Below are 118,096 nucleotides of genomic sequence, written 5' to 3'. Positions count from 1 at the left end.
AGTGGGAGAATACAGGGGAGCAGCAGAGGTAGGGCCAATGATTTTCCGCGATAACAGAAAACGGACGGAATTCGCGGATGAACACTTTGAAACGGAATTGCAACTTTGAAACGGAAACATCATTTTGTTCATACAAATCGCCCAAATTCCCCTGTATTTTGGGCTGCAAGGCTTATTTCTTTCAAATAAACACAACAACGATTGCAACGATGAACAAAACATTAATTAAAGAACAAAACCACTGAGAAAATTCACGTCTGCGCTGAACTCTGCTCCGGCCACGCCCCCTTTTCAACGGTTGACCCACAGATATCCGCTAAAGCCACATTCAGTCACATTCACGCGCTCGTCTTCCCAATCGCATTTAAAAACAAAAAATGTATAGTCTTCTGTTCTGTTGATGGCTGGACAACAATCTAAGAAGGGCACATATTATTCACTCATTTTAAGCCATCAATCTACCTCAGGGTGAACAAAATGAGCTGAAACGGAAAAAAAAACGGAATTCACCAAATGTGAAACGGAAAATGCATTTTTTTTTAAAACGGAAAAATCATTGGCCCTACAGAGGACAAAAGGTGAAAGTGGGGTGGTGGGGAGTGAATGAGTTCAAATGCTACTGGAGAGCCTGAATCCTCACATAAGCCATTTGAATGCTAATGAGTCTAGTCTGGGCTATTTGCTCTTACTGAGACACAGACAGAGTATCCTCACCAGGGACATGGGTTACAGAGTAAGATAATACAAAATAATGTAAGCACTTAGTTCATGTTGACACAACAGGAAAACATCAATATTCGGTTCCAACACTAGGCTACTATAAAGTTAAACATTAGAGCTGTCATTAGAAACAATCATTTTCTAGTTTCTTTACAGTTATTGAGACACAAGGATCTCTGTAGGGATCATTTCTATGTTGTCAGACACTTAGTAACATTATGAGGCTGTCAGTGGGAAAACAAGCGGTTTACTTCACGCAGATGTTTGCCCCATGGGATAACATTGCATAGCATTTTGCAGCTGCCTATTTTAGAGTTCTAACTGATTTCAATCATTAATTGTAACACTCACAGCACTTTGCTGCACCATCTGCAGGTGGCCAAATTCAGTGGCCTGTGGAATAATCGATAACATGACAGAAAATGAAAGCTAGCTTTTTGGTGAATTTCAAAGTTTTTATTTTTATTCACAACTTAACAATATTGTTTGTGAAATTAAGGTGCTGTCTAAGTCTAAGAGAATCTTGGTGACGGTATGATTTCCCACAGGGGATGAACTGAACGGCCGCTCTCCGGTGTGTATATGCAGGTGTTTTCGTAGAATGCTGACTTGGTGGAACTGCCGTCCACACTCTCACAAGAGTGGGGTGGTCTCATGTGACCTCTAACATGTCGCCTCAGGTCACTCAAGTGGATAAACTTCACGCTGATTAACAAATCTTATTCAGTTCATCCTTTTTTGTGGTCTTCATGTGCATGGTTAAAGAGTATTTATATCGTAGGGCTTTCCCACACTCTGGACAGTTGTATGGCCTCTCGCCTGTGTGGATACGTTGGTGTTTCTCTAGTGTACACCGGCGGTGGAAGCTGTTTCCACACTCAGTGCAAAAAAGGCCTGATGTTGGAGTGGCCCTTAATGTGCTGGTTCAGGTCACTGACATTAATGAAGCGTTTCTCACACAAGTAGCAAGCATACGGCCTTTCCCGTGTGTGTCGGCGCATGTGGTATCGAAGGCCATGGGCCCTGGAAAGGTCTTGTCACACTTGCTGCAGGGGAATCTCTGCATTTTGTCTGGCTTTTTTTGACCTGTGTGGATCCGTGTGTGGTCTTTTAGCCAGTGGGAGTGTGCAAACGCTTTCCCACAGGTGGAGCAGACGTACGGCTTCTCCCCGGTGTGTATCCGCATGTGAACCCGCAAACTGTTGGAGTTGGCGAAGATGTTACCACAAAGCGAGCAGGCCTGCGTTGTCGAGTTTTTTGTTTGGTCTTTGCTTCACAAGTTTCTTTCTCACTGTGTTGTATGTTTCACATGTCTCTTTTGCACTTGGCTTTCTATACCTCAGACGATGACAAACGCGGCCTTCCTGGTTTAATCCTTCAGTCTCATTAAGCACCGACGCCTCAGAAATGTTGTGATCTTTTGCTTGTGGTGTTGGATACAGCTACTTTCTTCTGAGAATGCACCCAGACTTTTTTCTGAGTGTTCTGGAATATCATGGTTGTGTACTTGCTCATTCTCAGGTTTGACCAAACAGTCTTTGAACGGGTCCACAATCATCTCAGCAACATCAAAAGAAATATGTTCCTCAGTGGACAGTTCAGACTTAATCTCCAATTTGAGGTTCAAAAGATCAAACTTCATCTTCTGATCATCTAGACTGATTTCAGATTCTCTCGAGGGCAACTCAAGTGAGAGAAAATATGGATCTAAATCTGGCTCTGGTTTAACACTGATGGGAACCACAAATACATTCAGCTGACTTAGGATCAGAACATGCTGTGATGTTACATTCACCTTTACACACAAGTTTTGGTTGTGGTGATGGGATTGAGGCGCTGTGTGGCTGCTTCATCATTTTCACTTGTTGTATGTTCACACGTAGCATGAACCACTTTTGTAGGCTGGGTTTGTAACACCTGTATTCATTGCCATGTGCAATCTTGGCGGTGCACTCTTTCCTGCCAGATGTTGTTCAGCCTCAGTCTTTAACTCTCCTGGCAGTCCTATGAAGAAAGCAAAGATGTGTTTGCTTCAGCTGGTTTGATGTAGAGATCAAGATTCAATCAAGAATAAATGTCACAAACACAAGAATCAACATTGTATTCTCCACCAGTGTAATTTAATAAAGCTATTTTGACAACCACACTTAACTTTGCAATACCTAATATGTAGCTTAATGCTTTAGATGTGTCTCATGCATTATCGTTTACACATATTAGGTTAAAGTGTGGGTCTCTAGTGTGATATGATTTTGTTGCTACTCTTTTCAAAGATAACGTTACAGAAACGAAACACGAAAAAACGTAGCATATTAACGTACGTGAAGTCACGAAAGCCTTGTAGGTGTCCCTCAATTCGGAGTCAAGACTTATACGCTATGGTGTTCGCTAAACGGTCACACTTGTAATTGCACATGCTATTTGTCCATGTAGTGTTCATCAAGTTTCAAAGCAGAACTATAAGCTACTGAGTATTTAGCAGATCATCAACTTTGCTATTAACCCATTTTTAAATTACCTATGTAATTTCGAATATTCACGCTCACGCACGCTACGTGTATCCAACAATGTAGCCTTTTTGACAGAATCTGTGCTAGAAAATGTATTAACATAAACAGATGAATACATACAATCTAATGTCTTACTTTCTTTTTACTTCAATAACTTAACATTACGTTGGTTCAAAAGTGTCGAGGTACTCACTGACCGAAAGTTTACTATGTGGCAGGACCATAACACATTTTCAAAGTAAAAGTCGTCCAGCTTTTGTAATTATAGCAGTGCGGTGTTGTACCCAATTCAGCACCCCCGCGTCAGATGCACCCCTCGCGGGAGCGCGCACCTCGCTTGATCGGAAAGGAAAGCAGTTCGCCTAAACAAACGCAGGGAAAATACTATACTACGATTTAATTATTTGTGAAAGAGATGGAAGAGAAGAACACAAGTGATTACAGTCTTTAAAACTGTTCTAAAGAGTACAAAAACCGATGTTTTTCTTCCAAAAAACTCGGATAATAGCGAACGCAAAAGAAACCTTTTTTCTGGAAATATATAGCCTACCCAGCCATGACTACAAACATGAATTAACTTAATTTTGCTTTGAGCAAGTTGAATGTATTTGACACGGCGTTTCACAAGACTAAATATGATTCTAGCATTTCTTGCAATTCATAGGTTCAAAAGTAAGTGCTTTTAATTTGGTTAACCTGTATATAGGTCGAAACAATAGCCTTCTGATCCTGATCACTTGATGAAAATGTAATGTGATCTATGCCTGATAGACAAGTCATAACCTATGTGTTTCTCACCATTAAAGGGCATATTCTCTTCATCAAATAGCTACACTTGTTTTGTGAAATTAAACATTTTCTTGCTGCTTTATAAGATAAAATATATAAACCAATTCCACATCCACTGACTTATCTGCTGTCAGACCTATCAAACTCATACATATCTTGGCCAATTGCATGCAGTTAAAAGTACCAATAGTGAGGTCAAAGGAACAAAATGATGCAGATGGGGTGCATTACATGGCATGCTTGTGTTCCATTTCCTGTGATATGTACCCCAGCATTACTCTTACTGTGAAGCTGTCACATGCACTAAACTGACTCTGGTTACACATATAGTCTCATCTGCGTACCGTGAAAAGCATTTTTATGACAAAAAACTATAGACATGAGAATGTACAGTATGAAGTAGGATATGTGCAGTACAATATAAGACTATAACATGACTATAAAGTGAGCAGCTTTTGCTAAATAGCAGAGGGGAGTGCATCAGACTATGTACAGTATGTAAAGTGCAGTTAAGAAAGGTGAAGAACAAGTGGTGTGGAGTGAAGTGGATTGAGGTAGTACAGTAAAACAGTATAAAGCAGTCAGTGCAAATGAACAGGTGGGTCAAGGTGCATGGCCGTCAAGGCTGGGAGGAGTACAGTCATTGGGGGTCGATGTGCCAGGGGGGGGGGATGTTGCAGGGTTCAGCGGGGGGTGGAGGGAGGTGCAGAGTTCAGCAGGGAGACAGCCCCAGGAACGAAGCTGTTCCTGAACCTGCTAGTCCGGGAACGGTTGGGGTGGGAGCTGTACTTGGTGATGCTGCGCGCTCCGCAGACATCTTCTGTGCTGGACAGCCTCGATGGTGGGGAGTGAGGAATGTTGCCTACATTTCTATTCATTTCAGATGCAAATACTATTTAGTGTAAAAATAAAAACTAATTAAATTCAACAATTACATTATTTTCATGAAAGTGGTGTGTTTCTCCCAGCATCACTACTGTACTTGTCAGAGTACAAACAGGACTGATGAGGGGAGTCCATTTCATAAATCTGCCACCTTCCTTGGAAAAGTTAAGAGGGGTGCTTATTCTGCTGTTGTGAAATGCACCCCCCCCCCCCCTTTAAAAGAATTGTTGATCCCAGCATCAAATACTTTTCAGAGTACAGACATGGATAGTATGAGTAAGCAGAGTGAGTTTCATGCATGTGCACCTTCCTAGTAAAAGTTAAGAGGGGGTGCTTATTCGCCTGTTGTGAAAATAGGCCTGGCGTGATATGCCCACCCCTTTAAAATAATTCTGTTGATCCCAGCATCAAATGCTTTTCAGAGTACAGACATGGGACTAGTATGAGTAAGCAGAGTGAGTTTCATGCATGTGCCACCTTCCTAGTAAAAGTTAAGAGGGGGTGTTATTCTGCCTGTTGTGAAATAGGCCTGGCGTGATATGCACCCCCCCTTTAAAATAATTCTGTTGATCCAGCATCAAATGTTTTCAGAGTACAGACATGGGACTAGTATGAGTAAGCAGAGTGAGTTCATGCATGTGCCACTTCCTAGTAAAAGTTAAGAGGGGTGCTTATTCTGCCTGTTGTGAAAATAGGCCTGGCGTGATATGCACCCCCCCTTTAAAATAATTCTGTTGATCCAGCATCAAATGCTTTTCAGAGTACAGACATGGGACTAGTATGAGTAAGCAGAGTGAGTTCATGCATGTGCCACCTTCCTAGTAAAAGTTAAGAGGGGGTGCTTATTCTGCCTGTTGTGAAAATAGGCCTGGCGTGATATGCACCCCCCCTTTAAAATAATTCTGTTGATCCCAGCATCAAATGCTTTTCAGAGTACAGACATGGGACTAGTATGAGTAAGCAGAGTGAGTTTCATGCATGTGCCACCTTCCTAGTAAAAGTTAAGAGGGGGTGCTTATTCTGCTGTTGTGAAAATAGGCCTGGCGTGATATGCACCCCCCCCCTTTAAAATAATTCTGTTGATCCCAGCATCAAATGTTTTTCAGAGTACAGACATGGGACTAGTATGAGTAAGCAGAGTGAGTTTCATGCATGTGCCACCTTCCTAGTAAAAGTTAAGAGGGGGTGCTTATTCTGCCTGTTGTGAAAATAGGCCTGGCGTGATATGCACCCCCCCCTTTAAAATAATTCTGTTGATCCCAGCATCAAATGCTTTTCAGAGTACAGACATGGGACTAGTATGAGTAAGCAGAGTGAGTTTCATGCATGTGCCACCTTCCTAGTAAAAGTTAAGAGGGGGTGCTTATTCTGCCTGGTGTGAAAATAGGCCTGGCGTGATATGCACACCCTCCTAATTTTTTTCTCTGTTGATCCCAGCATCAAATATTTTTGACAGTACACACATGGGACTAGTATGTCTAAGCAGAGTCTGTTTCATGCATGTGCCACCTTCCTAGTAAAAGTTAAGAGGGGGTGCTTTTCTGCCTGGTGTGAAAATAGGCCTGCGTGATATGCACACCCTCCTAATTTTTTTCTCTGTTGAGCCCAGCATCAAATATTTTTGACAGTACACACATGGGACTAATGTCTAAGCAGAGTCAGTTTCATGCATGTGCCACCTTTGTAGTAAAAGTTAACAGGGGGTGCACATTCTGGCAGGTAGGAAACCAGCTCTGCCGTGATACGTACCCTCGTTGTTTTCTGTTGATCTAGCATTTGAGACTAGTATGTGTAACCAGAGTCAGTTTAGTGCATGTGACAGCTTCACAGTTAGAGTTTATGCGGGGTACTATCACAGGAAATGGACACATGCAATGCCCATGAAATCCCATCTGCATCATTTTGTTCCTTTGACCTCACTATTGGTGCTTTTAACTGCATGCATTGGTGCCAAGATATGTATGAGTAAGTCTGACAACAGATAAGTCAGTGGTGGATGTGAATTGGTTTATTATATTTTATTTATAAAGCAGCAAGAAAAATGTTTAATTTCACAAAACAAGTGTAGCTATTTGATGAAGAGAATATGCCTTTAATGGTGAGAAAACATATAGGTTATGACTTGTCTATCAGGCATAGATCAATTACATTTTCATCAAGTGATATTCAGGATCGAAGGCTATTGTTTCGACTATATACAAGTTAACCCAATTAAAAGCACTTACTTTTGAACCTATGAATTGCAAGAAATGCTAGAATCATATTTAGTCTTGTGAAACGCCGTGTCAAATACATTCAACTTGCTCAAAGCAAAATTAAGTTAATTCATGTTGTAGTCATGGCTGGGGTAGGCTATATATTTCCACAGAAAAAAAGGTGTTCTTTTGCGTTCGCTATTATCCGAGTTTTTTGGAAGAAAAACATCGGTTGTTTGTACTCTTTAGAACAGTTTTAAAGACTGTAATCACTTGTGTTTTCTCTTCCATCTCTTTCACAAATAATTAAATCGTAGTTAGTATTTTCCCTGCGTTTGTTTAGGCGAACTGCTTTCCTTTCCGATCAAGCGAGTGTGCGCGTCCGCGAGGGGGTGCATCTGACGCCGGGTGCTGAATTGGGTACAACACCGGTGTTGTACCAATTCAGCACCCCAGCCATGATACAACATGAATTAACTTAATTTTGCTTTGAGCAAGTTGAATGTATTGACACGGCGTTTCACAAGACTAAATATGATTCTAGCATTTCTTGCAATTCATAGGTTCAAAGTAAGTGCTTTTAATTGGGTTAACTTGTATATAGGTCGAAACAATAGCCTCTGATCCTGAATATCACTTGATGAAAATGTAATGTGATCTATGCTGATAGACAAGTCATAACCTATATGTGTTTCTCACATTAAAGGGCATATTCTCTTCATCAAAATAGCTACACTTGTTTTTGTGAAATTAACATTTTTCTTGCTGCTTTATAAGATAAATTAATAAACCAATTCCACCCACTGACTTATCTGTTGTCAGACTTACTCATACATATCTTGCACCAATTGCATGCAGTTAAAAGCCAATAGTGAGGTCAAAGGAACAAAATGATGCAGATGGGTGCATTTCATGGCAGGCATTGTGTTCCATTTCCTGTGATATGTACCCCAGCATAACTCTAACTGTGAAGCTGTCACATGCACTAAACTGACTCTGGTTACACATACTAGTCTCAAATGCTAGGATCAACAGAAAACAACGAGGGTACGTATCACGGCAGAGCTGGTTTCCTACCTGCCAGAATGTGCACCCTGTTAACTTTTACTACAAAGGTGGCACATGCATGAAACTGACTCTGCTAGACATACTAGTCCCATGTGTGTACTGTCAAAAATATTTGATGCTGGGCTCAACAGAGAAAAAAATTAGGAGGGTGTGCATATCACGCAGGCCTATTTTCACACCAGGCAGAATAAGCACCCCCCTTAACTTTTACTAGGAAGGTGGCATGCATGAAACAGCTTAGACATACTAGTCCCATGTGTGTACTGTCAAAATATTTGATGCTGGATCAACAGAGAAAAAATTAGGAGGTGTGCATATCACGCCAGGCCTATTTTCACACCAGGCAGAATAAGCCCCCCTCTTAACTTTTTACTAGGAAGGTGCACATGCATGAAACTCACTCTGCTTACTCATACTAGTCCCATGTCTGTACTCTGAAAAGCATTTGATGCTGGATCAACAGAATTATTTTAAAGGGGGGGGTGCATATCACGCCAGGCCTATTTTCACACAGGCAGAATAAGCACCCCCTTTAACTTTTACTAGGAAGGTGGCACATGCATGAAACACTCTGCTTACTCATACTAGTCCCATGTCTGTACTCTGAAAAACATTTGATGCTGGGATCAACAGAATTATTTTAAAGGGGGGTGCATATCACGCCAGGCCTATTTTCACAACAGGCAGAATAAGCACCCCCTCTTAACTTTTACTAGGAAGGTGGCACATGCATGAAACTCATCTGCTTACTCATACTAGTCCCATGTCTGTACTCTGAAAAGCATTTGATGCTGGGATCAACAGAATTATTTTAAAGGGGGGGTGCATATCACGCCAGGCCTATTTTACAACAGGCAGAATAAGCACCCCCTCTTAACTTTTACTAGGAAGGTGGCACATGCATGAAACTCACTGCTTACTCATACTAGTCCCATGTCTGTACTCTGAAAAGCATTTGATGCTGGGATCAACAGAATTATTTTAAAGGGGGGGTGCATATCACGCCAGGCCTATTTTCACAACAGGCAGAATAAGCACCCCTCTTAACTTTTACTAGGAAGGTGGCACATGCATGAAACCACTTCTGCTTACTCATACTAGTCCCATGTCTGTACTCTGAAAAACATTTGATGCTGGGATCAACAGAATTATTTTAAAGGGGGGGGTGCATATCACGCCAGGCCTATTTTCACAACAGGCAGAATAAGCACCCCTCTTAACTTTTACTAGGAAGGTGGCACATGCATGAAACTCACTCTGCTTACTCATACTAGTCCCATGTCTGTACTCTGAAAAGCATTTGATGCTGGGATCAACAGTTATTTTAAAGGGGGGGGTGCATATCACGCCAGGCCTATTTTCACAACAGGCAGAATAAGCACCCCCTCTTAACTTTTACTAGGAAGGTGGCACATGCATGAAACTCACTCTGCTTACTCATACTAGTCCCATGTCTGTACTCTGAAAAGTATTTGATGCTGGGATCAACAGAATTCTTTTAAAGGGGGGGGGGGTGCATTTCACAACAGGCAGAATAAGCACCCCCTCTTAACTTTTCAAGGAAGGTGGCAGATTTATGAAATGGACTCCCTCATCAGTCCTGTTTGTACTCTGACAAGTACAGTAGTGATGCTGGGAGAAACACCACTTTCATGAAAATAATGTAATTGTTGAATTATTTTTTATTTTTACACTAAATAGTATTTGCATCTGAAATGAATAGAAATGTAGGCAACATTCCTCACTCCCCACCATCGAGGCTGTCCAGCACAGAAGATGTCTGCGGAGGCGCGCATCCAAGTACAGCTCCACCCAACCGTTCCCGGACTAGCAGGTTCAGGAACAGCTTCGTTCCTGGGCTGTCTCCCTGCTGAACTCTGCACCTCCCTCCACCCCCGCTGAACCTGCAACATCCCCCCCTGGCACATCGACCCCCAATGACTGTACTCCTCCCAGCCTTGACGGCCATGCACCTTGACCCACCTGTTCATTTGCACTGACTGCTTTATACTGTTTTACTGTACTACCTCAATCCACTTCACTCCCACCACTTGTTCCTTTCACCTTTCTTAACTGCACTTTACATACTGTACATAGTCTATCTGCACTCCCCTCTGCTATTTAGCAAAACTGCTGCTCACTTTTATAGTCATGTTATAGTCTTATATTGTACTGCACATATCCTACTTCATACTGTACATTCTCATGTCTATAGTTTTTGTCATAAAAATGCTTTTCACGGTACGCAGATGAGACTAGTATGTGTAACCAGAGTCAGTTTAGTGCATGTGACAGCTTCACAGTTAGAGTTATGCTGGGGGTACATATCACAGGAAATGGAACACAATGCCTGCCATGAAATGCACCCCATCTGCATCATTTTGTTCCTTTGACCTCACTATTGGTGCTTTTAACTGCATGCAATTGGTGCCAAGATATGTATGAGTTTGATAAGTCTGACAACAGATAAGTCAGTGGTGGATGTGGAATTGGTTTATTATATTTTATCTTATAAAGCAGCAAGAAAAATGTTTAATTTCACAAAAAACAAGTGTAGCTATTTGATGAAGAGAATATGCCCTTTAATGGTGAGAAACACACATAGGTTATGACTTGTCTATCAGGCATAGATCACATTACATTTTCATCAAGAGATATTCAGGATCAGAAGGCTATTGTTTCGACCTATATAAAAGTTAACCCAATTAAAAGCACTTACTTTTGAACCTATGAATTGCAAGAAATGCTAGAATCATATTTAGTCTTGTGAAACGCCGTGTCAAATACATTCAACTTGCTCAAAGCAAAATTAAGTTAATTCATTTTGTAGTCATGGCTGGGGTAGGCTATATATTTCCACAGAAAAAAAGGTGTTCTTTTGCGTTCGCTATTATCCGAGTTTTTTGGAAGAAAAACATCGGTTGTTTGTACTCTTTAGAACAGTTTTAAAGACTGTAATCACTTCTCATCTCATCCTTCTCATCTCATGTGTTCTTCTCTTCCATCTCTTTCACAAATAATTCAATCGTAGTATAGTATTTTCCCCTGCGTTTGTTTAGGCGAACTGCTTTCCTTTCCGATCAAGCGAGTGGTGCGCGCTCCCGCGAGGGGGTGCATCTGACGCCGGGGGTGCTGAATTGGGTACAACACCGGCCTAGCTGTTGTTATTCGGGCGGCATTGACGCTGCCGGTTTCCGTGAGTAGCCTGTGTGGTTGCCAGGTTTGTGACTGATCCTCCTTAGTCGCATTGGCAGTTTACCAATGGTTGCCAGACATCGAGTTTAGCTGCTATTTAGAACACCGCTGTTATTTATACTATTTATTGCCTGTACTTATTTATTGGGGACTAGTGGACTGCCCACTGTCCCTTGTTGGTATTCTTGTATCTGTTTTTTACTGTTTGTGACATTAAATTGCAATTTATTAGACTATTGCCTATTGTGTGTGTGTTTTAACCAGCCACAATTTTTAACGAACCTGTGTGAACTACCTGTGGGCTAGCGTAGTCGGCTACTTCACTATTCCCTAGTGGTAAATCTTAGTATAGGCCTTTTCGGCCCTTACACAAGAACTCATCATGATTGAATAATGGATCTTGGCGATCGCGAAGAACTCTCTTCCTATGAAGCGCCAATCTAACTAATATCGCTCCTTGGTCAATGGGATCCCTTCTTTTTCCGGGGGTGTGGCAAGTTTATCCAGTTACACTTAAGTTAGCCTGCGCTGGAGCAGGTTAGAGCTAATTGATATGTTGCTATGGTGATTTATCAAAAGTTGCTTCCACAAACCAAAAAGAGGGGCGTTTTTTATCTTAGCCTGAAAATTAGCTCGCTAACGCGCTTAGCGAGCTACGATGAATAGGGCCCTGGAGTGGGCTTGTGTGTATATATATTTATGTAGTTAGTTAATTTCTACAAACATATTTTATCATATAAACATGTACAGTTATTCATAGTGACAGTTGAACTAGCTTTTTATGGTTTGATTTTATGTTTTAATAAATATTCATATTTTGATTACCGTTAATGACTAAACATGATTGATTATTATGTGATAAGCAAGTTAAAACGCATGGATGAGACAGAAGATGAATTTCGAGCCCAGTAGTGTTCCTGCGAGGCATCGATGGAAGGTGGAAGGTAGAAACAGAAAGCTGGATCACAAACACATACACCATTTCGTCCCCTGAGCATCTCACTCTCTCCTCCACGGCCCAACCCACCACAAAACCCTCCTCCTCCACACTTTGGTGTCACGTCTTCTTTGATGGACAGGAAAACGCAGTCTTTGCACAGTGGAAAGTGGGCTGTCCTAAGCAGTAGCCTCCTTGTCATGAGATGTCTGGACTCTGGAGATGGTTGGATCAGGTTGGGCAGTGTTTATTAATGAATTCAGCCTGGGAACAGGGGAGTGGACACAAACAGGGCGTACTAACAAACAGGGAAAACACTTAGAAGTAGGCTGGACTAACTTAAAGACAACTAGAAAAGACAGAACTAAACTAGACAGTCACACTCTGGAAAACAAAAACAAGAAACTATAACAAAGAGCCTAACAGAACTCAGGATTGCAACCAAAATAACGTGAAACTTAGAAGGCAACAGTAAAACGAAACTAAGATACACGGTGTCTAGCACCGGAACAGACAAACAGTGGGTGACGAACAAAACTGAGATCCCCGGCGTCTAACGCTGGGAACACAAACGGGGAGTAACTAATAAACTAACAGGGGATACTAGACAATATAACTCTAACGATAACTAGGGACACAAACTTCAGACCAAACAACAGTCTAAAGGTCGAATTATACTTCTGCGTCGTTCTCCGTCCTCGTTACGGATGGGCGGACGGATTCAGACGTACTCTTTTTGATTTATACTTCTCCGACGGCTGTGGGTGCTGAAAACAATTCACTGCCAGAACAGTAGGTGGAGCAACGTTTTTTTTGTCGAAGACGAGCTACTCCATGACGTCTTTGTGTGTTAGAAGTCGTCGATTGTTTATCTCCCTCCTCCCAGCTGTCACTAGCCAGACACGCAACTTTGTGCAAGTGCTGCGGGTGTAGTCACATGGGTCTTGGAGACGCGTAGCATTACATTAGAGAGAGTGTCTAATGCTATATATGCACACAAATGTATCTCCATCATGGTTGGTATTATTTGTGGGAAAAATAGTAGCAATCTATAACAAAACGATATGCTTATCTTACATACAATATAGAAACTATTAAAAAACGATTCAATGAAATGAATACGTTCTTATTTTTTGGGGTATTTTTGTCATATTCAGATTTGCAATGATGATTGCTGGGTAATATGTATGTTGTTGTCCAATGTCAAGTCTCTATTTGATCATGAGACGAGACAATACGATATAGCTAGTTTAGGCGCAACATCTGAACGTCAAGACAGACAAGCTGACTGAGCCTATCAGAGGCACAGCACACCTGCAAACCGAAACGATGCCAAAAGTGGTGATGCATGATTTGCTTTTTCAATGAACAGGATAGCCAGACCATTCAGCCTTTCCTGCTCCTCAGGTAGGTCTTAATGAGTTTCAATTTGGAAAAGTGATGCTCGGCTGTTGCCACTGTCAGACACAATAGCAGGGCAGAGCACACGGAGTGATAATCCATAATCAGCATCTTGGCAAATTGAGAGACTACGGTGCGATAAAGCATTGAACATTCCATATTTAAAATATCTTAATAAGTAGTGAAGTCAATGTGTCTGCTTCACATGAAGCAGAAGTTCGTTTATTGACATATCTTTTAAGGACGGCCACAGCGCTTTAAAACGACGTGTTTATAAGTTACATTATTCAAAGGTGGAAGATAAAGGGCGAGATAATCGCCAGGTGTACTTTCTCATTATGTGTGTGTGTGGTCAGTGTTTGTAAAACAATGGTGTTGGCTGCAAGTTAACTCCACTTCAAGTTAATATTAGCTTTTGTATATGAGCGGACCGGGCTCCATTCTATCAAACCACCCTGTCAATTTCCCCCTACGGTAAGATGGGGAGGCAGATGTGTCCACGTTCCAAGTGCATGGGGACATGCTTGGTTGGTCAGTAATCAGTCTAGAGAGGGCAGCGCCAGATAACCGAACAAAACTCCACTCACGCTTGCCTCACGGGTGCAATACCATATGCCGTTTCATCATATTTGGTAGAATGAAGGACAAATTAGTTGTGAATACTATCACCGAGTTTGAAAGGTATTGGTCAGGTAATATTTATTTCTGATTTGACAGTACTTCTGTGTGTTTTAAGCAAATAAGATGTGGAATGTTTACGAACCGGCACCTGCTAGCGTGGATTATACAGTAAATAAGTTGCGAAATCAAACAAAAACACATCACAGTTAAAGTTTTATTAGTATTGATTGATTCACATCGATGTGGTGGATCTGTGAATTAGTGTGTTCTCTCCAAACAGTTGCATTCAAGGTTTTTTTTAATGTCAACACAGTGGCATACCACATAACTGTCGTCAGACTTTAGCCTCTGAGAAGGTAGTATGTTACAAATTATGGGGATTTCTTTGCAGATATATAAGTGACACCCTTCACGTCTCATCTTTAATCCTCCGATTCATAAAGTTCTTGTATCGTTAGGTCGAATTTATTTTCAAATCTATTTTGCCCTCACACTCCTCTTGATGTGGATTTTTTAAAAGCTTCATCACTCGGAAGGACAAAAAGGTGAGTGCCAACCCAGAGGTCAAGCAGACCCAGGACATTATGGAGAAGCTGGACGGAAGGATCAGGAACCCACCACCAGTTCTCGTTAATAGTCAGAAAAACAAGGAAATCAAATGAAGGAAACTTTGGCTGTAAAGTTTAATTCATGCAGTAAAGCATACAGTAAAAGCATACAGTAAACATAATGACAATACATTCCGTAGTTCCCTTTTAAATACTCACATTTGAAATCCTCATACATTAGCAGTGTTTCACAGCCACCTCTGAGCTTTGAATGGTATCTTATGTTCTGAATATCCTAAATGAAACTATTGAAGCATGCACAGCAATCCTTAATGGACCAAAAGCCTCTCTTGTTAAAGGACAAAACCCTCAGCTTTGCCACAGAGCTTCCATAGTGAGGCCACTGGATGAGGTGCCCTCACATAGACTTCACCATCATTCGGGTGGCTCTTAGGGAGTATGGGGCCGGGCCTTTCCACGTGTCCCAGTGCAATCCAGACCCCCAGCCTATGTTGTCGCCTGCTGGGTGCCAAGCCCCGTGGAGGCTGGCCGAGCCACAGCCGCTGAACCACCAGCCGCCCCCCTCTGATGACGCGCAGTCGTTTGCAGCGATGTCCCCAAAGATGCACGGGGAGCAGCCATCATTGTCTCGGTCCACTGTGCTGAATCCAAAGCCATTCTGGTCAATACCACTGTATTCTCCGCGTATAGCATCGCCTGGTCAGTATGAGGAACACAGAGGAGGACGGGGATAAGGAGGATACAGAGGTGGCAGGTTATCAAAGCAACTCTATTTATAAAGTGTGTAGGTATAGTGGCTACTTTGTCTGTGTGCCTCACAGAGAAGACGTTCAAATTCATTTTGAATAATTTTTCAGTAGAATAAAGAAAAAGGCAGCTTCATAAATGTACATGAAACATTTTGTCTTATTTATATCTTCTATAATGTTAACATACCTGCAGTGCCTTTGTAAGTTCCAACACTGAGTTTGTAGGCCGCTTGGTCATCACCAATTCTAAAATGGCTGTACTCTGCAGAAGCAGATCCCCCTTCAAAGTCCCACAGGTCTACTCTGAGGACGGACGTCTGATCACTGCTCCTGGTGAGAGCCCACACGTTGGCCAGGCCCAGCCAGTGGTCCACTGAAATGACAGCCAGTGAAATCAGTAAGGCTAGCGCACACTTGATGGGTTTAATGGTCATATCTGATGGTAGGTACCCATCCACATATGGACCATGCCGAAATATGACACACTGGTGACAGATTCAACTTTGAAACAAGAAACTGTGAGTAAATGTTGTGTTTTACAGGTAAGATAAGAATTAGCTAAATGTTCCCTCTGTTTGTTTGATTAGTAATGTGCCCTATAGTCATGTCAACAGATACAAAGTGTCAACAAAGTATCAAGCAAAGTATTTATGTGTAAAGTCAACATGTTTTCTATTTAAAAAAAGAATCAGATGAGTCATTAACGCTTAAAGCAATAGGTTGCTTAAGTGTTTTTATGCAATACACAAAGTTTCCTTGCCCTGATGTGCCAGAGATAATGTGAAATGACCAGGTTATTAGTGGTAGAGTTAGTATCAGCTAAATGTTTAGTGCTACTGAGAAGTGAGGTACTGGTCATCAACAAGGTTTGTGTGTTGTGTGTGTAATATGGCTTCTGAACTGACTTGCTACCTGTCATTTGTGATAACTTGCTTGGATGTTATGACATAAAACATTTTCTCAACGGTTCAACCTTCTAGCAAGAAAGTGTTCTTCAGCAAATGGACATTAAGTTAGTAAGCCCAAACAGCAAAGAAAAATGGAACAGGATGATTGTACTGCTAAACTGACTAAATCAGATTATTTGCCCCATGCTTCATTGAATGGCTATATTATCCGTAGAAATCAGCAGAGTAAGGAACTGTACTGTAATCGGTGTCTGTGATGGCCGCTGTGCCACTGAGGACCAATGATGACGTTTATAAATGCAAGTTTTTTAGTGTAGGCTCGCTAAAGATAAGATGTTTGTGAATGTAGGCTCGCTAAAGATAAGATGTTGGTTAGTGTAGGCCCGCTAAAGATAAGATGTTTGATAATGTAGGCCCACTAAAGATAAGATGTTTGTGAATGTAGGCTCGCTAAAGATAAGATGTTTGTTAATGTAGGCCCACTAAAAATAAGATGTTTGTTAATGTAGGCTCGCTAAAGATAAGATGTTTGTTAATGTAGGCCCGCTAAAGATAAGATGTTTGATGTTAAAAAAAAAGAATGTAGGAAAAAATATGCACCGGGGGCCAATCACAAATATGTTACGCTACTGATATGCCACCTAAGTGTCTGCTGAAATAGGGAGACCTGTTTAACATTAAGTCTGCAAATTACATTGTGAGGCTTGCAAGAGAGCTGTCCAAGGACCTTACTTTCGAGGTATCCAAAGCCATGTTTGTACTCTTTCCACTTTCTGTCGAAGGACACTATCCTCCCAGTACGTCTCTGGAATACTGTCCAGCCCCCATCTGCCAGCATCTCACAGTACACCTGTGGAAAGGTAACATTATTTCTCTCAGTCCTTTTCCGTTATATTCCCTCTTCTGACCAAACATACACAGATCATACAACTGCTCATCCTCCATAAATGAGATAACTGAGGAGAAAACTCTTAACAACATTCTGATGATCTGAAGATATTGTTTCATTGTGTAATACGAAAGTAAAGTGTCCCTGTCTTTGAAATTACAGGAATGTATATTCATTGGGAATTGGCAGTCATACCAGTTCTATCCTATATCATCATGATGGTGCCATCGATTTTGAGTAAAAGTGTATGTGCAATATATCCGCCTGTAAATGTAATAATTACTGACAACATTGTAAACATGCAGCAGCACCTTGAAGGGTTCGTGAGCTCCTCTTGGCTGTATGATGTAAATGCCACTTTGAGCATTAGGGGTGGAAGCTTTGATTGCTGTACAGTCTTGACCTAAAAATAAGGAGTGGAGGAGCAGATTCAAATGTTAACATTTTTGAGGGGGAAAAAACTTATTATTTAACTTAGTCACTTTTTTTGCTCTTAATAATCAGGCAAATGTTTGTGGCAATACCTTGAGCAGTCAGTGCCCTTTGTTTCATCTGAAAGTTGATTAGAAACAATTTCAGTTATGATGTGATAAAATATAAAACGTATGTCAGTCTAATATTAAATTCTAATTCTGAAACTAATATAGCTGAAACCTATGTCATTATCTAGGCAACATGTTCAGTATAGCCTTACCTTATGTGGATTTGTCTGGTCAGTAAGGCTGCAGAGAAGCAACAGTCCAATTACTGGCCACATTTTTCTGTCCATCTGGTTATAAAAGAGAAATAGTTCACAACAAGAGTGGATTAATCACCTACCACTTAAAAGTAACATTTGAAGTAATACAATTTTACAGAAAATAGATACATTATTTATTTTCATATTTTGTGTATGCTCATCATTTCCATTACATTTTTTTTTTTTAATTGTATGTTATTTAAAGTTACTCTTTTTGGTTCAGAATGTGCATTAATCTAAGGAAAACTCAGATCAGGAGCCATATTACACACACAAACCTTGTTGAGGACCAGCTGATACTAACTCTAGCACTAATAACCTGGTAATTTCACATACTGGTATACATTTCACATCTCTGGCACATCAGTGCAAGGAAACTTTGTGTATTGCATAAAAACACTTAAGCAACCTATTGCTTTAAGCGTTAATGACTCATCTGATTCTTTTTTATAATAGAAAACATGTTGACTTTACACATAGTTTAAAATACTTTGCTTGATACTATGTTGACACTTTGTATCTGTTGACATGACTATAGGACACATTACTAATCATACAAACAGAAGGAACATTTAGCTAATTCTTATCTTACATGTAAAACACAACATTTACTCACAGTTTCTTGTTTCAAAGTTGAATCTGTCCACTGTCCTTTTGCACACACGAAAGACAGTCCAAAGACCCAGCTTTTATAGTGCCCTACCTCTGCAGTTCTCCAGTTCCAAAAAAATAAATTAGCATTCCAAGTAGGCAGAAAACCTTGTTCTTCTTCTTTTTCCTGTCTGGTTAGCAGGGCTCTCCTTTCCAGGCCTGTTTCTAGAAAAACATCCGAAGCAAAAGCACAAAAGCAAATACACACCCACATACACCTTCTGCGCCAATGAAAATGTGAGTGGGGCTAAATTACTTCATCTAATACAAGAGAGCCTTTTATCTGATGGGCTCTCTGGCTAATCTGACTAACTGCAGATTTAGTCTGACATGGAGTTATGTCAGAAAGAACCTGTAGCTTAGTTGATAGAGCGTGTGGTAATCATTGATAAGGTTATGAGTTCAATTCACCTGCGTGAGAAAAAACAATCAACGCAGTGAAATCAGAGAAATTCACTGTTCAAGACATACACTGAGAAGCCAGGTGCTGACCTCTGAACCTGGCAATTGTTACATAATTAAGTCACCAACTAACAGCCACTCATAAAACACCTGCACTGATAAACATACAGGCCTAAAGAGCTGATGAGGGCCCACCTACATTAAACCATGCCAAAGGCATTTAGGATTCAGTTTGACCTAACCTGAATGGAACCGTTTTAAATGTGCCACTATATAGAATGAAAATGTCCCTCATTGGCTGATACTGGATTGATAGTCTTATCAAGCGTAGCACCAAATGTGTAAACTATAGAAATGTAAACGTTGATCAAAATGAATAACGAAGGTCAAGCACCACATTTGACTACAATAAATGAGTAACGTCAGTAACCCAGTCTTCCAAAATGGTGTCTCAGTAGCCACTGCAGGAGGCGTACTGCACGAAGACACAGCATATTCACATCATGAAACAGTGGTACAAACATATGTAAGGACAAGTTTCTCTCTGTTTGATGCTGCAATCTTTCTTTATTCCAGTAAAGTGCAGTAATGAAGCGCGTGGAACATACTCCAGATTCAGCGGTGCAGATCTGAACAACCAGCATCTCCAACTCTAGCCTCTGTATAGGTGGCAAAATCTGAGATTTGTTTCCAATCTCATAGTTTCTCCTCAATTCTGTATCACTCTTTGTGCCCCCCCTCTTACTCACACAGACACAAATATACACTAAATCAAGAACACACACACACACACACACACACACACACACACACACACACACACACACACACACTACTACTACTACTGGCCATTGTTTTAAATGATAATGCATATCCCGAGACCTGTGCAAGGCTTACATCAGCTGTTTCTGTGATGTTCATATGAATGATTTTGTTGTAATAAAAAAAGTAATGAATAAAAAAAAAGTTATTGCAATAGTTTTGCAAAGCTTGTCGTATTGATTTCAACATAGGGCATGGCGGTAAGAATGACGTCCGTCAACATATCAGGCATTAGGCTACTTTGCATTCCACATAGCAATGCCTCGAGGAGTTTCACTGTGGTTATTTAGTTACAGACAATAGAACAAGTTTTAACAACAGCACTTTGTACTCTCTCTTGTCTTGCAAAATAAACTATACAAAGCCTCCTTCAAAGTACACCCAGGGGTGGACTGGGGGGAAAAAGTGGCGTAACTTTTTTTTCTTCATGTTTGTAACCGCCACCACGCCCCATCCCCCTGCGCACATAATCTGACTATAACACTTGAAACTGTGAAATTGTCGCCTCCACGCCCCCTCCCCCTGCGCACATATTCTGCCTTCAGACAATTTTGATTGACATGAATATATTGAACCGGCCCAAGCCCCGTCGGCCCACCAGGGATTTCCCCGGTATCGCCGATGGCCAGTCCGCCCCTGAGTACACCCCATCTAAGAAAACACGTAGGGCAGCCATGTCAGCCTCACACATATACAATACTACAAAACAGAAGTTAACTTTTAACTGATAGCCTATTCTGTATAGATCCATATAGGATTTCTATGAATGACTTTCTATGTATAGGTGGCAAAATCTGAGATTTGTTTCTAATCTCATAGTTTCTCCTCAATTCGGTATCACTGACTCTTTGTGCCCCCCCTCTCTTACAGACACACACACACACACACACACTACTACTGGCCATTGTTTTAAATTATAATGCATATCCTGAGACCTGTGCAGGCTTACATTAACTGTTTCTGTGATGTTCATATGAATGATTTTGTTATAATAAAAAAAGTCATGAATAAATAATATGTTATTGCAATAGTTTTGCAAAGCTTGTCGTATTGATTTCAACATAGGGCATGGCGTTAAGAATGACGTCCGTCAACATATCAGGCATTAATTTGCATTCCACACAGCAATGCCTCGAGGAGTTTCACTAGCCTATGGTTAAAAAAATTGTTACAGAGAATAGAACAAGTTTGAACAACAGCAATTTGTGCTCTCTTTTGTCTTACAAAAGAAACTATACTAAGCCTCCTTCAAAGTACACCCCATCTAAGAAAACACGTAGGGCAGCCATGTCAGTCACACACATATACAATACTACAAAACAGTAGTTAACTTTTAACTGCTATTCTGTATAGATCCATATAGGACTTCTATGAGATTGTATAGGTGGCAAAATCTGAGATTTGTTTCCAATCTCATAGTTTCTTCTCAATTCTGTATCACTGACTCTTTGTGCCCCCCCCCTCTTACAGACAGACAGACACACACACACACACACACACACACTACTACTGGTCATTGTTTTAAATTATAATGCATATCTTGAGACCTGTGCAGGCTTACATCAACTGTTTCTGTAATGTTCATATGAATGATTTTGTTGTAATAAAAAAAGTCATGAATAAATAATACGTTATTGCAATAGAATTAGATTTAGTTGATAAATACAATTGTTGTGCATTTATTTATATACAGAAGACCACATAATACATAATAAATACGTTGTCTATAAATACTTGCACAACATCCCTTAAATCAACATTTGCCCGCCTCTGCCATCCATCCCTCAAAACTCGCCACACACCGCCGCCGCCAAAATCTCCCGGATTTTGCTACTCAAATGTTGGCAGGTATGTTCACAAGGTAACAGCAAACTATCCCGAGTAAATATAGCTCATAAATGTTTCTCCGTTTAGCCCTTCCGTCCACACTAAAAGTTGTGATCACTTTGAATTCAAGACTGTCTTTTACTGGTGAGCTGATTTGGGGATGTTAAACTATCATGATGGATGACGCTCTTAATGTATTACGGTAATACCATTGGCTGTTATATTTGAGGTATTACGGTTTCTCATATGATATGACATGTACCGTAATTTCCGGACTATAAGCCGCTACTTTTTTCCCATGCTCTGAACCTCGCGGCTTAAACAATGACGCGGCTAATTTATGGATTATGATACCTGTCACTGTATACGGTTGCTTTGTGTTTATGGTGGCTTTGTGGAGCTAGGATGCTAGCATGGATGCAGCCGCATGGATGCTTAGCTCCACGCGATTTCTCAGTATCTCTCAATAACTTAACTAATGTCAAAATAACCACAGTCTACCGGCGTAGACAGAACACAACTCAAAACACTTTAGAAAATAAAAGTTTACTACAATACAAATCCAGTCTTTTCAAGTTCTTTAGCTCACTGGTTTCAAACTAGCGTCTTTCTTCTATCTCTCTGTCTTCAATCTAACGTTCTAGCTTCTGATTGACTCTTGCAACTGTGCTCTCTTAAAGCAACAGTGCACTTATCGTAACTGGCAAAACTAATAATATGCATCACTATTGTATTACTTTTGATATTCATTTTAGCCTGTGTAAAGTTCATTTCTTTCAATGTACCGGTAGGCACCTGCGGCTTATAGAGATGTGCGGCTTATTTATGTTAAAAATAATTATTTTTGAAAAATTCAGTGGGTGAGGCTTATATTCAGGTGCGCTCAATAGTCCGGAAATTACGGTATGTCGTTAAGTTCACTTGTATGCTGCACAGAGACGGATGGATATAGCCGGTGCACTTGTAATGAATAAATACTTATAAAGACGCTCCGCTTATTCTTTCACGCCAAGTTAATTCCTGCGCAAGTCAGTTAACTTAACAGGTTATGGGCCCAGAGTTGAAGATAAGCGAGCGTGAATAAGTTTAACGCGACGTATAACGCGATAGCTAGCAGAAGAAGAAGCTAGAAGAAATTGCCGGGATGGCTAACCGAGCAACAGGAGTTCCAGTACCCCAGCTTGTATTCGATGGGTCTGAGGAGAAATTTGACCTTTAGGAAACACGGTTCCTAGGATGCTTACACATTCTGAAGTTAAAGGAGACTGTCTTACGAGAACCAGATGAAGCAAGCGATGAAGACAGAAGGAAGAATGCCGACTGCTATGCCGAGCTGGTAAGGCTAATAGATGATAAAAGCCTATCGCTAGTCAGACACGAGGCTGCTTATGATGGCAGGAAAGCCCTGCGTATACTCAAAGAACATTATTCAGGGAAGAGCAAGCCACGGATAATAAATATGTACACATCATTAACCAAGCTTCGTATGGCAGACAGCGAGACTGTTACTGACTATTTAATAAGAGCAGAGAACATCATTACAGCATGAAGAGAGGCAGGAGAGACCATGGGTGATGGACTGATCGTAGCCATGACGCTAGGTGGACTACCTGACTCGTTCAAGCCGCTAGCTGTCCATGTGACGCAAAATGAAGATAGCGTTACATTTGCAGACTTCAAAAGAAGACTACGAGTCTATGAGGAATCGGAGAAAATGAAAATGACAGACTCAACTACAGATAATGTGATGAAAACGTATACAAGACAGGGCAGAGGCTACAGCAAGCCACACAATCACAGAAAAGAAGAAGATGCCAACATTACTTGCTACAAGTGTGGAATAAAGGGACACATGGCAAGAATGTGTTAAAGAAAAGTGTGGTGCAGTTACTGTAAGAACAACACGCGTGCATAATCACTTTGTAAGAAAAAGGGGGGACAAGATGGCATCAGAAAAGTTGCTGAGGAACAAGATAGCGGCCAAGACCACTTCTTCAAGGCCAAATATGTGAAGAGTGATAGACCACCAGGTAACGTGAAAATGAAAGGCATCATGGTGGATGCGGGGGCGACTTCCCACATCGTGAATGACATTAACAAGAGCTTTGACAACTCGTTCCAGTCAGAGACCCACTCAGTGGAGTTAGCAGACGGAAGCAAGTGCAGTGGAATAGCACAACAGAGAGGAACGGCGGTGATACATCTTCTAGACAACGCAGGACGACGACACACAGTGCAGCTACGAGATACGCTCTACATGCCATCGTACCCACACGACATCTTCTCAGTGGCAAGAGGAACAAATGGAGGAGCGACAATCACTTTCAAAAAGGGGGACAGTCGCATGGTCACCAAGGGTGGTAGCAGGTTTGACATCCATGAGGATGGAAATTTGTATTACTTACCAACTGTTGAGAAGGATGTTGATCAATGTAAAGTATGTCATGATATGCAAACGTGGCATGAAATATTGGGTCATTGTAATTATGAAGATGTGAAAAGGTTGCAAGGTGTTGTGAAGGGCATGGAGATTAAGGGAGGTGCAGTAGGGTTGGATCAGTCATGTGATGTGTGTACACAGGGAAAGTTCACCCAGACAAGAAATAGGGAGCCAGATAGGAAGGCAAAGAAGCCCCTAGAACTAGTCCACACCGACTTAGCCGGTCCCATGCGGACACCAAGCATAGAAGGACACAGATATGCACAGTCCTTTACAGACGACTACTCAGGCACTATGCTTGTATATGTAACCGGCAGAATTACGGTCCTGTCTCCCAGCAGCCACCATAGCCCCAGTCCTGCTCTGCCACGCCCCCGAGTAGCACTCTGGCTGTTCAGTCATTAGCCAAAGTGCTGCTCTTATATAACAAGCTAACCAGGTAGGATGATACAGGTGTTTGTAAAGCACGAGACGCTTCCGGGTAGCATGCGTTTCGCTGCCGAAGGTCTCGGTTGGAAGACAACGAGCGAACACACCCTGCTGTATTGTATAGGAAGACAAGTCCAGGTAAACTTTCCCTACGTAGCTCACGTTAACGGATTTAAATGCTTGTGTGTAAGCTCCGTATGGATGGATGTGACATAGCATCTGTTCATCTTTGTTAGCTGATTATCTGAATTTTGGATGATTCAAATAAATGTTCGTGTGCTCAACTAGGTGTTGGTTGTGAGCGGCCAGGGAGCCCTATTCTCAGTGTTTGCTCTGTCCGTACCGCATGAAGGTAACATTGGCCAATCTGACGTATTTCATGATACATTCCTGACGTGCTTATTATGTATCATCCTGTACATAATAGATGTTAATTTATTGGTTTCTTCCTGTAGGAAGATTTGCCACTGCTGCTTTGCCTGTTATAAATTTAGGGTGATTTCAGCTTTTGACTCCGTTGTTTTATATTGTTTGCTTTTGTATTTGTTTGGTTGACTTAGCCTAAACCTAGGTGTGAGCTAGGTTTAGCGTGCTGCTTTTTATTACTTTTATTATTGTCCCCTCTCCTCCCCGCGGTGCTAGAGCGATAGGTGTGGTATTGTCTGCCCCAGCATTGTTCCCTAGTTGGAGTAAGCCTGTTCTTAAGTTGGAACTCTGCCTGGATTTAGCCAGTTAGGCTTAACCCCAACTCCTCTTCCCCTTTCCTCTCCAGAGTGTTGCGGCTGTCTACGGGGCAGGTCGCCCGACCTGAGTCCTTTTCTTCACGCACTGCATGCGTATTGAGTGGTAACGTGCACCTCACCATTGCTGTTATACCTGTTTGCAGTGCCTGTGCCTACGTGTGTTGTGTGTAGAGGTGTTTGTGTGTGTGGGGACGTGTGAGTAGGCATACGAATCAAGAGCACAGGTGGGGTGTCGGTCTCACTCCCTTTACCAGGACAGGTAACCCCCTGCAACAGCTGCTACCTATATCCCTATAACCCTTACCATTCTGGTGGCAGCCCTTACCCACTCTCTTGCAATATCGTATCATCATTTAGCCGTGTATAAATAAATACTGTTATTTTTATACTGAAATATCTCGTCTCTGTTGTTACTGGAACGTACCTGGGCGAGAGCCTGCTTGTCTCTGTCAAAAGGTACAATTTACACATAACATATCTTGGTGTGAAAGTCACCAGGTGGCGTAGTCGCATCCAGAGCCAAGACCTTATTAGTCCATTAGGTTACATATACTTCCTAAAATCCAAGAGTGATACAGTGCAGGCTACAGAAAGATTCTTAGCAGACATAGCTCCTTATGTCTGCCCCTTATGTCTGTCCCCCCTCCGATGGTCTCGTTCCGGCGCAACCTCCGCAACCTCTCTCCCACCCACTTTTCCTCTCTGGTTTCTTCTGCTCTTCCACCTTTATCCACTTTCTCCTCACTAGGTGTCGATGATGCCACAGAATCTCTCTGCTCCACTCTGAGCTCATGCTTGGACAGTTTGTGTCCACTTTCCACCAGACCTGCTCGATCTACCCAGTCTCATTCGTGGCTGAGTGATACCCTCCGAACGCAGCGCTCCAATCTCAGAGCGGCTGAGAGAAAGTGGCACAAATCTGCAGCACTGGATGATCTTGCAAGCTACCAGACACTGCTGGCCTCCTTCTCATCCATCTCATCTCATCCTTCTCATCTCATGTGTTCTTCTCTTCCATCTCTTTCACAAATAATTCAATCGTAGTATAGTATTTTCCCCTGCGTTTGTTTAGGCGAACTGCTTTCCTTTCCGATCAAGCGAGTGGTGCGCGCTCCCGCGAGGGGGTGCATCTGACGCCGGGGGTGCTGAATTGGGTACAACACCGGCCTAGCTGTTGTTATTCGGGCGGCATTGACGCTGCCGGTTTCCGTGAGTAGCCTGTGTGGTTGCCAGGTTTGTGACTGATCCTCCTTAGTCGCATTGGCAGTTTACCAATGGTTGCCAGACATCGAGTTTAGCTGCTATTTAGAACACCGCTGTTATTTATACTATTTATTGCCTGTACTTATTTATTGGGGACTAGTGGACTGCCCACTGTCCCTTGTTGGTATTCTTGTATCTGTTTTTTACTGTTTGTGACATTAAATTGCAATTTATTAGACTATTGCCTATTGTGTGTGTGTTTTAACCAGCCACAATTTTTAACGAACCTGTGTGAACTACCTGTGGGCTAGCGTAGTCGGCTACTTCACTATTCCCTAGTGGTAAATCTTAGTATAGGCCTTTTCGGCCCTTACACAAGAACTCATCATGATTGAATAATGGATCTTGGCGATCGCGAAGAACTCTCTTCCTATGAAGCGCCAATCTAACTAATATCGCTCCTTGGTCAATGGGATCCCTTCTTTTTCCGGGGGTGTGGCAAGTTTATCCAGTTACACTTAAGTTAGCCTGCGCTGGAGCAGGTTAGAGCTAATTGATATGTTGCTATGGTGATTTATCAAAAGTTGCTTCCACAAACCAAAAAGAGGGGCGTTTTTTATCTTAGCCTGAAAATTAGCTCGCTAACGCGCTTAGCGAGCTACGATGAATAGGGCCCTGGAGTGGGCTTGTGTGTATATATATTTATGTAGTTAGTTAATTTCTACAAACATATTTTATCATATAAACATGTACAGTTATTCATAGTGACAGTTGAACTAGCTTTTTATGGTTTGATTTTATGTTTTAATAAATATTCATATTTTGATTACCGTTAATGACTAAACATGATTGATTATTATGTGATAAGCAAGTTAAAACGCATGGATGAGACAGAAGATGAATTTCGAGCCCAGTAGTGTTCCTGCGAGGCATCGATGGAAGGTGGAAGGTAGAAACAGAAAGCTGGATCACAAACACATACACCATTTCGTCCCTGAGCATCTCACTCTCTCCTCCACGGCCCAACCCACCACAAAACCCTCCTCCTCCACACTTTGGTGTCACGTCTTCTTTGATGGACAGGAAAACGCAGTCTTTGCACAGTGGAAAGTGGGCTGTCCTAAGCAGTAGCCTCCTTGTCATGAGATGTCTGGACTCTGGAGATGGTTGGATCAGGTTGGGCAGTGTTTATTAATGAATTCAGCCTGGGAACAGGGGAGTGGACACAAACAGGGCGTACTAACAAACAGGGAAAACACTTAGAAGTAGGCTGGACTAACTTAAAGACAACTAGAAAAGACAGAACTAAACTAGACAGTCACACTCTGGAAAACAAAAACAAGAAACTATAACAAAGAGCCTAACAGAACTCAGGATTGCAACCAAAATAACGTGAAACTTAGAAGGCAACAGTAAAACGAAACTAAGATACACGGTGTCTAGCACCGGAACAGACAAACAGTGGGTGACGAACAAAACTGAGATCCCCGGCGTCTAACGCTGGGGAACACAAACGGGGAGTAACTAATAAACTAACAGGGGATACTAGACAATATAACTCTAACGATAACTAGGGACACAAACTTCAGACCAAACAACAGTCTAAAGGTCGAATTATACTTCTGCGTCGTTCTCCGTCCTCGTTACGGATGGGCGGACGGATTCAGACGTACTCTTTTTGATTTATACTTCTCCGACGGCTGTGGGTGCTGAAAACAATTCACTGCCAGAACAGTAGGTGGAGCAACGTTTTTTTGTCGAAGACGAGCTACTCCATGACGTCTTTGTGTGTTAGAAGTCGTCGATTGTTTATCTCCCTCCTCCCAGCTGTCACTAGCCAGACACGCAACTTTGTGCAAGTGCTGCGGGTGTAGTCACATGGGTCTTGGAGACGCGTAGCATTACATTAGAGAGAGTGTCTAATGCTATATATGCACACAAATGTATCTCCATCATGGTTGGTATTATTTGTGGGAAAAATAGTAGCAATCTATAACAAAACGATATGCTTATCTTACATACAATATAGAAACTATTAAAAAACGATTCAATGAAATGAATACGTTCTTATTTTTTGGGGTATTTTTGTCATATTCAGATTTGCAATGATGATTGCTGGGTAATATGTATGTTGTTGTCCAATGTCAAGTCTCTATTTGATCATGAGACGAGACAATACGATATAGCTAGTTTAGGCGCAACATCTGAACGTCAAGACAGACAAGCTGACTGAGCCTATCAGAGGCACAGCACACCTGCAAACCGAAACGATGCCAAAAGTGGTGATGCATGATTTGCTTTTTCAATGAACAGGATAGCCAGACCATTCAGCCTTTCCTGCTCCTCAGGTAGGTCTTAATGAGTTTCAATTTGGAAAAGTGATGCTCGGCTGTTGCCCACTGTCAGACACAATAGCAGGGCAGAGCACACGGAGTGATAATCCATAATCAGCATCTTGGCAAATTGAGAGACTACGGTGCGATAAAGCATTGAACATTCCATATTTAAAATATCTTAATAAGTAGTGAAGTCAATGTGTCTGCTTCACATGAAGCAGAAGTTCGTTTATTGACATATCTTTTAAGGACGGCCACAGCGCTTTAAAACGACGTGTTTATAAGTTACATTATTCAAAGGTGGAAGATAAAGGGCGAGATAATCGCCAGGTGTACTTTCTCATTATGTGTGTGTGTGGTCAGTGTTTGTAAAACAATGGTGTTGGCTGCAAGTTAACTCCACTTCAAGTTAATATTAGCTTTTGTATATGAGCGGACCGGGCTCCATTCTATCAAACCACCCTGTCAATTTCCCCCTACGGTAAGATGGGGAGGCAGATGTGTCCACGTTCCAAGTGCATGGGGACATGCTTGGTTGGTCAGTAATCAGTCTAGAGAGGGCAGCGCCAGATAACCGAACAAAACTCCACTCACGCTTGCCTCACGGGTGCAATACCATATGCCGTTTCATCATATTTGGTAGAATGAAGGACAAATTAGTTGTGAATACTATCACCGAGTTTGAAAGGTATTGGTCAGGTAATATTTATTTCTGATTTGACAGTACTTCTGTGTGTTTTAAGCAAATAAGATGTGGAATGTTTACGAACCGGCACCTGCTAGCGTGGATTATACAGTAAATAAGTTGCGAAATCAAACAAAAACACATCACAGTTAAAGTTTTATTAGTATTGATTGATTCACATCGATGTGGTGGATCTGTGAATTAGTGTGTTCTCTCCAAACAGTTGCATTCAAGGTTTTTTTTAATGTCAACACAGTGGCATACCACATAACTGTCGTCAGACTTTAGCCTCTGAGAAGGTAGTATGTTACAAATTATGGGGATTTCTTTGCAGATATATAAGTGACACCCTTCACGTCTCATCTTTAATCCTCCGATTCATAAAGTTCTTGTATCGTTAGGTCGAATTTATTTTCAAATCTATTTTGCCCTCACACTCCTCTTGATGTGGATTTTTTAAAAGCTTCATCACTCGGAAGGACAAAAAGGTGAGTGCCAACCCAGAGGTCAAGCAGACCCAGGACATTATGGAGAAGCTGGACGGAAGGATCAGGAACCCACCACCAGTTCTCGTTAATAGTCAGAAAAAACAAGGAAATCAAATGAAGGAAACTTTGGCTGTAAAGTTTAATTCATGCAGTAAAGCATACAGTAAAAGCATACAGTAAACATAATGACAATACATTCCGTAGTTCCCTTTTAAATACTCACATTTGAAATCCTCATACATTAGCAGTGTTTCACAGCCACCTCTGAGCTTTGAATGGTATCTTATGTTCTGAATATCCTAAATGAAACTATTGAAGCATGCACAGCAATCCTTAATGGACCAAAAGCCTCTCTTGTTAAAGGACAAAACCCTCAGCTTTGCCACAGAGCTTCCATAGTGAGGCCACTGGATGAGGTGCCCTCACATAGACTTCACCATCATTCGGGTGGCTCTTAGGGAGTATGGGGCCGGGCCTTTCCACGTGTCCCAGTGCAATCCAGACCCCCAGCCTATGTTGTCGCCTGCTGGGTGCCAAGCCCCGTGGAGGCTGGCCGAGCCACAGCCGCTGAACCACCAGCCGCCCCCCTCTGATGACGCGCAGTCGTTTGCAGCGATGTCCCCAAAGATGCACGGGGAGCAGCCATCATTGTCTCGGTCCACTGTGCTGAATCCAAAGCCATTCTGGTCAATACCACTGTATTCTCCGCGTATAGCATCGCCTGGTCAGTATGAGGAACACAGAGGAGGACGGGGATAAGGAGGATACAGAGGTGGCAGGTTATCAAAGCAACTCTATTTATAAAGTGTGTAGGTATAGTGGCTACTTTGTCTGTGTGCCTCACAGAGAAGACGTTCAATTCATTTTGAATAATTTTTCAGTAGAATAAAGAAAAAGGCAGCTTCATAAATGTACATGAAACATTTTGTCTTATTTATATCTTCTATAATGTTAACATACCTGCAGTGCCTTTGTAAGTTCCAACACTGAGTTTGTAGGCCGCTTGGTCATCACCAATTCTAAAATGGCTGTACTCTGCAGAAGCAGATCCCCCTTCAAAGTCCCACAGGTCTACTCTGAGGACGGACGTCTGATCACTGCTCCTGGTGAGAGCCCACACGTTGGCCAGGCCCAGCCAGTGGTCCACTGAAATGACAGCCAGTGAAATCAGTAAGGCTAGCGCACACTTGATGGGTTTAATGGTCATATCTGATGGTAGGTACCCATCCACATATGGACCATGCCGAAATATGACACACTGGTGACAGATTCAACTTTGAAACAAGAAACTGTGAGTAAATGTTGTGTTTTACAGGTAAGATAAGAATTAGCTAAATGTTCCCTCTGTTTGTTTGATTAGTAATGTGCCCTATAGTCATGTCAACAGATACAAAGTGTCAACAAAGTATCAAGCAAAGTATTTATGTGTAAAGTCAACATGTTTTCTATTTAAAAAAAGAATCAGATGAGTCATTAACGCTTAAAGCAATAGGTTGCTTAAGTGTTTTTATGCAATACACAAAGTTTCCTTGCCCTGATGTGCCAGAGATAATGTGAAATGACCAGGTTATTAGTGGTAGAGTTAGTATCAGCTAAATGTTTAGTGCTACTGAGAAGTGAGGTACTGGTCATCAACAAGGTTTGTGTGTTGTGTGTGTAATATGGCTTCTGAACTGACTTGCTACCTGTCATTTGTGATAACTTGCTTGGATGTTATGACATAAAACATTTTCTCAACGGTTCAACCTTCTAGCAAGAAAGTGTTCTTCAGCAAATGGACATTAAGTTAGTAAGCCCAAACAGCAAAGAAAAATGGAACAGGATGATTGTACTGCTAAACTGACTAAATCAGATTATTTGCCCCATGCTTCATTGAATGGCTATATTATCCGTAGAAATCAGCAGAGTAAGGAACTGTACTGTAATCGGTGTCTGTGATGGCCGCTGTGCCACTGAGGACCAATGATGACGTTTATAAATGCAAGTTTTTTAGTGTAGGCTCGCTAAAGATAAGATGTTTGTGAATGTAGGCTCGCTAAAGATAAGATGTTGGTTAGTGTAGGCCCGCTAAAGATAAGATGTTTGATAATGTAGGCCCACTAAAGATAAGATGTTTGTGAATGTAGGCTCGCTAAAGATAAGATGTTTGTTAATGTAGGCCCACTAAAAATAAGATGTTTGTTAATGTAGGCTCGCTAAAGATAAGATGTTTGTTAATGTAGGCCCGCTAAAGATAAGATGTTTGATGTTAAAAAAAAAGAATGTAGGAAAAAATATGCACCGGGGGCCAATCACAAATATGTTACGCTACTGATATGCCACCTAAGTGTCTGCTGAAATAGGGAGACCTGTTTAACATTAAGTCTGCAAATTACATTGTGAGGCTTGCAAGAGAGCTGTCCAAGGACCTTACTTTCGAGGTATCCAAAGCCATGTTTGTACTCTTTCCACTTTCTGTCGAAGGACACTATCCTCCCAGTACGTCTCTGGAATACTGTCCAGCCCCATCTGCCAGCATCTCACAGTACACCTGTGGAAAGGTAACATTATTTCTCTCAGTCCTTTTCCGTTATATTCCCTCTTCTGACCAAACATACACAGATCATACAACTGCTCATCCTCCATAAATGAGATAACTGAGGAGAAAACTCTTAACAACATTCTGATGATCTGAAGATATTGTTTCATTGTGTAATACGAAAGTAAAGTGTCCCTGTCTTTGAAATTACAGGAATGTATATTCATTGGGAATTGGCAGTCATACCAGTTCTATCCTATATCATCATGATGGTGCCATCGATTTTGAGTAAAAGTGTATGTGCAATATATCCGCCTGTAAATGTAATAATTACTGACAACATTGTAAACATGCAGCAGCACCTTGAAGGGTTCGTGAGCTCCTCTTGGCTGTATGATGTAAATGCCACTTTGAGCATTAGGGGTGGAAGCTTTGATTGCTGTACAGTCTTGACCTAAAAATAAGGAGTGGAGGAGCAGATTCAAATGTTAACATTTTTGAGGGGGAAAAAACTTATTATTTAACTTAGTCACTTTTTTTGCTCTTAATAATCAGGCAAATGTTTGTGGCAATACCTTGAGCAGTCAGTGCCCTTTGTTTCATCTGAAAGTTGATTAGAAACAATTTCAGTTATGATGTGATAAAATATAAAACGTATGTCAGTCTAATATTAAATTCTAATTCTGAAACTAATATAGCTGAAACCTATGTCATTATCTAGGCAACATGTTCAGTATAGCCTTACCTTATGTGGATTTGTCTGGTCAGTAAGGCTGCAGAGAAGCAACAGTCCAATTACTGGCCACATTTTTCTGTCCATCTGGTTATAAAAGAGAAATAGTTCACAACAAGAGTGGATTAATCACCTACCACTTAAAAGTAACATTTGAAGTAATACAATTTTACAGAAAATAGATACATTATTTATTTTCATATTTTGTGTATGCTCATCATTTCCATTACATTTTTTTTTTTAATTGTATGTTATTTAAAGTTACTCTTTTTGGTTCAGAATGTGCATTAATCTAAGGAAAACTCAGATCAGGAGCCATATTACACACACAAACCTTGTTGAGGACCAGCTGATACTAACTCTAGCACTAATAACCTGGTAATTTCACATACTGGTATACATTTCACATCTCTGGCACATCAGTGCAAGGAAACTTTGTGTATTGCATAAAAACACTTAAGCAACCTATTGCTTTAAGCGTTAATGACTCATCTGATTCTTTTTTATAATAGAAAACATGTTGACTTTACACATAGTTTAAAATACTTTGCTTGATACTATGTTGACACTTTGTATCTGTTGACATGACTATAGGACACATTACTAATCATACAAACAGAAGGAACATTTAGCTAATTCTTATCTTACATGTAAAACACAACATTTACTCACAGTTTCTTGTTTCAAAGTTGAATCTGTCCACTGTCCTTTTGCACACACGAAAGACAGTCCAAAGACCCAGCTTTTATAGTGCCCTACCTCTGCAGTTCTCCAGTTCCAAAAAAATAAATTAGCATTCCAAGTAGGCAGAAAACCTTGTTCTTCTTCTTTTTCCTGTCTGGTTAGCAGGGCTCTCCTTTCCAGGCCTGTTTCTAGAAAAACATCCGAAGCAAAAGCACAAAAGCAAATACACACCCACATACACCTTCTGCGCCAATGAAAATGTGAGTGGGGCTAAATTACTTCATCTAATACAAGAGAGCCTTTTATCTGATGGGCTCTCTGGCTAATCTGACTAACTGCAGATTTAGTCTGACATGGAGTTATGTCAGAAAGAACCTGTAGCTTAGTTGATAGAGCGTGTGGTAATCATTGATAAGGTTATGAGTTCAATTCACCTGCGTGAGAAAAAACAATCAACGCAGTGAAATCAGAGAAATTCACTGTTCAAGACATACACTGAGAAGCCAGGTGCTGACCTCTGAACCTGGCAATTGTTACATAATTAAGTCACCAACTAACAGCCACTCATAAAACACCTGCACTGATAAACATACAGGCCTAAAGAGCTGATGAGGGCCCACCTACATTAAACCATGCCAAAGGCATTTAGGATTCAGTTTGACCTAACCTGAATGGAACCGTTTTAAATGTGCCACTATATAGAATGAAAATGTCCCTCATTGGCTGATACTGGATTGATAGTCTTATCAAGCGTAGCACCAAATGTGTAAACTATAGAAATGTAAACGTTGATCAAAATGAATAACGAAGGTCAAGCACCACATTTGACTACAATAAATGAGTAACGTCAGTAACCCAGTCTTCCAAAATGGTGTCTCAGTAGCCACTGCAGGAGGCGTACTGCACGAAGACACAGCATATTCACATCATGAAACAGTGGTACAAACATATGTAAGGACAAGTTTCTCTCTGTTTGATGCTGCAATCTTTCTTTATTCCAGTAAAGTGCAGTAATGAAGCGCGTGGAACATACTCCAGATTCAGCGGTGCAGATCTGAACAACCAGCATCTCCAACTCTAGCCTCTGTATAGGTGGCAAAATCTGAGATTTGTTTCCAATCTCATAGTTTCTCCTCAATTCTGTATCACTCTTTGTGCCCCCCCTCTTACTCACACAGACACAATATACACTAAATCAAGAACACACACACACACACACACACACACACACACACACACACACACACACACACACACTACTACTACTACTGGCCATTGTTTTAAATGATAATGCATATCCCGAGACCTGTGCAAGGCTTACATCAGCTGTTTCTGTGATGTTCATATGAATGATTTTGTTGTAATAAAAAAAGTAATGAATAAAAAAAAAGTTATTGCAATAGTTTTGCAAAGCTTGTCGTATTGATTTCAACATAGGGCATGGCGGTAAGAATGACGTCCGTCAACATATCAGGCATTAGGCTACTTTGCATTCCACATAGCAATGCCTCGAGGAGTTTCACTGTGGTTATTTAGTTACAGACAATAGAACAAGTTTTAACAACAGCACTTTGTACTCTCTCTTGTCTTGCAAAATAAACTATACAAAGCCTCCTTCAAAGTACACCCAGGGGTGGACTGGGGGGAAAAAGTGGCGTAACTTTTTTTTCTTCATGTTTGTAACCGCCACCACGCCCCATCCCCCTGCGCACATAATCTGACTATAACACTTGAAACTGTGAAATTGTCGCCTCCACGCCCCCTCCCCCTGCGCACATATTCTGCCTTCAGACAATTTTGATTGACATGAATATATTGAACCGGCCCAAGCCCCGTCGGCCCACCAGGGATTTCCCCGGTATCGCCGATGGCCAGTCCGCCCCTGAGTACACCCCATCTAAGAAAACACGTAGGGCAGCCATGTCAGCCTCACACATATACAATACTACAAAACAGAAGTTAACTTTTAACTGATAGCCTATTCTGTATAGATCCATATAGGATTTCTATGAATGACTTTCTATGTATAGGTGGCAAAATCTGAGATTTGTTTCTAATCTCATAGTTTCTCCTCAATTCGGTATCACTGACTCTTTGTGCCCCCCCTCTCTTACAGACACACACACACACACACACACTACTACTGGCCATTGTTTTAAATTATAATGCATATCCTGAGACCTGTGCAGGCTTACATTAACTGTTTCTGTGATGTTCATATGAATGATTTTGTTATAATAAAAAAAGTCATGAATAAATAATATGTTATTGCAATAGTTTTGCAAAGCTTGTCGTATTGATTTCAACATAGGGCATGGCGTTAAGAATGACGTCCGTCAACATATCAGGCATTAATTTGCATTCCACACAGCAATGCCTCGAGGAGTTTCACTAGCCTATGGTTAAAAAAATTGTTACAGAGAATAGAACAAGTTTGAACAACAGCAATTTGTGCTCTCTTTTGTCTTACAAAAGAAACTATACTAAGCCTCCTTCAAAGTACACCCCATCTAAGAAAACACGTAGGGCAGCCATGTCAGTCACACACATATACAATACTACAAAACAGTAGTTAACTTTTAACTGCTATTCTGTATAGATCCATATAGGACTTCTATGAGATTGTATAGGTGGCAAAATCTGAGATTTGTTTCCAATCTCATAGTTTCTTCTCAATTCTGTATCACTGACTCTTTGTGCCCCCCCCCCTCTTACAGACAGACAGACACACACACACACACACACACACACTACTACTGGTCATTGTTTTAAATTATAATGCATATCTTGAGACCTGTGCAGGCTTACATCAACTGTTTCTGTAATGTTCATATGAATGATTTTGTTGTAATAAAAAAAGTCATGAATAAATAATACGTTATTGCAATAGAATTAGATTTAGTTGATAAATACAATTGTTGTGCATTTATTTATATACAGAAGACCACATAATACATAATAAATACGTTGTCTATAAATACTTGCACAACATCCCTTAAATCAACATTTGCCCGCCTCTGCCATCCATCCCTCAAAACTCGCCACACACCGCCGCCGCCAAAATCTCCCGGATTTTGCTACTCAAATGTTGGCAGGTATGTTCACAAGGTAACAGCAAACTATCCCGAGTAAATATAGCTCATAAATGTTTCTCCGTTTAGCCCTTCCGTCCACACTAAAAGTTGTGATCACTTTGAATTCAAGACTGTCTTTTACTGGTGAGCTGATTTGGGGATGTTAAACTATCATGATGGATGACGCTCTTAATGTATTACGGTAATACCATTGGCTGTTATATTTGAGGTATTACGGTTTCTCATATGATATGACATGTACCGTAATTTCCGGACTATAAGCCGCTACTTTTTTCCCATGCTCTGAACCTCGCGGCTTAAACAATGACGCGGCTAATTTATGGATTATGATACCTGTCACTGTATACGGTTGCTTTGTGTTTATGGTGGCTTTGTGGAGCTAGGATGCTAGCATGGATGCAGCCGCATGGATGCTTAGCTCCACGCGATTTCTCAGTATCTCTCAATAACTTAACTAATGTCAAAATAACCACAGTCTACCGGCGTAGACAGAACACAACTCAAAACACTTTAGAAAATAAAAGTTTACTACAATACAAATCCAGTCTTTTCAAGTTCTTTAGCTCACTGGTTTCAAACTAGCGTCTTTCTTCTATCTCTCTGTCTTCAATCTAACGTTCTAGCTTCTGATTGACTCTTGCAACTGTGCTCTCTTAAAGCAACAGTGCACTTATCGTAACTGGCAAAACTAATAATATGCATCACTATTGTATTACTTTTGATATTCATTTTAGCCTGTGTAAAGTTCATTTCTTTCAATGTACCGGTAGGCACCTGCGGCTTATAGAGATGTGCGGCTTATTTATGTTAAAAATAATTATTTTTGAAAAATTCAGTGGGTGAGGCTTATATTCAGGTGCGCTCAATAGTCCGGAAATTACGGTATGTCGTTAAGTTCACTTGTATGCTGCACAGAGACGGATGGATATAGCCGGTGCACTTGTAATGAATAAATACTTATAAAGACGCTCCGCTTATTCTTTCACGCCAAGTTAATTCCTGCGCAAGTCAGTTAACTTAACAGGTTATGGGCCCAGAGTTGAAGATAAGCGAGCGTGAATAAGTTTAACGCGACGTATAACGCGATAGCTAGCAGAAGAAGAAGCTAGAAGAAATTGCCGGGATGGCTAACCGAGCAACAGGAGTTCCAGTACCCCAGCTTGTATTCGATGGGTCTGAGGAGAAATTTGACCTTTAGGAAACACGGTTCCTAGGATGCTTACACATTCTGAAGTTAAAGGAGACTGTCTTACGAGAACCAGATGAAGCAAGCGATGAAGACAGAAGGAAGAATGCCGACTGCTATGCCGAGCTGGTAAGGCTAATAGATGATAAAAGCCTATCGCTAGTCAGACACGAGGCTGCTTATGATGGCAGGAAAGCCCTGCGTATACTCAAAGAACATTATTCAGGGAAGAGCAAGCCACGGATAATAAATATGTACACATCATTAACCAAGCTTCGTATGGCAGACAGCGAGACTGTTACTGACTATTTAATAAGAGCAGAGAACATCATTACAGCATGAAGAGAGGCAGGAGAGACCATGGGTGATGGACTGATCGTAGCCATGACGCTAGGTGGACTACCTGACTCGTTCAAGCCGCTAGCTGTCCATGTGACGCAAAATGAAGATAGCGTTACATTTGCAGACTTCAAAAGAAGACTACGAGTCTATGAGGAATCGGAGAAAATGAAAATGACAGACTCAACTACAGATAATGTGATGAAAACGTATACAAGACAGGGCAGAGGCTACAGCAAGCCACACAATCACAGAAAAGAAGAAGATGCCAACATTACTTGCTACAAGTGTGGAATAAAGGGACACATGGCAAGAATGTGTTACAGAAAAGTGTGGTGCAGTTACTGTAAGAACAACACGCGTGCATAATCACTTTGTAAGAAAAAGGGGGGACAAGATGGCATCAGAAAAGTTGCTGAGGAACAAGATAGCGGCCAAGACCACTTCTTCAAGGCCAAATATGTGAAGAGTGATAGACCACCAGGTAACGTGAAAATGAAAGGCATCATGGTGGATGCGGGGGCGACTTCCCACATCGTGAATGACATTAACAAGAGCTTTGACAACTCGTTCCAGTCAGAGACCCACTCAGTGGAGTTAGCAGACGGAAGCAAGTGCAGTGGAATAGCACAACAGAGAGGAACGGCGGTGATACATCTTCTAGACAACGCAGGACGACGACACACAGTGCAGCTACGAGATACGCTCTACATGCCATCGTACCCACACGACATCTTCTCAGTGGCAAGAGGAACAAATGGAGGAGCGACAATCACTTTCAAAAAGGGGGACAGTCGCATGGTCACCAAGGGTGGTAGCAGGTTTGACATCCATGAGGATGGAAATTTGTATTACTTACCAACTGTTGAGAAGGATGTTGATCAATGTAAAGTATGTCATGATATGCAAACGTGGCATGAAATATTGGGTCATTGTAATTATGAAGATGTGAAAAGGTTGCAAGGTGTTGTGAAGGGCATGGAGATTAAGGGAGGTGCAGTAGGGTTGGATCAGTCATGTGATGTGTGTACACAGGGAAAGTTCACCCAGACAAGAAATAGGGAGCCAGATAGGAAGGCAAAGAAGCCCCTAGAACTAGTCCACACCGACTTAGCCGGTCCCATGCGGACACCAAGCATAGAAGGACACAGATATGCACAGTCCTTTACAGACGACTACTCAGGCACTATGCTTGTATATGTAACCGGCAGAATTACGGTCCTGTCTCCCAGCAGCCACCATAGCCCCAGTCCTGCTCTGCCACGCCCCCGAGTAGCACTCTGGCTGTTCAGTCATTAGCCAAAGTGCTGCTCTTATATAACAAGCTAACCAGGTAGGATGATACAGGTGTTTGTAAAGCACGAGACGCTTCCGGGTAGCATGCGTTTCGCTGCCGAAGGTCTCGGTTGGAAGACAACGAGCGAACACACCCTGCTGTATTGTATAGGAAGACAAGTCCAGGTAAACTTTCCCTACGTAGCTCACGTTAACGGATTTAAATGCTTGTGTGTAAGCTCCGTATGGATGGATGTGACATAGCATCTGTTCATCTTTGTTAGCTGATTATCTGAATTTTGGATGATTCAAATAAATGTTCGTGTGCTCAACTAGGTGTTGGTTGTGAGCGGCCAGGGAGCCCTATTCTCAGTGTTTGCTCTGTCCGTACCGCATGAAGGTAACATTGGCCAATCTGACGTATTTCATGATACATTCCTGACGTGCTTATTATGTATCATCCTGTACATAATAGATGTTAATTTATTGGTTTCTTCCTGTAGGAAGATTTGCCACTGCTGCTTTGCCTGTTATAAATTTAGGGTGATTTCAGCTTTTGACTCCGTTGTTTTATATTGTTTGCTTTTGTATTTGTTTGGTTGACTTAGCCTAAACCTAGGTGTGAGCTAGGTTTAGCGTGCTGCTTTTTATTACTTTTATTATTGTCCCCTCTCCTCCCCGCGGTGCTAGAGCGATAGGTGTGGTATTGTCTGCCCCAGCATTGTTCCCTAGTTGGAGTAAGCCTGTTCTTAAGTTGGAACTCTGCCTGGATTTAGCCAGTTAGGCTTAACCCCAACTCCTCTTCCCCTTTCCTCTCCAGAGTGTTGCGGCTGTCTACGGGGCAGGTCGCCCGACCTGAGTCCTTTTCTTCACGCACTGCATGCGTATTGAGTGGTAACGTGCACCTCACCATTGCTGTTATACCTGTTTGCAGTGCCTGTGCCTACGTGTGTTGTGTGTAGAGGTGTTTGTGTGTGTGGGGACGTGTGAGTAGGCATACGAATCAAGAGCACAGGTGGGGTGTCGGTCTCACTCCCTTTACCAGGACAGGTAACCCCCTGCAACAGCTGCTACCTATATCCCTATAACCCTTACCATTCTGGTGGCAGCCCTTACCCACTCTCTTGCAATATCGTATCATCATTTAGCCGTGTATAAATAAATACTGTTATTTTTATACTGAAATATCTCGTCTCTGTTGTTACTGGAACGTACCTGGGCGAGAGCCTGCTTGTCTCTGTCAAAAGGTACAATTTACACATAACATATCTTGGTGTGAAAGTCACCAGGTGGCGTAGTCGCATCCAGAGCCAAGACCTTATTAGTCCATTAGGTTACATATACTTCCTAAAATCCAAGAGTGATACAGTGCAGGCTACAGAAAGATTCTTAGCAGACATAGCTCCTTATGTCTGCCCCTTATGTCTGTCCCCCCTCCGATGGTCTCGTTCCGGCGCAACCTCCGCAACCTCTCTCCCACCCACTTTTCCTCTCTGGTTTCTTCTGCTCTTCCACCTTTATCCACTTTCTCCTCACTAGGTGTCGATGATGCCACAGAATCTCTCTGCTCCACTCTGAGCTCATGCTTGGACAGTTTGTGTCCACTTTCCACCAGACCTGCTCGATCTACCCAGTCTCATTCGTGGCTGAGTGATACCCTCCGAACGCAGCGCTCCAATCTCAGAGCGGCTGAGAGAAAGTGGCACAAATCTGCAGCACTGGATGATCTTGCAAGCTACCAGACACTGCTGGCCTCCTTCTCATCCAGCATCACTGCTGCTAAGAAGACTTTTTTCAATGACAAGATCAACGGTGCAACTGACGCTCGGAAACTATTCTCCACCTTCAAAACTCTGCTCTACCCTCCTCCTCCTCCCCCAGCTACTAACCTCACTGCTGATAACTTTGCTTCCTTTTTCACGGAGAAAGTGGCAGCCATCGGGAAACAGTTCGACCAACTGTCTCCCCCCCCTAAGGGCGCAACCGTCAATGGCTCATCATTTCCTTCTTTCATCCCTCTCAGCGAGAGTGAGGTCTCCAAAATCCTAACAGGCAGCCGTCCAACTACATGCCCGCTGGACCCCATCCCATCCAACATCCTTCAAGCCATATCGCCTGCCGTCTTACCGGCAATAACACAGGTGATTAATGCTTCATTTAATTCTGGAACATTTCCTTCTCTTTTCAAAGTGGCTCGGGTAACGCCGCTGCTCAAGAAGCCGTCTCTCGATCCCACTCAGGTAGAAAACTATCGACCGGTCTCACTTCTCACGCTCCTTTCTAAAACCATTGAGAGGGCAGCTTCCAAACAGGTTACCGAGTTCCTGTCAAGGAACAATCTCCTCGATCCAAACCAGTCTGGATTCAAAAGCGGTCACTCCACCGAAACAGCCCTGTTGTCTGTAACGGAGGCATTAAAAACAGCTAGAGCAGCAGCTCAATCCTCGGCTCTCGTCCTGCTTGACTTATCAGCTGCGTTTGATACAGTCAACCACCGCATCCTTCTGTCCATACTGTCAAGTATGGGCATTTCTGGCAATGCGCACTCCTGGTTTGAATCCTACCTCACTGGGCGCTCGTTCAACGTGTCTTGGCAAGGTCAGCTGTCTGTACCTCACCTCCTCACCACTGGGGTGCCCCAAGGCTCGGTGATGGGACCACTTCTCTTTGCCATTTACACCACCTCATTGGGCCCTATCATCCGCTCGCATGGGTTTTCCTATCACTGTTATGCCGATGATACTCAACTAGTTGTTTCGGTCTTTCCCTCCTGAGGACACCACGGTCTCTGCGCGGATCTCGGACTGTCTGGCTGATATATCCACATGGATGAAAAATCACCACCTTCAGCTGAACCTGGCCAAAACGGAGCTGATGGTCTTCCCAGCCAAACAGGTCATCCACCATAACATCAATATCAATATTGACTCTTTATCTCTTGTTCCATCCAAAACAGCAAGAAACCTGGGGGTCATTATTGATGACCAACTGAACTTCACGGCCCACATCGCCTCTGTCTCCAGGTCGTGCCGCTTTGCGCTATACAACATCCGCAAAATCAGGCCGTACCTAACCCAGTATGCCACCCAGCTGCTGGTGCAAACCTTGGTGAGTTCCCGCCTGGACTACTGCAACGCCCTCCTAACGGGCCTGCCGGCTTGCGTGGTGAAACCACTACAGATGATCCAGAACGCGGCGGCGCGTCTGGTGTTCAACCAACCGAAAAGGGCACTCGTCTAGTGAGCGTCGTTTGGCACTGCCGTCTGTGCAAGCACGGCAATCCAGACTATTCTCATTTGTAGTTCCACGTTGGTGGAACGAACTGCCTAGTACTACCAGAGCAGGGGCGTCTCTCTCTACCTTCAAGAAGCTTTTGAAGACCCAACTCTTCAGAGAGCACCTCCCTTCCTAACTGGCACCTGACTAGCGCTTAACTTGCACTTCAGCAGTTACATTCCTGCACTTCTTTTTCCTTTTTTCAAGGTCGTTGTTTTCTAATTCTCATGTAAAGTAGTATTTATTGTTACACCATGCTTTTTATTGCTCTTAGCTTGACTGTTCTCTCCCTTGTACGTCGCTTTGGACAAAAGCGTCTGCTAAATGACTAAATGTAAATGTAAATGTTATGGAGAAGTCGAGTGTATCCATTCAGGTAACGGCACTGAGTTTACAAGTCGAGACTTCCAGACACTGTTAACAAAAAATAGGATTAGACATGAGAGGTCTGCGCCTTACTCACCCGACCAAAATGGCACTGCAGAGAGAGGGTGGAGAACACTCTATGATATGAGCAGATGCCTACTGATAGAAAGCGGGTTACCAGATAAGCTATGGAACTACGCTGTACAGACCTCAGCTTATGTGAGAAACAGATGCTACAGCAGGCGTACAAAGAAAACGCCATACGAGCTATTCACAGGCAAGGTACCAAACATATCCAAATTGCAAAAATTCGGATCGATGTGTTTTGCCTACAAGCAAGAGAAAAGCTCCAGATGTGAGCAAGGTGTTTTCATAGGCTATGATAAAAACAGCCCAGCCTCTCTAGTATACTATCCAGACACAGAGAGGGTCCAAAAACACAGGTTGGTGAAATTCACCACTAAAACAACCAAAGAAAGGGAGACACAAACATCTGAGTCACACACAGAATATGGGGATGTACACTCTACTGTTGACAACAGTGAAGAGAATGTTGTTGATGAGAATGTGGAAAATGTACCAGGTCAGGGTGTTCAAAGTGGTGCTAGTGGGACTTCATCGGAAAAGACTGAGTACACACAGCCAGGTGAGGCCACAGAGACTGTGATCAGAAGGTACCCACGAGAACCAAAAAGAGACCAGCTCATCTACAGGATTTTGAGACAGATGACAAACTGCACACATGCATGGACTCTTGTTACAGAGCAGTGTGTGACATACCTCAAACCTACCAGGACGCCATTGCATCAAGCAAAGCAAGGCAGTGGACGAATGCCATGAGAGAGGAGATGCAATCTCTGGAGGAGAATGAGACTTTCAGCCTTACTCAGTTGCCACCAGGCAAACAGACAGTGGGGGGCAGATGGGTTTATGCACTTAAGACAGAAATTGATGGATCTGACAAGTACAAAGCCAGATTCGTAGCAAAAGGCTACAGTCAGAAACCAGGCACTGACTACGAGGAGACCTTCTTACCCACAGCTGATATGACAAGTGTGAGAGTGGTCATGCAAAAGGCTGTACAAGATAACCTAGTCCTACACCAGATGGACGTTAAAACAGCTTATTTGCATGCCCCAATTGATCGTGATATTTATATGGAGCAACCTGAAACAGGCGAAAAACTAGTGTGTAAATTACAAAAATCTCTCTATGGTCTAAAACAGTCAGGGAGGAATTGGAATGCTATGTTGCATACATGTTTAATTGAGAATGATTTTGTACAGAACCCAGCTGATACCTGTGTGTATACGAAAGAAAAGCACAACGAGAAAATAATCCTAATCATATGGGTTGATGATCTGATCATAGCAGCTAGCAATGAGAATGTTCTGAAACATGTAAAGGGAATGCTCACTGGAAGGTTCAAAATGAAAGACTTGGGAAAGCTGAGATATTTCTTGGGCATAGATTTCGAACAAACAGATGGTGTAGTCAAAATGTCACAGGAGAGATATGTGAGCAAAATTCTAGATCGATTCGGAATGCAGGATTGCAAACCTAGAGAAACTCCATGTGAACCAAAACTTGAATACACAGAAGCTGCAGAAAAAATGAAAGATCCAAGGAAGTACAGGGAGGCAGTAGGAAGTTTAATTTACTTGTCCACATGTACCCGACCAGACATAACTTTTGTGGTCAGTAAACTCTCCCAGCACTTTGCTGAACCAACAGTAGAACACCGGAACACATTAAAACAGGTGTTCAGGTACCTCAAAGGTACAACAGAACAGGGATTATGTTTCAGGAGAAATGACACAGAAAAACTAGGCCTAAGAGTCTACAGTGATGCTGACTGGGCATCAGATCCAGCGGATAGCAAAGTACATCAGGATATTGTGTCAGTCTAAATGAGGGAAGCTCTTTGATATCCTGGAAAACAAGAAAACAACCAACAGTAGCTTTATCCACCTGTGAGGCTGAGTACTATGGGGCACCGTTTGTAAAATGTTGCACGTTCGAAAATCCTGCTCAGTTTTGCTACATTTAGCATTTTCATATGGAACAAAAAGCACGACAATATTCGAATGTCACTTTTTCAAGCATTTAGAGAGAAATTCATGTAAATTCATGCGATAACTTTTCCAAGGATATTTTTTGGCAGTAACACAAAGTTGTTAAATAATATAAATATTTCATCTAAATGTTAATGTTAAATGTTAAATGTAAATGTTAAATATAAATGTAAATGTAAATGTTAAATATAAACGTAAATGTTCGATGTTATATATAAATGTTAAATATAAGTGTTAAATGTAAATGGTAAATGTAAATACAAATATCAAATGCTAAATGTAAATGTTTAATGTAAATGTTAAATGTAAATTTAAATGTAAATGTTCAGTCTACATGTCAGACTTGACGACAGAACATTAGAATATTTACGGTAATTCATAGCTTTCAGTAACACTACCAGGGATACCTTGCGGGCAAAATGTGTCGACCAACAGTGGACACCGTCGAGCAGTGCAACCTACTCGTCGTAGAAGTCCCTGCCTGAGCTCCAGTTTGGAGATATTTACATATATCTAATAGAAAATCCGTCCCCCTACACACCTCAAACTGAAAGCCTACCAAAAGCACAGATAGTAATTTAATTTTCAGAAGGGGATGGGTTAATAACGATGTCGTCTGGAAGGTGAAAACTAATAAACATCTATCATTATCAGAGCAAAGATGATTGCCATTTAATAGCTAGCTACCAGCTAGCGAGCTACATGCTGTTAGCTAGCAACCTTTAGCCTACCCAACACTGTTCTTTATCATTTTACACAATTTCCTGGTTAACACAAGTACAACCACCTGGTCTGGCGAATGACAACTGAAATTATCTTCCCAAGTATTTTCTACTGGCATTGTAGTTTCAGTTGGATGACAAAATACAGTAGCCTAGCCTAGTTGCTTAGGTACTTTTCGCAATCTCAGAGCAGAAACCGGGTAATCCAATTTTAATCGTGTTGATGCTTTGTTTCTTGACTTTATTTCTTGATCTATTCCCGTTTTAGGTAGTTATTCTGATGAATGAGGCGACCAAAACAGGGTTAATGCTTTTATTGCAAGCTCCAAAAAGAAGGACCGTGGTAAAGTTGGTTGGAAGTTCGATATTCAACAGACATTCGGACACCCGGATGTTTAGGGACCATCAACAAATTACACATTTAAAATTTCAAAAGTCAATAGCTTTTCAACAACATGAACTAGAAACATAAAAATTATGTTGAACTGTTCAAAATGTATGCATACACATTGCACAGCCTTTATTTTGTTTATTTTCATATCAGGTTGTAACAAAATGATTTAATTCAAAATAAATCTTCAAACTTCAATAGCTTTTTGGTCATGTGACTTATCATCCTCAAATCCATTTCAGAGTGTTCACTGACTATGCATACATGTTGCACAGCCTTTAGTTTTTTCATTTTCAGTGAATTTTTTAACATTTGAAACTTCAATAGCTTTTTGGTCATGTGACCTATCATCATCAAATCTATTTAAGAGTGTTCAATGACTGTATTCATGTTGCACAGCCTTTAGTTTTTTCATTTTCACTTCACACTATTTTCAGTAAATTTATGAAAGTCTGAAACTTCAATAGCTTTTTGGTCATGTGACTTATCATCCTCAAATCTATTTCAGAGTGTTCACTGACTATGCATACATGTTGCACAGCCTTTAGTTTTTTCATTTTCACCTCACACTATTTTCAGTAAATTTTTGAACATTTGAAACTTCAATAGCTTTTTGGTCATGTGACCTATCATCCTCAAATCCATTTCAGAGTGTTCAGTGACTATGTTTAAATGTTGCACAGCCTTTAGGTTTTTCATTTTCATGTAGGTTTGTTACAACCTGATATGAAAATAAACAAAATAAAGGCTGTGCAATGTGTATGCATACTTTTATGTATGCATATTTTTATGTTTCTAGTTCATGTTGTTGAAAAGCTATTGACTTTTGAAATTTTAAATGTGTAATTTGTTGATGGTCCCTAAACATACGGGTGTCCGAATGTCTGTTGAATATCGAACTTCCAACCAACTTTACCACGGTAAAAGAAGGCTACTTTACTGCCCGTCTGAGAAAAGTTGACCCAGAAGACGTCTACAATCAGCTGGAAACAGCCGGGCTTGTCTCCTCGCCGATTTGAACAGCCAACCGAGCAACAACTGTCTGGCATTTTACTACCTATGTCAGACCATTTTAAAGCGGATATATTAAATAATGTTGAATGAAAGATGGTCAGTTCCAGTATAAATTCCAGTGGTAGACAGCTGTGGAGTGTATTTCTTGCCCGCAAGCTGGTAATTCTGACGTGACGTGAAAACTATGAAAGCCAATTACCGTAAATATTGTAAGGTTCAGTCTTCAAATCTGACATGTAGACTGAACATTTAACATTTACATTTAACATTTACATTTACATTTTACATTTACATTTAACATTTACATTTAACATTTATATATAACATTGAACATTTACGTTTATATTTAACATTTACATTTATATGTAACATTTACATTTAGATGAAACATTTATATTATTCAACAACTTTGTGTTACTGCCAAACATTATCCTTACATGAATATCTCTCTAAATGTTTGAAAAAGTGACATTTGAATATTGTTGTGCTTTTTTCCCCATATGATAATGCTAAATGTACCAAAACTGAGCAGGGTTTTAGAACGTGTGACATTTTACAAACGGCGCCCCATAGAGTACATGTCCTTAGCATCAGCCATACAGGAATGCATCTACTTAAACAGCTACTCAGGGGTGTAGACACATACCAATACGCACAAACAAAGGTGTATGAAGACAACCAAGGTGCCATAGCACTAGCCAAAAATCCAGTCAATAGACAACGATGCAAGCACATTGACATTAAGTATCATTTTATTAGGGAAAATGTGAACAATGGAAAGTTTATTTTGGAATATTGTCCTACTGAGCAAATGATTGCTGATGTCTTGACAAAGCCACCTACAAAGCTAAAGTTACAAAGATTTGCAAGAAACATGTTTGGTACTTAAGAGTGCAAAGAGTATTTTGTTTCTTTAAGATAACGAGGTTATCATATTCTGTTACTTTTGTTTTTATGCAACCTAATGAGATAAGAGCGAGTGGGGGTGTTAAACTATCATGATGGATGACGCTCTTAATGTATTACGGCATCGGTTCCCAAACAGGGGTACGCGAAGTGGTTCAGGGGGTACGCGGGGAGAAAATGTCCGCGATAACGGAAAACTGACGGAATTCGCGGAATGTAAAACAGTATTGCAACTTTCAGACGGAAACATCATTTTGTGCATCAAAATCGCCCAAATTCCCCTGTTTTTTGCCCTGCAAGGCTGTATTTCTTTCTAATAAACACAACAACGATTGCAACGATGAACAAGCTGGAGATTGAATGTCTGAAGGGGTACGGGACTGTAAAAAGTTTGGGAACCACTGTATTACGGTAATACCATTGGCTGTTATATTTGAGGTATTACGGTTTCTCATATGATATGACATGTATGTCGTTAAGTTCACTTGTATGCTGCACAGAGACGGATGGATATAGCCGGTGCACTTGTAATGAATAAATACTTATAAAGACGCTCCGCTTATTCTTTCACGCCAAGTTAATTCCTGCGCAAGTCAGTTAACTTAACAGGGGAAATTAAACTTTTCAGCGAACATTGAGTTTCTGGGTTGCTAAGGTTACCCCTCAGGGTGCCTGTGCAGCTTCATATTAACGAGTTCATATTCACACATATTAACATGAGTTAATCACACACAGGCAACTGCAAACTGTTAAGATGGTTTCCTGAGCTAGAGGTAGCTAGGATAGTTAATAGCCACGTTAACTGCCCCATAGCATCCCGTTAAATAGTCTGGTAGGAATACACGACACCCCTTACTTTAAAACGGCGTATTCCAACACTGAAAACCATGCTTTTAAAAAACGCTGCCCTAGGCGGATACATTTGAAAACTGGAGTTGTGGCGTGGACAGGGGAAACTGAAGTTTTCAGAAGTTCGGTTTCCATGGCACTGGGGGTAGCTTGTGCTTGAGAGGCTATAACGTCAAAATAAACAAAGGTTAAATCAATATGCTGCTCTGTCTCTACAATTTACTTACCGGTAGTTTAGTTAGTGTACTTCGAGTACAAGTACTTTTCCTGAATAGATACGCGTTACTCCTACGCAGAAGGTGTGCACTGTACTTGGTGTTCTTGAACTATGAGTGAAAATACTGTTTAAATCATACAATGAGCGGCGATTCTGGGTAAGACGTGGCCGAACTTTTCCCGAACAGCAAGCTGGTGGGACAGTTTGTAATTCTATTTGTTTGTATGCCTATTAAATGATATATTAAATATAAACATTTAAAAAAAATATACATTTCTCGCAGGCACATAGTTTTCATTTAGCAGCTGATATGTCATGCTAAAACACCTCTTGTTTCATTACTAATGCATAATTAGGCGCACTTTACGCATCTCCTCCCATCTTTTTGCGACGAACACCCACTTTCCCACACCCACTTCCCAGCAGCGGTAATCTGCGCTTTTACTCAGGTGCGCCTCCTTTGGAAATACGGTTTTATGTCTTTACCCGATATTTTACGCCTGAAATGGGCGCAATCCTGTTAGTAAATGAGGCCCTAAAAGCCTTCACAAGTGTAAGACTTTACTTGACACTCAATTTTAACGCTCACTTTATCAATGCACCAACAGTGTTTTGCTACCAAATGTCTGATACATTATACTGTAGTGACTGTTAATAACAAACCACAAATGACGCTTGCATCTTCTCCATGACCGCAGTTATGTTTTCCCCAGACATCTGAGATGCAGTTCTTCAGTGACGTCTCTGTCCCTGTGCACGCCACATCGTCAAGCCAAATGACCCCCGACCCTTGGCCAAAGTGGGCACTCGGTAGGGCATCGGTTGCCACTCCACAGCCTACTTCTCTGCAGACCACCGTGGCATCGGCTATGTCCCAGCCATCGTCACACACGGTTCCCCACTGTCCGGAGTAAAAGACCTCCACTCTGCCAGCGCAGGGGTTGTCTCCGTCCACCAGCCTCACATCAGTAGAGACGGGGGGTACTGCACAAACAATCAACATATCCTCAGAGGAAGATGGAGTATGGAAGGGTTATACTACTATACTCACAAGATGTATGTTACAGTGACAATTTCTCATTACTGCAAAAAGATTTCCCCTAAAAAGTTTGTATTGTAGTGTGGATGTGCATCTCTGAAGCACGCATGTCAGGCTAAATGCATGGTTGCATTGGTAGTGGGTGTTTGACTACAACTGACAATATATTAGGCCCATAAAAAATGAAAAATAAATATTAGAGATGCCTTCCAATACATTGGTTAACCACATAGGTCATAGGTCAAGCAATTAGGCCCAAAGCTCTATTGTTGTCCACAATCTGGGTTCCCCCCTTTAATCCCTGTAATACCAAATACGCTTCAACAGTTGCATGTTCCTTTTAAGGCAATATAGCATTATGCAACATTATAAGGTCAATGCTTTTGTAACAATATATGACTGGTTTGTCTATTTTTTGTGATTTCCATTTCCATGTGCTCACCCTAACATAGTCTTTTCCATCCTGCCAATCAGGGGTGGAGATCCCATTTCATTGTAGGGGGGGACAATACACGGTAACATTTTAGAGAGTAATTCCTGGGGGGAACACACACAAAAATTGCGGTCTGGCCCTATCGCCCTCTCTCTCTATGAGCAACAGCACTGTCCTCGTACTGCGTTTGCTACCTTGCAGGACTAGACGGCTAGCCAACACTTGTCTCTGCAGAATAAAGATGATGCATTTCAAGTGAATCCACAAGTCTTGTTTTTCTTGAGTTTACTGAAGTTATCAGCATGCAATTATTCATACAGAACGTTTGATTTTGTAAATCTGTCTGGAACAGAAATAAAGAGATACATACATTTGACGTCGAATAATGTGGCATAAAGTTAGCACTATACCAGGAGAGCTAGCATAACTTAGATGCTAAATACCGAATTCTCTTATACCATTTACAAACAGAAATTCGACGTAATTTTTTTATTCTCTAAATGGCATTAAATGTACTAACACAAAATATCTACTTACACACATAATGTCAAAACGCAAATGAAGGCTCTTCAAGGAGGAATTCAGCTGCATGTAAATAAACTTCTTCGTTCTATTCCACTATATCCACGCGCTTGAGTTTAGTGCTTATTTATTTATTCAATGCCATTTGCAGTGTTCGTGTAGTGCTTTTATTAATGTTAGGACATCACGATGCGTCATAGAATCATGACTATAAATGTGAAACGTAATTGTTTATGATACAAATATTCTCGTATTTTTTACTATTATAATTATTTAAATCCGAGAATGTCTGTAGAATTGATGTGAACACAATTACCAACAAATTATTACAAATTCAGCCCTTAAGAACATGGGCGTGCTCCAATCTGACCGATTTACGGGTGCTATTTAGCGTTCCTTAATTCTGTTAAAAGTTAAGAATGAATCCCAGATGAGAAAACTTTTCATGAATGCCAGAAATTGCCAGACCGTGTACTGGGCTGATTGACTGAAACATGGAGCTGCCGGTAGCCCCGCCCGTTGGAGGGGGTCATTATTTTTCAACACTTAAAAAACACATTGTTTTACGTTTATAATTGACACCGTGTGTTGTCGTGCTTTTATTTAATATTCCTATATTATTCAAAATTATTTATTTGTGTTTACAATGATTGTTGGGGGGGGGACAACATTATGGTAGGGGGGGGACACGTCCCCCCTGTCCCCCCTGGGATCTCCGCCCATGCCCTTAAGTACCCATTTATTGCTCCATCTGGCCTAATAATTACCACCATAGATAAGGGGTTTCTCAAGATGCGAATCACACATTAACAACCAAATGGAGGGAGTTCTCCCCCAAAGTTGGGGTGGACCCCCCCCCCCCCCCCCCCCCAAAGAGAGATACCTTTGCACTCTCACAGAGACCAGAATTATCAGGTCTCTGTTATCCCTGTTTTAATTAATATATACAGCTGTAGAACTGAGACCATTTTCCCACTCAGATTGAGACCATTAAAATGAGTTCAAACATTATACAGAAATCATCTTCCAATGTAACATTTCAGTTAAACACTCTTACATTAATTTCTCTGTCCCTAGTTTCACCTCAGCACGGAAAAGTACGGAGAGAGAACTAGAGACAGAGGTCTGAGATAAGAGTCTCTGCAGGGGGGTGAGAATTTAAACAATTGCGACAGCCTCTGGGCAATGTTTGTTGGGGGCACAATAAACTAGCACCTAACCCCCGACAAATGAGTAGTTAACCAGAGAAGATAGCCCTCTGGGTTTTTTCCGTTCCAAAAGGTCCATTCCTGACATCTGTGATTTTCCATCAGAAATCCATTCCTGCCTTACTGACATAACTCCATGTCAGATTAAATCTGCAGTTAGTCAGATTAGCCAGAGAGCCCAGCAGATAAAAGGCTCTCTTGTATTGGATGAAGTAATTTAGCCCCACCCACATTTTCACTGGCGCACAAGGTGATGTGCGAGAAGGGGAGGGGGAAGGGGGACAGTTCACCCCTGGGTCTCCCAAATGGAACGGACAAGGGGGGGAACGGGGGATCCACTGTATAGAGCAATACTCTAATGCAATTAGTGGGCTAAAGTCAGTCACACCTCGACTTTCTTCCAAATAACGCACATTCATAACATTATAATTACAGGCCTATAATTCCTGCACGTTTTAGTTTTTTCTGAATTGTGTGAAATGGCTAATACAAATACTCGGAGGGGGTCTCGCCCAGGGCGTAATTCCGTGTAGAACCGTTTGTGGGTGTGTATTTGCTTTTGTGTTTTTGCTTTGGATGTTTCTAGAAAGGAGAGCCCTGCTAACCAGACAGGAGAAAGAAGAAGAGCGAGGTGTTCTGCCTACTTGGAATGCTAATACTTTGTTTTGGAACTGGAGAACTGCAGGGGTAGGGCACTATAAAAGCTGGGTCTTTGGACTGTCTTTCGTGTTGAAACAAGAAACTGTGAGTAAATGTTGTGTTTTACAAGAATTAGCTAAATGTTCCCTCTGTTTGTATGATTAGTAATGTGCCCTATAGTCATGTCAACAGATACAAAGTGTCAACATAGTATCAAGCAAAGTATTTATGTGTAAAGTCAACATGTTTTCTATTTAAAAAAAGAATCAGATGAGTCATTAACGCTTAACGCAATAGGTTGCTTAAGTGTTTTTATGCAATACACAAAGTTTCCTTGCACTGATGTGCCAGAGATAATGTGAAATTACCAGGTTATTATTGCTAGAGTTAGTATCAGCTAAATGTTTAGTGCTACTGAGAAGTGAGGTACTGGTCATCAACAAGGTTTGTGTGTTGTGTGTGTAATATGGCTCCTGAACTGAGTTTTCCTTAGATGAATGCACATTCTGAACCAAATAGAGTAACTTTAAATAACATACAATTTACATATTTTTTTTTAAATGGGAATGATGAGCATACACAAAATATGAAAATAAATAATGTATCTATTTTCTGTCAAATTGTATTGATAGGTGAACATTCACCCTAGTTACCTTAGGAATCCGGAGCTGCATATAAGTATATTTATTAGACAAACAACAACAACAATTGCAATCGGGCTCACTCCCAGCACAAGGCTGAAAGTGAAGCAATGACAAACACATCGCACAAGGTTTATATAGACAGAAGTTTAGCGTTCAGCAGGGATAACCACGTGGTGGATCTCTGACGTCCGAGGCTCCCTATATTGTAAGGATGGCAGTTTTGCACAAGGTCGGAAGAAGTACAGTTCCCTTTTTATCAACTCTGGTCTAAACATGCTCTTGTACATGTGCAGACTAAGTGGCACCTAATATTCTAAGTTACACACGCAGAAACACAGAAAAGCCATGTTCCTGCTTACATACAGTAAGTACACGATTCATATAAGGTCATTAATAATACAAGGCACTTGATTATTATATTCTTAAGTCATTAACAGTGTTTGGAAATTATCTCCATCATGTATGACTTCAAATGGTACTTTTAAGTGGTAGGTGATTATCCACTCCACTTGTTGTGAACTATTTCTCTTTTGTAACTAGATGGACAGAAAACTGTTGCCAGTAATTGGACTGTTGCTTCTCTGCAGCCTTACCGACCAGACACATCCACATAAGGTAAGGCTATACTGAACATGTTACCCAGAGAATGACATAGGTTTTATCTATATAAGTTTTAGAATTATAATTTAGTATTAGAATGACATACGTTTTATCTTTTATCACATTATAACCTAAATTGTTTCTTATCAACTTTCAGATGCATCAAAAGGCACTGACTGCTCAAGGTATTGCCACAAACATTTGCTTGATTATTAAGAGCAAAAAAAGTGACTAAGTTAAATAACTAAGTTTTTTCCCCCCTCAAAAATGTTTACATTTGAATCTGCTCCTCCACTCCTTATTTTCAGGTCAAGACTGTACAGCAATCAAAGCTTCCACCCCTAATGCTCAAAGTGGCGTTTACATCATACAGCCTAGAGGAGCTCACAAAACCTTCAAGGTGCTGCTGCATGTTTACAATTTTGTCAGTAATTATTACATTTACAGGTGGACATATTGCGCATATACTTTTACTCAAAATCGATGTCACCATCATGATGATATAGGATAGAACTGGTATGACTGCCAATTCCCAATGAATATACATTCCTGTAATTTCAAAGAAAGGGACACTTTACTTTCGTATTACACAATGAAACAATATCTTCAGGTCATCAGAATGTTGTTAAGAGTTTTCTCCTCAGTTATCTCATTTATGGAGGATGAGCAGTTGTATGATCTGTGTATGTTTGGTCAGAAGAGGGAATATAATGGAAACGCACTGAGAGAAATAATGTTACCTTTCCACAGGTGTACTGTGAGATGCTGGCAGATGGGGGCTGGACAGTATTCCAGAGACGTATTGGCGGGGAAGTGTCCTTCGACAGAAAGTGGGCAGGGTACAAACATGGCTTTGGAAACATCGAAAGTAAGGTCCTTGGACAGCTCTCTTGCAAGCCTCACAATGTAATTTGCAGAGATAATGTTAAACAGGTCTCCCTATTTCAGCAGACACTTAGGTGGCATATCAGTAGCGTACCATATTTGTGATTGGCCACGTGCATTTTTTTTTCTACATTCTTTTTTTTTTACCATCAAACATCTTATCTTTAGCGAGCTTACACTAACAAACATCTTATCTTTAGCGGGCCTACATTAACAAACATCTTATCTTTAGCGGGCCTACACTAACAACCATCTTATCTTTAGTGGGCCTACATTAACAAACATCTTATCTTTAGCGAGCCTACATTAACAAACATCTTATCTTTAGCGGGCCTACACTAACCAACATCTTATCTTTAGCGAGCCTACATTCACAAACATCTTATCTTTAGCGAGCCTACACTAAAAAACTTGCATTTATAAACGTCATCATTGGTCCTCAGTGGCACAGCGGCCATCACAGACACGATTACAGTACAGTTCCTTACTCTGCTGATTTCTACGGATAATATAGCCATTCAATGAAGCATGGGGCAAATAATCTGATTTAGTCAGTTTAGCAGTACACTCATCCTGTTCCATTTTTCTTTCCTCTTTGAAGCACCGCTTGTTTGGGCTTACTAACATAAAGTCCATTTGCTGAAGAACACTTTCTTGCTAGAAGGTTGAACCGTTGAGAAAAAAATATTATGTCATAACATCCATGCAAGTTATCACAAATGACTGGTAGCAAGTCAGTTCAGGAGCCATATTACACACACAACACACACACCTGGTGGATGACCAGTACTTCACTTCTCAGCTGATACTAACTGTAGCACTAACATTTAAAGTAGCTGATGAGACAGGATGCTGGAATGAACTTGATTGTGAAACAACCTGGTCATTTCACATTATCTCTGGCACATCAGTGCAAGGAAAGTTTGTGTATTGCATAAAAACACTTAAGCAACTTATTGCGTTAAACGTTAATGACTCATCTGATTCTTTTTTTTATAATAGAAAACATGTTGACTTTACACATAAATACTTTGCTTGATACTATGTTGACACTTTGTATCTGTTGACATGACTATAGGGCACATTACTAATCAAACAAACAGAGGGAACATTTAGCTAATTCTTGTAAAACACAACATTTACTCACAGTTTCTTGTTTCAACACGAAAGACAGTCCAAAGACCCAGCTTTTATAGTGCCCTACCCCTGCAGTTCTCCAGTTCCAAAACAAAGTATTAGCATTCCAAGTAGGCAGAACACCTCGAACACCACAACATTTACTCACAGTTTCTTGTTTCAAAGTTGAATCTGTCCACTGTCCTTTTCTCAATTACAGTTACTTTTAATGGTATCGTTAAATGGTTCCTATGAGCACCGTGTGAGACGGCCACTGTGCCAAAAGGCCCACCCACAACAGCACAACAGCACAACAGCACCACAGAAACAAAATATGGCCCCACGTGGAACACTGACAGCCCTCGGCCCGGCACACAGAACTGGCTGCACCAGTGATCGTTACACCAGTGTGTCATATATTTCTGCATGGTCCATATGTGGATGGGTACCTACCATCAGATATATATGACCATTAAACCCATCAAGTGTGTGCTAGCATAGCCTTACTGATTTCACTGGCTGTCCTTTCAGAGGACCACTGGCTGGGCCTGGCCAACGTGTGGGCTCTCACCAGGAGCAGTGATCAGACGTCCGTCCTCAGAGTAGACCTGTGGGACTTTGAAGGGGGAGCTGCCTCTGCAGAGTACAGCCATTTTAGGATTGGTCATGAGCAAGCGGCCTACAATCTGAGTGTTGGAACTTACAAAGGCACTGCAGGTATGTTAACATTATTGAAGATAAAAATGAGACAAAATGTTTTATTATAAATCTACTCTGTTAGGCACACAGACAAAGTAGCCACTATACCTACACACTTCATGAATAGAGTTGCTTTGATAACCTGCCACCTCTGTATTCTCCTTATCCCCGTCTTCCTCTGTACTCCTCATACTGACCAGGTGATGCTATACGCGGAAGATACAGTGGTATTGACCAGAATGGCTTTGGATTCAGCACAGTGGACCGAGACAATGATGGCTGCTCCCCGTGCATCTTTGGGGACATCGCTACAAACGACTGTGCGTCTTCAGAGAGGGGCGGCTGGTGGTTCAGCGGCTGTGGCTCGGCCACCCTTAACGGGCATTGGCACCCAGCAGGCGACAACATAGGCTGGGCGTCTGAAGTGCACTGGGACACGTGGAAAGGCCCGACCCCATACTCCCTTAGAGCCACCCGAATGATGGTGAAGTCCATGTGAGGCCACCTCATCCAGTGGCGTCACTATGGTTTTGTCCTTTAACAAGAGAGACTTTTGGTCCATTAAGGATTTCTGCTTTAATAGTTTCATTTAGGATATTCAGAACATAAGGTACCATTCAAAGCTCAGAGGTGGCTGTGAAACAATGCTAAAGTATGATGGATTCAAATGTCAGTATTTAAAAGGGAACTACCGAATGTATTGTCATTATGTTTACTGTATGCTTTACTGCATGAATTAAACTTTACAGCCAATGTTTCCTTCATTTGATTTCCTGGTTTTCCCGCCTATTAAAGCAGCAATAACGAGTTCTGTTCCAAAACTAGCAAGCTAACTACCTAGGCATGCAAAAACCTTGCAAACACCATCAACAGCCCAGCTGAAACTGATGGAAGCTTACTAAGACACTTACTGATGTCTTTTGGCAGTATAGCTGGCAATGCCATAATGGGAAAGCTTTTCATCCATTTTTGCAGGGTGTTCCAGCCCGGAACACAGAACTGCATAGGGCATATCCTGGATAGCTAGTGGGAAAGACACAGGTGTTTATCTGTCCTTTACATGACTATCAAAATTAATTTGAGGACGGTACCAAAACTAGTTGCCTATAAAACCATCCCTTAAAAATTGTCAAATTGTTGCATAGTGTTACTTTAAAGCAGCAACAAGTAGTTCTGCTCCAAAACTAGCAACCGAACTACATAAAAGACATGCAAAAACCTTGCGAACACCACCAACAGCCCAGTTGGCACTGAGAGAAGCTTGCCAACACACTAACTGGTGTATTTTGGCAGTATAGCTGGCAATGTCATAATGTGTAAGCTTTTCTTCCATTTTTCCCCGGGTGTTCCAGCCCGGAACACAGAACTACATAGTGCATATCCTGGATGGCTAGTGGGAAAGACACAGGTGTGTATCTGTCCTTCACATGACCATATGCTATTAAAATGAATTTGAGGATGCTACCCAAACTAGTTGCCTGTAAAACCAAAGCTCAAAAAGTGTAAAATTGTTGCATAGTGTTACTTTAATAAACTACTCTGAAAATTTTGTATTTCCCTTATCTGACGAATTAGGTGGTGGAGACAGAGTGTCCATCATATGGACTGTTGTGCAATTTAGACCCGTTATATAATCTATATTAGACAGTTAGACAGTTAGAGTTAAGTTCTACAGACAGACCCATTATATAATCTATATTAGACAGTTAGAATTAGGTTCTACAGACAGCCATTACAATATAAACTACCAACCACAAACCACCAACAGTTAGAGAAAGTTGTTATGCGTACAGAGGGGTTATAATAATAATATAATAATGAAGACCTTTGTCAGGTTCTTAATGGCACACACGACACACTGGAACACAAACGTGCATATACGGAGGCGACACAGGACACACACACACACACACACAGGTAGGCCTGAGGTTGCGGTGAATTTATTTTCTGCTTATTCCTATCCTGGATCGTCCTTCCTCAAGGACACCCCAGGAGCAGTGGGCAGCTTGTAGCACCCGGGGACCAAGTGAAGTGAACATCTTTGGTCAGGGATGGACATGTGTTCTGTTATTTTGCATGTTTTTTCTGTTGGGGTCCTTAGTGGAGGAAACCCCTTGTGAACACGCAAACTCCACACAGAAAGGCCTGGGAGATAACACACCTGAGCACTGTGCACTCTGGGGAGGACCTGCCCCCCAGAGCCAACAGCACCCCATGCTGGAATCGAACCCATGACCTTCTTGCTGTGAGGCGGCAGTGCAAGCAACTGAGCCACCGTGAAACTGCACATACAAATCACACAAATCAAACTGCAGAATGTTGTCTTCATTCTTTTCTGGTTCCAATATTTGAACATGACGAAAAGAGCAAGTACTACTGACCTAGCTTCTGTTAAAAAGTGTTTCTGGAGCTTTTAGCTCTTGTAGTGTTTCTCCAACCTCCTCAGCTCCTCCAACCTCCTCAGCTCCTCAAGATTCCACAACAGCATTCAGGATGTGACATCACACTGTTGTGCAATTAGGCCACTATAGTACTTAAATCATACCTTTAAGGTGCCGTGCACACGGAGTCTAGTTTGCCTGAACCCGGATTCATTTTTCACACGGATCCACTTTTTAATTGCGTGCACACGGAGCCGTGTCAAGAGAAATTTGCGTCTACATGAACCCAGCGGATCGGATTTAATCCGCTGTACTACATCTCTCAGGCCTGTTGGTGGCGCTTTAACGGTGCTACAGACAACTGAAGAAAATGCGTATAAAGTGACAGAAGACAGTAGTCGAGATCGAGTAGTCGAGAACTAGCAACCATTAGCCTAGCCGCATAGTGTAACGGAGTTGAAAAATCCGTTTAACAATATAATGTATATATAATGAGTTTCGCCATAATTCAGTTGTAAATAATGTTGGTGTTTTGGAGCCACCTCTGGAGCTGTGGTGTACTGCAGGTCTGCAGTTTATATGTGTGTACAGTTGCCGTTACTAGACAGAAAAAGTTTGCCTGTCAACGGTAGGTCCACTGTACAAAATGACCCTGATGATTTATAAACTTACAGATTGATGAATGCAATAAATGTCAACAACTTCGACATATTACATGTAGTTTATTTGATTAGTATGTATTTTGTTGTTTGTAAAGAAGTTTTACCAATGGGCAGAGAGTTTTATCATATTTGTATACCACGAGGTTCATCATGATACATACTGATTAGCTAGCTAGTTCGCTGGGAATTTCCCATTATCCACGTTCTGTAAGCTAGCTAACTACTGCCGTACTGAATGTATTTTGTCATTTGATTTTATTGGTGCAGATGCTGTGTACCAACGGTGATGTTTGTGCATGAACAGGTATGTTGCTGTTGCAATAGTGTGTTATATGTGTGAAATATGTGCATTGTTGTTTAAATTGGTTGTGCGCTGTTTTACTTGTGCGTGATTAATGTGTTGTTTAAATGGGACAGAAAAAGTTTGCCTGTCAACGATGCTGTGTACCAACTGTGATGTTTGTGCATGAACAGGAATAAAAGAATCAGTTGCAGTTGCAGTATTCGTCAGTCCTAAGTTTGACCACCGTCACACTGGTGCCGTGACCTTGCGATTCAAGATCAGCTTGATGCAGATCGCCTGACCGAGGGTGCAGCGTGGTTTGGAGAAATTCCGTGTTGGAACGTCATTTGTGCTGGAGCTTGATTATGGTCAGGTACTCGGGACTGTCAAAGCATCACTGACAAGATAGGATTTTGGTTATTTTCACACTGTTTATATACACTGTATATGAAATCTGTTATTGAGCTTTATTTTATTTGTCTTTTATTTTCTATTTATATGTCCATTTCTTCTCTATTGTCTTGCCTAGAGGTAAAATGGCTTGCAAGTTTCCATGTGATGAGTCTGAGCTTAGTCACTTCTCTTTCGGGAGGGGTAGAGGTGTAATGGGGATAAATGTACAGCCCAGTAGGTCTGTTGGGAGGATGTGGGTGCTTCGCCTGTGTTGACTGCTAGAGATAGGGACTTAAGATCGAGTCAGGATCTAGGTGAGTCACCTATGGGCAGGGCCGCAGGATGGGCCACACCACTCAACACCTAGTGGTGAAAATACGACATTACACCAGTTCAGTGATATGATTTACCAGCTGGGCTCTCAGATAGGTGAATCAATTGTAGCCCACTCCTGTCTAGTGGTGCTATGGTGGCGCTAACCACAGTAGTGCTAATTTACACAACGCAGAGTACCAGAACACTCATACTGGCAATATGAATACATTGAATGACAATTCACACGTTAGAGTCGTTGTGAAATCTGATAAGGAACTGTTATTTTCAGGGGGGATAAGACTGACAAATACACGGTGACTGAATGGGTTGAGTTGATGAAATCGTACCTCAACAAACAAAACTATGGTGTCCAGTCACAGATAGAGGTGTAATGGGGAGGCTGATGGGGAAAGCCAGGGATGTAGTTAAGATAGCTCAGGAGTGATCCCTTGCTTGAGACTTCTTGTACCCCAGATGTGATATATAACATACTGAAACAGTATTTCAGTGACACATCTTCATGCCTGCCCTTACAAGACTTTTACTCAACCCTGCCAAGTCAGAGAGAAAATCCAATTGATTACTGGATACGCCTCAATAAAGCTGCAGACTTAGCTGAGGAAGGCTTACAATGTCAGGGCAGACAAGCAGAGAACATGGGGGGTGAAATTGCGAAGATGTTTGTGAAGCACTGCCCAGATCCAGAGCTTGCGTCTGTGTTTAAGTACAAAGAGATTCATGAGTGGACATCGAAGGAAATACAGCAGAGGATAGATGAATATCATCGAGAGCGCGTGTCTTCTGTGAAGGTGTGCACAACTCAGACCCGTGCGGCGGCACTGCTTTGTCAGGAAATGCATACATTACATGTTGCCTACACTGTAAGGCTCTTTACAGTGTAGGCAACATGGAGACATCCAGTGGCAACTCTCTGTCTTACCCAGCTCTCTCTCTGGGGGTTATGCCATCTCTCTCTCCTTCACCTGTCTTGTCCCAGGCCCAGCAGCAGCCCTTCTCTCCAGGTCACCAGGGCCAACAGCCTTATTCCTCTCCTCTGTCGCAGAACCGTCAGCAGACTCTCTCTTCTCTGCCGCAGTACCAGAGGCAGCCTCCATCTTCCGTGCCACAGGGCCAGTTGCCTCCAAGTCAACAGCAAGGCAGTGATGCTACTCTTGGAGAGATGATGTCTATGCTCAGGGAGCTTCTGACTAAAGTGCTGGTTGGAGAGGGAAGGCCCACCTGGCGGCGTGGTGGTCGACAAGTTCGCACCCGGACCCACTTCAACCGTGAAACCAACTGTCAGGTCTGTAACGGAAGAGACCACACTACAGAGGTCCACTGCCGCTCTGACCGTCTTTGTTTTACCTGCTTCAAGCCTGGCCATTCAAGGCATTCATGTCCCAGCGGTGCATCAGGCCACGATGTTGGGCAGGGAAACTGAATGACCTGTACTTTTAAGGGAGGCTGTACAGGTCCTGAAGAAAACTCCCACATACATGATGCTGCAGCGCTATATGATAATGTTAAGGATTTGGATAAGTCAGAGACTGTTATCATTCAAAACACACAGAAACTTAGGAGCAGTGACAGTTTATTTTACACTCCTGTTAAAATCGGAAAAGTGACCTCTTGGCGCTATATTAGATAGTTGGTTCAATGGCTTTGCTCTTTAAGGTGCAGAAGCGCAGCGAAGCTTAATGAAGCTGGTGTTGTCTCTCTTAGCAGTCAGGAGGTGACTAGTGTGGTTTTTTGTTGGATGTGGTGGCATTCGTGTGAGCCTAAATCAGTGGTGAATCTAGAGATGGAAGTCTATGGATGTAGTGCGTCAGTTGCCCTACCTTGTTGTGGAGAATCAACGGATGAATTAATCATCTGGCTCCAATGTCATCAGATATATAGATCAGTAAGCTCAAGGGAGCTCCGAGCCTACTGGGAGGTCCTCTGTCGACATCCAGGCTCCGGTAACCGGCGAACCTTCAACAGTTGCCTCTCTCTACTAGCTGGGCTGCGAGGCGCTGGTCTGATGATGTTGGTCCCAGACAACAGTAGGCACAGTCAGATGCAACAGAGCTGTTACCCCTGACAGCTGGCATTGAGCACCTTGTGTGGGGGGACCCTTCCCTAAAAATGTGGAAGATATCTCCTGGTAGTACCGTCATGACTGAACTGACACTCACTCTGCCACCAAGGGGCGTTATGGTTGCCAGAGTAGTGACGCCTCTCTGTGGGTGACAGATGGGTTCCACTCAAGATCCTTAACCTCTCAGACAGCCCAGTCACATTGTGAAGGAACGCCAAGCTTGCAGATGTCTACACCTGTCTTGCGCTGGAGGATATGGAGGTTCCAGAGCTCAGGAGCTCTCTTCAGGCTACATCTGTTGAGCCTGCTAGCACATCAGCTCCATCAGATGTCGAGACCGTGCAGGAGAGACTGGTACGTGTCGGCCTAGGAGACCTGGACCTCGGATCTTGTGATGTGTCAGCAGACTGGCGGGGAAAGTTGACCGATCTTGTGCTTAAATATGAAGATGTCTTCTCTCGCCATAATCTGGACTGTGGTGAAGCCAAGGAGTTTGTGCATCGGATTCGTCTCACAGACGAGAGGCCATTCCGTCTGCCCTACCGACGTGTTCCACCTGCCGAATACCAGAAGCTCCGCCAGGTCCTCACTGAGATGGAAGAGAAAGAAATCATTAGGAAGTCAGCCAGTGAGTTTGCTTCACCTCTCGTCCTTGTATGGAAGAAAAATGGTGACTTGCGAGTGTGCACAGACTTCCGCTGGCTCAACAAACGGACACTGAAGGATGCCCATCCTTTGCCACACCAAGCTGATTGCTTAGCTGCCCTGGGTGGGAATGCGTTCTTCAGTACGATGGATCTGACATCTGGCTTCTATAATATGCCACTCCATGAAGATGACCGCAAGTATTCTGCATTCACAACGCCCATGGGCTTGTATGAGTACAACCGGCTTCTCCAGGGCCTGTGCAACAGTCCAGGCAGCTTCATGAGGATGATGACCTCCATATTCGGTGACCAGAATTTTCTCAGCCTCTTATGTTATCTTGGTCTTTGCTCCGACTGAGGAGTTAGCTTTGGAACGGCTGGAGCTGGTTTTCAGTCGCCTTCGCCTGCACAACCTGAAATTAGCTCAGAAGAAGTGTTGGCTGCTCAGGAGGTCCGTGAAGTTCCTTGGGCACATCATTGATGGATCTGGTGTGTCCACAGATGCCGCCAAGGTTTGAGGCTGTCAGCAAAATGGACCACAGCAGATCTAATGGAAGCCTGATGGGACTCACGCCGTCTCGGAAGCGTGTCAGATCATTTCTGGGGATGGTGAACTACTATCAGCCATTTTGTGCCCTAATTACTCCGCCATGGCAAGGCCTTCTCTTTGAACTCCTGGCTGGCCAGAAGCAGACAGCGCAAGGGAAGACGCGCATTACACGCACTCCCCAGTCACGGAGGTTGACGCCTGCTGACTGGACAGTCCGACCACCAACAGGCATTTGAGGGTCTGAAGGCAGCTTTGGTGACCTCAGTTGTTTTGGCTCACCCAGACTTCACTCGTCCATTTGTGCTGTGCACTGATGCCTCCTTGGATGGATTGGGAGGCGTTCTCTCACAGGTTCAGGAGGGTGACACTGTGGCGCGGCCTGTAGCTTTCGCCAGTAAATCCCTTTCACGGGCTCAGAAGAAGTACCCCCGCTCATCGCCTTGAATTCCTTGCGTTGAAGTGGTCTGTGTGTGACAAGTTTAGTCACTGGCTTAAGGGTCATGTCTTCACTGTGTGGACCGATAATAATCCCCTCACACCCATCATGACAAAACCACGGCTGGATGCCTGTGAACAGCGGTGGGTAGCGAAGTTGGCTTCCTATGTATTCGACATCAAGTACATCCCCGGCCCCAAGAACACTGTGGCGGATGCGCTTAGCCGGCGGCCGTTTGCGAAGCCAGTGGTTGGAAAGAGGTTGCTTCAAGACGCTTACAGTGAGCTCCTCGTAAAAGCAGTTCCCGTCTCTTCTGACTCTGTCCAGGAAGCTTTCCGACACTCGAACACCATTTGGGATGACCATAGCAGCAAGGGGGAGGAAGAGCTTTATGTGTCTCAATGTGTGAAGACCCAGTCCTTCTCCAAAGACGAAGTCTCTGCCATCCTGGAAACACACAGCCTGTGGGAGTCCGGTGCCAGGATGCAAGCTGTGAACGCTCTCCCAGCATTCTTCCGCAGCTAATTCCCCCTGATGACAATCCCTTATCCGTGTTCTCGGAGAATGAGTTACGTGAAGGGCAGTTGAGTGATCCCATTCTTTCCAGGGTGTTGTACTTTGTGGAACGTGACCGACGTCCGTCCAGGAGAGAGAAACCCAAGGAGCCTGTGATGGTCATCAGATACCTCAAACATTGGGAGAAACTGACAACTTCCAATGGGATCCTTTACAGAGTGTCCAAAGATCAGGTCTCTAAGAAGAAAAGATACCAGTTTGTGGTTCCTGACTCCCTCAAATCTGAGGTCCTCAAAGGCGTTCACGACAGCACTGGCCATCAGGGCCAATTTAGGAGCCTGAGCCTGGCTCGCCAAAGATTCTTCTGGCCTCACATTGACCGAGATGTCAAAGACTACGTCCGCAAATGTTCGAGGTGTGTCATAAGCAAGACCTCAGATCCTGAAGGAAGGGCACCTCTGGAGAGTATAAAGACTTCTGCACCTTTGGAGATTGTATGTATCGATTTCTGGACTGCAGAGGACTCTAACAACAAGTCTGTTGACGTGCTCGTAGTGACTGATCATTTCACCAGGCTTGCACAGGCCTTCCCCTGTCGAGATCAGTCTGCTAAACAGGTGGCAAAGCAACTTTGGGACAAGTATTTCTGTGTTTATGGATTTCCTGAGAGGATTCACTCAGACCAGGGTGCTTCGTTTGAGAGTCATCTAATAAGTGAATTGTTGAAGGTCGCGGGTGTGAGAAGTCCAGGACGACACCATACCATCCAATGGGCAATGGCAGCGTAGAACGTTTCAACAGAACGCTGGGTAACATGATTCGAGCCCTCCCGCCTGATGCAAAGCACAATTGGCCTCGTCACCTCCAGACCCTGACATTCATGTATAACTGCACCGTGCATGAGACTACAGGCTACCCCCCTTTCTATCTCATGTATGGTAGAGTTCCACGTCTTCCAGTTGATGTCCTCTTCAAGAACATCTTGAAAGATCCAGAGATCAGTAGTTATGATAGCTATGTGGTGTCTCTCACAAAAGACCTTCAAGAGGCCATGGCTATTGCTCAGGGACATGTTGATAAAGAGCAGGGTCATCAAACTGAACTCTATAACCGCCGTGTAAAAGGGAAATCAATCTCTGCAGGTGACCGGGTCCTGGTCTCGAACAAACGAGAGAGAGGGAAGCGTAAGACAGCGGACCGATGGGAGTCCACAGTGTACATTGTTGTGAGCATGAATGCCTCCTCTCATACATATCGGATTAGGAACCCAGTGACTGGACAAGAGAGAGTTGTGCACCGTAACTTGCTGATGCTTGTTAACTTCTTGCCTGTGGATGTGGACAGTCTCTCAGATCAGACCTTTGTGTCCTCCTGCGAGAATGAGTCAAGCGATGTCAGTGACATGGATGGAATGATGCCTGTTGTGGATGAGGAAGACGCCAGGACCAGAACTCACGAGTGGGTCAGCAATATGACAACTGTGGGTGTGGACAGTCTGGTGGGGGATGGTTTACTTAGGGATGTCTTGAGTACGAACAAAGAGTCTGAGCATGTGGGCAGTTTGCAAACCCAGTCACAGACAGAGAGTTCTGAACACAGTCACACAAATGGCCCAACGGCTGACACTCAGGGTACGCCCACACAGTCTTTGCATTCCAGCCACTCAGATGAGGTACACATTACAATACCACCTTCCATTCAGTCTGATTCAAGCAGTATTCACGAAGCCAGATCTCGTGCTGGACGTATACTTAGACCGGTTAAGCGTCTGTTGTATCAGATGTCTCAATGGGGTATTGTCAGCGATACCAGTCAGCTTGTTGACAAAGCCAATAATTCAATGTTTCCAGTGAAATAGGTATTCTTTTATATATATGTATATATAGTTGGGTTTTAGTAAATTTCAGTGTATCCTTTGGGTAATTTAGATATTTTTGATTACTTTACCATGGATGTGTCTGAGTGTACCTGTAGGGACCTTTTTCTATGTATGGGATATGGTTTGTGTGGGGTGTAGACTGCATCCTACTTCCAGAAGCTGGTAGTGAGCAAGGCGCCGCTCTCTTTCCACTTCATCCTTTTGGGGATACTTTTCAAGTTGGAGTATTTGTGTAACCATGTCATGTTAAGTGCTTTATTGACCACTATTGTAAATGTAATGCCTTGTTCATCTAACGATTATGGGCGAAATTCAGAAGGGGTGGGTGTAACGGAGTTGAAAAATCGGTTTAACAATACAATGTATATATAATGAGTTTCGCCATAATTCAGTTGTAAATAATGTTGGTGTTTTGGAGCCACCTCTGGAGCTGTGGTGTACTGCAGGTCTGCAGTTTATATGTGTGTACAGTTGCCGTTACTAGACAGAAAAAGTTTGCCTGTCAACGGTAGGTCAACTGTACAAAATTACCCTGATGATTTATAAACTTACAGATTGATGAATGCAATAAATGTCGACAACTTCGACATATTACATGTAGTTTATTTGATTAGTATGTATTTTGTTGTTTGTAAAGAAGTTTTACCAATGGGCAGAGAGTTTTATCATATTTGTATACCACGAGGTTCATCATGATACATACTGATTAGCTAGCTAGTTCGCTGGGAATTTCCCATTATCCACGTTCTGTAAGCTAGCTAACTACTGCCGTACTGAATGTATTTTGTCATTTGATTTTATTGATGCAGATGCTGTGTACCAACTGTGATGTTTGTGCATGAACAGGTATGTTGCTGTTGCAATAGTGTGTTATATGTGTGAAATATGTGCATTGTTGTTTAAATTGGTTGTGCGCTGTTTTACTTGTACGTGATTAATGTGTTGTTTAAATGGGACAGAAAAAGTTTGCCTGTCAACGATGCTGTGTACCAACTGTGATGTTTGTGCATGAACAGGAATAAAAGAATCAGTTGCAGTTGCAGTATTCGTCAGTCCTAAATTTGACCACCGTCACAGCATAGCCTACATTTAATCTGCACAGTAACAGGGTTCCCGCGGGTCCTTAAAAAGTCTTAAAATGTCTTAAATTCAAATTCGGGTAATTAAGGTCTTAAATTGTCTTAAATTTCACGTAAAGTTGCTGTAGGTATTAATTTTTTTGCCGGTGCGCTTAATGACGATGAGAAAGCACAGTGGCGCATCGTAAAACATCTAATAGTTGATTAATTTAGTATTGTGTGAAATGAGTCTCCGCAATTTAATAACTGTTTACGGTACGTCGGCTACAGACGCTGACGTCAGGCTGCGTGTCGCCATTACGCGGTGGTCGATGTGAGGTTCGACACACGCACACACACACTTGGGTATCTCCAAGTAATCTGTGAACGCAAGCTGTCATGAATATTTCTTTCAAGCTTGTTTGTTTGGCCAACCCATGTCACCATTACACGCTTTTTATTTCGAGTCTTCTGGTCTGTTCGAAATGGAAGGTAGCTGCCTCAATGCCGTAATTGACAGGTGTATTACAAAACATGTTTTTCGGGTGAAAGCGTTGGTTTCAAACAGCCTTTTTAAGATGGCGTTTACGGTAACGTGTAACGTTGGTACGCTGCAATAACGTTATGCTATCTAACGTAGGCTAACGTGCTAAAGTCAGACAGTTGGCTGACAGACGCCTCGCAAATCACATCAACCATTTTTGCTGGTTACAATAACGGTGTTATCGGATAGTACAGTGTCTTTTTCTCGGTAACTTTTGACAAATCTAAGCGTGAAAACGCCGAAAAATGTACATTTACATAAAAGACATGGCCGTCAGGCGAGTTTGGTCCGGAGTTTAGCTGCTAAAGTTATCTTCTGTCCTGTCGTTTAAAGCAAACCTTTTAGCTCTGGCATTGGTCTCCCATTATGTATTTATCACTTCACTGGATTGAAAGACCATTTTCCAGGCTCTCGCATGCCCCCTTCATTGAGGCAGAGGTTACGTTTGCCTCCCCTATGTGCTTTTTCACTGTGGTTGTATGACAGATCAGCAAGACTAAATAGCTTCTTCACATACGTGAAATACATTACATTACCTATTCTATGGATACAAACGACATATAATAACAGTGTCTACAAATATTTCAGTGATGACAAACAATAAGAAAGCAAAAGTCATGTGCTCAACCCAGTGTGTGAGGGATTGCACAATCTGAGATGAGGCGCAGCTCGTTGCTGCCTCACCTCGCGAGTCGCCTCTGTTTGAACTGGAACATGCTCATGGTCAAATTCAGCGATTTTGATTATAAAAATGATCGGAATCATACAAACATTTTATTTAAAGCACAGATCAGTAGATACATATTAATATTTATTTAGTTTTTTACGAGGCTCTGCCTCCCCTCACCACACGTCCCTCTGTAATCTGAAACACTGACCCGTTTTCTACTGCCGGGCGCTTCACTGCAACTGAACAAATTTACCACTCTCCTACTTCAGTTTGTTTTCAGAATGAGAGAATTTTAAGAGGAGGATGCCATTACTGTGGCTCAACTAGAGGCAGGTTGGGTTGGCCTGTGCCCGTGCAACAGTCAACACAGGAATGTTTATGATTAAACTGTTACCAGAGCACACAATTGTTTACAACAGCACAAAGTTCTTCATAGATCTAGCCTCATAATTTTGTTGTCAAAGTGCACCAGATTGATGCATTGAACTTTAAAATGTGCAAAATGTTCTTATATATAAAATATATTCCCCGGGGAGCATGCCCCGGACCCTCCTAGGGGGTTCGCATCGTTGTCACCTTTTTCAACCCTGATGAGTTTGCACCCCTGAATTGAGTATTCCAAAGAAATTGTGACATTTTTGGGTCTTAAATTATATTTGTTGAGGTCTTAAAAAAGTCTTAAAAAGCATTACATTTTACTTTTGAAATGGTGCAAGAACCCTGAGTAACACATTATGGTGGTTAATAAAATCAGTGGTCAGAGCAGACTGTAGGTTAAGCGAAAAATAATTCTATTTTGTATTAATAATAAAGAGTTTAGAACAGTGCAACAAAGCAATGTGCAACATGACAAGTCTGTGAGTTGTTTAAATGCCTGTGCTTTATGGAGAGGCTGAACTTGAGCACGGGAGACCACAATGCAAGTGTATGTTGCAGTGACAATTTCTCATTACTGCAAAAAGATTTCCCCTAAAAGGTTTGTATTGTAGTGTGGATGTGCATCTCTGAAGCACGCATGTCAGGCTAAATGCATGGTTGCATTGGTAGTGGGTGTTTGACTACAACTGACAATATATTAGGCCCATTTAAAATGAAAAATAAATATTAGAGATGCCTTCCAATACATTGGTTAACCACATAGGTCATAGGTCAAGCAATTAGGCCCAAAGCTCTATTATTGTCCACAATCTGGGTTCCCCCCTTTAATCCCTGTAATACCAAATACGCTTCAACAGTTGCATGTTCCTTTTAAGGCAATATAACATTATGCACCATTATAAGGCCAATGCTTTTGCAACAATATATTACTGGTTTGTCTATTTTTTGTGTTTCCCATTTCCATGTGCTCACCCTTACATAGTCTTTTCCATCCTGCCAATCAGGGGTGGAGATCCCATTTCATTGTAGGTGGGGACAATACACGGTAACATTTTAGAGAGTAATTCCTGGGGGACACACACACAAAAATTGTGGTCTGGCCCTATCGCCCTCTCTCTCTATGAGCAACAGCACTGTCCTCGTACTGCGTTTGCTACCTTGCAGGACTAGACGGCTAACACTTGTCTCTGCAGAATAAAGATGATGCATTTCAAGTGAATCCACAAGTCTTGTTTTTCTTGAGTTAACTGAAGTTATCAGCATGCAATTATTCATACAGGACGTTTGATTTTGTAAAACTGCCTGGAACAGAAATAAAGAGATACATACATTTGACGTCAAATAATGTGGCATAAAGGTAGCACTATACAAGGAGAGCTAGCATAACTTAGATGCTAAATACCGAATTCTCTTATAACATTTACAAACAGAAATTCAACGTCATTTTTTTATTCTCTAAATGGCATTAAATGTACTAACACAAAATATCTACTTGCACACAAATAATGTCAAAAGTTCAAACGCAAATGAAGGCTCTTCAAGGAGGAATTCAGCTTCATGTAAATAAACTTCTTCTTCGTTCTATTCCACTATATCCACGCGCTTGAGTTTAGTGCTTATTTATTTATTCAATGCCATTTGCAGTGTTCGTGTAGTGCTTTTATTAATGTTAGGACATCACGATGCCTCGTAGAATCATGACTATAAATGTGAAACGTAATTGTTTATGATACAAATATTCTCGTATTTTTTACTATTATAATTATTTAAATCTGAGGATGTCTATAGAATTGATGTGAACACAATTACCAACAAATTCTCACAAATTCAGCCCTTAAGAACATGGGCGCGCTCCAATCTGACTGATTTACGGCTGCTATTTAGCGTTCTTAAATTCTGTTCAAAGTTAAGAATGAATCCCAGATGAGAAAACTTTTCATGAATGCCAGAAATTGCCAGACCGTGTACTGGGCTGATTGACTGAAACATGGAGCTGCCGGTAGCCCCGCCCGTTGGAGGGGGTCATTATTTTCAACACTTAAAAAACACATTGTTTTACGTTTATAATTGGCACCGCTTGTGTTGTCGTGCTTTTATTTAATATTCCTATATTATTCAAAATTATTTATTTGTGTTTACAATGATTGTTGGGGGGGACAACTTTATGGTAGGGGGGGGCACGTCCCCCCTGTCCCCCCCGGGATCTCCGCCCATGCCCTTAAGTACCCATTTATTGCTCCATCTGGCCTAATAATTACCACCATAGATAAGGGGTTTCTCAAGATGCGAATCACACATTAACAACCAAATGGAGGGAGTTTTCACCCAAAGTTGGGGTGGACCCCCTCCAAAGAGAGATACCTTTGCACTCTCACAGAGACCAGAATTATCAGGTCTCTGTTATCCCTGTTTTAATTCATATATACAGCTGTAGAACTGATACCATTTTCCCACTCAGATTGAGACCATTAAAATGAGTTCAAACATTATACAGAAATCATCTTCCAATGTAACATTTCAGTTAAACACTCTTACATTAATTTCTCTGTCCCTAGTTTCACCTCAGCACGGAAAAGTACGTAGAGAGAACCAGAGACAGAGGTCTGAGATAAGAGTCTCTGAGGGGGGGTGAGAATTTAAACAATTTTGACAGCCTCTGGGCAATGTTTGTTGGGGGCACAATAAACTAGCACCTAACCCCCGACCAGGGGCGGCCCTAGCACATTTGGCGCTCTAGGCGAGCTTCACTACTGGCGCCCCCCCCAAATAATACATTTTTTTCCCCACGAAAACGGAATTGCAACTTTCAAACGCTATTTTGCCCTGTAAGACTGCATTTCTTTCACATAAACACAACACCGATCGCGACGATGAACAAACATTAATTCAAGAGAGAAAATGTCACGCCTGTGCTGGACTACGCTCCGGCCACGCCCCCTGTTCAACTGTTTATGGACACACACACACCACCACGTCATCTTCCAAATCGCCTGCAAATAATGTTTTCTTAGTCTTCTAAAAGTGAATCTAAAATGATATAACAAAAGTATGTATTATCATAATTTGTTAAATGTAGCTATTATGTAGTTATTAAGCGTTTTGGTGTATTTGGACAGTCTGACATTTTTTTATTCCAAGATGCATAGCTCTTGATTAGTTGAATCATGTCTAATTAAACTGGCTAGCTCGCTCCACCAAAACTAAAGCTGTCCAAATGTGATTACTCAAATTTTTATGACGCAAATTGCGGTACAGCTGAACTTGAACTGATGTTTCGACTGAATGGCAATAACAAGGAACGTCACAAGTCACTGGCTAGCTAGTGTTAGCTAACTGGCAAGATTACATATTCAATCCATTCGCTAGTTGACAATAGTTGACAATACAACACTTGGATTTTTACCAGTATTCCTCACTTGTTGACAAGTTGCCGTGTTTGGCTTCCTTAATGGGTGTGCTATGCAACGAGTAAGACATGTGTAGTGTTGTTGCACTGGCTATTGGCTTTATATGTGCGCCTATTTTAATCATGTCTTTTTTTGTATAATGTAGAATAAATGGACATATCATTTTTTATATACCCGCCTCTGTAAAATCCTTAAAGAACTACGTGACAGGGAGTAGGAAAACTTTCAATGATAAGGTACATCTTTTCTTCTTAACTCCACTGAAGTGCCGGGGGCAATTCACGCATTTGTGAACGTTTTCTTATCTGGAATTCGTTCTAGGCTAGACCAGGATTAAGGATTTACCTTTCACCTTGGCACGTTTCTCTTCTTCTTCCTTTCTTTTCTTCTTAAATTGCGCCCCGGATGGCTTTTGCCTCTTCATTATTTTGTTCTTCAAAGTTTCTTGAACACACACACACTCTAACCAAACGCCTCACTGTGCTAGCATGTTCTGACAACACCAAGGACGTACGTACCTCTTCCGTTTTCGATTTTTGGCTCATTTTACCCTAATGTTAGATTTTTTTTTATGTCAAAATATTGGTTGGAGATATAGAAGGGGGCGCAAAAAAAACTCTGTCCAGCAAAAAAAAAAACACAATTCTTGTTTTTTTTTTTTTTTTTTGCTGGGCGCAGTTTTTTGCGCCCCCCTCTGAGTAGCGCCCTAGGCGACCGCCTATACCGCCTGTAGGAAAAACCGCCCCTGCCCCCGACAAATGAGTAGTTAATCAGAGGAGATAGCCCTCTGGGTTTTTTCCGTTCCAAAAGGTCCATTCTTGTCTTACACTGACATAACTCCATGTCAGATTAAATCTGCAGTTAGTCAGATTAGCCAGAGAGCCCAGCAGACAAAAGGCTCTCTTGTATTGGATGAAGTCATTTAGCCCCACCCACATTTTCACTGTTGCACAAGGTGTTTGTGGGTGTGTATTTGATTTTGTGCTTTTGCTTTGGATGGTTTCTAAAAACAGGCCTGGAAAGAAGAGCCCTGCTAACCAGACAGGAGAAAGAAGAAGAACGAGGTGTTGACTGAACAGCACTGCAATCTGTTTTGTAACCTTTGAACAAACATCACATGTTAGGCACATACTTTTGTTTAGCTGCTGGAGTTTCAGTCATTTCCTGAAGACTGCCTGCTTGGAATGCTAATACTTTGTTTTGGAACTGGAGAACTGCAGAGGTAGGGCACTATAAAAGCTGGGTCTTTGGACTGTCTTTCGTGTGTGCAAAAGGACAGTGGACAGATTCAACTTTGAAACAAGAAACTGTGAGTAAATGTAAGATAATAATTAGCTAAATGTTCCCTCTGTTTGTATGATTAGTAATGTGCCTTATAGTCATGTCAACAGATGCAAAGTGTCAACACAGTATCAAGCAAAGTATTTTAAACTATGTGTAAAGTCAACATGTTTTCTATTATAAAAAAAAGAATCAGATAAGTAATTAACGCAATAGGTTGCTTAAGTGTTTTTATGCTATACACAAAGTTTCCTTGCACTGATGTGCCAGAGATAATGTGAAATGACCAGGTTATTAGTGCTAGAGTTAGTATCAGCTAAATGTTTAGTGCTACTGAGAAGTGAGGTACTGGTCATCAACAAGGTTTGTGTGTTGTGTGTGTAATATGGCTCCTGAACTGAGTTTTCCTCAGATGAATGCACATTCTGAACCAAATAGAGTAACTTTAAATAACATACAATTTACATTAAAAAAAAATGAGAATGATGAGCATACACAAAATATGAAAATAAATAACGTTTCTATTTTCTGTAATATTGTTTTACTTCTAATGGTACTTTTAAGTGGTAGGCGATTGAGCCACTTGTTGTGAACTATTTCTCTTTTGTAACCAGATGGACAGAAAACTGTTGCCAGTAATTGGACTGTTGCTTCTCTGCAGCCTTACTGACCAGACAAATCCACATAAGGTAAGGCTATACTGAACATGTTACCCAGAGAATGACATAGGTTTTATCTATATTAGTTTTAGAATTATAATTTAGTATTATAATTTAGTATTAGAATGACATACGTTTTATCTTTTATCACATTATAACCTAAATTGTTTCTAATCAACTTTCAGATGCATCAAAAGGCACTGACTGCTCAAGGTATTGCCACAAACATTTGCTTGATTATTAAGAGCAAAAAAAGTGACTAAGTTAAATAACTAAGTTTTTTCCCCCCTCAAAAATGTTTACATTTGAATCTGCTCCTCCACTCCTTATTTTCAGGTCAAGACTGTACAGCAATCAAAGCTTCCACCCCTAATGCTCAAAGTGGCGTTTACATCATACAGCCAAGAGGAGATCACGAACCCTTCAAGGTGCTGCTGCATGTTTACAATTTTGTCAGTAATTTTTACATTTACAGGCGGACATATTGCACACATACTTTTACTCAAAATCGATGGCACCATCATGATGATATAGGATAGAACTGGTATGACTGCCAATTCACAATGAATATACATTTCTGTAATTTCAAAGAAAGGGACACTTTACTTTCGTATTACACAATGAAACAATATCTTCAGGTCATCAGAATGTTGTTAAGAGTTTTCTCCTCAGTTATCTCATTTATGGAGGATGAGCAGTTGTATGATCTGTGTATGTTTGGTCAGAAGAGGGAATATAACGGAAAAGGACTGAGAGAAATAATGTTACCTTTCCACAGGTGTACTGTGAGATGCTGGCAGATGGGGGCTGGACAGTATTCCAGAGGCGTACTGGGGGGGAAGTGTCCTTCGACAAAAAGTGGGAAGAGTACAAACATGGCTTTGGAAACATCGAAAGTAAGGTCCTTGGACAGCTCTCTTGCAAGCCTCACAATGTAATTTGCAGACTTAATGTTAAACAGGTCTCCCTATTTCAGCAGACACTTAGGTGGCATATCAGTAGGGTAACATATTTGTGATTGGCCACGGTGCCTATTTTTTTTCTACATTCTTTTTTTTTGACCATCAAACATCTTATCTTTAGCGAGCCTACACTAACCAACATTGTATCTTTAGCAAGCCTAGACTAACAAACATCTTAGCTTTAGCGAGCCTATACTAACAAACTTGCATTTATAAACGTCATTATTGTTCTTCAATGGCACGGTGGCCATCACAGACAGATTACAGTACAGTTCCTTATTCTGTTGATTTCTACGGACTACGGATAATATAGCCATTCAATGAAGCATGGGGCAAATAATCTGATTTCGTCAGTTTAACAGTACACTGTTCCTTTTCCATTTTTCTTTCCTCTTCTAAGCACCGCTTGTTTGGGCTTACTAACTTAATGTCCATTTGCTGAAGAACACTTTCTTGCTAGAAGGTTGAACTGTTGAGAAAAAAATGTATGTCATAACATCCACGCAAGTTATCAAAAATGACAGGTAGCAAGTCAGTTCAGAAGCCATATTACACACACAACACACAAACCTGGTGGATGACCAGTACCTCACTTCTCAGTAGCACTAAACATTTAGCTGATACTACTACACATCAGGGCAAGGAAACTTTGTGTATAGCATAAAAACACTTAAGCAATCTATTGCGTTAAGCGTTAATGACTCATCTGATTCTTTTTTATAATAGAAAACATGTTGACTTTACTCATAGTTTAAAATACTATGTTGACACTTTGTAACTGTTGACATGACTATAGGGCACATTACTAATCATACAAACAGAAGGAACATTTAACTAATTCTTATCTTACATGTAAAACACAACATTTACTCACAGTTTCTTGTTTCAAAGTTGAATCTGTCCACTGTCCTTTTGCACACACGAAAGACAGACCAAAGACCCAGCTTTTATAGTGCCCTACCCCTGCAGTTCTCCAGTTCCAAAACAAAGTATTAGCATTCCAATGCAAGTTGGGAAGGTGGTGAATCTAGCCATCTCAAATACAGATACTTTCAATGGTATTGTTAAATGGTTCCTGTGAGGACCGTGTGAGACGGCCACTGTGCCAAAAGGCCCACCCACAACAGCACAACAGCACAGCAGCACAACAGCAACAAACTGTGCCCCCACGTGGAACACTCACAGCCCCGGTCCCGGCTTAAAGAACTGGCTGCACCAATGATAGTTACACCAGTGTGTCATATATTTCTGCATGGTCCATATACAACCACACCAAGTTAATTTCCTGTATGTGTAAATATACTTGGCCGATAAAAATAATTCTGATTCTGATGTGAATGGGTACCTTCCATCATATATATTTGACCATTAAACCCATCAAGTCTGCGCTAGCATAGCCTTACTGATTTCACTGGCTGTCATTTCAGAGGACCACTGGCTGGGCCTGGCCAACGTGTGGGCTCTCACCAGGAGCAGTGGTCAGACGTCTGTCCTCAGAGTAGACCTGTGGGACTTTGAAGGGGGATCTGCCTCTGCAGAGTACAGCCATTTTAGAATTGATGATGAGCAAACGGCCTACAATCTGAGTGTTGGAACTTACAATGGCACTGCAGGTATGTTAACATTATAGAAGATGTAAATAAGACAAATTGTTTCATGTACATTTATGAAGCTGCCTTTTTCTGTATTCTACTGAAAAATAATTAAAAATTCATCTGAACGTCTTCTCTGTTAGGCACACAGACAACGTAGCCACTATACCTACACACTTCATGAATAGAGTTGCTTTGATAACCTGCCACCTCTGTATCCTCCTTATCCCCGTCTTCCTCTGTGTTCCTCATACTGACCAGGCGATGCTATACGCGGAAAATACAGTGGTATTGACCAGAATGGCTTTGGATTCAGCACAGTGGACCGAGACAATGATGGCTGCTCCCCGTGCAGATTTGGGGACATCCTTACAAACGACTGCGCGTCATCAAAGGGGGGCGGCTGGTGGTTCAGCGGCTGTGGCTCGGCCAGCCTCCACGGGGCCTGGCACCCAGCGGGCAACAACATAGGCTGGGGGTCTGGAGTGCACTGGGACACGTGGAAAGGCCCGGCCCCATACTCCCTAAGAGCCACCCGAATGATGGTGAAGTCTATGTGAGGGCACCTCATCCAGTGGCCTCACTATGGAAGCTCTGTGGCAAAGCTGAGGGTTTTGTCCTTTAACAAGAGAGGCTTTTGGTCCATTAAGGATTGCTGTGCATGCTTCAATAGTTTCATTTAGGATATTCAGAACATAAGATACCATTCAAAGCTCAGAGGTGGCTGTGAAACACTGCTAATTTCAATGTCAGTATTTAAAAGGGAACTATGGAATGTATTGTCATTATGTTTACTGAATGCTTTTACTGAATGCTTTACTGCATGAATTAAACTTTACAGCCAAAGTTTCCTTCATTTGATTTCCTTTTCCTGACTATTAAAGCAGCAATAAGGAGTTATGTTCCAAAACTAGCAAGCTAACTACCTAGACATGCAAAAACCTTGCAAACACCATCAACAGTCCAGCTGAAACTGATGGAAGCTTACTAAGACACTTACTGAGGTCTTTTGGCAGTATAGCTGGCAATGCCATAATGGGAAAGCTTTTCACCCATTTTTGCAGGCTGTTCCAGCCCGGAACACAGAACTGCATAGGGCATATCCTGGATAGCTAGTGGGAAAGACACAGGTGTTTATCTGTCCTTTACATGACTATCAAAATTAATTTGAGGATGGTACCAAAACTAGTTGCCTATAAAACCATACCTTAAAAATGGTCAAATCTATATTAGACAGTTAGAATTAGGTTCTACAGACAGCCATTACAATATAAACTACCAACCACAAACCACCAACAGTTAGAGAAAGTAGTTATGCGTACAGAGGGGTTTAAATAATAATTAAGACCTTCGTCAGGTTCTTAATGGCACACACGACACACTGGAACACAAACGTGCATATACGGAGGCGACACAGGACACACACACACACACGCAGGTAGGCCTGAGGTTGCGGTGAATTTATTTTCTGCTTATTCCTATCCTGGATCGTCCTTCCTCAAGGACACCCCAGGAGCAGTGGGCAGCTTGTAGCACCCGGGGACCAAGTGAAGTGAACATCTTTGGACATGTGTTCTGTTATTTTTTATGTTTTTTCTGTTGGGGTCTTTAGTGGAGGAAACCCCTTGTAAACACGCAAACTCCACACAGAAAGGCCTGGGAGATAACACACCTGAGCACTGTGCACTCTGGGGAGGACCTGCCCCGCAGGGCCAACAGCACCCCATGCTGGAATCGAACCCATGACCTTCTTGCAGTGAGGCGGCAGTGCAAGCAACTGAGCCACCTTGAAACTGCACATACAAATCACACAAATCAAACTGCAGAATGTTGTCTTCATTCTTTTCTGGTTCCAATATTTGAACATGACGAAAAGAGCAAGTACTACTGACCTAGCTTCTGTTAAAAAGTTTTTCTGAAGCTTTTAGCTCTTGTAGTGTTTCTCCAACCTCCTCAGCTCCTCCAACCTCCTCAGCTCCTCAAGATTCCACAACAGCATTCAGGATGTGACATCACACTGTTGTGCAATTAGGCCACTATACTACTCAAATCATACCTTTAAGGTGCCGTGCACACGGAGTCTAGTTTGCCTGAACCCGGATTCATTTTTCACACGGATCCACTTTTTAATTGCGTGCACACGGAGCCGTGTCAAGAGAAATTTGCGTCTACATGAACCCAGCGGATCGGATTTAATCCGCTGTACTACATCTCTCAGGCCTGTTGGTGGCGCTTTAACGGTGCTACAGACAACTGAAGAAAATGCGTATAAAGTGACAGAAGACAGTAGTCGAGATTGAGTAGTCGAGAACTAGCAACGATTAGCCTAGCCGCATAGCCTACATTTAATCTGCACAGTAACACATTATGGTGGTTAATAAAATCAGTGGTCAGAGCAGACTGTAGGTTAAGCGAAAAATAATTCTATTTTGTATTGATAATAAAGAGTTTAGACAAGTGCAACAAAGCAATGTGCAACATGACAAGTCTGTGAGTTGTTTAAATGCCTGTGCTTTATGGAGAGGCTGAACTTGAGCACGAGAGACCACAATGCAAGTGGTGTGGATCCTGGATGTTTCATGGTTTACAATTTCTTCCAATTTCATGGTTTCATTACTAACAACAAATGTAGGCTATTGTTGAGGGCTTTGTCCTTCACGTACTGTACCTCTGAAGTAACGCTAATGCTAGCTAGTAGCTATCGCTATTGTCTGACAGGACTAGAGCTAACGTAACATTCATCTTTATTATAGACCGTTTTGAATCTTCCGTCTATAATAAAAAAAAAATTACGTCAGATTTGCTCATATAGGCTATTGCTGACACTTTTAAAAACCGGTTTTGTAAAATGTTCTGATGCAAATAGATTAAACAGTGATAGATTAAAGTGTGGCTTGTTAATGTCATCCCTTTCCTAACAACATCGATTTAGATAGATAGATAGATAAACTTGTATTAATCCCGTTAGGGAAATTCACGTGTAAGAGCAGCAAGGTAATAGGAAGAATTATTATTTTTTATTTTTTTTAAGCTGGAGAGCTGCTATAACAGGCTGCCACACTTGCTGCGCCATGGCAACCCATTCAGTTATTAAATAATGCCGGTCGTGTCCGTTGTTCTGGCTGGTCTCAAAAATGTCCAACTGGCTAAGTAAGACCAGGAAAAACTATCCACATGTAGGTAGAGCAGCACACTATCCCAATACAAACAACTAAGCACAGTAGAAAAATGTAAGTCACGAAAAAGGAGCCACGTCATACATTTAGTTTATGTTGTTGCTGTTATGAAGTGAAGCAGTGGGATTAATACGGGTTCAGCCTGAGGTTGCGAGGCGATCACGTGGGGCAATGACATCATCAGATTAGAAAGGGTTGCAGATCGGCGTGCACACGAACACCAACCCGCGGACAGATACAAATCTACTTACTTTGGACCCCCGATTCGAAAGAGTGCGGATTCAGTGTACGAAAGGTCGATCCGGAGACATTTCTCTCTGGATTCAGGCAAACTAGATTCCGTGTGCACTGCACCTAACAGTAAATCTGTCATTGCCAGGAATGTCTATAAACATACCTGTTTAACTTTAGTCTTCAAAATATGTAAAGGCAGATGTTGACTAGTGAACAATCCTGAAAGGTACTGGTCTTTTTAATAATGTTCATGTGTACTAATGCAACTTAAATAAGGTCTCTCACTGATTTCTGCACTAGAAGAATGTAAATCTGTAATGCTGAATCCAAATACACCATATATTGATACATGTTGTGTCTGTTTCTGTGTTATCAAGGAAGTTGTAGGACATGCGTACAAATTACAGTATATCCTGTGAGTGAAACCTGATCTTCTTTTCGTTTCACTGAAGCGTGATAGTTATATGGCAGTTTCCCTTTTCTTTACACATTCCTTTGCTTTTTTGTTGAACACTGCAAGGTCTTTTGGGCTGCAAGGGTAGGGTAGTAGAGGGCAGACAAGACAGTGCTCCATTGTATGGTCTTCTTCTCCACATTCACAGATGCTTGGGCCAGTCTTGTAGCCCCATCTGACCAGAGCATCTTTGGATCATCCCGTACTTGTTCTGAGGCGGTTGAGTGTTTTCCATTGAGCCCATGATCCCTGTCAGGTCTAAACAAACCTGCAAATTCTACCGAATACACTGAAGCCGAGTGAAAGACAATGATGTCCAGAGAAACCTGATTATCATACAGAACAACAAAAGGTTGCATTACAAGCCTAGCTCATTTGCATTAAAAGCCTAGGAGGAGTCTTAAACACAATATATGGCTAGAGTTAAAGATGCTGGTTGTTCAGATCTGCACCGCTGAATCCGGAGTATGTTCCACGCGCTTCGTTACTGCACTTTATTGGAATAAAGAAAGATTGCTGCATCAAACAGAAAGAAACTTTTTTTTTCTTACATATGTTTGTACCAATGTTTCATGATGTGAATATGCTGTGTCTTCGTGCAGTACGACTCCTGCAGTGGCTACTGAGACACCATTGAAATTACTCATTTATTGTAGTGAAATGTGGTGCTTGACCTTTGTTATTCATTTTATAATTTCTATATGTAGTGCCCCTTTGCTGTTCCGGGCAATTACCGTACTAGGGGTAGCTAACCTGAGTTCTTTTAACTCATACGTTATCTCTAACTTATAAATGTATGCCTGATTTGTCTTTACTGTTGGCGTGTTGATTATTATGTCACAAAGATATTATCAATGCTAGACAATCCCTCACCTGTTCACACCAGAGTTATATATTGGCACTAAATACCTAAGTATATATAATATGGGACTAATACAAATAATTATTCACCAGATAGCACCGATAATGTTAACTATTTACTTTAAAAAATGTATACATATGTACACAAGTATCAATTAACACAATGGCGGTCTTTGACCGTTTCACAACCAGAATAGCATTACAATCAAATGAACCACACACAGTATCAAACAATTCTAATCCTATAGCCGGCAGTAATAACTAAATACTTAGGGTACCCAAAATGTTACTGGAGTCGTACGTTGCAAGCCTGATTCGTCGCTCGGGTTCCCCTTACCTTACTCTTCACCCCTGACCTACAACTCCGATCTCATTGGCTTACTAATTAAAACATCATATAAACTCTTACATTTCAATTTCTTATCATATAGTAATCAAAATAAAATACCTTGAAAACATTTACAGCATCAGGAACTTAGTAGAAAAGAAAAGAAAATACATTTCACATGGGTATATAACAGTACATGACCTTAACCAAGAAACATATGCAATAACAACCGTATTAATAGTTTTTAATCTTTTAAATCCTATTTATTAACTTATTATATTCATAAGCCTATTCTATTTATACTATTAATGAACTTGAATCATCTAGCATACTTTTCTAAAGGGCTACATACAGTATAGTTTACACATTTGGTGCTACGCTTAACAAGACTATCAATCCAGTATTAGCCAATGAGGGACATTTTCATTCTATATAGTGGCACATGGCATGGATATGGTGTTTTAAACGGTTCCATTCAGGTTAGGTCAAACTGAATCCTAAATGCCTTTGGCATGGTTTAATGTAGGTGGGCGCTCCTCAGCTCTTTAGCGCCAGTATGTTTATCAGTGCAGGTGTTTCATGAGTGGCTGTTAGTTGGTGACTTAATTATGTAACAATTGCCAGGTTCAGAGGTCAGCACCTGGCTTCTCAGTGTATGTCTTAAACAGTGCATTTCTCTACATTCCTTTTTTTTTCTCTCACAGGTGAATTGAACTCATGACCTTATCAATGATTACCACACGCTCCACCCACTAAGCTACAGGTTCTTTCTGACATAACTCCATGTCAGACTAAATCTGCAGTTAGTCAGATTAGCCAGAGAGCCCATCAGATAAAAGGCTCTCTTGTATTGGATGAAGTCATTTAGCCCCACCCACATTTTCACTGGTGCAAAAAGTGTACAGTATGTGGGTGTGTATTTGATTTTGTGCTTTTGCTTTGGATGTTTCTAGAAACAGGCCTGGAAAGGAGAGCCCTGCTAACCAGACAGGAGAAAGAAGAAGTACGAGGTGTTGACTGAACAGCACTGCAATCTGTTTTGTAACCTTTGAAAAAACATAGCTTCACATGGTAGGCACATACTTTTGTTTAGCTGCTGGAGTTTCAGCCATTTCCTGAAGACTGCCTACTTGGAATGCTAATACTTTGTTTTGGAACTGGAGAACTGCAGGGGTAGGGCACTATAAAAGCTGGGTCTTTGGACTGTCTTTCGTGTGTGCAAAAGGACAGTGGACAGATTTAACTTTGAAACAAGAAACTGTGAGTAAATGTTGTGTTTTACATGTAAGATAAGAATTAGCTAAATGTTCCCTCTGTTTGTATGACTAGTAATGTGCCCTATAGTCATGTCAACAGATACAAAGTGTCAACATAGTATCAAGCAAAGTATTTATGTGTAAAGTCAACATGTTTTTTATTATAAAAAAGAATCAGATGAGTCATTAACGCTTAAAGCAATAGGTTGCTTAAGTGTTTTTATGCAATACACAAAGTTTCCTTGCACTGATGTGCCAGAGATAATGTGAAATGACCAGGTTGTTTCACAATCAAGTTAATTCCAGAATCCTGTCTCATCAGCTACTTTAAATGTTAGTGCTAGAGTTAGTATCAGCTAAATGTTTAGTGCTACTGAGAAGTGAGGTACTGGTCATCAACAAGGTTTGTGTGTTGTGTGTGTAATATGGCTCCTGAACTGAGTTTTCCTTAGATTAATGCACATTCTGAACCAAATAGAGTAACTTTAAATAACATACAATTTACATTAAAAAAAAATGGGAATGTGAGCATACACAAAATATGTAAATAAATAATGTATCTATTTTCTGTAAAATTGTATTACTTCAAATGGTACTGTTAAGTGGTAGGTGATTTATCCACTATTTCTCTTTTGTAACCAGATGGACAGAAAACTTTTGCCAGTAATTGGACTGTTGCTTCTCTGCAGCCTTACTGACCAGACAAATCCACATAAGGTAAGGCTATACTGAACATGTTACCCAGAGAATGACATAGGTTTTTATCTATATTAGTTTTAGAATTAGAATTTAGAAATTAGAATGACATAAGTTTTATCTCTACTTCCAGATGAAACAAAAGGCACTGACTGCTCAAGGTATTGCCACAAACATTTGCCTGATTATTAAGAGCAAAAAGTTAAATAGCTAGGTTTTTTCCCCCTCAAATTTTTTACATTTGAATCTGCTCCTCCACTCCTTATTTTCAGGTCAAGACTGTACAGCAATCAAAGCTTCCACCCCTAATGCTCAAAGTGGCATTTACATCATACAGCCAAGAGGAGATCACAAACCCTTCAAGGTGCTGCTGCATGTTTACAATTTTGTCAGTAATTATTACCTTTACAGGCGGACATATTGCACATATTCTTTTACTCAAAATCGATGGCACCATCATGATGATATAGGATAGAACTGGTATGACTGCCAATTCACAATGAATATACATTCCTGTAATTTCAAAGAAAGGGACACTTTACTTTCGTATTAGACAATGAAACAATATCTTCAGGTCGTATGAGTTTTCTCCTCAGTTATCTCATTTATGGAGGATGAGCAGTTGTATGATCTGTGTATGTTTGATCAGTAGGGGGAACATAATGGAAACGCACTGAGAGAAAGAATGTTACCTTTCCACAGGTGTACTGTGAGATGCTGACAGGTGGGGGCTGGACAGTATTCCAGAGACGTATTGGAGGGGAAGTGTCCTTCGACAGAAAGTGGGCAGGGTATAAACAGGGCTTTGGATACCTCAAAAGTAAGGTCCTTGGATAATGACTCCTCTGATTCTTTTTTATAATAGAAAACATGTTGACTTTGCTCATAGTTTTAAATACTTTGCTTGATACTATGTTGACACTTTGGTATCTGTTGACATGACTATAGGGCACATTACTAATCATACAAACAGAAGGAACAATTAACTAATTTTTTTATCTTACATGTAAAACATAACTTTTACTCACAGTTTCTTGTTTCAAAGTTGAATCTGATGGAAATTGATATTACCATTAATTTATAGACTTACATTGCATTGCAAGCATGTTCTCCTGTGTGTGTGTGTGTGTGTGTGTGTGTGCCATGTGTATTTTGCCTGCCTCTACCTGATGTTGGAATTGACTCCCTGCAGGAGCACCTTGAAATACACCTCCAGAAATCTTTTATTCGCCTCGTGGTCTTTTGTCTAAAAGAGTGTCGGCCTGGTAATTCCCATCAAATCTGTCCACTGTCCTTTTGCACACACGACAGACAGTCCAAAGACCCAGCTTTTATAGTGCCCTACCCCTGCAGTTCTCCAGTTCCAAAACAAAGTATTAGCATTCCAATACAAGTTGGGAAGGTGGTGAATATAGCCATCTCAATTACAGATACTTTCAATGGTATTGTTTAATGGTTCCTGTGAGGACCATGTGAGACGGCCACTGTGCCAAAAGGCCCACCCACAACAGCAACAGCACAACAGCACAACAGCACAACAGCAACTAACTGTGCCCCCACATGGAACACTCACAGCCCTCGGCCCGGCACACAGAACTGGCTGCACCAGTGATAGTTACACCAGTGTGTCATATATTTCTGCATGGTCCATATTCAACCACACCAAGTTAATTTCCTGTATGTGTAAATATACTTGGCCAATTAAAATAATTCTGATTCTGATGTGGATGGGTACCTACCATCAAATATATTTGACCATTAAACCCATCAAGTCTGCGCTAGCATAGCCTTACTGATTTCACTGGCTGTCATTTCAGAGGACCACTGGCTGGGCCTGGCCAAAGTGTGGGCTCTCACCAGGAGCAGTGGTCAGACGTCCGTCCTCAGAGTAGACCTGTGGGACTTTGAAGGGGGAGCTGCCTCTGCAGAGTACAGCCATTTTAGAATTGGTGAAGAGCAAACGGCCTACAAACTCAGTGTTGGAACTTACAAAGGCACTGCAGGTATGTTCACATTATTGAAGATAAAAATAAGACAAAATGTTTCATGTACATTTATGAAGCTGCCTTTTTCTGTATTCTACTGAAAAATAATTCAAAATTCATCTGAACCTCTTCTCTGTTAGGCACACTTACAAAGTAGCCACTATACCTACACACTTTATGAATAGAGTTGGTTTGATTACCTGCCACTTCTGTATCCTCCTTATCCCCGTGCTCCTCTGTGTTCCTCATACTGACCAGGCGATGCTATACGCGGAAGATACAGTGGTAGTGACCAGAATGGCTTTGGATTCAGCACAGTGGACCGAGACAATGATGGCTGCTCCCCTTGCATCTTTGGGGACATCGCTACAAACGACTGCGCGTCATCAGAGGGGGGCGGCTGGTGGTTCAGCGGCTGTGGCTCGGCCAGCCTCCACGGGGCTTGGCACCCAGCAGGCGACAACATAGGCTGGGGGTCTGGAGTGCACTGGGACACGTGGAAAGGCCCGGCCCCATACTCCCTAAGAGCCACCCGAATGATGGTGAAGTCCATGTGAGGGCCCCTCATCCGGTGGCCTCACTATGGAAGCTCTGTGGCAAAGCTGAGGGGTTTTGTCCTTTAACAAGAGAGGCTTTTCAAAGTCAAAGTCAAAGTCAAAGTAGCTTTATTGTCAATTACTTTGCATGTTAAGACGTACAAAGGAATCGAAAAAACGTTTCCCACTCTCCCACGGTGAAACATATAAAGTGCACACGCAGACAGATACACGATAACAGATAAGACAAGACATGTCCTACATATAGATATACATATATATATAGTTATAAACATACAGATACATGTACAGCAGCATATGTTTACTTTAAAGTGAGGTTATGGTAGTGCAAAAAAAGGCAGCAAAAAAGACATCCTGTGAGATGTATTTGTTACATTGGCAGTGCAAGTATACCAGTAAGTGGTTATGGTAAACATAAGTGATAAAGTGCAAGAGACAGTTTTGTTGCAGAGTCCTGAGTGATTTTTAGGGGGGGGGGGGGGGGGGGGGGGGATTTCAGCCTCCTGTCAGACTGACGGATATGGCTGGGGGGAGTGAGGGGAGAGAATTTAGCTTCCTGACAGCTTGGTGTATGAAGCTATTTCTGAGTCTGGTGGTGCGGCAACTGGTTTATTTTTTGGTTCATTAATGATTTCTGTGCATGCTTCAATAGTTTCAATTTTCAAGCCACCCAATGGGCTAGACGGTCTCCTCGCTCTCAACCACGCTACTATTAAGTGGTTGGAGGATGCAGACATCCCAGTCTGAATTGTGAAAGACAAAATTAAACGAACAACGACGACGAATAGTTTCATTTAGGATTTTCAGAACCATTCAAAGCTCAGAGGTGGTTGTGAAACAATGCTAATGTATGATGGTTTCAAATGTCAGTATTTAAAGGGGAACTATGGAATGTATGTCATTATGTTTACTGTATGCTTTACTGTATGCTTTACTGCATGAATTAAACTTTACAGCCAATGTTTCCTTCATTTGATTTCCTTGTTTTCCCGACTATTAAAGCAGCAGTAAGGAGTTCTGTTCCAAAACTAGCAAGCTAACTACCTAGGCATGCAAAAACCTTGCAAACACCATCAACAGCCCAGCTGACACTGATATAAGCTTACTAAGACACTTACTGATGTCTTTTGGCAATATAGCTGCTAATGCCATGATGTGGAAGCTTTTCATCCATTTTTGCAGGGTGTTCCAGCCCGGAACACAGAACTACAATGGGCATATCCTGGTGTTTATTTGTCCTTTACATGACTATCGAAATTAATTTGAGGATGGTACCAAAACTAGTTGCCTATAAAACCATACCTCAAAAAGTGTCAAATTGTTGCATAGTGTTACTTTAACTGCACAGTATATGAACCACATTACAGTATTTTATATAATTTTATAAAACAAACCTGTTTATTGACCACACCCAAGACTGCCTTTTATTGGTGAGCTGATTTTGAGAAATTAAACTTTGCAGCTAACGTTGTGTTTACTGGTTGCTATGGTTATCTAGTTGTGTGATGCTGCTGTAGTCTCTCCACCCGATCTACTTGTAGAAACCATCGGCTTACACGTACCACCATAATGGCATACACTTATTCTACCCCATACTCTGTGCTAGCATTTTCTTGCAATGTAAATAATTGCCACCATCGACATAATTTTTTGTTCCTACTCTACTCACCCTTGTAATAGTAACCCTACAAGCACAGTGTATACCCAATATGCTGTTCTGCAATACTTGAATACTTTTCCACTACCAATTTTGTATTCATCGTGAATATACCATATTATGTTTATATGTATCTTTACCACATGTATGCTGTGTACATTTACCACATATATGCTAGCATGCTCATCATGCTACATGTATGAATTATTTTGCTATGTTCCTAATTGTTTCCCCTCCCCTTCTTTTTCTATCTCTAGCAGATGCCCACCTCCCCCCTTATGTGCCGTGGTTCTGCTTAAAGTTTTTTCTTGCCCCTGTCGCCATTGTGCTTGCTCCAAGGGGATCAGGCTCTGGCCTCTGTAAAGCTATTATAGGAAAAGGTAGAAACCCTCAGGGTGCCTGTGCACCTATACATTATCACAAGTTCACATTAACTTTCTATTAAAATGAGTTCATATTACACACGCTAGCAACTACGAACTGTTAAGATAGTTCCCTAAGCTAGAGATAACTAGGGTAGTTCATAGCCAGAGACCCATTCATGCTTTATCTGGCAGAGATACTGTGTGCATCACTGCCAGGCGGAGAAAATGCATTCCCATGTGTAGAAGGCACCTGAGTATTAACCTCAGGGCTGCAGACATTTGGCAAAATCAATGTATAAACCGCAGTTAATAGTCAGGAAATAACGGTATCTGTTATTGTTGACATCAGGACCGCTGTTTACCAAAGTAGTGGATCACATTTCCTGTTACTCGACTTGTAACTCTTCCAGGATTAAGAGGGCTCAGAGTGATCAGTATAAGTGCAGCAGGCAACCCTTCAGGTACACATTTGCATTGAAATTTGAATCTTATCTACTCTGTTTTCACTATTGTAGCATTCTAAGCTGGGGAATAGATGCCTTTTAAAAATCATCTTGACTACCACATATAGCACTGGGGTTTCAAACTTCAAACCATATACTAGTTCATAGTAAAAGATAATTCTTTGTCTACTTAGTAAACATTTTCACTCAAGTCACACCTCCTAGCTGATATATATGGTAGCCTAATATCGATCATCCAAGCTAATATTCAAATGACAGGTAGACTACAGTCAAACACAACAACGTAGGTAGATAGACATCAGACAAGAGATTTTTATTTGACAGCAGGCGTAGTTTAAAAAACTTGACTTGAACATATATGAGAAAAAATGTCCCATTCTCCACAAGCTACAAAGGGAGGTGCATAAGTACAACTGAGGTGACTGGTGATTGGTTGGCTTGAAAATGAGGTTGACATCATTGGGATATGTGGAGACAGCAAAGAGAAACAGACAAGAAAGCATCTATTGGGTCACATCCTACTCATCAAGACTTGAGGGGCTAACACCACAAAAGAGGTGAGCTTTATCTACTTTCCCCTCTCTTTTGACCTCATAGTCACGTAGATGAAAGGCTCAGCTTAACTCTGAGTTCAGTAGCTTTTAAAACGAAACTACGTCAGGGATATCTATTAACATATATTAAGCTTACTTCAGCTCCCAAAGATCAGTCTTATGCTTACACATGTCTGAGAATATTAAAACACAAATGTAGCTGTAGTGGAACCAAAGAATACAAAGGTCATTTATGTTTGTATTCTGCTGATGAGGTGGTGCCAGTTTTACGCATAGTGTGTTGGGTATGTTTTTGTAAGACATTGAAACAAGACATTTAGTTGAGAATTAAGTGGCTAAACCCCAGCAGGTGTTACATTAGATCTGTAAACAGCTTGTACATATCATCTTAGAAATACATTCCCTTCACTGCATGAAGAGATTTCCAATGCAAATAACAGGGGCAGTATGGAAATTGTGTGGGATGGAATAGTCAGATGCCTGTTAGCTGGCCAATTATTTTGGCAACATGTGGCCAGACGTGTACAATGAAGATACATGGAAATGAATACATAATTGTGTACATTATATTCTGAAATGATGTCATAAACTCAAATGTGTATAATAATATTTAGTTTTATTTGTGTCATGAAACCTTACAATATACAGCAATCTGTAGCATAATGCACTACAGGTCTATATTGAAATATATAGGACTTTAATATATACCCATGGCTTTAAACTGTTCATTTTCAAACTGTTTACTGTCATATTGCAACTAACATCTATGTTTCATATCAACAATTTTTGTTAACAAACACAAACACATTGCACCAATATTAACACAATTTTTTTTTTCTTAAACTAGTGACCATGAAGATTTTAATGTGGTTCTTTCTCCTACTTGGTAAGAATAATTTCACTTTAGGATACAATACAGAAGACTTCACAACCAGCTAGCATTTACTGTAAACTTGACACGTCACTTTTGTTGACCTCTGTTGAAATGCGTCTTATTTTACATTTTGATCCCAGATGTATGATATACATACCAATAGCAAGTGGATGTTGTATTATATTGTATTATGTATTATAAACAAATATAATATTTCAGACTGTCTGCATCTTCACATAGGCATTGTACTGGGTATTATTAAGATCTGAAGTTAATCAGGGTAATTGGGCAAAACCATTATCAGGGATATAAAAAAAAGAATAAAAAAAGTGAGAGAGCTGTTGTGTTTTTTAGTCCACAAACAGAAAACATGAGAAAGTTCACATTTAACAATAAACTCAAAAGACTCAGAACAAGGTGTTGCAGAACTTGGGTAATGGGGAAATAAAAAGAAGGAAGTTAAATAGATCAACAACTTTCATTGGCAGGATGGAGAAGACTATGTTCAGGTGACCATCTCTACTGCCACCTGGTGGCCTGGTGAAAACATGGAAATCACAAAAAATAGCAAACCAGTATTATAGTGTTACAAAAGCATTGACCTTATAATGTTGCATAATGTAATATTCCCTTAAAAGTAACATACACCAACTAACATAAGGAAAATAAATTCAAAACTAAATGCTTTTACATCTGAGCTGCCTTATGCAATTGTTGAAGCGTATTTGGTATTACAGGGATCACAGGGGGAAACCCAGATTGTGGACAACAACAGAGCTTTGGGCTTCATTGCTTGACCTACGACCTATGTATTGGAAGGCCTTTCTTATAATTATTTTTTAGCTTTTATGGGCCTAATATATTGTCAGTCGTAGTCAAACACCCACTACCAATGCAACCATGCATTTAGTCTGACGTGCGTGCTTCAGAGATGCATATCCACACTACAATACAAACTTTTTAGGGGAAAACTTTTTGCAGTAATGAGAAATTGTCACTGTAACATACATCTTGTGAGTATAGTAGTATAACCCTTCCATACTCCATCTTCCTCTGAGGATATGTTGATTGTTTGTGCAGTACCCCCCGTCTCTACTGATGTGAGGCTGGTGGACGGAGACAACCCCTGCGCTGGCAGAGTGGAGGTCTTTTACTCCGGACAGTGGGGAACCGTGTGTGACGATGGCTGGGAAATAGCCGATGCCACGGTGGTCTGCAGAGAAGTGGGCTGTGGAGTGGCAACCGATGCCCTACCGAGTGCCCACTTTGGCCAAGGGTCGGGGGACATTTTGCTTGACGATGTGGCGTGCACAGGGACAGAGACGTCACTGCATAACTGCATCTCAGCTGGCTGGGGAACTCAAAACTGCGGTCATGCAGAAGATGCAAGCGTCATTTGTGGTTTGTCATTAACAGTCACTACAGTATAATGTATCAGACATTTAGTAGCAAAACACTGCTGGTGCATTGATAAAGTGAGTGTCAAGTAAAGTCTTACACTTGTGATGGCTTTTAGTGTCTAGATCCACACACATCAAGAGAAAACTCAGTGCTGTACTTATGTAAGCAGTGATATTATCCTCCTATGTAGGGATATTATCCTCCTAGGTAGGCAGTGATATTATGAAGTGGCAAAGTTTTCAAATCAGTTTGCAAAATGATGATCTATAAGAGTATATCTGAGCCATCTGATGCTGTACTGTTTACTGGTTTGCAGAACAGCTTCCTGAATTACATCAGGATGTGGTGAGGGTATCCATGACGATGAATGCAGGTGTGGACCCAAATGACCCCATCATTCAGCAGCTCATCTTGGATGAAGTGAGTAGCGAGGGGCTTAGGCACGTTCAGTTTTCTGACAGTCGATCATCTCATAAACAGTGCAATCATTTTGGAGTTACACATAAATAGCAAAACTGAGGTCCTGCATGGCTCAGTCCAAGTCTTTGCTGATGTTTCAGAAAGGAATTGAAATTGGTGGTAGATTTTTCTTGATACTTGTTTTTGATAGCTTACTATTTACTAGCTTTAGGTGGCAAAATGCTTCTGTGTTTCATCTCTGTTTTCTGTTTTTATGTGATAGATAAGAAACCAGCTTGACAAGGAGGGGAAATACACCCTCAAGTGGAGGAATGCAAGAGAAGGAGTGACATTTCATCACACGGAATCTACTTTGGCAGGCAAACAGTAAGCAATGCAAATACTGTTTGCACCACAAGAGGACTCTGTTGGCTTAGAGCTGCATGCATATTCACACAGAGGCTAGAGATACAGGTCTTCATGAAATGTCTTTTTCTTATTTTGTAACATAGTATTTAGTACTTATTTATATATAACACATACTGTATATGGTACCCAGTAATATTTGATATGATGTATCCAATGCATGAATGAATGAAGTGTTATAGCAACACTATGCAACAATTTGACACTTTTTGAGCTATGGTTTTATAGGCAACTAGTTTTGGTACCATCCTTCATTTTGATAGCATATGGTCATGTGAAGGACAGATACACACCTGTGTCTTTCCCACTAGCCATCCAGGACATGCACTATGTAGTTCTGTGTTCCGGGCTGGAACACCCGGGGAAAAATGGAAGAAAAGCTTTCACAGTATGGCATTGCCAGCTATACTGCCAAAAGACACCCAACTGGGCTGTTGGTGGTGTTTGCAAGGTTTTTGCATGTCTTTTAGGTAGTAAGCTTGCTAGTTTTGGAACAGAACTACTTGTTGCTGCTTTAATAAACTACTCTGAAAGTTTTGTATTTAACTTTTTCTGACGAATTAGGTGGAGACAGTTTGTCCACTATATGGACTGTTGTGCAATGTAGACCCATTATATAATCTATATTAGACAGTTAGACAGGTTCTACAGACAGCCATTACAATATAAACTACCAACCACAAACCACCAACAGTTAGAGAAAATCCTAGTTTTTATCTTCTCACAGAGGGGTTATTGTGAAACTGCACATATAAATCACACAAATCAAAATGCATTATGTTATCTTCATTCGTTTCTGGTTCCATATGAATATCTGAACCTGACTGCTGCCCAAAGAGCAAGTACTACTACTGACCTAGCTTCTGTTAAACCGTTCCAGTCATATTTTCAAAGGCACAGGGTGGGAAACCGCTTAACCTATCTCAAATGGAATAGCTACAAGAGTCACCAGGATTTGTACTATGTGGCCTCAATCAGGGCATTGCTGCAAAAGAGCCCTGTGCTCAGTCAATTTCTCCCTGAATAAACAATGATGATGATGATTTAACCTTTTGAGAGACCTTGTTATGCAAAACAAGATTCAAGGGAGTTTGTAGAATGCAATAATAATAATGCTCATTTATTTTTATATAGCGCTTTTCTAAATACTCAAAGACGCTTTACATCTGCGAAGACAAACAAAACAAAGAATGCATTACAGGGACTTTGCATTTATTCAAAGATATGATGTTTGCGGTCTCACGGAGTGGTCAAAACTGACACCATCCACTTAACACTGCGCAAACAAAGTATTATTTTGGTTTGTCACATGATAATCCATGAAAATATCCTTTTGGTCTAAGAGGATGTGCTAAAATATATGGAGAGGCAGCGGCCCAAGTATGCATGGGTAGATCTTAGTGAAGAGCAAATTGAAGAAGGGAAACAAAAGATGAAGTCACTTGACTTTGTTAATCCAGACATGGATATTCTCATAAAATCTCTGCTAGAAAACACCTACTGGGTCAGATGGAGAAAAAAACAAGCTTGCATCAATGCTCATGCTTCTCCTGACAAAGTCTGGAACTAAAGATGAACATAATGGTTGTCTGCTCGAAATTGGAACTGGAGAGGGTAATGTTTGCTATAATTCAGGCCACCCATGAGGTAAAAGTAGACATTGTGCCAAGCTCTCCTGTGCCCGCAGTTCATGGCCAAGAGTGGGAGAAACTGTGTTCCAAATTTGGTGTGACATCTTCAGTTGTACCTCCGAAAGGGTCTGTGAAAAGACATGAAAAGTTGGTTGAAGATGCAAATAGCAAACAAATTGTTTTTGGCACTGTTGGAGCTTGTCAACCTTTTAAAGCAGGAATTTGAAAGGCAAACCACTTGTGGCAGCAGAGAATTTGACTTGGTAATAGTGGATGATGGGCCCTAATGTCATTGAGAGACAACTGGCAATGAGCAAAGCAATGAGAAAACAAAAAACATATTTTTTAATTAATGCAACCTAGGTAAACACATTTGCTTTTTAAAGTATTAAATGTTTTTGTTTATACAATGCTCAACAAATCAAAAACAGATATAGGTATGGAATTGCTTGATTGCTTAATTGACAAAAAATAGTTGTCTGAATTGCTACTAATGCAGTAACTGTCAGTTAGGGGAAACTTAACATACTATAATGTTAAAGCTTAACTAAAATAACTGAGCAAAAGTTCATATAGCTGTCATATGTAACAATTATAACCATTTCAACACTTGTTATTTTTAAGTTCTTTTGTGTGTGATTTGTTTTGTGCCCTTTTGAACATCTTTTTTGCTTTATTTAGAGCTTATTAGACGTCAGCATATTATTGAGATGTCAGCATGCAATTTCCTGGTCTCGGACATTGATCTGCACTCAGTAACACCCATCAGAAATAGAACCATGCCCACAAAATTATAACTGGCACATACTGTTCAAGTTCTAAACCCACATTTCAACTATATGAATGAGTTTTTTTGTTCTCCATCCAAATTCTGTAATGGTAAGTTCTATCACTTCTCCAGTGAATCTCTAACCATATGCAAACATGAAGTCACATTCAGTGCATTTTTTATGATTGAATGATTCATGATTATAGCACAATTCATCTGACCTTTGTGTAATAACGAGGGAAAGTAAAGTGTGATGAATGACAATATGCACTTAGAGGTGTAGTAGCCATGACATAAATATGAGATGTGATATTGGCTGAGCATTCGGTTTCTGAAATTCTTGGTTAAAATACGGGCACTAAAACGGGACACAAACACACACCACTGAAATTCTACGAAATTCATAATAATCAGACTATTAAGAGTTTGGTTATAGATATATATTTTCACCAAGATACAGCTTTTATCAACCAACATTTATCAACCAACATTTCTTTTTTTTTTAAACAAAGTAAAAAAATGTATTTCTAAGACACCAACGAGGCTCTTGCACATGATGGTTAAAAACTCTGAGGCTTTGAGATTGGAGTCAAAGTGACTCGCCCCTCAGCCCAGGTCTGATCTGGTCTGCTTCACAGTCCACTTCTCTTCCAGCTCTGGGCAAATGGATTCCCAGCTCACAAGGCATTGGCACACACGTCTTGCACAGGGTAACTCCAGAGCAAGAGCAGCTTACCCTACTGCTCTACCACAGACAGTTCTGTAGTTGAATAAGTGAGGGCTCCCTCTAGTGGCCTATGAAAGGAGGTCAGTCTCTATCATGAGCGGTTCGCTCATCATGTCATCTTCCTCCTCTGAACCCTCCTCCTCTTCCTCACTCAGCTCATCAGCTGCTGCTCGCTTCAGTCCTCTCTGATTGGACAGGGCCACTGCATAGCGCAGTGTGTACATGTTCCAGTCACATCTGAGGAGAAGAAGGAGACCCAATGTATTTCAGGCACGGTGTAGCTTTTTATCCCGCATGTGCAGCACACACACACACACACACACACACACACACACACACACACACACACACACACACACACACACACACACACACACACACACACACACACACACACACACACACACACACACACTTTAAACTCTCAGTCCTGACTTCTAGCTTGCAAAGCAGCTTAGAAAAATATGACTAGCATCCAACACAATTAATACGGTCGACGTCTGTGTGAATCCTGGACTTACAGCTTGGAGAGATCTTCGTGGTGCCTCTTGATGCTCTTCTGTAAGGACTGGATGGTGGGAAGAATGGCTCCTGACCTGCACAGCACATAACACACACACACACTAATGACACAGCAGCACCATACAAGCACATACTTCTGACGAGCACTTGAATAGAACAACAAGGTGTATTTGCCTCTTTATGTGTTTGCCCAGGGATTGAACTGTGTACCAGTGCATGTTTAAGTACTTGAGTGTCTGGTAGTGTGCGTGTTTGTTTGTGTGTGTGTGTGTGTACTCATATGTAAATACCTGTTCTTCAGTTTCTGCCCATGTATAGTGAGTAAACTCTGAGCCCAGGTTAGGTAGAACTGAAGGTGCCGGCTATTCTCCAGTGTGGCCCCAACGAACGTCAGCAGCTTTTCCACGTACACATCCGGCAGAGTGCTACACACCACAGCAACTGACATACGCACACATCCACACAGGTACACAAGACAGACACACATTAATCACAACATATCCTAATGTAGGAGGGTTAAATGGTCAAGTAGAGTCTTGAAGAAGCGCTCCTACTCTGATCATGTGGCAGCGCTTCCAGCACCTCCCTGATGAGGGCGCTCTCGTTCAAGCGAAAAGCCAGTAGGATGGCCGACGACCATGCCGTCTTTTTCAGCTGCCGCCTCACGCTGACCGGCGTGACGTCCAGATCGAAGTCATACGGGTCAAACACCAGTGAAGCGTCCAGAGAGTAGATCATCAGACCCTCTGTGGATGTGGCCGCCCAGCTGCGCCCTGATTGGTGAAGAAGAAAGACAGAAAAGAGCTCATTGGTCATCCAACACATCCTCTTAAGCCATGGGTTCACAACCAAAATATGCCAACACACAACGATGATTTAAAAAGGTACAGACAAAAAAAAAAAGGACAAAGTAGATAACAGTATATATGCAACACAAATTACATAACACAAAATAACATATTCTGTCTGTATCCATAGTGTGTAGTGGTTATCACGTTCGCCTCACAAAATATCATATTCATACTTTCGCAGGTCTATGGGGGTCAAAGGTCAGCCAGTTGGCTGTGGCACTCACTCACCTGTTGGGGAGAATCGCAGAGAGCTGACCCGGATCTCTGGCTTGAAGTGACGAGAGCTCATGTCACCTGTACAGCAAAGGAGAAGCTTCACAGTAAATATGGCAGCTGGAGATCAATGTGCTATTGAAATGTATGGTTCAACTGCAAATATAAATCCCTGCTTGTTAGCCCATCTCAGCCCTGACAACAGGAACATTTCAGGGTATTGTGTGTGCATGTGTGTGTGTGTGTGCACACACCTCAACACTGGAGATGTCTCACATATGGACATGTATCTGGGCAGTTTACACCAGTTCAGAGTTGTTTTTTTTTTACATGTAACACAGCGTTATAAGGGTAACAAAGTCCCACCTCTCTTGACTCCTGGTAGGCTGACTGCAACTCCATCTCCATCACCTGCCCCCTCATCCACCAGGGACAGACTGCCAAACTCCGTCATCTTACGCCTGTCCAGGAACTCCTACATGAACATTAAACACACAGCTATCAGTATTAGGTGCTACATAACATGTTATGCCTTGCCTAATTAACCATGATTAACCAAAGAAAAACAGGGAGAAGGTAAGAGAAAGAGAGTGGCACCTCCATGGCATCCAGTGACAGGTTGCAGGAGATCTCAAATTTCTTGAGGAGGACCTGCTCGCGTATGCTGTAGATGCACACAAACTTGGAGTGGCCACCAGCCAGGATGGACTCACCATCAGCAGAGTAGCACAAGGAGTTAAATGACCTACAAACAAACAAACACACACACACACACACACACACACACACTGTAGATAAATCTTACCACGGAGAGTTTACTGCAGCAGGTTGTAAAACACTTCAAATGAGTTTTGAATGCTAGTAATTAGAGAACAGTGGGGAGTAGTTTCGCTGACAAAAGTAAACACACCCTGAGTCGAAACGCAAAGTCAACAATGAAGCAATGAGTGGTTCACAAACAATGCAATATTTCACACTGCTCCATTAGAAGTCATGAACAGCCGTTTACTGGAAAACAGGGTGTTGTGCCTCATCTCTCATTAAGTTTAATTCTGTACCTGTGTCTATGGACATGATCTTGAACTTATGACGTCAATGACATACAGTAAGTGGCAAGCCCATGGATATTGTATTGTCTGGCTGGTCATTCACAAAATGGAGAGGGGCAGTTTCTCAGGCTTTCCACTGGTTAAACTCACTTGCCCTTGGACGACTGTTTGGCGGTGATCTTGTCGGTGTCCTTGCGTCCGATCTGAAGGTCATGGCGTCCTGCGATGGATCCCATCTGCGCCGCTGTCTGAGCGTTCCAGAAAGAGATCTCGCCATCCAGTGTTGCCACGGCGAGCTCCAGGCCATCCGGTCGGTAGGTCACCGCCAGGCCTGAGGGGGAAAAGGGGGTTCCATGATGAGTCAAAGAACCTCTCACAAGCACCGTCTTCAACTAGCATCTCAGTTCTCAAACAAACAGCACAAGAAAGAACAAGAATTCAAGGTTGTGTCTCCTGTTTGCAGCAGTATTAAACCAGAAATTGAATAGTTTTTCTCCTTCGCTGATCATTTCTCTCGTACCGTCAGACGGGAGTCGCAGGATCTCTTTGGCATGCCAGCTGTCCAGCATGTCCCAGAGGCGGACGGTGCGGTCCCAGGAGACGCTCGCCAACACCGCGCGTGTGGGACAGAAACTCAGACAGCTTACAGGGCCCTCATGACCACTAAGGACCTACATGTAAACACACACACACACAAACATACACACAGATGTCAAATAAATTATAACATAACAACCTTGTACCCCTCACAGACTATCATCTACTTTAACAGACATGTTGCTTGGGCTGGTTGTTTGGGCAAAAGGGCAAAGACAAGGCCTGTTGAAGGACTTTTATTTTGATGCTTGTAAAAGTGTAATTGCGTGTGACATGTAGAAGGTTGTGTAGAACATGAGACCACACTTCTGAATCAGATGAGTCTGATTCCGTCTGACTAACAGAGGAAGCGTGGAGGAGAGCCTCACCTCCAGCAAGCGACCAGTCTGCATGGACCAGAGGAAGATCTCAAACGAGTCCTGGGCTCCAGCACAGACCAGCTCCCCGCTGCCATCCACAGCGAGGGAGGAGAACTGCGCTGGCCGAGGAGAGGTAAAAGTTCGGAAATTTCTGTACCTGTGGAGCAGTATCAGCACAAAGTGTTGTCATATGGAATTATGTTTGTTTTGTACATTTGCGATTGGGTATGTGACAATGGAAAAAGCAGAACCAATCTGCATATGGTATATAATGAAGCATTAGACTAACACTAATTGAGTTACTTTAAAAAGTCATAGGCTACTCAAAAACCCTCCCTACAAGAAAAAAGTCAACCTCAAAGCCTCAGGAAGGCCAGCAGTACCTGTGGAGGTCAAAGGCACGAACGGTGCCATCCAGTGAAGCGCTGACCACCACAAAGCCACTGGAGTTGAAGGTGACATTGGTGACGCTGCTCGTGTGCTCAGTGAAGGTCACAAAACACAGGCCACTATTGGTATTCCACACTTTCACCTGAAAGACACACACACACACACCAACGTTTATTTGAAACATATTCCACAGGTACACAGCAGAAACACAACCTGAACATATGGCTTGCGTAATTTTAACACACACATCTGCTTCACAGATAAAGACAATTATAAAAGCTCCTCGTCATCAGCAAGGGTGGATAAAAAACTTCAAAATATATACTGACATACAAAACTCAAGGATGCCTTGGCATGCGGCCGAGGCGTGGTATTCCTAAGACTCACCTTCCCATCATCCCCTCCCGTGGCTATATACTGCCCATCAGGGGAATAGGCCAGAGCGGCCATGTTGTTGAAGTGACCCTGCTGTTTAAAGACGTAAGACTCACTCTGCCATTCCCAGACCAGCAGCTGGCCTAGACCTGAAACACACACACAGACACACACCACATTACTATACACAGGCACTCAAACATCACAAATCACCGTAGGACTCAAACTGGTCTTAACACACACACACACACACACACACACTAAATGCATACCTGAACAGCCAAATCCAATCCAGTCTCCTGTGCAATTCATAGATATGGTGGCGATCCGCTGATCAGAGATACTAAGAGGGTACACACAGCGAGGGTGAGAGAAGAAAGCACATTCAATTACAGCCTTTTTCATTCTTGTCTTTTATTTCTGCCCTTCACTGAGGTTGAGAACGAGCACACACTGACGCAGTCTCACCTGAGACACACACACACACACACACTGACGCAGTCTCACCTGAGAGAGAGAGACACACACACACACACACTCTGACGCAGTCTCACCTGAGGGAGTGGATGAGGTTAAACTCGGGCAGCTCGTGCAGGTGGAAGACTCCAGATGCAAAGCCGGTCACCAGGATGTGGGTGTCCTTGTGGAAGGCTGCGGCAGTCAGCTTGTTGAAGTCACCCTCTTTGTTAAAGAACTGCCTGTAGACGGGACACACAGACAGATGAGCAAAGCTCTTACGAAACAAAAGAGCCCATACTGAGAGACGGTAATAATGTGTGTGTGTGTGTGTGTTCAGACCAGTTTGAGTCCTATGGTCATTTGTGATGTTTGTATACCTGTGTATAGCAATGTGTAATTAATGCATAAACACTCCTCTGGACTAACATCACAGATTGCAAATTGCAACATTTAACAAATATCTGGGAATCTGGGCCACATTGTGGATGGGATTTCTGAGGCTGCCATTGTGTTTTTGTATTTAGCAGTTTGTAGTTTATGTATTTAGAAGATGCTTTTAATCCAAGGCGACTGACAAACCGACAGAATAGTAGCGCTATGAAGTAATTATTCTACATCTGTTATGAAACTAAATTATAACCTCTGATTCCTGTGTACACTAGCAGGCCTGCACCGTATCCACAGTGTTCATTTCCTATGTGAACAATGGCAGAGCTGGCAAAGAGAAACCGATTCCTTACTTGCTCCTCTGTTTGTAGCGCACATTCTTGATTCCCTCCTCTTCTTTGGGTGCGTCAGCGCTCCCTTTGACCACTTCTCCCCTCCTCTCACCGTCTTCTCCCACCTCCCCGACTTCCTCTTCCTCCTCATCCTCCAATCCTCTGGTGTTCTGTCGTTCTTTCTGTTTCCGCTCTTTGTAGCGAAGCCCCTTCTTTAAGTCCTCTGGCTCCGTGTCACTCTCCCACATACACAGGGCGCCATCCCGACTCACAGTGTACAGCTGAACACACACACACACACACACACACACACACACACACACACACACACACACACACACACACACACACACACAGGAAGGATATTGTCCAGACGTACTCTTTGTTGTGATGCATACACCCATATGGAAACACAGAGATTCACTGCCTGCTGTGCATGCATGTTAAAGGTTCCTGCCAACCATACGAGACGATCCCGACAAACACATTCTTCTTCTAGAAGCAGTAGCACTACCATCAGCATTGTTATTGGAATACGACCACATGTTAACACATACCCAACGCAACCTTGCCAATCACTTCAGACATGGAGCTCCTTAGAACATCCATGTGCGTGTACATACTGTGCGGGCCAATATAGTATGTCACTGCCATAAACGTATGAAGTTCTCAAGCAAGATGCTGCAGTACGACACTCAAATGCTGGCATAGTATTGTATCTTTAAATGTAATGATTGACGAACATGCACCATATTTGAACAGTGTGATTCACTTAACGCAGTGAAAAAGCTGTGCCAGTGAACACTTCTGTATCACTAAAATCAGTGCCAGTGCTGTATCACTAAAAGCAGTGCCAGTGCTGTATCACTAAAAGCAGTGCCAGTGCTGCATCACTAAAAGCAGTGCCAGTGAACAGTGCCGCATCACTAAAAGCAGTGCCAGTGAACAGTGCCGCATCACTAAAAGCAGTGCCAGTGAACAGTGCCGCATCACTAAAAGCAGTGCCAGTGAACAGTGCCGCATCACTAAAAGCAGTGCCAGTGAACAGTGCCGCATCACTCACATCCAAGCTGTCCTTTTCGAAGAAGCAGCCCACCACCACATCCTTATGGCCGCCCAGGGAGTAGTAGATGAGGTTGGCCCAGCGCTCTGCTCCGAACACCCACGTGGACATGTCCTTACTGCCCACAGCAAAACACCTGCACAGTGAAGAAGAGAGGAGAAACACAGAAAGGGAAAACAGGTTGCAATTTATTAGTAGTAAGAGAGACTGAAAACGGAGAGGGAGGAAATTACGTATTTACTGTACAATTAAGGAGAAAGAAAAATAAAGAGATAAAACTGGTACACTAGTGCTGGTGTAGGTGCTTGTAACCTCGTTTAAAATACGTTTCTGATTAATGCGGTTTAAAACGTAGTCATATTTTCGGAAAATATCTGTTCTGAATTATCAAAGTTTTTTTTTTAAGTCTCATGCTTTTTTTTATAACACTTCTTGTTGAGGTTTCCAAGAGGTGCTTACATCACCTTATCCCTTCTAAGGCCATGAAATGTACAGGGCACGTACTTGGAGTCTGTTGTCCAGTCAATGCAAGTGGTCTCATCATAGGGGCCATAGTAGCTCTTATCCAGCTGAAAGGCGTTGAACTCCCGCTTCTTCCCAGGAGCATGGTACAGCAGGGCTACGTTCTCTTTAGTGATCACAAACTTCCTACCGCCACACAAAAAAGAAACAATAATTCACACACACACACACACACACACACCACGAGCAGACAGCAAAACCAGTTAAACCACTTTGGTAATCATACGTGCTTCAAAGAGGATGGACAAGTCTTAATCATCAATAACGCCTGTGCTTCAGGCTCTGACTATTTTTGTGTAAACAAACTCATACCATGGACCACAAGGGACTGTGAGTGTGCTTCCAAATCATGGCCAAACAATCACAAACTCATCCATAATGTGTAAATATGCACAAAGGTGTGTGTGTGTGTCACAGGAGAGTGCTGACTAATAAACTGACCTGCCATCTGGAGAGAAGCTCACACTGTTGACGGGCTTGTGGAAGTGGAAATGATGCAGCACGGCGCGTGTGACCAAGCTCACCAGAACTGCAGCACCATCTGTAGAACACGTAAACCCCACGTGTTCAATGTTGCACTTACAGCGCTCAGTCATTTACATTTCAGGGTAGGATAGTGACATGCAATCAGGAAAAATACACAATTCCGTGTGTTAATGACACTCTTACCCTCATCAACCAGGATGGCAAGGTTTCCGTCCGGAGAGATGCCCACACATGCGATGTTCTTTGTGGTAGACACTGGCAGTGTCTCTGACTGGTTGCTACAAGGAAAAATACATTATTGTAATACAAATGACATATTCAGTAATACCTCGATATGATTGTTTGCTACCCCTTTAACATGCACTCGACTTCCTTGCATTGATCAGGAATACGATGCACCTGGAGGGCCCTCAGCATCATGAATCCCCAGCCCACCTTTCCCACATCTACTACACTTTCCTCCCCTCTGGCAGGAGGTACCGAGGCGTCCATGCTGCCTCTACCAGACTATGCAACCGTTACACCCCTCATGCTCTGAGGTTCCTCAACAGCCTGGACACTCAGACCAACCACACAGCCCTCTTCTGAATGACCTTCAACCTTTTGCACTACCCTGTCAACTACCCTGTCACTCTAAACCAACCTTAATAACTCAATGCATTAGTGTATGCTATGCCTTTTCAACACACCTACCTGCACAACTATTGCTGCTTGAACTGCTGCTCCTACTGCCAATGAGTGACTTTATTCATTGTGAGTGTCAGGTGTGCGTTTATGTTTGTGAAAATGATGTTTAATGTGTCCAGTGGTTGTTGTATGTCCTAAATGAATTATGCTCTTCAATTATTTAACACTTTTTAATATGTATTGTGCATTATTTGTTTCTATGTGGCACCCTAACCTCGTCTCCCTGTTCGTATGCATGCATGCATGTGAAGAATTGACAAGAAACGCAGACTTGAGCCTTGAGTATAGACAAACTGACTCACTTCTTCAGGTCAAAGATGGATACACGGTTTCCCACAGGACTGATCACGGAGTTTCCATCCTTTGAGAAATTCAGGTTCCCTTGGCGATACACCGTTCCCAGTAGATTTGAGAACTGAGGTTACAGACAAATGTTTTGAGTTAAAGAAAACCTTAACGTCAGTCTACATGAATGATCAAGACAACGTGAACGTAACAACTTTTGGGATTTGACATGGACAGGTAAGTGGTTTTACTGCCTCAAACAACGCCAACAAAGCCCTGGTCAGCTATACAGTACATTGGAAAATTACGCTAGATGTGTTGAAATATTGACCAATTATGAGCATAATGACAGCTACAGTTATCAAAAGTACCTCAACTAGTAACAGTAAGGTTAGCAAGCTAACGTTAACTAACTACATTACCGTTAACTACACAGGCCAGAAGCTAAACTCTCATTAGCCAATTTGTCACAAACAGCAATCGGGAACTTACCCTGTATGCAAACTTCATTTTCCACCCGCTTCAAAAACTCACAATAACTATACTCTTAAAATGTTCATTCAAGAGTCTGAGATGGTTTACTCATTTCACGTGTGCAAAAGCCGCATTTCAACTCCAAATGTGCGACTACAGTCACTTCCGGGTCGTGACCATAACATGTCAAAGTAAAAGCCCACATCACTTCTTGCTGTTCAGAGAACATAGTGTTAAAATAGGTGTGGTCGGACATTTGGTGATGGATGAGCATGGAAATTACAGGGCAATACCCTTTCGTCCGTTTCTATATTACTGTTAACAACTGGCGGCACATTACATTCCCTTTATATTTAAAGACGGATCCAAAGAATTAAGACTGGCTCTGTCACGGGCAGTAAGGTTTTATGAATGTTATTCAAATATTTACTTCAGAGTTTGCACTTGATGTTTTTGCAGAAGACCTCTAATGATTATTGAAGTGACTATCAGAAATACATTCCTGAATGTTACACAGTTCTCATAGGCCTAATTCAGGTGAAGACAGAGGGCTATCATCAAAATTGTTTAATTTAATTAAAATATTTTAATTGTTTAAAAACAATTCTTCCCCAACCAAATAGGTTCAGAAAACAGCCTCTCCAGAACATTGCCTAACAGATTTATTTTAAAGGTATTATATTTATCATTTGATTGCGAGTCATTCCATGCCAAATCACCTCAAATCTGACAAAAATGACCACATGACCCTCAGTTTTCCTTCACATTTTTTATCAGGTATACCGACACTCCAGATATAGGCACAGGCCTGATTTCAGAGCCCAACACCAAAAGCTTACAAAACTACAGTAATTTCAATGAAGCTACCCTCACATTAATCTTCCCCCTTGCACTGTCTGAAGTGTGCTGCAGCATCTGGACACTGCCTTCTTCAACACAGTTGAGGATTTCAGGATTTCTACTGTGACTTCTACCTTCCACCCTTAGCATCTGAATCTGAGTGAAGAGTTAACCTTCAACAATTACAAAAATAATGATGTGTGAAGTTGGGAAGCAAAGAGACGCTTGAAAAGAAATATAATATGAATTGCCACACCACACGTTAGACCATGCAAGTGGGAATGTACAGGTATACATGATAATAAATAAAATGGAGGAAAAACTGAGTGGGGGGACCTCTAAATGATTTGGCATGGAATGAGCCTTTTACCTGTAGGCCTGCATTAATTGCATAGATTATCATAAAATCATACAAACCCTTTTATGTATAGGATTCGGAGTAATAGGGCTGCTAGAGATTTATTGTTTGATGAGCTCACTGTTTTTCCATTTACGATATAGCCATAAAAATTCAAGGCCTACTGCTCCTCTGTAGTTGTAGAGCAATAGAAGTCCATAGATGGGACAGGTGTTGCTATTCCTCTTATTACCACAGGGAGGCAATCTTGACACAGAGTTTTCCCAAATTCTTTTTAAAACGCTATGCCTGTATATCCTCGCTTATATTTTTATATTTTTATCATATCCTCAACTGTATAAAATATGTATTTAAAATTAAAGCTACAAAAGGGTTATGCTGGCTAAACGTATCTTCTGGAAATGGCCGCAGTTTAACACGTGCTGCAACAGCTCTGGGAAACTGTACAGCGACGTCACGATAGGTGATTTGCATATTTCTCAGTAGGCTATATATTTGACGCTTGCGCAAAACGCTGTACATTGCTGCACCGCAAAGCCTTGCGTTGGAAGTCTACAGAGCGCAAATAAACCAAACTAAAGTGAGTACCTGGATATACTATTCCATTCTTTTTATTCTGACCTGGATTAAGATGTTTTATTTGCATGCGTGTTGAATACCTGGTTTTGAAAAGAAAGAAATGATGCTGATGATAGGCAACAGCAAAATACGTAGGGAAATTGCGACTGAAGCCAGTGCCTATAAATCTGTGTGAATTCAATCTGTGTCTAACAGAATGCCATTTTAAACGTTATTAGAATCCTATGTCTTGGATAAATTGCACATTACATCATTAGAGGCAATGGTGTAATGCGCGGGTTAACCTATTTTCTTTGTTAAGCCTCTTTGTGTTGGGAACCGGTCAGATGTCCTGATGACTCATGCCGTTATTTGGGACGTTTTTATATTATGAAACGTTAACGCCATACAACGTTGACTGTCACTGTAATGATGGACAATGAGGCGATAGTTACAAAGAACGTAGCTGCTCTGTCCAGAGATAAAGATGACTGGGCGGTGGTTCCTTAGGCTGCACGTAGACTTGACTATACGTGCAGAAGAAAGATATGACAAGTGACTTTGCGAAGCTATGGGCATGCACGTGGAACAAAGAGAGCAGAACAGAGAATATGCTGTCTAATATGTAACTCGTATGATGATGGGCTATTTATGCTTTTGAAGACTTTTTCTATCATTATATGAAACCACCCTTGCCCTGCTTTATGTGAATATTTCCATTTTTTTCGGCGTGGGAACGTGTATTGTTATGTAAATGTTCAATTTTGGGAATTCAAGACGCTATTTAGTGAGGGTGCGGTCTTTTTGTTCGCGGGGGTGTGACGTTGGGTGAGTTGATGCGAATCGCTCGAGCCACTGGACCTCAGCGAACAAAAGATTTAGGTGCCGTTCAAGGCACAGTGAGTAAAGTTGATAATGGTAGTGATTGCAAAACACAAAGCCTACTGAAATAATATCATATAACTAAACAACATTTTCCCTTGTAGACACTCCAATCATGTCTGACAAGCCCAATCTGAAAGAGGTCACCAGCTTCGACAAGACCAAGCTGAAGAAGACCGAGACCCAGGAGAAAAATCCCCTTCCCTCTAAAGAAAGTAAGTGCACTCAAATACTTTACATGTCTATCTTCCTCTCAGTGTCTTCTCTGGATAGCTATTACATAGACTGTTGCAGTGTTTTCTTTGTATGGGGAGTACGTATGTATCGTATGGTCTTAGTATGATGGGTATTCTGGGCGTGTGCAGAGTTGATGTGATGGATTCTAAAAGTGCCTCTCCTGTCTCCCCCGCAGCCATCGAACAGGAGAAGGCGGCGGAGACATCATGAAGACCCTCCCGCCATCATGCACTGTGCACACACACCCCACCCTTCCCCTGCATTGCCTTTTTCTCATTCACTTCTCCTAGTTGTTATAACTTCATAACCGAAATGTAAAAAAGGAAATTTAAAAGAACAAAAAAAAATAATAAAAAAAGAAGAAGAAGTACCCATGCTGCACCACTGTTGGATGAAAGTAGAAGATGGATCGTTGAAGCCCCCTCTGCCTGCACCCTCTGCTCCTGCAACACCAGGAAGGGTTGTGGCATCGTGTGCCCATGTTAACAGTGGGCAGACGCGGCTGAACAGTGGCGCGCATGTGGACGGCGGCTGAGATGACCTACAGCCATTGGCCAAGTGCAAAGAGGGAAAGGAGCAAGGGGTGTGGCCTTTGGAACGTGGAGAACACAAATTGCTCATCAACCAATCAAGGCGTGGCTTTTTTTTCTTGTCAACCAATGACCGGCTCTCAAATTGAGGCGTTGTGTTATTATTTTTCTTCTTTTTGTATTTGGTTTGTAGGATAAATGCACAATCCTTTGGTTTTTATATGTTGGGCGTAAAGAAATTAACACCCCCGTGTAACACTTCTGCCCTTTTTTATTCGAAGGAGCAAGAAAGGAAACCATCTAGGTCAGGAGAAATACTTCAGAGGATGTTTACTCACAATGGTGTTTATGTTTTTTTTATTAAAAATATTGCAATTGTGCCCTTTTGTTGGATATGGTTTTGGGATAGCTTTGAATGTTGTTGCACCCTGTCTTGCTGTCTGGAAAGAAGTTGTGTGTCGGTGAAAGCTGTGTGGTCGCTTGCCGCTCTAGATCACAGCCGTTTCCTGGGTTTTCGTAAAGATTCAGCAGCCATGTTCTTTTGCCACAAACCATTATCAAAAATGGAAAATGGAAAAATGTTGTAATAAAAAACCTTTGTTTATGGACTTCTTCTGGTCTGTCTGTGTTTATAAAGTAAGGGGTCCCTTGTGACATTTACTGGTTTCGGTTCATGGAATTAGTGCTTCCAGTAGTGATTCCACTCTTCCTGACTGAAACCCACTTTGCTCTTCTGGCCTATCTCCTCCTTCAGATCACACTAACAATAGCTGATTTGAACTCAGTACAAGTAAACACTCGAATCTTCCGCTCCTGTCTTCCATGGCTTAGCGGACACACTCCATTGCCTGGTGTGTGTGTGTGTGTGTGTGTGTGTGTGTGTGTGTGTGTGTGTGTGTGTGTGTGTGTGTGTGTGTGTGTGTATGGCAGCTCTCCAGGGCCTTTTGGCAGAGGCTTAAGGGGACTTTTCACAAACAGCTCCTAGGGCCTTACACACTCAGACAGACTTCCCATCTCAAAGTGATGACTATATGAAACCTTTTTAGTTCCTGCTCCTGCAATACATGTGAGAGGATTCGTGCCATCCCTTAGAACTCAGAGGCATACGCATCTTCTTGTTTTGGGCCAGTCATGTGAAGGGAGTCAGTAGTGTTGCTGCATCGTACCATTTTGGTGAACTGACAGTCAGGGACTGTCTCCCATTCAGAGAAAATAATATAAAAAATATTTGAACATCCCAGACTATGTCTGAGTATTTGCTCCACGGAGCTCTGTGCTCAACCCAAACATAGATAACACGCCTGTCTAGGACTTGTGCTCAGGGGCTCTGTGTATGTGTGTGTGTGTGTGTGTATGTGTGTTCACTGTCCCAGGGGTGTGGGTTGAGCTGTAGCCATGCGGTTAGTAGTGCTGATATGAAGAGACAGAAGGGTGGTACTATGTGTGTGTCTCTCTCTCTGTGTGTGTGCATGTGTGTGTGTGTGTGTGTGTGCATGTGTGTGCATTAGAGGGAGTCAACTGCAGCGAGCAGCCTCCGTCACTTTCCTCTTCTAGACTGCAGCTGGTAAGCTGGCACCTGTGCTAGCCAATCAGCTTGGGGCTGTGTGCCGTGCATCCTGGGACGAGACTTTAAGCCCAATTCCCTTTGCCGCAATTAGCCTTTGCCTGACAGCCCTAATGGCATTATTGAGACAACACTGACTCCATTCCATTTCAGTGGTGACGTGACAAGTGTATACCTCTCAAATAAATATTACTATTCCATAACACAGCTTTCCACACAGTAAACAAATTGGCTGTGTCCGTGCTGTGGCATTTATTAGCTGCAATAGTGTTATTCTAATCCTCATTAGAAGCTTAATGAAGTATGGGACTTGCGTGTATTTCCAGTGACTTAATGTTTTTGGATCAAAAGCTTTTTGGTTTCAGATGCTGTGTAAATGCCTTTGTTGGACCAATGGGAACTTTAAAATTGTTCCAGGAGGAAGGAACATGGTTATTACGGGGGTATGAATCATTTCTGCTGACTCACACCAAGCTAACATGACTCAGATCAGATTTAACAGTGATGTTACTTTACAAATTACAATTTGTTTATTTTTGGACACACCTGAACTAATCAGATGCCAATTCCTCTCTCTCTCTCTCTCTCTCTCTCTCTCTCTCTCTCTCTCTCTCTCTCTCTCTCTCTCCTCTAACAATACACACACAACACCACAGACATACATCTACATGCATGCACTAATACAAACACTTAGTATCAAGCTAGTTGTACTCACCTGGCATTAAAGTAGCTACACATACACACGCCCTCACACAGACACTGGACTAACACTGGGCTAATCGTTTATGCCACCATAAGGGGATTGGTGTTAAGTCAGTTACTTTTAATAACGTATTAATCTGCTTGGGTGGTGTGTGTGTGTGTGTGTGTGTGTGTGTCTGTGAAAGCATGCAAGAGGGGATAAATTATGTACTTTTGCACACACACACACACACACACACACACACACACACACACACACACACACACACACACACACACACACACACACACACTCAGATACATACATGCAAGCATACATACATGTCTGCGGGAGGGTTTCCAGTATTTTAACTGTTTGTTTGCTGAAACTTTACACAAACCTTGAGGGCAATCAATGACCAGAATCCCACTATACACCCTTGCAGAAAGAAGCACTTTGCCGATGCACACACACACACATACACACACACACACACACACACACACACACACACACACACACACACACACACACACACACACACACACAGCACATAAAGAGAACCTGCAGGGAGGCTGTGCCAAAGAACCACGTATGCAGCACAAATGCAACAGACAGACAGTAATCAGACGTTTCACTGACTCAGCACTGACACTGTGCAAACACAGCCCAATCTTAAAAGTTGTCAAGATTTTCCTCATAAAATGTCAACAGCTATGCTAAACATCTCTCTCTCTCTCTCCCTCTCCTCTCTCTCTCTCCCTCTCTCTCTCTCTCTCTCTCCCTCTCTCTCTCTCTCTCTCTCTCTCTCTCTCTTTCTCTCCCTCTCCTCTCTGCGTTAGAAAGCCAGTCTGCTCTGGTGTAAAGATTGGATAGTATTACTCATGACCTAAACAGTCTACAAAATCAATTTCTCACAAAGAAGACTCACATAAACACTTATAAGTCAGCAATATTACAAATCAGTACAATAAATGTACGTGTATATGAATTTATGTTTTTTTGAAAGATGGCAGCATTACCAGTGAGCATTTACATGTTATCATCATTTGAGAAATGGATGGAGGAGATAGTATTAGACTGATTTGCCTGCACCTGGTGTCCCATGCGGTATTCAGACAGTCGAACAGTAGGCTACTCAGGAATGTCAAGGTCTTTATTCTTGCAGTAATGGCATAGACTTCATTCCTGTGTTGACATCTGACATGCTCAGACACACATACCAGACACACACACACACACACACACACACACACACACACACACACACACACACACACACACGCACACAAGCGGTCTACTGTATGCAGATGGACTATTGATTAGCTGTCTGCTGGTGTCTGCGAAAGGGCTGTTAGCTGTGTACTGGCTGTTACACATAGGGTGTGTCTGTGTGTGTGTGTGTGCATATGTATGTGACTTGGACCACAAGTCTGCAGTGAAATACAATATTCCAGCCTCTCCCACTCCTGTTATGTCTGGGATGAGACTGAAATGCAGCAGAGTGAGATAATGCCATGAGATTGTGTACAAAGAGATTTCTTTATTTTCCAGCATTCATTCATAAAACCTTGATTATATCTGAATGGTGAATACAGTCTCTAAGCCTCTATCACCACCTCCTCTGATGTACCCTCACCCTTTCTGGAACACCAACATCTTCTTCAAAGAACAAACCATTTCATTATCATCATCATCACCTAGAATTGAGCCATTTGTCCCATAAAGAACACGTGTACAGCACATGACATCATTGCATGAAAAGGATGCTGCAGCCGGGTCTCTTCCAGGGTGTACGGCGGCGTGCTGAGGTCTACCCTGATGCAGGTTTTTTTATTTTTTTTTATGAGCCGAAGCGCCCCAAGGGCTCCTGGCAGAGCTGTGACCGCCGCAGACGCCGCAGCATCACCAGACTGTTGTTGCCATGGCAACCTCACCCAGGATATCACAGCCATGGATGGCATCATCGTAGATCTGAGCTGCACACGCCCCAAAAGTCTGATGAGGCGCACACATGTGTCCATGTGCACATACGTAAACATATAACCATATATGCATACGTACATCATCTTAATCATGCTACGGACACACACACACTGAGCAATGAATGAAAGACGAACCGAAAGCTTTACAATGCACACACTGACAAACACAAATTCTCACTCCAGACCACATCATGAACAAACAGGCTTTCTTGTCTAGAGATGAATTTACAAACCACAAATCACACACTCACACACATACACACACACGCACACACACATCTACGCATGTACACACCGCATCCCTCCACACCCACTCAGTCACCCTGCCCGAGTAAACACACGAGGAAGTCCAATTCCCAAACACAGGTGGTGTCTTATGACTCACTCACCTTCTGCTTCTGTAAATAACAGATCGCTATTCAGCCATGAGGTTTCTGGCCCTCCCTCCCTCCCTCCCCCTCTCATTCGGCCCTCATGCACTGGACTGCCCTCAGTGTCAAGGGAAAACACTGCTCTCTTTAATCCACTTTCAGTCTGAATTATCATGAAGCACATGACATGCAATATAATTTGGCGGCTAAATGGCCTGATTTAACTAATAAATTATTATCCATCCCAAAATATGTCTTGTATGATCTATAGTGTTGCATAACTGTTGGATCCTCTCTTTGGAGCCACAGCCCTGCATGAAGTGAATTAGCTTTAGCTTTAGCTTCTGACTACTCTGTAGCTTAGACTTAAGAGTACCCATACTCTGCCCAAGATTGATGAAGAAGTTTTCATATTTGCGGCCCTGAATCGTCTTTGGAAAATTTGAAATAGCTGTTTGGCTTCATGATTTGATCTGTTGAGATAGCATGCACCTCTGTTGTGTTATAAGTTTGTAATAAATTATCTTTTAATTGCTCTCTCATGCAAGGACAAAGGTTTCACTATCACTTCATTTGTTTTTTTTGTTGAGCCAGAGATCACAGTTTCTTTTGTTCCCATAAGCCCAACGTTTTATTGTTTTGGTGCTATATAAATAAAATGTAATTGAATTTGAGAGCTACCTTAATATGAAGTGCCTTAATATGTAAGAACAAACATAATTCATTTGCCACTCCTCTCAGTGTTCCTGATGCTATGAATATCAGATGATCTGTTCTCGTGAGTATTTGTTTATACTTGTGTGTTGAAGCCAAAAGGAAAAAAGGAATATGGGTTTAAGTTCTCTGACTTCTATGACTACAGTGCAAGAAGTGTTGGGAGGCTTGTTTAAGTTGCTTTAAACTTGTGGAACAAAGCCACTACTGAGAGCAGTTTCCTTATGCGTCCATTTTGAGGGGGATGCTGTGTGTCTGTGGCTCTCTGCCCCAGTGTGACATGTCCTGACTTGGTCAGCACCAGATTGATGTACCAGTGAAGCGTGAAGATGTCACTCTGTTGCTGTTAGTGAGTGTGTGTGTGTGTGTATTTGTATGTGTGTGTGTGTGTGTGTGTGTGTGTGTGTGTGTGTGTGTGTGTTTGTGTGTGTGTGTGTGTGTGTGTGTATGTGTGTGTGTGTGTGTGTGTGTGTGTTAGCTTTTAGTAGATCAATGTTCTGGCAGTATACGACAAGCACTCTTGTGTGTGTGTGTGTGTGTGTGTGTGTGTGTGTGTGTGTGTGTGTGTATGTGTAAGTGTGTGTGTTTGTGTGTGTGTGTGTGCGTTTGTGTGTGTGTGTAAGTGTGTGTGTGTGTGTGTGTGTGTGTGTGTGTGTGTGTTTGTGTGTGAGTGTGTGTGTGTGTGTGTGTGTGTGTGTATGTGTGTGTTTTTGTATGTGTGTTTGTGTGTGTGTGTGTGTGTGTGTCTGTGTGTGTGTGTGTGTGTGTGTGTGTGTGAATGCATGTGTGTGTGTGTGTGTGTGTGTTCATGGCTCAATGTGCCAGTGAAACACTGAGGTGGCACACTGTTAGCTTTTAGTAGATCAATGCTCTGGCAGTATACGACAAGCACTCTTTGTGTGTGTGTGTGTGTGTGTGTGTGTGTGTGTGTGTGTGTGTGTGTGTGTGTGTGTGTGTGGTTTGCAACTGATTGATTGATTTGGTGATGCATTGTGCAGACTCGATGAATGTGACAGTTAGGCTTACTCCCCATGTGCTGAGAATTAACTTTGCTGATGAACATGCAACATGCGGTGAAACACAACCTTTGTGTTTGTGTGTGTGTGTGTGTGTGTGTGTGTGTGTGTGTGTGTGTGTGTGTGTGTGTGTGTGTGTGTGTTGACTGGCAAGCTTACATTGGTGGTTGAGAGTCTAAAGCACAATTCTTTTGTTTGTGTGTTGACTGGTTAGCTTACATTAGTGGTTGAGAGTCTAAAGCAATGTTTTCTAGCTAGCTAGTAAACTAGCTAGACCTAGTTTTGATGCAACATGCTAATTTTTGTTGATTTATTGTCACAAAAATATTAAAGAAGGGTTTGCATATTTTCGCTGTTAGATTATTAATGGCATAAGTGTTGTTCTCCTATAAAACACTAGCTAGAACACTTAACTTGGATTGTCTGCCTACAGAGACATTACAGATGATTTGTTGAAATTCAAGTTCAGTCTTTTGAGCGGTTCACTGAACATCAATTTAACTAAACTAGGGTGACCAGATTTGAGTTTGTGAAAAAGAGGAAACTTGTGACCCCGCCCCCTTCGTCGTGACAGAGTTTTTGGACATCTTTTTCATATTCAGATGACCCCGCCCCCTCCCCCGCGACGAAGTTTTGACATATTTTTCACATGCAGATGTCATGTACTATTGTAAGCGATGCAACTAGTGGGGGTGGCAAGGTGCTCAGTGTTGCCAGATTGTAAATGGCGTATCATATCAAAGGCTCAAAATGATCGTATTTGGAGGATAATTATCATATCTGGCAACACTGGGAAGGCGGTCGACCAATGACAGTTCTCTCTACAGTCAGAGCTCGCGCAAACAGGTGGAATGTAAGCGAGATACCCTTTTCAAAACGTGTAAGGACGTAATAACTCGTTTGTGAAAGACCCAGAGAAACACAAATACCCGACGAGGCAAAATCCCGGACAATTTTGGAATCCCTGCCGGACGCATTTTTTAGGTCTCGAAAAGAGGACATGTCCGGGCAAAAGAGGACGTCTGGTCACCCTAACTAAACCCAACCTCAAACCCTAACAATAACCCTAAATTGTAGTTAACAAATAGTTTGTTTGTAATCTTAGCATCTGTAGATAGTCTAAGGGGGACCATCAAAGTGACCAAGGTTGACCGAACTCTCTCTCAAAACATCACCAGAAACAATGAGCTGGCTCACATGGATTCATCAATTTGTTTGTTTGCTCACCCAGTGCCTTCAGCATCCCCACAACACTGAGGCTGTAATGTCGTTTGCAGTAAACAGGAAGTAAGGCTGGGGTGAGAGACATTCACCAGAGACGCTCTCTCTCTTTCTCCCCTCTGTCCTACTGACAGAGATGCTATTTTAAGTGGGAGGGTAAACAAACAGTTTGTTCCCTTGTTCATGTATCTCTCTTCGCTCAGTCCGCTCACTTTGAGCAATCATGAGGAATGTTTAGAGACAGTGCTAATCACCGAAACTGTGCCAGTGGTAGGGAAAGACAGAGTGAAATGGAGAGAGAGAGAGAGAGAGAGAGAGAGAGAGAGAGAGAGAGAGAGCACAGATTAATTACCAAGCTCATCCTTAATAACTAATTTCTCGTTACAACTGAACTGTTAATTATTGAGGTTACCGTAATATTTAGAGTAGTATGTTGTAGTAGTTGTATGCAATCATGTGATGAAGGCTTTCCAATACTGAGGTGAGAATACTTTTTCCTTTTCTGCCAAAGGCCTTCATAGACTGGTTCAGCTTTCTCAGTAGAGGATTCAGTGCACTCAGTACAACAAGACATGTCAGTATATCCGGAATGAAGAGCAAAGACAATGAAATACCATTCGACCTGAGGTGGCTTGATGAACTATCAACACCGCCATAACAGAAGTATGATCCAGAGATAGTCCATACTTCATAATCAGTATAACATATTGGGATCCTGCTGCAGTTTTAATTATGATAAGGATATGGGAGTTTTTCTTAGGTGTACCGTAGGAGTACCAGACGTTTTCTGTAAAGCATGAAGGTGTTCTCCCCCTTGATTCGCTGAGCCAGCGTCTGATCTGAGGAGCTGAGTGCACTCATGCCTGTCCTACTAACTATGAAAGCTCTCTCACTCATACCTGTCCTACTAACTATGAAAGCTCTCTCACTCACCTGTACTACTAACTA

At 41.9% G+C, this 118,096-nt stretch overlaps 6 protein-coding genes across 9 annotated transcripts; 3 read left to right on the top strand and 3 right to left on the bottom strand.

Annotated features, from left to right (window-relative positions):
- Positions 1-14,990: 14,990 nt before the first annotated feature.
- LOC116224173 (angiopoietin-4-like) lies at positions 14,991-18,985 on the bottom strand. Its single transcript, XM_031583234.2, has 7 exons — positions 18,792-18,985; positions 18,131-18,205; positions 17,961-17,988; positions 17,748-17,839; positions 17,280-17,397; positions 15,827-16,012; positions 14,991-15,586 (listed from the first exon to the last, which is right to left on the bottom strand). Exons 2-7 carry the CDS (start codon positions 18,203-18,205, stop codon positions 15,288-15,290), a joined length of 798 nt encoding a protein of 265 aa, XP_031439094.1. The 5' UTR covers positions 18,792-18,985; the 3' UTR covers positions 14,991-15,287.
- An 11,341-nt stretch (positions 18,986-30,326) lies between these two features.
- LOC105900686 (angiopoietin-4-like) lies at positions 30,327-34,316 on the bottom strand. Its single transcript, XM_031582514.2, is given in 8 exon segments — positions 30,327-30,922; positions 31,162-31,347; positions 32,615-32,707; positions 32,710-32,731; positions 33,082-33,173; positions 33,295-33,322; positions 33,465-33,539; positions 34,125-34,316. Coding segments are annotated over 7 exon segments (795 nt in total). The 5' UTR covers positions 34,125-34,316; the 3' UTR covers positions 30,327-30,623.
- On the top strand, positions 31,427-58,305 carry LOC105900687 (angiopoietin-4-like). Of its 2 annotated transcripts, none has more exons than XM_031582516.2 (7): positions 31,427-31,492; positions 54,873-54,947; positions 55,090-55,117; positions 55,241-55,332; positions 55,683-55,800; positions 57,465-57,650; positions 57,833-58,305. In XM_031582516.2, the coding sequence occupies exons 1-7, from the start codon at positions 31,442-31,444 to the stop codon at positions 58,129-58,131; spliced, it is 849 nt and encodes a 282-aa protein (XP_031438376.1). In that variant the 5' UTR covers positions 31,427-31,441; the 3' UTR covers positions 58,132-58,305. The 2 variants fall into 2 exon arrangements, with proteins under 2 accessions (XP_031438376.1, XP_031438375.1); XM_031582515.2 differs by lacking the exon at positions 31,427-31,492 and adding an exon at positions 53,386-53,793 and having other exon boundaries at positions 57,833-58,301.
- Positions 58,306-74,760: 16,455 nt separating this feature from the next.
- Positions 74,761-79,171, top strand: LOC116224025 (angiopoietin-4-like). 2 transcript variants are annotated; one of them, XM_031582519.2, is made up of 7 exons: positions 74,761-75,150; positions 75,727-75,801; positions 75,957-75,984; positions 76,108-76,199; positions 76,550-76,667; positions 78,161-78,346; positions 78,587-79,171. In XM_031582519.2, exons 2-7 carry the CDS (start codon positions 75,727-75,729, stop codon positions 78,883-78,885), a joined length of 798 nt encoding a protein of 265 aa, XP_031438379.1. In that variant the 5' UTR covers positions 74,761-75,150; the 3' UTR covers positions 78,886-79,171. The 2 variants fall into 2 exon arrangements, with proteins under 2 accessions (XP_031438379.1, XP_031438378.1); XM_031582518.2 differs by having other exon boundaries at positions 74,763-75,140.
- Positions 79,172-84,246: 5,075 nt separating this feature from the next.
- LOC105902835 (angiopoietin-4-like) lies at positions 84,247-88,038 on the top strand. 2 transcript variants are annotated; one of them, XM_031582517.2, is made up of 7 exons: positions 84,247-84,449; positions 85,277-85,351; positions 85,464-85,491; positions 85,603-85,694; positions 86,033-86,150; positions 87,148-87,333; positions 87,574-88,038. In XM_031582517.2, exons 1-7 carry the CDS (start codon positions 84,447-84,449, stop codon positions 87,870-87,872), a joined length of 801 nt encoding a protein of 266 aa, XP_031438377.1. In that variant the 5' UTR covers positions 84,247-84,446; the 3' UTR covers positions 87,873-88,038. The 2 variants fall into 2 exon arrangements, with proteins under 2 accessions (XP_031438377.1, XP_012685970.2); XM_012830516.3 differs by having other exon boundaries at positions 84,250-84,638; positions 87,574-88,037.
- An 8,799-nt stretch (positions 88,039-96,837) lies between these two features.
- On the bottom strand, positions 96,838-106,372 carry pwp2h (PWP2 small subunit processome component). Its single transcript, XM_012830519.3, has 21 exons — positions 106,209-106,372; positions 105,734-105,846; positions 104,928-105,022; positions 104,700-104,799; positions 104,241-104,384; positions 103,737-103,872; positions 102,695-102,954; positions 102,050-102,193; positions 101,768-101,838; positions 101,508-101,644; positions 101,114-101,262; positions 100,740-100,887; positions 100,295-100,445; positions 99,925-100,105; positions 99,323-99,470; positions 99,092-99,200; positions 98,741-98,806; positions 98,216-98,434; positions 97,952-98,102; positions 97,661-97,735; positions 96,838-97,376 (listed from the first exon to the last, which is right to left on the bottom strand). The coding sequence occupies exons 1-21, from the start codon at positions 106,224-106,226 to the stop codon at positions 97,208-97,210; spliced, it is 2,784 nt and encodes a 927-aa protein (XP_012685973.1). The 5' UTR covers positions 106,227-106,372; the 3' UTR covers positions 96,838-97,207.
- Between the last annotated feature and the right edge of the window lie 11,724 nt (positions 106,373-118,096).

Source organism: Clupea harengus, chromosome 16, assembly GCF_900700415.2.
Source record: "Clupea harengus chromosome 16, Ch_v2.0.2, whole genome shotgun sequence".
Classification (NCBI taxonomy): Eukaryota; Metazoa; Chordata; class Actinopteri; order Clupeiformes; family Clupeidae; genus Clupea; species Clupea harengus.
The sequence above is the reverse complement of the archived record's forward strand: the minus strand, read 5'-3'. Positions and strand labels throughout refer to the sequence as shown.

Excerpts from the sequence above, each read along its gene's own strand:
- LOC116224173 (XM_031583234.2), bottom strand. The coding sequence starts at position 18,205 with ATGGACAGAAAAATGTGGCCAGTAATTGGACTGTTGCTTCTCTGCAGC. Across the intron at positions 17,840-17,960 it reads AAGGGCACTGACTGCTCAAG|GTCAAGACTGTACAGCAATC; the intron begins GTATTGCCACAA and ends CCTTATTTTTAG. Across the intron at positions 15,587-15,826 it reads AACTTACAAAGGCACTGCAG|GCGATGCTATACGCGGAGAA; the intron begins GTATGTTAACAT and ends CATACTGACCAG.
- LOC105900687 (XM_031582515.2), top strand. The coding sequence starts at position 53,626 with ATGTTTCTAGAAAGGAGAGCCCTGCTAACCAGACAGGAGAAAGAAGAA. Across the intron at positions 55,801-57,464 it reads TGGCTTTGGAAACATCGAAA|AGGACCACTGGCTGGGCCTG; the intron begins GTAAGGTCCTTG and ends CTGTCCTTTCAG. Across the intron at positions 57,651-57,832 it reads AACTTACAAAGGCACTGCAG|GTGATGCTATACGCGGAAGA; the intron begins GTATGTTAACAT and ends CATACTGACCAG.
- LOC116224025 (XM_031582519.2), top strand. The coding sequence starts at position 75,727 with ATGGACAGAAAACTGTTGCCAGTAATTGGACTGTTGCTTCTCTGCAGC. Across the intron at positions 75,985-76,107 it reads AAAGGCACTGACTGCTCAAG|GTCAAGACTGTACAGCAATC; the intron begins GTATTGCCACAA and ends CCTTATTTTCAG. Across the intron at positions 78,347-78,586 it reads AACTTACAATGGCACTGCAG|GCGATGCTATACGCGGAAAA; the intron begins GTATGTTAACAT and ends CATACTGACCAG.
- LOC105902835 (XM_031582517.2), top strand. Across the intron at positions 85,352-85,463 it reads ACCAGACAAATCCACATAAG|ATGAAACAAAAGGCACTGAC; the intron begins GTAAGGCTATAC and ends CTCTACTTCCAG. Across the intron at positions 87,334-87,573 it reads AACTTACAAAGGCACTGCAG|GCGATGCTATACGCGGAAGA; the intron begins GTATGTTCACAT and ends CATACTGACCAG.
- pwp2h (XM_012830519.3), bottom strand. Across the intron at positions 100,106-100,294 it reads CCTGCGACTCCCGTCTGACG|GCCTGGCGGTGACCTACCGA; the intron begins GTACGAGAGAAA and ends TTTCCCCCTCAG. Across the intron at positions 98,807-99,091 it reads CCTACCAGGAGTCAAGAGAG|GTGACATGAGCTCTCGTCAC; the intron begins GTGGGACTTTGT and ends TTTGCTGTACAG.